The sequence below is a fragment of the Oryctolagus cuniculus genome, chromosome 2, assembly GCF_964237555.1.
Source record: "Oryctolagus cuniculus chromosome 2, mOryCun1.1, whole genome shotgun sequence".
Taxonomy (NCBI): domain Eukaryota; kingdom Metazoa; phylum Chordata; class Mammalia; order Lagomorpha; family Leporidae; genus Oryctolagus; species Oryctolagus cuniculus.
The window spans coordinates 32,962,284-33,076,796 of NC_091433.1; the positions used below are offsets into that span (position 1 = coordinate 32,962,284).

General features: G+C 42.7%; 1 protein-coding gene and 1 long non-coding RNA gene across 5 annotated transcripts; one reads left to right on the top strand and one right to left on the bottom strand.

The window, feature by feature from the left end:
- Nucleotides 1-9,271: 9,271 nt before the first annotated feature.
- On the top strand, nucleotides 9,272-85,684 carry KLHL5 (kelch like family member 5). 4 transcript variants are annotated; one of them, XM_051842460.2, is made up of 12 exons: nucleotides 30,015-30,461; nucleotides 31,507-31,605; nucleotides 48,770-48,952; nucleotides 51,368-51,504; nucleotides 52,033-52,229; nucleotides 56,837-57,049; nucleotides 61,210-61,396; nucleotides 65,017-65,241; nucleotides 68,473-68,635; nucleotides 75,923-76,135; nucleotides 82,105-82,276; nucleotides 84,495-85,684. In XM_051842460.2, exons 1-12 carry the CDS (start codon nucleotides 30,079-30,081, stop codon nucleotides 84,549-84,551), a joined length of 2,229 nt encoding a protein of 742 aa, XP_051698420.2. In that variant the 5' UTR covers nucleotides 30,015-30,078; the 3' UTR covers nucleotides 84,552-85,684. The 4 variants fall into 4 exon arrangements, with proteins under 4 accessions (XP_051698421.1, XP_051698422.1, XP_051698420.2 ...); XM_051842461.2 differs by lacking the exons at nucleotides 30,015-30,461; nucleotides 31,507-31,605 and adding an exon at nucleotides 9,272-9,601; XM_051842462.2 differs by lacking the exons at nucleotides 30,015-30,461; nucleotides 31,507-31,605 and adding an exon at nucleotides 11,249-11,266.
- On the bottom strand, nucleotides 85,264-91,965 carry LOC138848437 (uncharacterized). Its single transcript, XR_011386207.1, has 2 exons — nucleotides 90,118-91,965; nucleotides 85,264-89,742 (listed from the first exon to the last, which is right to left on the bottom strand). It is a non-coding gene; the product is annotated as an uncharacterized lncRNA (long non-coding RNA).
- Nucleotides 91,966-114,513: the final 22,548 nt, after the last annotated feature.

Here is a 114,513-nt window from a genome sequence, read left to right on the forward strand (position 1 = left end):
GAGCTAGGCAGAGCACATGCTGGTTTAAATAAGGATGTTAATGAAGGCCTTGTATGATTCCATTTATATGTCTCTTGGGAAAAGACAAACCCAAAGGAACAGGAAACAGATCAGTGGTTGCCAGGGGAGGAGGTAGGGGACAAGGGGTTGACAACAAGGAGGCTCAGGGGAGTTTTTAGAGTGATGAAAATGTTCTGTATCTTGCATGTGGTGATGAGGATACAACTATGTTGGTCAAAATTCTAGAGATGTACATACAAGAAAGGGTGGATTTTACTCTGTGAACACTGCAACTCAACATCCTTCTCTCCGTCTCCACCCACAGTCTCCTGTTTTAGAAATGGAGATTATTAAGAACAGGACTACAGTGTTCTTTCTGAGGTCGGCCGCTCTCCCTGGGGCCTGAGCTTGAACTTAACAGAAGAGAAATCCAGAGAGAGCCTGAGAGAGGGCTGGCAGGGCACGACAGAGATGCCTCATTCCCTTCTGTGGCTGTGGTGCAGTGGCTGCATGGGCACCCAGGGCGCAGGGGCACACAGGAGGTCACTCCTCCCATGGCCAGGTGGGGTCCATCAGGACACCCTCAGGGTCCCCCCAGCCCCTCAGGCCAGCAGAAGTGCTCAGCATGGTTCAAACTACATAGCTGCATTTCAGGAGCGGGTGGCTCTCTGTTTAATTGGTACATTCCTTCCCCAGAGTGGGGAAGCTGGGCTTGACTGGCCAGCACTGTGTTTGGAATTGCTTAGAACTGGGCAGAGTTCACCCCAGGCCTTCACGCTTGGCCTCCTGAGGTGTGGTGGGCCTGCCATTGCCCAGCCCACACCTGGCTATGTTGCAAGCGCCCCCCTGCCCTCGTTGCCTGAGGCTGGAAAGGCCGGGTTTGTTTTCACTACACCAACCCTGCTGCCTGAGGTAGCAGACTGTGCAGGAAGGAACCTGCTGGGGCCACTGTCTCTGAGAGGCCTGGGAGGCATGCGTGTCTACCCATTCCGTGCCCTCAGAGGGAGGCCTGCAGAGAGAACCACTCTGTAGAGCATCTCAGCTCCTGGGAACCAAGTTTCAATTTGATGTTGAAATGCATTGTCTTGTTAATGCAAAAGGAAACTGGAAATATAATCAAAACCTTCTTCCTGATTCTAGCATATGACACCCTTGACTCTAGGAGATAAAGTAAAATCAATTGCTCAGAGCCTGAACGTGTCACATCCAATAGATCCAGTCTCCAATAAAAAGAACGGGCTTCCAGGAGACTGTCCTTTGGGATCTCTCTGTATTATTTTCTTGGGAAAGAGCAGGGAGAATGAAATTACTGCTTTCTTCCTTCTTTATCTTTTAGACTGTGGGCTCTAAATGTCTTCAGATGTGTACAGTGCGTGCTACCTTCTATCCACCTGCTGTTTTTGTATCTCGGGTCAGCTGCTTGTTACTCAGCCTGAATCTTGCCCCAAGAATTCTGTGCTAAGTTTAATCACTGAGTCTAGAATGCAGGTGTGAAGCCAGAGGATGTATGCCTTTAAGAAGATGAACAAAATGGAGGCAGAAGAGGAAGAGGAGGAGGAAGCCTAATGATGATAAGAACATTTTAGTTTATATAGCTGTCTGATTCATCCTTGTTCATTCTTTCCTCCTTACCAAATAGCAGTACTTTCATTGCCATGGGTCTCTTCACAATATTTGGCAAATGTTGCTGAATGAGTATTTTACCGGCAAACCATCAGTGTAGTAACAAATATAAATATTTAAACTTGTATAGTGGTTATGAATGTGCTCTCTGAGAACATGAAAACAGAAAGCAGATTGAGTGGTTCCCATCAGGCAGCAAATCAGGAAGTGATATATCAAATACAAAGACACATCCTGGAACTTTTTTAACTCATGAGAAATCAGCATCAATTGGTAGTCTTAACAACTCTTATTTTTAAAGAATACAAAAAATACATTGAGATGTTGGGATAATTTTTTTCAGTGTGTGGAAATAAACTCAAGTGCTTTGAGTTTATTCCTTTGCCCTTTTCAATTTATAAAACACTACATTAAAGACCTACAGAAGTTTCAGGTAGCTGGGTGGGTACTTAGTCTAGTGGTTAAGATACCTGCATCTTACATTGGAGGACCTGGGTTAGGTTTCTGGCTCCAGCTCCAAACTCTGGCTTCCTGCCAAGGCAGATCCTGGGAGGCAAGTAGTGACAGCTCAAATAATTGGGTTCCCGCCACTGGGAGGAAGACCTTGATTGAGTTATGGACTCCTGGCTTCAGACTGGCCTACCCCATCATGGCAGGCATTTGGAGAGTGAACTAGTGGATGGGAGCTCTGTCTTTCAAGCAAATAATAATAATAATAACAACAACAACTGCTTTTTAAAAAATGGTATCCAAGTGGGCATTGTGGTGCAGAGGGTTAAGTCACTGCTTGGGATGCCCACATCACATATCAGAGGACTGGTTTGAGTCCCAGCTTTTCCACTTCTGATCCAGCTCCCTGATAATGCATCCTGGGAGGCAGAGGAAGATGGCTCAAGCGCTTTGGCCCCTGTCACCATGTGGGAAACCTAAATGGAGTTCTGGACCCCTGGAATCAGCCTAGCTCAGCCCTGGCTGTTGGGAGAGATTTGGGGAGTGAGCAAGCAAATGGAAGATCTCCCCCCTACCCCATCACTCTGCATTTCAGGTGGCTGAAAGTAATCAATTTTTAAAAACTGGTATCAAACATGCTGCCTAAGTTAATAATAAAAAGTAAAGTTTCATGAAAGTAGCAAGTTAGCACTGAGAGTTAGAGGGAAGGTCCTGTGTGGGTGTATGAAGTTCAGGGAAAAAATGGCCATACTCTCAGAAGTTGCTATTTCTCCAAGATTTGTAGGCAAAGGGTGCTGTTTTGTTCATTCATTCAGAAAAATGTGTCTGAGTGCCTGCTGTCGGATACCTGTAAGCTCAAGCAGGAGACAGATAGGTGAGCCGATGCTCACAGCCCATGAGGCTGCTGTGGTGGGGAGATGCAGGGCATTATGGGAGCACAGAGGGGGAATGTTCCATACTCAGCCTGGGAAGTTCAGGCTAAACAGTGTCAGAGGGGGTGACCTGGAGTTGAGTCTTGAGGGAGAGCAGATGTTGGAGAGGTGTTCTAGAGAGAGGAGACATATTAAAAGGCATAACTGAGAGAAATGATACGTAAGGGGCACTGCAAATACTGCAGAAGGGTCTCGGGGCTGGAGAGGTCGGCAGGAGTTACACTATGAAGAATGCTACAACCATGCTAAAGTGCTTGAACTTCACCTTGAAGGCAAATCGAGTGTCACTAAAGCAATTAACCTGGGTCCTGGGGGATGAACAAAATTAGGTTTGTATTTTGTATTTTTTTTCCCGAGTCAGAAAGTGCAGCCCGATTACAGGAGACCTACACTGGGAGGGTGAATGGAAATATGTGCATGCGAGCAGGTGCGTTCTTCCCGGCATCCCTAGCAGTGGGTCAGCAGTTCTTGTGTGAATGCTCTGGGGACGGCTGGGAGTTCCTGGCAGGTGGCTCCTGGTGGACTTCCCCCTCCTGTATAAAGAGTGAGTGCTGGAGCTTTGTGTCAGTCACCGCAGTGCTGCACTTTGACTGGGACCACACTATTGCCCTGTGACCAGAGGAACAGAACAGGTGAGCAAGTGGGGCTTTTAGATTTGGCTGCCACTGAGACAAAAGATGGCTCCCATGTGAAAGGCTGGAAAATGACCTTGCCACGTGGAGAAAGAAAGCGAGCGCCTAGTGAGCAAATTTATACCTGCCCCTGATGATGGAGGCTTGTTCTGAGAGACAGGAACATGCAGCAGAGGAGCTGAACAAATGAGTGAAGTTATTGATTGTGCTTATATTTCTCATGACAATTTCATTTTAATTTACTTTTTTTTTAAAGAAAGATTTATTTTTTTGAAAGGCAGAGTTAACATAAAAATAGGGGAACACACAGAGAGAGAGAGAGAAAGAGAGAGCGAGCAAGCACACTTTCATCCACTGGTTCATTCCCTAAATGACAACAGCCTGGGATGGGCCAGGGGGAAGCCAGCTTAGGAGCTTATCCCGGCTGGCCACATGGGTGCAGACTCACTAGCAGGAAACTGAATTGGAAGTGGAGCAGCCAGGGATTTGACAGCTTAATTTGCTATGCCACAGTGATGGCCCTTTAATTTTTAGTGAAGTTAACTTTGACAATTCTATATTGGCAATTGGAGAGAGAGCCAAAGAAACTTTTCTTTCTTTTCTTTTCTTTTCTTTTTTTTTTTTTTTTGGTATTTGGACCAAGTTGACACAGAGAACAAATTGTCCTGGGGAGCCAAAAGAAACCAAACTCAAGTGAATTTCAAGAACTTCAAGAATGTTGGATACATTCTTTTGCTTGGTCACCCGTCTCCTGACATAGAGACACTCCTTCCAGGGGAATGAGCCAGTCAGATCTTTTAGAACTCCGTGTTTTTTTTTTTTTTTTTTTTTTTTTTTTTGACAGGCAGAGTGGACAGTGAGAGAGAGACAGAGAGAGAAAGGTCTTCCTTTGCCGCTGGTTCACCCTCCAATGGCCGCCGCTGCAGCCGGCGCACCGCGCTGATCCTGGCAGGAGCCAGGAGCCAGGTGCTTTTCCTGGTCTCCCATGGGGTGCAGGGCCCAAGCACCTGGGCCATCCTCCACTGCACTCCCTGGCCATAGCAGAGAGCTGGCCTGGAAGAGGGGCAACCGGGACAGAATCCGGCGCCCCAACCGGGACTAGAACCCGGTTTGCCGGCGCCGCAAGGTGGAGGATTAGCCTATTGAGCCACGGCGCCGGCTCAGAACTCCGTGTTTTAATGAGGCTATTTTCATAGGAGGCTGTTCCTGTCAAGACATGGATAGCAGAAATATTGCTCAAAAAATTCCTAAATCCTCTAAAAGAAGATGCAGATTTTGAGCACACACAAGCAGACTCTACATAATCACAGTTTAATCTTTTAACTCATCCTACTCATGCACCCAGGACTCAGAGCAGAAAATGAAAAGTCAAATAATTTCTTTATTAAGGGCATCTATACACAAGGGTTAAGTTCTGCTTACTCCCTATCAGTACTACATTTCAGCCAGATTAAAACATTCATTGTGGAGGGGCAGAAAAGGGAGCAATCCAGACACCCCCATAACAAATGTCAGGTTTAACAAGAGAATTTTACTTTTTAAAGCATGACATGTTTACTTGATCTAAGTTGTATGTGACACAGGAACCTTCAGCATGAAATTGCAGATACAGGGGAAGCTAGATCCAGTGTTATGCTTAGGGTCAATGAAGAGTGGACAGCTAAGTGGCAATGCAATTGGATAAAAGGGGTCTGAACTCCGGGAAGCAGACTGACTGGGGAGACCCGGCACCGCCTGTGTGTCTATTAAGGTTCTTCTCGGCTCCTCCGTTGTAGCATTTCTTTCTTCTGGGTCTAAGATAGGATCCCTGTAGAATGAGGATCTGACAACCAAACAAGGCAGATCCAAGAAAGCCTTCATGGCCAAATCTCTACAGAAGATGTGGAGCAGTTAGGGGAGTCTGGACTTCATGCTTGGCTTTATTGGGGGGGGGGGGTTTCTGGTTTCTAAGATGACCTTGGGGAAGGGGGATTCCAGTTTCTGGGCATTGCCTCCCAGGACCCTGAGGGATGAGAAACAGGAAGGCAGGAGAAGGCCAGAGAGAAACTGTGCTTCTGAGCTGCCTGTGAGGCCTTCACTTTGGGGGTTTCATTTTCTGTGCCCCAACAATTGTTAAGCTGTCTTGATTATTGTCAATCAAAATTATCGGAACAATCACAAAGGATATTCTATTAACATCATGTAGTAAGTTATCAGTAAGAAAATGTTAGGTTCAGTTATTCCATTTCTGATCATGGCTATATGGTTTCCTCTCAGGGAAAAATAGTGAACTTCACAGCATGTATTGATCCACCATCATTCCTTTATTCTACAGATCCATTTATGGGCCAAGTTGTAGATCTCAGCATAAATTCTTACCTGTGATGTTCCTTCAAATTCTATTCCCTAGCACTGAGAGATAAAAATAGCCTTTTAGATTCTAACTTTATTTGAAAGGCAGAGAGACAGAGATCTCCCACCTACCATTTCACTCCACAAATGCCCAGGATCCAGGCGCCAAGCACCTGCCCACCAAATTTTCATTTTAAATAGGGTAAATTGAGGCTGTGTTTTAGGCTTAGTTAATATGTCTGAAGTCATACGACTCATAAATTGTATGAAAGGCCTTTAGCTATCACGAAAAGGAATATAAGCTACGTCTCCTGCGTGGAGTCATTCATTCATTCAAAAATTACTTGTTGGTTATCTGCTGCTATGTGACAGATATGGTACGTAATAGACACTGAACTAAACTGAACAAAGTTCTACCAGGCAGCTTACATTCCAACAGGAGTGGAGAGGTCAACATTCAGATCTGACGGCGCTAAAAAAGATTTGTGGAAAAACAGGGTGGATGTTTGGCCTAAAGGATAAGCCACCAACTGGCATGCCCACATGCCATATCAGAGTGCCTGGGCTCAACTCCCAGTTTCAGTTTTCTGCTAATGCACACCCTGGGAGGCAGTGGTGATGGCTCAATAGTTGGGCCCCTGCCACCCAGTGAAAGACTTGGATTGAGGTTGTGGCTCCCAGCTCAACCTGGTTTAGCCCTGGCCATTGCAGTTATTTGGGAGTAAACCAGTGGATAGGAACTCCTGTCTGTTTCTCTGCCTCCCAAATTAAAAAAATTAAATTAAAAATTGGTGGACAATGAAATGAAAAAATAAATTTATTTTGGTTCAAAAATTTTTTGAAAACTATGCATATGCAGTCTTCAAAAAGGTCATGGAAATGCATATTATGAACAAGTTGCATGGATTTCTTTTCTTTTTTTTTTTTTTTTTTTTGGCACCAAAATCAATTTCTCTTTTTATTCTTCTTCTTCTTTTTTTTTTTTTTTTTTTTTTACAGGCAGAGTGGACAGTAAGAGAGAGAGACAGAGAGAAAGGTCTTCCTTTGCCGTTGGTTCACCCTCCAATGGCCGCCACGGCCGGTGCACCATGCTGATCCGAAGCCAGCAGCCAGGTGCTTCTCCTGCTCTCCCATGCGGGTGCAGGGCCCAAGCACTTGGGCCATCCTCCACTGCACTCCCTGGCCACAGCAGAGAGCTGGCCTGGAAGAGGGGCAACCGGGACAGAATCCGGCGCCCCGACAGGGACTAGAACCCTGTGTGCCAGTGCCGCTAGGCGGGGGATTAGCCTAGTGAGCCGCGGCGCCGGCTCAACTTCTCTTTTTATTCCACTTTTCTAGAAACACTCGGCCCTTATACCACCTCGTATATACCAAGTGGTGCTAAGTGCTGAGAAGTGAGGAGATGGGGAGCCCTGCAGGTTGAGAGAGGATGGTCAGGAAAAGGAAGAGGGAGCCAACTGTGTGCACAGCTAAGAGTCAGTCAGATAGTGGGACATGGCAAGGTTTCACTCGAGTGCTTGGCATCATTGATGTGTTAGCAGAAGGAGTCAGGTGCGAGGGAACAACCTGAGAACCAGTGGTGGGAGCTGAGGTGAGTCAGATCACGATGGGTATTCTATTTTATTGCTTCTACTGGGGTGATGGAACAAACAGGATGGAAATACAGACTAGGAAAGCAAAGAGAACAGACTGCAGGAGAGAACAAGAAATGCCTTTAACAGGAAAAAAAAAAAGAGAGAGAGAGAGATTGCATACAGAAACTCCTGGATTCTTAAGATTTGTTTCTGCAGTCTGATCTGTAATCTGATGTGACTGTAATGCTTTTCTCGTCTCTCTCAATATCAATTCCAAAGAAAGATAATGAATTAAACCTCCAAAACTGGACAAATAACTAAAGTAGGTAGAAAATGAAAACCAAGAGAAGAATGTCATTGGCTGCAAATGTGCACAAATGTTAACACTGAGAAATCAAATGCGGGCTGAAACGTGGTACCACATTCCAAACATTCAGACTATGGGTTTACAAAACTTCTTTTGTACTTAACGACAATGCTGCTGATATAAGTTTTAAATAAACATGTGGGCGTCTGCAAAGGCGGAAGGCATGTCTCTTCCAAGTGGCTCTGATAAAAAACGTTTCCTGAGCTTTGTGATTGAGACATATCTCCTTCCTGATTGTAACAATATTAAATTGTCCCCACGCTTCCTTTCGAACTAGCAGCCCATGTCGGTGCTTCATTGTTTTACATCTTGTTGCTTTTTCTAACAAAACATCCCTGAATCCATCTTCTAACCTCCCCCAGGCTGCAACTGGTTACGTTATCCGATTATTAGTCTTCTGGACCACTTGCTTGCACTGGGCCTTTCTTTGAGGGACGCTGATGCTCTCGCGAGCCAATGTTATTTGTGGGGGATGTCCACAGGGAGCCATCAGAGGGCACACAGCCAGCTCGCAGCAGGGCACACGAATCTGCAAGGGAGGCACACAGGCAACACTTTCAGAACCAGAGGGGTGGTGGGCATTTCCTTTACACATCACTCCAAGATGAAGAAAGGAAGCCCCTTACCCACTCTGAGTTCCTGGGGGGCTGCAGGCGAGAGGAGAGTGGGAAGGGAGCAGAGACCTCAGCTTGTTTTGCTACTGGTGAGTTCACACAGGCAAAGGGCTTCCGATTAGTGCTAGGCATAAAGCTGTGGATAAATTAGTGCTTTTCTCAGCACCTACTGTGCAGGAGGTCCATCTCCATTGGCCAGAGGAATGCATAAGGAATCTGCCCGTTCAGATTCGTACTGTGCCACCACTGGAAAACAGAGGGTATGGTCACAGTGTTGAGGGCGCTCACTGGGATGGCACAGTTGTCAGATCATTGCAAAGGGAAAGAATGGTTGCCGAGGCTGGACCGGACAGCCAACTCCGTGTGAGTTCGCCCAATGCTCCCAGCCAACACAGGCCGGCTGTCTGTTCGTCTTCCAGTCCTGTAGAGGGACCCCTCCCCTAACTCCCACCCCCAGGAAGTCCCCTTATCCCAGTTGCAAGGAGCCAAGGACCACTGGAATCTTTGCCAGGTCCGCCCCGCTCCGCCTCCTCCTCGCCAGACCCCGCCCCGGCTGACGTCCTTCTCCCCTCCCCCAGCGAGCTCGTCTCTGCCCGAAGGCATCCCGCTCCTCCCCGTCCAGCGGCTCGGGGAGACCGCGCGCGCCGAGCGGGGGTAAAAGAAACCGCCAAACGGGAGGCGGCGGCGGCACCCCGGGGGGCGGAGCCTGCGGCTGGGGGGCGGGGCCCGACGGCCGGGGGCGGGGCCGGCAGCCGCTCGCGGCGCGCCAGGACTGACAGGCGAGCCGGCTCTCTCCCGCCCCCCACTCGCCCGTCTGCCGGTCCCGCCCGCCCCCCACAGAGGCTGCCCGACGAGTTTGACCCTCGGCCTGGCGCGGCCTGACGGAGGGGAAGAGGTTCGCTCCGGGCCGGCCGGCGCCGGGGGTAAGGCTGCCGGGAAGGGGCTGGGGGCGCGCGGGGGGCCGCGCATCCCTCCCCTCGGCTCGCCGGCCCCCGCCCCCAGCCTCCCCGCCCGCGCCCGCGCCCGCCGGGCCGCCCCGCCCCGCCGTGACCCGCGGCTGCTTGCGGAGCCCGACGCGGTAAGTGCGACTCCCTCCCCGGCGTCGGGGCGCGCCGAGGCCCGCGCCCCACCCCCACGCGACCGAGCGCGCCGGCGCGGACGCCGAACCTCGGCGGCCACCTCGTCCGGGGTGCCGGGCGGGGCGGGCGCCTCCTCGGAGCGCGCCCGGGGCTCGAACCCCGAGCCGGCCACGGAGCCGCGGCGCCGCTCTCGAAGTTGTAGGCGCGGAGCGGTGTCCGCGGCCCCCGCTGCCCTGCCGGACGGTTGCTGCCTCAATAAAACACTGCAAAACGTTTCGGACCCCCCCCCCCAACACACCCCCCACCATCGTTGCCGCCACGCCGGGAGAACCTGCGTTTTTAAGTGTGTCTCTTAATAATCGCCTTACACCCTGAGTGTGGAGAGTAGGAGAGGGTCTTTGAGGAAGAGCCGGCCAACTTTTCCTGTTAGGCGTTGATTTCAGTGCCAACTCTGGGATGAGAAGCTGGCCGGAAGTTGCTTCTGTCAGAAAGTAAAACATGGTTTCATTTGATTTTTTAAAAAAATATCCACGAAATTCAAAAGGGCGCTCTCCCCACCCTCCTCTGCATCCCGGCAGTGTTTGATGTGCCTCTCTTTTAAAAAGACCTGGGTGCCGAGTGGACTAGTAGTTACTGGCACGCAATACATCCTTGAGAAACAGCTTAATTAGTCTTTTTGGTTACTAGACCACTAATAATGACGTTTTGTTTGGTTTTCCAGAACTTAGTGGTTTGACTGTATTATGATTTTCCTACGCTCTATTGGGGTTGCCATGACTTAATATGGTACTTCTACTCACAAGCAAATACGCTGATGTTTTTGGATAATAAGTCAGGGAGGGAGAAATCAATGTGAAATTGTAGGACAGGACTTAGCTTATACAACAGATAGCTCCAGAAGTGATTGGAAGCAGTTGTAGTGTCCATGTGGTGTGGTAGGGCTGAACAAACTAAATTTTCTAAGTGGGAAAAGTGAGACAGAGTAGGAAAAATGGCATAGAACGTGAAGGGGAAGACAACACCAAGTGCATGCTAAATAGTCCTGTGTTAGAGATGAGGCACAGTTTAGGTTTGGGCTTCTTAGGAACCAGGGGGGAGAGAGGAACAAAGCGAGTTTCAGTGTATTTTATAATTCCAAGAAACAGAAATCCAAAGCAGTTCTGCCCAAGCAAGGCATTTTCTAGTAATGAGGCCTGACAGGAACATTTTCTCATAGGCCCTGATAAAAAGGGAGGTTTGTGGTATAGTTGAAAACATTTTGAAAATATTCCTACAGGAAATAGGAAATTTTGTACAATGTATTTCCATAAAGGCAGTCATAAAACTCTAAGGATAAGTTCTCTGAAGACTTCACTTGATCCAGTCAGAACATTTAGAATGATCTAGAACAGCATTTCCCAGCCTGTGACCTAAGGGATGAGATGGTAATAGTTTATTTCTTGAAATAAGAATCTGAGCTCAGCACAGAGATAGCTGAGTTAGACAGTTTGAATAGTTTTTTTTTTTTAACTACATAATGAAGTTTACAGTGGTATATGCAGTTTGTCCTTTTACAGAGGGACATAGTCTGTGAAATTTCCCAGATTTTGCTGATGATGGAACACAATTTGACACCCACTGAAGCTGTAGAAATTTTGGAGTGCCTTTCCTTCAGGCAGTTCTTTGTGAGTATTAATTGCAGCTGAGCTTTGCTAAGAATTGCAGAACAAAAAATTTGGTCCTTAGCTAAGTAGTAAGGGCTGAAGTGAAGATAACCTAAAAAGCCAGGATTTTAATATACTGTGTAACAAAAGGAAAAACGGCTTCGCCCCTGAATTCTGCCAGTTACCTGTTGGACCACATGGCCTCAATGTAATTTGCCTGTTCTGTCGTTCAGGATGACTGTGAGTTAGACTAGGCTGAGGCAAGAAGTACTGTAGGAGTGAGTGTAATGAATTATCCTTGGGTGTAAATATATGATGGACATTTTCTTTTATCACAAACACTATTGTTACTAATAATTTACTATCAAATCCTAAATTCTGTAGTCATAAGATACCTCAGGACACACGGTACGTTGTAGGAACCACTAAAGATCCGAAGCTGGAAAATCTGAAATTGTGCTACTAATGTGCCAGATTGTTTCCAGCAAGTTAATGAACCACTTTGCACAATTCCTTCCTTCCTTCCTTGTGACAGTGCACAATTCCTTCCTTCCTTCCTTCCTTCCTTCCTTCCTTCCTTCCTTTCTTCCTGGATTTATTTATTTATTTGAAAGGCAGAGTTACAGAGATGCAGAGGCAGAGAGAAGTCTTCCATCCACTGCTTCACTCTCCAGATGGCCACAATGGCCAGAGCTGCGCTGATCCGAAGGCAGGAGCCAGGAGCTTCTTCCAGGTCTCCCAAGGTCTTGTGCCATCTTCTACTGCTTTCCCAGGCCACAGCAGAGAGCTGGATCAGAAGTGGAGCAGCCGGGACTTAAACTGCCGCCCATATGGGATGCCAGCTGCAGGCTGCGGCTTTACCCACTGCACCACAGCGCCGGGCCCGACAGTGCACAGTTCTTTCATGGAGTAAATCTTGAGGCGCTGCTAAGTCCTAGGGAGTAAAGGAAGTGGATGAAATAATGTGTTAAGAATCTTTCAGTGTCTGCACGTGTTCCATCCCTGAGTACAGAGGGCAGGGAGCGGCACCTTATTCAAGTGTATTTGAATCCGGAGTTCCAGGTGGCAGGTACTCGGAGTTGAGAGAATAAGGAATTGATCCCAAATGTACCAGTGCACTCAGTTCCTATGTTTGAGTTAGAGAGAAGTCTTCTCCAAATGATTCAGCGCTATGCAAAAGGTTGCCATTCTGAAAAGAAATTGAGGGCCAGAGCAGTTCCTTCTCTTCACACCGTTTGTGAGAAAGGGGTTTGCTGAGTACGTGAGGTGGGGTAGGTTGCACTATGGCAGCAAAAAACCCTCAAATCCCAGTAGTTTAAAACAGCAACAGTTTATTTCGTCCTCACGCCATGCCCGAGGAGGGTCAGCCTAAGAGCTCTGTTCCAGGTGGTCATTTGGTACCCAGCTTGTCAGAGGTCCCATCTCAGCACACACTTCCGCTGTTGCCAGGGGAAAGCATATAGTGAGTTGTCCACTGGTCCTGAAAGGCTTTAATATGGAAGTCAAATGTGTAACTTGCACTGCCACTTCATTGGCCAAACAAGTCACGACTGCACCTAACTTCAAGGAGGTGGGGACGCGCAGCTCTCCCATGTGCCAGAGGAGAACTGGAGGAGTCTGTGCACAGTGGCTTCATAGTGCTGTGATCTGAATAACTCACATCCAAGTTCTCTCTCCCAGTGTTCCATTCAGCAAAGAGAAAACAGCATTTCTTTGTGTATGTGTGTGTTTAGACAGCATTATGCTAATGGGAATCTTAAAGATCTTTTGTTAATTTGAAATGAAATGCTTTCAAAAACTCTACAATGAGATGTACTATTTTGGTCCAGTGAATTTCATCCTTTTTAAATTGTATGTCCATTCAGTAAACATTTATTAAATGTGTATAAGGCACTGTGTTATATCTTGTGAGGATAGAAAGATGATTGGGGGGTTTACAGTTCCAACAGAAAATAGCTATCATTGAGTTCTCTCTCTCTCTTTATCTTTAGGGCAATATTAGCAGGGTGTGTGTGTGTGTGTGTGTGTTTAATTAATTTATTTGAAAGGCAGAGTTAGAGATAGAGGGAAAGTTAGACCTATATATAGAGAGAGATCTTCCATCTAGTGCTTCAGTCCCCAAGTGGCCACAACATACCAAAGCCAGGAGCCTCTTTGGGGTCTCCCACGTGGGTGCAGGGGCCCAAACACTGGGGCCATCGTCTGCTGCTTTCCCAGGCTCATTTGCAGGGTGCTGGATTAGAAGTGGAGCAGCCAGGACTCAAACTGGTGCCCATACGGGATTATGGGATGTCGGCATTGCAGGCAGTGGTTTAACACTTTGCACCACAACACTGGCCCTTGGCAGGGTTGTTTTTTGTTTTGGTGTTTTTTTTGTTTTTTGTTTTTGTTTTTTTTTTGACAGGCAGAGTTAGAGAGAGAAAGGTCCTCCTTTTTCTGCTGGTTCACCCCCCCAAGTGGCTGCTACGGCCGGCACGCTGCAGCCGGTGCACTGCAGATCCGAAGCCAGGAGCCAGGTGCCTCCTCCTGGTCTCCCATGTGGGCGCAGGGCCCAAGGACCTGGGCCATCCTCCCCTGCCTTCCCGGGCCACAGCAGAGAGCTGGACTGGAAGAGGAGCAACCAGGACAGAATCCAGTGCCCCAACTGGGACTAGAACCTGGGGTGTATTTGAAAGGCAGAGTAGCGGCCGGTGCCATGGCTCAATAGGCTAATCCTCCGCCTAGTGGCGCCGGCACACCAGGTTCTAGTCCCGGTCGGGGCGCCGGATTCTGTCCCGGTTGCCCCTCTTCCAGGCCAGCCCTCTGCTGTGGCCCGGGAGTGCAGTGGAGAATGGCCCAAGTGCTTGGGCCCTGCACCCCATGGGAGACCAGGATAAGTACCTGGCTCCTGCCTTCGGATCAGCGCAGTGCATCGGCCACGGCGGCCATTGGAGGGTGAACCAACGGCAAAGGAAGACCTTTCTCTCTGTCTCTCTCTCTCTAACTGTCCACTCTGCCTGTAAAAAAAGGCAGAGTAACAGAGGAAGAGAGAGAGAGAAAGTGTGCGCGCGCGAGCGAGCTTCCATCCTCTTATTTACTCCCCAAACAATCACAACTGTCAAGGTAAGTCCAGGCTGAAGCCAGAGCCCGGAACTCTATCTGCGTCTCCCACATGTGGTAGGAACCCAAGTCCTTGGTCCATCTTCTGCTGCTTTCCCATGCACGTTAGCAGGGAACTGGATAGGAAGTGGAGCAGCCTGGACTTGAACGTGCTCTGGTGTTACAAGCTGCAGCATAACCCACTGCGTCACAGTGCTGCCCCTAGTGGGATTTTTCACTATGATAAAACTAGATTCTCTCTCTCTCTCTTCCCTCTTTTTCTCTCTTACACTCACACATGGATAAGAGTATTTAAATGTTTATAGAAAAATAAGATGTTTATTTTGATACAGAAAAATTAAAAACTCATGCATAGTTTTTTCTCATGCATAGTTTTTAAAAATAATTTGCATTTCCATGAATTTTTTAAAAAGCTTTCTTTTTTTAAAGGCAGAGTGACAGAGATGGGGGAGAGGGAGAGAGAGAAAGATTGTCCATCTGCTAGTTCACTCCCCAAATGCCTACAACACCTGAGATGGCTCAAGCAGAAGCCAAGAGCCTAGAACACCAGATGCGTCTTCCACATGGGTGTCAGGGATCCAAGTACTTGTGCCATCATCTGCTGCCTTCCAAGGTGCATTAGTAGAAAGCTGGATAGGAAGCAAAGCAGCAGGAACTGGAACCCGCACTCTGATATGAGGTGCAGCTGTTTGCAGCAGCGGCTTAACCAGCTGTACCACAGTGCTTACCCCTTCCATCAACTTTTTGAAGATCCCTGGTGCATATATAGTGATACATCCCCTGCTTTGTTTAGCCTTAAGGATTTTTTTCATGACAAGTTACACAAAATTACCTAAATTAGCTTAATCCAAAAGAATGTTTTGTTAGAAAAGGAATATAGCTTTGTGCCACAGTTCAAGAGCAAGAAATACAGCTGGGCCCCAGAGAGAACTGGCATCAGTAATGGAAAGTTGGAAGGGAGGGCTAATTCCTCTCTTGCCAGATCTATATGATTTCTTGCCAGTTTCTCTCTCCATATATACTTCATCCTTTTTCTCTCTGTTGACTAATTTTTCTCTATCTTGCTATGACATAGGTGTCTTTCAAGTTCACACACTTGAACCAGAGCCTTTAGCAATTTTTGCAGATCTAAAATTTCTGTTAACCACATTTTGGTTAACCACCTTCAGAGTATGAAAATAATGGAACTGGCCAAAGTAAAAGTTAGGATACCTGGCAACTTTATAGTGGCAAAGGAGGCTGTTCTAATAGCTTGCAATCAAAGAAACCTGAGGTTAAAGAAACACAATTAACGTCAGCTTGCAAGTTCTAGTGGCTGATAAAGATCATCAAGCTAATAAAGGAGAGCTGCAGCTGGCTTGTATTTACCCTGAGCACTTGCAGATGCCATCTGCATTGTAATCCCTTCATCTATCCTTTCTTCCTTGCCCAGGTTACTATCACTGAATTGTCTTACAATTGGCTTCTCCTCAGGACTGATTATGTAGGAAAAGTGGGGCACTCATAGATTCCCTTACTCCCGGTCTTTGCTATTATCCAAGCTGATCTCCTAGATGCACTCTGTTTTTAAGATTTATTTATTGGAAAGAGCTGAGAGTGAGAAAAAGAGGAAGAAATCTTCTATCCATTGATTAATTCCCCAAATGGCTGCAACAGCCAGAGCTGGATCAGGCCAAAGCCAGGAGCTTCATCTGGGTCTCACCTGGGTGCAGGGGCCCAAACACTTGGGCCATATTTTCCTGTTTTTCCCAGGCCATTAACAGGGGGAGCAAAGCAGCAGGACAGGGACCAGTGCCCATATGGGAAGCTGGTGCTATAGGCGGCAGCCTTACCCGTCATACCACAGGCCCTCAGTCTGGGTATTTTACATTTTAATATGCTATTGCCATATCTCTCCGCTATCTTAATCTATTTTTATTATCAATACATTTCCATTCATTTCCTGTTAGCCATGTGTGCTTAGCTTCTCTTGCAAAGTTCCTGCTATGATTTGAATAGGATATGACTCCTAGACTTATGAAGAAGTTTAATCCCCAAAGTTTTAAGTTAATGGTACTAAGAAGGTAGAACTTAATCCAGTTATGGTGCTTAGGAGGTGGACCTGGTGGGAGGCTCTTTGGTTATTGGAGACATGCTCTCGTAAGGTAGTTCTTTCCAGCTGGCTGATAATATAAGCCTGAGTGGAGCCCAGGTGTTCTTTTGCTTCCTGGCTTGTCATTTGATCCTTCCTTCTATAAACTCTGCCAAAGCCATTGCCTGGCCTCACCGAACTGCCACGCCACTGGGACCTACCTGATCTTGGACCGTGAACCTCTTAAATTGTGAGCTAAAATAAATCTGTTTCCTTTGAAAAGATAGTACAATTCCCTTGGATTGTTTTTTTCTTAAGATTTATTTATTTGAAAGGCAGAGTTACAGAGAAAGAGAGAGAAACAGAGGGAGATCTTCCATCCACTACTTCACTCCTCAGATAGCCGAAACAGCCAAGGCTGGGCCAGGCCAAAGCCAGGAGCCTGGAACTTCATCCAGGTTTCCCATGTGGGTGGCAGGGGCTCAAGAATTTGGGCCATCTTCTGCTGCTTTCTTAGACACATAGCAGGGAGCTGGACTGGAAGTAGAGAAGCCAGGATTTGCACCGGTGCTCATATGGGGTGCTGGTGTTGCAGGTGGAGGTTTACCCACTACACCATACCCCAGCCCCCACCCCACCCCACCCCCGCCTTGCATTCTTTATCAGTGCAGTATTTCCTTTCTTCCTGGTTGAAAAATGCCCCTCATTCACCTGAGCAGAAAACTGAAGGGAGGAACTATGGAGAAACGATGTATGTTGCCTGAAAAGAGGGAATTACAGAAAAAAATGATGACTGAGGAAGGTGAATAAAACCTACACAATGAGACTAGGTGATCTGTCAGGAATGTGTATATTAGGCCAAAGAAGCAGACAAAAAGGGAAAAGGGTTTGGATTTAGTGTGTGGAAAATCAAGAATATCATTCTAAGATGTTTTTATATTGTTGCTGTACAAATTAAAGGGTCTGTTTGAAAGGTTCAGTTAAACATTTGTATATATTTTAAATAAGTTTTGTGACTTTTTTAAACTTAGTTGCAAGGCAGAGAGAGAGGGAGCACCCCATCTCCTGGTTCACTCCCCAAGTGTCTGGAACAGCCAGGGCTGGGCTGGAACTCAGTCCACATCTCCCAAGCGTGTGGTGGGGATCCAAGTACTTGAGTCATCCCCTGCTGCCTCCCAGGGTGTGCATTAGCAGAAAACTGGTATGAGGCACTGAGCCAGGACTCAAAGCCAGGCACTTCAACACGGGATGTGGGTGTCCCAGCTGACTCCTTAACTGCTAGTCCGTATGCCTGCCTCAACTAAACGTTTAGATCAGAAAACTACTGCAGACTTGTTTACTCAGAAGGCTGTGAGGCAGGATCACAGCTTGCCTGCGGGGCAACATCACATGTTTCTCATCAGTGGGAGTGAGCCTCACAGCGGTTCACACAACCAGCTTGTGTAGCTACCCAGAGACATCTCAGAAGCTCGCACTGGGTGGGTGCAGGAACCGCCTTAGCCTTACACACTATGTCCCACAGAAGTCAGCTCCATTGACTTCGCTTCCTAGTTTCCAAAATGTATGCCAATTAAGAGAGTTGTCACAGTTGGGAAAGTCAAACCTGAAGCTTCCTTATGAGATATTTATAGTTCATTTGTAGTTCCCAAGTGCCTATGCAAGGTTTGCCAATCAGGGGATCATTTTTACAATAAGCAATGTTGCCTAGTAACATTGACATGTAATTCTACAGATTGCCAGGGGAACAGAGCTTGAGAGGTACCTGCAGGTTAAATGCAGAAAAGAAAAAGGGTTTGTTTAACTCTGCTCACACTTGTATTATCCACAGTGGCTTTCACTTTGGAAGTATTGAATAATATTTTTTTTTTCTTAAACTCTATAATGGGTAAAGTATGAAGCAGGTCCAGAGGAAATGAAGCTGGAAATATAGGTAAGGACCATTAGATCATTAAAAACCATGAATTTTACACTAAAGATTTTGGGTTTTATTTTATCTTGAAGGTAATGAAAATCAAAGAAATAAAGTCTGAAGTAGAGTAATATAGTCAGGAATTGCACTGTGGAAGGTTATTTTGACACTAGTATGGACAGTGGATAAAATGATTTAGACTCAAAGTTAGTATGTTCATTTCAACTTAATATTTGCCTTTCTTTGTGGGAAATATTTTTCTAAGTAGAAAGAAGGAATACTCAGTTCTGTGCTCCCCAGGCAGCTTACAATTGCCAGACAGGTTCAGCCAGGTCCCTTGACATTGTTTCTTCTAAGCCTATTTGTCATCCCCTTCCCTTATGGAAGGCTGGGAGGACTACCCTGAAGGACCTCCAGAGAAAATTGGATATAATCAAATGTGTGATTAACACTTGGAAATTCATGCCTTCACTAATTTCCACTGAGCGCCATATGACTCACTAACGTGCCCATTTTGCTTTTTGCTGGAGTTAAATTATAGAACAGTTTATTGATGGCTTCTTTTCTTAAGGCCTGGTTTTAGGGCAAGCAGGGAGTTTTCTTTAATAGGTAACTGGTTTAATTAACGTTTGTAGTGATTAACCATTTCTAATTATGAGCAGCTCAGGGCAATCCACATTTTCTCCCTTAGCTTAAGTTGTCTTTCATGATGTGATGCTTCCTGTACCTGGCTTATCTTGTTCTAATTTAACTATATAAATTATAAACTGATTGGTCCTGCAACAGACTTATAAGTTGATCTGTGATTGGCTCATTATAGAGCCGAGGCCACTTCCTGTTGGAGAGTGCTGATTACTTTTTCCACCCCCAACACCATCCAACTACATGGAAGAGAAGCAGTTTTGGATTTGGTTCAGGTCCATAAAAGACCAAATTATGGTTATCCAGATTGTTACTTTTTATGACACATAATTCAGTTGGGTGTCTGAGCACACGCCGAATATAATGGATCAGGCAAGAATTCAGCAGTGGTTTCCCATCATCTGGGTGGTATTTCAGTTTTTATCCTTGTACTGCAGCAGACACATATTTATATTTACAAAAATCTAAGGTGTAGAAAGCAAAGAAACCTTTGTTATAAGTCATCAAGCCAAAGGACTGTTTTCAAAAGCAAATCTTTTGTTATAATCATGTTATTAGGATATAAACCGTGATCATTTTTATAGATGCGCTTGGACAATCTATTAATTTATCTCATTTTAAAAATGTCCATGCTCCACTATCAGATATTGTATGGTTAGATCTTTTAGAGATGAAGATATACTTTGATAAATTATTATGGGTCAGTACTTGCTCTATAAGAAATAATGGCAGAAATTAGGAGGGAACTGAGTAGGGAAAAATCTGTGAAACACTTGTATTTGGTGAATAAGGGCTATTTTGGCATTTAGTTGCAATTATGGTGAATTTAACGATATTCTGTTATAGAAGAAGGGAAGTGTTCTTCAAGTACTCAGTATTTCTTTTAGAGCATTAATAGCTTTTAGTTTGGTCAGATATTATAGGCAAAGAATGTGTCTTTGCTCTACTACCGACTACTAGACTCCTAACCTTGTACAAGTCTGTCTCCTGAATATATACAGTAGGGATAATAACAACTCACCTGCCTCTCAAAGCAGTTGTGAGTAGCACATGAAAGTATTTTAGAAGCAAGAAGCAGTGAGGTGTACTGAAGGTATCTTTAGCATTGGTCCTGGATTCAGATTAAACCGTAGTATTCAGCAGTTGTAGGTACCAAGGCAAGTCACTTAACCTTACTTCGCTTCAGCATCCTCATCTGTAAGGTGAGGAGGTGAGTTCGTAATTCATTGTAAAAGTATTTCAGAGGTTATTGTGCACATGTAGGCACTTAGGAAGCTGCTGTTACAAATCCAGACCCGTACTCAATACTTAGACATAGTATTTTCTTAATCTTATTTATTTTATTTATTTTTAAAGGTTTATTTTATTTATTTATTTTTAAAAGATTTTATTTATTTGCAAGTCAGAGGTACACAGAGAGAGGAGAGGCAGAGAGAGACAGAGAAAGAGGTTCCCATCCCCAATTGGCTGCAACAGCCGGAGCTGCGCCAATCTGAAGCCAGGAGCCTCCTCTGGGTCTTCCACGTGCAGGGGCCCAAGGACTTGGGCCATCTTCTACTGCTTTCCCAGGACATAGCAGAGAGCTGGATCAGAAGTGGAGCAGCCAGGTCTCGAACCAGTGCCCATATGGGATGCCGGCGCTTCAGGCCGGGGCGTTAACTCGCTGCACCACAGCGCCCGCCCCTTAATCCTATTTTAGTGAAGAGAAAACAGAAGATCAAGGAGGTACAGGTATTTGTCCAAAATATACAGCTGGCTGGTGAGTGGCTTACTATTGACTGTGGTTCTTCCTGATCCGTCATCTAGGATGCCACTAATAGGCGATGGTGTGGGAAGCTAACTACAGAGGCCTTCTCAACCGGCTTCCTCTGAATTGGCTCACAGCTTTAGCCTGATGCACACTCCTCCCTCTGCAAAATGTACTTGTCCCCAGGGCCGTCTGCACACTCTCGTGGTTAAGCAGGCTGCTACATAGCTGCTCACGTCTGTGCTTGCCTGTTGGTTGTGTTTATTCACAAGTCTGTCTTAACTTGTCATAATAATTATAAAATGTTAGAGGGGCCAGTGCTGCAGTGCAGTAGGTTAAGCTTCTGCTTAGGACGCCTTCACTCTCACGTGAGAGTGATGGTTTGAGTCCTAGCTGCTCTGCTTCTGATCCAATTCGCTGCTAATGTGCCTGGGAAAGCAGTGGATGAAGCCCAAGATGCCTGTGTGGGAGACTCCAGTGGAATCCCTGGCTCCCGATTTCTGCCTGGCCCAGGTCTAGCTGTTGCAGGCATTTGGGGAATGAGCAAGCAGAGATCTCTGTCTCTCCCTCCCTCTCTGGCTTTCTGCCTTTCAAATAAATTTTTTTAAAATTAATAAACATGTAAATTGAGTGTAAAGAAAGACTAAGGGGAGAGTCATCAAAGCCTACATTAGTGGCTCTCGATCTATGAACCAGCTAATCTGGTCTTAGACCATCAGTGGTGTTCAAGGAAATAAGGAACTCATACCAGAATGTAAATAAACTGCATCACTAAGCACACCAGGTCAGCTGAGTTTTCTTTTTTCCATTATAAAGTCCTCCTAGAAGAAACCAATGCTTCATTTACAGTCTGGCACAAGCTTTTTCCCAAAGTGGACAGACTAGTGATCTAATGGATTCTGTATTCATATTTTTTCACAAATGCTTTTAAGTTCACACTCCATTAATAGAAACCATAAATGGAAAGCATAGATGATGGATCATTAAGAGCATGGCTTAGGCAAGACAGAGGACCCAAACTCAGTAGGAGACTTATATCAAATACTTACCCTATGGGAAAGATTTATGAATGAATGTGCGTTTATGTGTTCAAGTTAAGATAATGTCTTTAAGGGTATGTAAATATCAGTTATAGGAGGTTTTCACTATGCTCAGAGTTCCAGATTGTCTGGAAATACATCTTTGGCCTCGGCAGCTATGGTAGCTCTGCCTGCTGTCTTAGCTTATCCTGTGCATGCCTTGCATGTCTTTATTATGCTGCATTGCAGTTTTTAAATTAAATGTCAGTCCTGTAAGTGCCTTGAAAGCCATAGTCCTTTCTGTAACCTTCATAGCATTGCCAGTCTAAGAAGATAGTAAATGAGTAATTTTGATAAAATTTATTGAGTTATTTGAGCAAGAGTTTAGGATGCTGTATGATCCATATGGTAAATGGACATAATATACTTTGAAGACGAAAATGTACTCCACTTAATTTATTTGTCTTCGTCTTATAGGTATGTATCACAATGTTTTTAATTAGGGAACACAAAGAAGTGATATCTTTATATTAGATGGCTTTTACCCTAAAACCATACTTCAGTTTTCATTGTAGTGTATATTATAGTTCTTGACATCTGAGTTTTCAATCTACTGTGGGTTTACAAAGGCAAATCTCTTAGCTTGTTGGAGCTGAATTTAAATTTGATATTTATTTTAGAGTATCATTTACTGATTCAGTCAATTATTTCTCAGTTATTTTTATCATGGAAGATTTAACACTGTACTGGAGACCTTAATTTTGGATTTCAAAGTGTATTTTTAGTCTTTGTAATTACAAAAGAAATTTTGGTGTCATATGTTTGTTGTAACTAGTGACAAGAATTCACAGATAACCAGTAACAGCCCAGGGTTCATCTATGCATACTCTTGATTTCTTACATAGAGTTTTTGATATCTTAGGCTGATTTTGAAGTAATAGCTATTGGCCACTGTTCCTAGCCATTTGGTTGCAAGATATGTGATTAAAACCAAGGTTGGCCAAAACTATGCTTGATCCTTCTGATACTATATCTTTACTTCCTTAGTTATATTAACATTACCATTTTTCTTCTGGTCACCCAGGTTTCAAAATGCTGTTCTCGGTGTCTTCCTGTCCACTTGCCACAATTTTCCTATGAGGTTTGTCTCTGTAATATCTTTAACATCTGTTTTCCTTTCAGATCTTGGTACTTGTAAGCAAGCTTAAATTGTTCTTCTCACATTGTAGAGTTTTCTAACTGGTTTCCCTACTGATGATATCTTCCTTCACAAATCCATTTTCACCATTGCCATATTAATACCACTAAATCCTCAAGAACCTCCTGTTCACTCAAGTAAAGGATATACTAATCATTCAGTAAGTTTCACTCAAGACCTTCTTCTGCTGGATTTTAAGATCTCTCAAGTCAAGGTCTGTGCCATTAATTTATTTGGTTTTGTTTTTACTCAAATTCAGTAAGTATTTGAATACCATGCATTGTACAAGTTGTTAGGGATGTAGCAGTCCCTGCTCTGGTGGATTTTTTGGTCTTTTGTGTGTGTGTGTGTGTGTTCTGTATACAGAACCAATATATATTTAGTTTACATAAATATGGGCTTTTTTACATTTATAATGTTTACTTTCTATGAGGTTGGAGAAGAGGTACAGAAAATTTGGTATATTTCTGGCATTAAAATTAGGGTTAAGGAAAAGTAAATCTGAAATCTTTTCTAATCTAGGTAAGTAATCAACATGTTCTGCCATCATATTTTTAAATGTTAAGTGGAATTTAAATGTTAGTGGAATTATACTAGTGTTCAAATTTTAAAAATAAGCCAAATTCTGATGGAAGACCTAATTTGGCAAAATTTCTAAAATATCCTGAATTATTATATTTTGTAGGGCTGTTTGAAATCATGTGATTGTAACTTACTGCTTTTATAGTTGAGGAAAAACTCAGGGAGGTGAGTGCTGCTGGGTTAGTGTAGCAAAATTAAATCTTGATGTTTCTGACGCATATTATATGCTTAAAACTACAGGAATAGGCTGGTGCCGCTGCTCACTAGGCTAATCCTCCGCCTGCGGCTCCAGCACACCAGGTTCTAGTCCTGGCACCGGATTCTGTCCCAGTTGCTCCTCTTCCAGGCCAGCTCTCTGCTATGGCCCAGGAGTGCAGTGGAGGATGGCCCAAGTGCTTGGGCCCTGCACCCCATGGGAGACCAGGAGAAACACCTGGCTCCTGGCTTTGGATCAGCGCGGTGCGCCGGCAGCAGCAGCCATTAGGGGGTGAACCAATGGAAAAAGGAAGACCTTTCTCTCTGTCTCTCTCTCTCACCGTCCACTCTGCCTGTCAAAAAAAAAAAAAAAAAAAATACAGGAATAGATCCATTGGAATTGATTACTTTTAAATACTGCTATTGAAAAACTTCTATGTGAAGAGAGGTTTACATAGTGATGGTTACCCTTAGAAGTTACCAAGTAGCTGTGCTTTAAATTGTTGAGTGAGGGCAGGTGTTTAGTTTAGCAGTTAAGCCACGGGTAACTCGTGTTCCACGTTGGAATACCAGGGTCTGATTCCACTTCTACTTCTGATTCCGGCTTCCTATAATGGGGACCCTGGGAGGCAGTGTGGTGACTCAAGTAATTAGATTACTGCCACCCATGTGGGAGACCTGGATTGAGTGTCCTGCTCCCTGCTCCGCATCCTCCACACCCTGGCCCTTTCAAGGCATGTGGAGAATAAACCAGCAGATGGGAACATTCTGTCTGTCTTCTCAAATAGTTACATGAAGCCATAGCTTTAAAAGCTTGTATTGAAGTGAACTCATCTACACTCTGTTAATGACATTCCTGTGTTTCTATTGCAGTACTGAATAGTGTCATCTTTTAAATTCACAGACTAATATTTGAACAGATTTGAAGTAGAAAGGCAGGTGGGTCCCTTAATTAAACTTGAAAAATGTATTCATAATTGACTCTTTTATTATCTATCTAAAATAATGTGTGAATTTTCGTATCTCAAGTTTAACTTAAAGCAAGGTTATTAAAATAAATACAGAATACAGTTTTATAATCAGTTTGAAAAAAGCATTCTATCAGTTTGCACAGACATGTGCTATTTAGCTGTTGAGTTTCAAAATGATAGAATTTTATGCCTTAAGAATGAGATAGAATGAGATGGAACAAAGAAATTCTCAGCATGATTTATTGTGATTTTTCTCTCAAGATGAAAAAATACTGAAAAAATTTTGCCACCAGAGGTAAATATTCCTCTAATATATATAATATATATACTACATATATATTTAATGTTGAGTTTAATTTATTTTAAAAGTGTATGGTTCAAATATATACTTTTGATATTGCTCTTACGATTGTTGGATTCATTCATTCATCAGAGAAATGTGTTGAGCACATACTGTTAACCAGGTGCTTACGTGCTGGGGTTATAGTGATGGCCGGCAGCAAAGCTCTAGTGGAGCTTACTGTGTAGGGAGGATAAAGAATTGAGCTCCAGTGTATCAGGTAGCAGTTAGTGCTCTCAAAGAAGTTAGGAGAGTCAGAAGGAGAGTGAATGATCTCATTTACCTAGAGTAATCAGTGAGGATCATTTTGATAACAATATAATTTATTTGTTTGTTTAAATGAGAGGCAGACAGAAATCTTCCATCCACTGGTTCACTTCCCAAATGCCCACAGCTGCTAGAGTTAGGAATGCAGTCCAGGTCTCCTACTTGGGTGCCAGGGAACTAATTCCTTAAACTGCCTCCCAGGGTTTGCACTGGTGAGAAGCCAGTGTCAGGAGTAGGAGCTGGGAATTGAACTCAGGCATTCCAAATATGGGACATGGGTATCTTAACCACTAGTCTAAATGCCCATTCCCTAACAATGTGATTTTTGATATGTGTTGATGTCCCTCAAATAATTGCCTAGGAAGTAGGCAATTTATCGTAACTGGATAAATTTGGGGGTAAAACTATTTTCTGTTCTGCAAAAGTTGACGGGGCAGAAGAAAAGTGTTTAAATGCTGAATTCTATGCCATAAGAAGCATTAGTGCTGGTGTTTATATTTTTTATAAAGAAAGTAGCAGAAATATAAAATCTTATAAATCAAGAAGATAATAGGAAAAAAGAGCAAGAGACTTGAATAGCCATTTCAGAGGATATCCAAGTGACCAATAAATATAAAAAATTACTGCATTAATAATCAGGAAACTATAAGGAAAAATGAAATGGGATACCACTGCACAGCCAATAGAATGACTAAAATTAAAAAGACTGACAATACCAGTGTTGCCTGGATGTGAAATGACTAGAATTCTCAAGTGCTGCCTGTAGGAGTATAAGCTGTTAACAGCAATCACAGAAGAGCATGTGCGTATATTATGACTTAGCTGTTTCATTTCTGGTCTATATTCACGTATACACAACTGTAATGTACACATAAGTCAGAAACACATATATAAGAATGTTTATAGGCTGGCGCCGCAGCTCACTAGGCTAATCCTCTACCTGTGGCGCCAGCACCCTGGGTTCTAGTCCCGGTTGGGGCTCTGGATTCTGTCCCAGTTGCTCCTCTTCCAGTCCAGCTCTCTGCTGTGGCCCGGGAAGGCAGTGGAGGATGGCCCAAGTGCTTGGGCCCTGCACCCGTATGGGAGACCAGGAGGAAGCACCTGGCTCCTGGCTTTGGATCAGCACAGTGCGCCGGCCGTAACGGCCATTTGGGGGGTGAACCAACGGAAGGAAGACCTTTCTCTCTCTGTCTCTCTCGCTCACTGTATAACTCTGCTTGTCAAAAAAAAAAAATGTTTATAGTACATTATTTATAAAAGTCTGAGAATAGAAACAGCTCAAATGTCCATCAGCAGTAGGATGGTTTTGGTGGCTAAATATTTATGCAGTGGAATACTATATATCTGTGAAATCCTCATCAGTGGCTACAGACAAGATGTTAATTTCCAAATAGTAGTCAACAAAAGAGTACATTGGTATTAAGTTTTGAAGCAGATCAAACTAATTCATACTGAGGGTGGGGATTACCTTTGGGCAAGTACATGAGAAGGACTCCTTGAGTGCTTTTTGTAATCATTCTGTTTCTGAACCTGGATGGAGATTATATGGTTAAGTTCATATTCTGATGATTCACTGAGTTCTCCACTTATGATTTGCACACTTTTGTGTTGTATGTTGTTTTATTTTTTTATTTTTTGACAGGCAGAGTGGACAGTGAGAGAGAGAGACAGAGAGAAAGGTCTTCCTTTTTCCGTTGGTTCACCCTCCAATGGCTGCTGTGGCTGGTGCGCTGCGGCCGGTGCATCGCGCTGATCCGAAGCCAGGAGCCAGGTGCTTCTCCTGGTCTCCCATGAGGGTACAGGGACCAAGGACCTGGGCCATCCTCCACTGCACTCCCTGGCCACAGCAGAGAGCTGGCCTGGAAGAGGGGCAACCCTGGACAGAATCCGGTGCCCCCACTGGGACTAGAACCCAGGGTGGCCGGGGCCGCAGGTGGAGGATTAGCCTACTGAGCCGCAGCGCCGGCCGTGTTGTATGTTAAACACTAATTTTGAAAATTTTTTTAAGGAACAGGCACTAATTCTTACCCATCTGGAAAAAATATTCAGGAAAAAAACCAAGACAGAGTTAATATCTATATTAAACAAAGCTTCTACTTGGTGATATAGAGGAGACAAATGGTCAAGAGAAAAATAGGCAAGGAATATAAGTAGGTAGCTCAGAAAACTAGTCAAAATGACCAGTAAGCTTACAAAAATTGATTCAAAGCTGGTAATTAAAAAGAATTATTATGTTAAAAGTTAAAAAGAAGGGGGGCCCCCTGGCGTTCTGATGTAGCGGGTTAACGCCCTGGCCTGAAGCGCTGGCATCCCATATGGGCGCTGGTTCTAGTCCCAGCTGCTCCACTTCCGATACAGCTCTCTGCTTTGGCCTGGGAAAGCAGTAGAAGATGACGCAAGTCCTTGGGCCCCTGCACCCCTGTGGGAGACCCGGAAGAAGCACCTAGCTCCTGGCTTTGGATCAGCACAGCTCCAGCCACTGCGGCCATTTGGGGAGTGAACTAACAGATGGAAGATCTCTCTCTCTCTCTGTGTCTCTGCCTCTCTCTGTAACTCTGTCTTTCAAATAAATAAAAATAAATCTTAAAAAAAAAAAAAGTTAAAAAGAGGGGCCAGAGCTGTGGTGCAGCAAGTCTGAAGCACCAGCATCCTGCTTTCTCTGGCCCCTGCCCATTCACTGCCCAGAGCACTCTCTGATCCCAGCAACTAAAAGTCAATCCTTTGGGGAGAGGGAAGTTGTTCCTGTTACCCCTGAGGAGAACCACAAGGCAGAATTATGGCAGAGGTGTTGATATAGGTGGTAATTCTTGAGCTAAACCTTGAAGGGTGAGTTACATTTTAAAATAAAGGAAAATGGGGCACAAAGAGCATTATAAAAGAGGGAGCAACACAATGTAGACTCTCTTGACAGATGAAGCTTGTATGTCTCTGCTGGAAAATAATTTGAGATAAAGTTGGATAGGTAGAGTAGAACTAGAAAGGTGTTTGATGATGGGAGGGAGTCTGTCCCAGGAGAGGGAGAGGTGTCATTTCATTTTCTAATGTACCCTGCCTACTACCACCAAATTAATTTTCTAGAACATTGCCCTGTTCAACAGTCCACTTACTAACACCTGTACTTAGTGCTCGGGCATTTTATTTTAGCGTATCCATCTAACTTTCTCTTTAAACTGATTTACTCCTTAAAATTGATTAGGTATGGCTGCCTGATCACACTGAGATCAGTATTCCCCTCCTTTGGCAGTACACTTCATGCTTTTGTTAATGTCTTTCTTATTTATAGAAATCTGTCATCAATCTGCCCAAGCAACTTCTTCCTATTAGAAGCCTTCTCCACATTCTGGTATCTGCTTTCCCTTCTTTATGGTTTTCCCCTTAGTATTTGGCATGGAACTGAACATGGCCTTTCATGTTTCTCATTCTCCTAAGAGCTGTGTGATAAAATATACGTAGCTTTGATGGATTTTTTTTGTTTTTTTTTTGGTCTGCTAATATAGGCATTGCCTTTTGTGTGAATCAGTTGCTATAGGAATAGACTTTGAGCACCTATTGTAGCATTATAATGTTTCTTATTTTAACTCACCAAATACTTTTTATTTCAATAACTAGATTTATTTTGGGAATTAGAAGCTAAAATGTATGTAACTGCAGGCCTCCCCTCCCCAGCAGTGCCTTAGAGTGTGCTGCTCACAGTAACTACTCAGTATGATTGATTTGTATTTCCTTTATCAATTTGCCTAAGTTAGAACCATGTTGAGATAATTTGTTTTGCTAACAACTTGGGTCACTATTAGTTAGGGTACTTGTATACCCAAGAGGTGGTCCTAGCCCAGCCGTAGGTAGCTTTCTTGAGCCATACCTTTCTTTCTTAAGGAATGTCATAGAAATTTGGATATTATACTTAGTAAAGTAGTCCAGTCCTAATTATAAAGCAAAACTGGCTTCAGGTTATTTATCTGGAAAGAGTAAGTACTGTCATGTTTTGATCCTCTGTCATTTTCAAACTTCTTCTTCTTCTTCTTCTTTATTCAAATAAAATCTTTCCCAGAATGTCCCTCCCTTACGTAGCTGCACGCGCTTGTGGAAGAGAAGAGGTAGAGGTGAAAGGCAGCAGTCTGGAGCCCCACCTTTCTACCTCTTTCTCCTCATTCCCCATTCAAAGAACACAGCTGGAAAATCTAACTCATCTAATTCAAAAATGCTTTTTAAAAACTTATTTTGTGATAGCTCATTTAGAAACTTAGTTTAAAAATAGAAACATTTCAGCTGAAAAGTGGCATCTAGGTACAAAGGAAAATGCTCTGGGATACATTTCTAGCTTCAGCAATAAAAGAGTTAATACACTAAACTGTGGAGACCGAGATACTGCAAGGGGATATAGTGCTTTCTGTCTCTGTCATTTGTGGTTTAAGAGAAGGGGGTGGCGTTCTGCATTTGAAAGGACTTTAATGAATGCTGTCAGTGTTTGTGAGAGCTACTGGTCAGCATGAGAAAGGAGAGCCGGGAAAGTGGTCTGGCTGCTTCAGGATAGGTGGACGAGAGTTTGCTCTGATTGAACGGAATGTTCCACCGTGTTTCAGCTTTATTCATCATCCTTTGTTCTTTAAAATCTGATACCTTGGCATAAAAGTAAATGTAGTGATATATATACACATATGAATGTGATTTATTTTCCTTTAAATCTGTTTGTTGTATACAGCAGGGCATATACTTCTCTTGTCTTGGTTGGATGCACAAATCTGTGTGCAGTGCTTTTTGCCCGTTGCCTAGACGATCACTTGGTTTCTCTGAGGATGTCTGGTTCTCGTAAAGAGTTTGATGTGAAACAGATTTTGAAAATCAGATGGAGGTGGTTTGGCCATCAAGCATCATCTCCTCATTCTACAGTTGACAGCCAGCAGGGAGAATTTTGGACTCGAGGACAGACTGGAGCAAGCGGTGGGAGAAAGTTTTTAGATCCGTGTAGCCTACAATTGCCTTTGGCTTCAATTGGTTACCGAAGGTCCAGCCAACTGGATTTTCAGAATTCACCTTCTTGGCCAATGGCATCCACCTCTGAAGTCCCTGCATTTGAGTTTACAGCAGAAGATTGTGGCGGTGCACATTGGCTGGATAGACCAGAAGTGGATGATGGCACTAGTGAAGAAGAAAATGAATCTGATTCCAGTTCATGCAGGTCGATTATTTTCTTATTGTTAGAATGGGGTGTGGGTGTACAGTCTCTGTAATGTTTTAAAATAATTTAGTATTTAAAATTCTTGATCATATATGTATCTGCAATCTATATACATACACATATTTACTACCGTGCTATGAACATGTGGTACTTTTGCTAGGATTTGTTTTAAAAAATGTTCTAATATTCTGTAATATTATAAAGACAACAAATAGCATTCATTTTGAAGTGTGTTGTTCCATATATAGATCTGGCTCTGCTTTGAAAATATATAGTGGCAGTTTTACGTCTCATTGCCTTACGGTTTGCTTCATCCAGTTACCTTCTGTATCACAGCAAAACTATAGAAGACATTCCTATAGTATAAAATTTTATATGGCATTTCAGTTTAAACAAATAATAGTCTTTTTTAATTTAATGAGAATGAAAGGTTTTACGAAGAGATGCACCTTGTAGTTGTCAGTAATATATTTTTTATGGTCACTTCTTTGTCCTGTCTATGTTGCAGCTCTTCAGACTAATACAGAGAATACTAAGTAACACATCTCTTTCAACATGACAGTACTAATTCCTGTTACCTTCACTTTCACTAAAATTTGTGATGTTTGAGAAATGAAAGACATTTTTTCAGAAGACTTTTAGTGAACATTAGAGGGGCTAAATGTGGTCAACTGATGAAAGGGGACAAGAAGAGGGGGAAATGAGCTAAAATAAAGAAAAATAGGCAATTTCAGAATTATCTTCATCATTGAAATCTGGCTTTCTTTTTGAAATAGGTTCTCTTATCAGTTTAAAGTACTGTAATATTGTATAACAAATTAGAGCATGCAAGTCATCTTCATCTTCATTCACAAACGTTTCTGAATATTTAAGGGCACAAATATCTGACTTTTCTATTGAAATTTATTTGCAAGTTTTGGTAACACTTGTAATTTACAAGCACATTATTGTTGATGTAGGCATCATAAGGGATTAAGACAATAAATTCACACTTTCAACTATCTCTGACTTGGGGATATTTTCCACCTTCTCTTCTAATCTTCAGAACATGGAATTCTGAACTGTGGTGTTGGAATGAGAAAAGATATAGACCAGCCATCTGTAATCATTTGTGTAATGAAGCGAGGGAAATATCTTTGCATAGGTAAATAATGTATCTAATTAAAAAAATTTTAAGTGGTTCATGATTTGGCATTGTCTTGAGGGAATAGGAGCCACTAATAATTTTAATATAGAGAACAACTGAGTTAATGCGGTTTCATTGTTTTGTGTTCTTTGGAGACTTGTTGCCATAAAGAGGATAATCCAATGTTAATTAAATTTTTGATTACTTTTGAAAGAGTAATTTATATTGGAAAAGGTACATGGTTTACCATTTTTGTGGGAAATGAAAGAATAATCATTGTTCCAATTGAAATTTGATATAATACATTTAGAATACTTTAACAAGATAAAAAACCCTAACATTCCTTTATTAACCAGCAAAGCTTATAATACTCTTAATATATGTTAACTACCAGGACAGAATATAATGTGAATATAAATATATATAAATAAATCTTGGAAAGATTATATACGCATTGGTCACTGTGCCTCCTTACAACAAAGGTAGTTTGCATAGCTAATGATTACTGAAAGTGATGTATTCCTTAGAATGTATGCTGAAATGTCTTGGTGCTACACTCATTAGGAAAGAAAGCAGTTTGCTTTTTGTGATCGAAAGATATCTATGTGCATTATTAACAATATAAAATTGACATTTTCACTTATAGGAGATATAATATTTTTAAAATCTAAACAATTGTTTAAAAAATGCTAATCAAAGATGAGCGATTGATCAAAGTAAGATCAAAAACAGTTCACATATTTTGAGACCAAACTATTCCTAAAACACTTGTTTTATTTTTTTTAACTTTTATTTAATGAATATAAATCTCCAAAGTACAGCTTATGGATTACAATGGCTCCCCCCCCCCATAACTTCCACTTCCCTCCCACCTGCAACCCTCCCCTTTCCCGCTCCCTCTCCCCTTCCATTCACATCAAGATTCATTTTCAATTCTCTTTATATACAGAAGATCAGTTTAGCATATATTAAGTAAAAATTTCAACAGTTTGCACCCACATAGAAACACAAAGTGAAAAATACTGTTTGAGTACTAGTTATAGCATTAATTCACAATGTGCAGCACATTAAGGACAGATCCTACATGAGGAGTAAGTGCACAGTGACTCCTGTTGTTGACTTAACAAATTGACACTCTTGTTTATGGCATCAGTAATCACCCTAGGCTCTTGTCATGAGTTGCCAAGGCTATGGAAACCTTTTGAGTTCACCGACTCTGATCATATTTAGACAAGGTCATAGAGTAGAAGTTCTCTCCTCCCTTCAGAGAAAGGTACCTTCTTCTTTGATGACCTGTTCTTTCCACTGGGATCTCACTCGCAGAGATCTTTCATTTAGGTTAATTTTTTTTTTTTTTTGCCAGAGTAAAACACTTGTTTTATTTCAAAAACAAAATGTACTGAAAGAAAATTTGATTTTTAGATGTGAGGGGCAATTAATATCAAGACAAAAAAATTAGATTTTTTTTTTAGAAATACCCTTTTTTATTTTATTCTTGGGAACACTTTTTTCTTTCTTAAAGACACCTAATTCTTCTCCCTTCAGTTTTATGTTACTTTTGTCTTAGGATACTTTTATCTGCTCTTGGCTGTGTGATTAAGTAAACCTTCAGCTTCTGTGGTTGGTTGCCATGCTGCTGTAAACAAATCAAAACCATTCATGGTTAATGCAAGAGAAGTTACCCTGACGTTTATCTAGCTTTTGTATATTATTTGAGAACAATTATTTTTCCTGTATAATATTGACAAATAGTGAAATGCATAGTAAATATTTGGAGATAAATATACAACATTAAAGATGGGCTAAAACATATACTAACTTGTTTAAAGAGTCATAATATTGACATAGATCACAGCACTTAAATTCCGAGTTATTAGGAAAAGAAGACAGCCAGGTGGTTCTGCATCCTCAGAATCAAAACACCCACGGTAGATTGGGACAGTTCAAAGTAAGAGTTCAGAGGCGGCATATGCTGTTGCTTGATTTTATCAGTTGTATTCCAGCAAGGAGAAATGTCTGCCTGAATCTTAGAGTTCTGCTGATTTCTGCTGCCATTGATCTAAATGATTAAGAAGTTCATCACCTCTTAACTTTTATCTTGATCTGTAGCCTGGCCACCTTTACTCCATAGGAGTCATTACTTTGGTATTAAAATACAAACTGTTGGCCGGCGCCGTGGCTCACTAGGCTAATCCTCCGCCTTGCGGCGCCAGCACACAGGGTTCTAGCCCTGGTCGGGGCGCCGGATTCTGTCCCGGTTGCCCCTCTTCCAGGCCAGCTCTCTGCTGTGGCCAGGGAGTGCAGTGGAGGATAGCCCGAGTACTTGGGCCCTGCACCCCATGGGAGACCAGGAGAAGCACCTGGCTCCTGCCATTGGATCAGCACGGTGTGCAGGCCGCAGCTCGCCGACTGCGGCGGCCATTGGAGGGTGAACCAACGGCAAGGGAAGACCTTTCTCTCTGTCTCTCTCTCTCTCTCACTGTCCACTCTGCCTGTCAAAAAAACAAACAAACAAAAACAGTTTTCTTACATCATGAGGAATTTTGAGTCCTAAGTAACAGAGTTGTCACCTTGCATGTGAATAAGGTTTACATGGCAGGACACCATGTGACCATGCTATAAACACAGTTTACACTTCACTTGACTTACCCACTTATTAACTAAAGACCATAGGAGAATGTGCCTGTGTCATGTCCTGCACTCTTGAGAGTCTGCTATAACTTATATAACCTTTCCTAAGACAATGCTCTGTGTGTGTGTGTGTGTGTGTGTGTGTGTTTAGTGTAAATTTCAAGGAGTTCATAAACCTTGAGCCACTGGAAAATAGAGATAAGCAAAAATGCAAAAGTAAATATCACTAATTACTCACCTATCCCAAATAATTGTTAATTTCTAGAAATGTCCTGATACACACACACACACACACATTGTGTGTGGCACATATATGTTTGTATTACATGTACAATATAGTATATACATTTACATATGTGGTACATATAAATGTAAAGATATATATTTGAAAGGCAGAGTGACAAAGAGATTTTCCACCACTGGTTCATTCCCCAAATGGCCACAATAGTCAGATTTAGGCCAGGCCAGATCCAAGAACTCCATCCGGGCCTTCTACATGGTTAACAGGGACCCAAGCAACCTGGACCACCTTCTACCAACTTCTCAGGCACATCAGCAGGAAACTGGATTGAAAGCCAGGATGCTAATGTCACAAGTGGTGACTTAACCCACTGCAGCACAGTGCCAACCCCTTCTAGTGTATTTCCTGTACAGGTATGAGGACACTTCAAAAAGTTTAGAATAATGAAATTAAAAGATAAGTTTTATTTTGGTGTAAAAAATTTTGAAGTCCATGCATAATTTTTCATGATATACATTTTCATGAACTTTGTGAAGACCCCTTTCTATGCCTGGATTCCAAAAAAATTTGCATAAAAATTCATTTAATTACATTTTCCATGAAATTTTTGGAATATCTTCATGTAATATGTTTTTAAAGTAAAAATCTCAATCTTATTGTTCATGTTGTTCTATAACCGGCTTTTTACCAATGCAGATTTTAAAATTAGGATACTTTGCTTGCAAAAGACAGAAGCTCAAATTAAACTGACTTCACCAAAAACTAGAAATTTTTGGTTGATGGAAATAAACAAAATTCAAGGATAGCACCTAGCTTTAAACATGGCTGGATCTAGATACTAGTAATCTATTCTTCTCTCTCTTTAGATTCTATTTGCCTTTATGATGACATTATCTCAGAGAGACTCTCATTATAGTAACAGAAAAACCACTAGCAAGTCTAAGTTTAGTTTGTATCTGTTTAGCAACCTCAGATGGAAAGAGTGACTTCTTCCCAAAGTGCATTAACTAACCTGATGACCTGGACTGAAATGTTCCTTGTTTAGATCATTGCCTACCTGAACCAGTTGTTCTTAGCAGGAGACAGGATGTTTTTTGGCCTTATACTTCTGCCCAAAACCCTGTGGACTAAAGTAGGGAATGAGTGGTTTCCCAGTAGGCAGAGATGGTTTCTGTTATCCTTAAAAGGAATCCTGGATAGGCAAAAACAATTATGTCCACTAAAACAGCTTTGCATGTTATTAAATATTCTGTATCTTTTCAAATGGCTGCACTATTCTTCTATATGTGAATATACCTTTTGTTTATTTTTTTAAAAAGATTTATTTATTTGAAAGAGTTACAGAGAGACAGAGGCAGAGAGAGAGAGAGAGAGAGGGAGGGAGATCTTCCAACCACTGGTTCACTCATCAAATGGCCGTAAGGCTGCAACAGCCAGAGCTGTGGTGATCCAAAGCCAGGAGCCAAGAGCTTCCTCCAGGTCTCCTACGCAGGTGCAGGGGTCCAAGGACTTGTGTCATTTTCTACTGATTTCCGAGGCCATAGCAGAGAGCTGGATCGGAAGAGGAGCAGCCGGGACTAGAACCAGTGCACTTCAGGCCAGGGCTTTATCCGCCGCACCACAGCACCAGCCCCAGAAATTTGATTCTTAGAGACAGCATCTAACTCTGTTTACTGCAGATATTCTGGCAACTGTACTAGAAGGGGAAAAAAAACTCCTTACTTCCAGAATCAGAATATATTTGTTTAAGAAGAGAAGGGGCAATATTGTTTTTCCTTAGCTTTCATTTCCCTTATACTGAGTTTTGTGTCCTCTCCTGAGGACACCTTTCGCTTCCTAAAAGGGGACAACTTCGGTTCCTTTTTTTCCTTACCTAACTCCAAGACATATTTCAAATCTCATTCTGCTTCTTGTCACCTTCCCAAACACTAGCCCATACTGATTGTTTCCTTATTTGTAATCCAGCAGTAATTTATCTTTCAATTGGGGATGTACAAAATGATCGATTAGTATAATGGTTAGAGATAGAAGTGTGTGTGTGTGTGTGTGTGTGTGTGTGTATACACACACATATATAATCTTTTAAATCTCAATTTTATCCATATTTTATAATTATACAAAGTATTTTATGGACTTTTGGCTAAGATCAAGTGTACAATAGTATCTGTGTATCTTTTATACCCTAGTAAATATCTAAATATCTGAGCACACTCTTAAAAGGATACTGAAAAGGATATGTATAAAAAATTTGAGGGACAGCCAACCTATAATAAGTAATTGCACGTTTTTATTTTTGTTGTGGCTTTGAGTATTTGTAAAAGATACTGGAAGTGTCATGATGCAGTAATTGTATGTTTGCAAAGGCATTAGTTCTGAATGCCACAAGCAATGATGCAGGTGGTTAGGAGCAGGTCCCTTACCTTGAGAGTGAGCCCAACAGATCATTTAGAATTTCAAAGCAGTTTTTCTTCCCCACTCAAAATCAAAAACAGTATAATTCTTGTGAAGTAATTTCTTTTAATTTTTATTTGAGAGGCAGAATATGAGGGAGAGAAAGCGTGCACTCCCATCTGCTGGTTCACTCTCCAAATGCCCACAAATGGCTGAGGAAACTCAGTCCAGGTCTCCTGCATGGTGGCAGGACCCAATTACTGGGCTGTTCACCACTGCCTCCCAGGGTCACATTAGTAAGAAGCTAGACACGGGAGCTGGGGCCAGCAGTTGACCTTTGGTATTCTGATGTGGATATCCTACCTGGCATCTTAACCTCCAGGCCAAATGCCTGCCTCTGATATCCAAAAAAAGCTTATTTTGAGTATTGCTCCATTAACAAATCCTTGTACAAATTCTAGTACTTAAAGTAAAAGAAATCTAAGAAGTCTATAATCAAAAAGTATACTGGACTTGGTACACATTGTGCACATGTGAGCACATGTGTGAAACCTTGGAAGTTAAAGGGTTAGTGTTGCTATTTAATTTTTTCTAACTTATGGAACTTATCTCTTTGAATTCCAAGTCCCTTCACTGCAGAAACGTAGCTTTAACATCACTACAGGTTCTAGCTGATGCAGTGTTTGATAGTAGGAGTTACTCTGAAATAGTTGGTGACTTGATTCTGTTTGACACTTGCCTCTTCTACATTCAGGCACTTTTCCAATTTATAAATTCATTGCCTACTGCAGAAAGAGGCAAACGCTCAAAATTAAACATTTCCCTGAAGCCTAGGAAGATTAAGCAGTGCATAGTTCATTGTAGTGAAAGTCTGCTATAAAAAAGACTTGAATGAGCTCTTATAATTCTTTGAAATAGTACTTATCATCTTTGTAATATCATATAAGTAAAACTAAGCAGAGGTGTTAAATATATTTCCTCTGTTACCATGTAAAAAAAAGTAGAAACCAGAGGGAAATATATTTTAAATGCTTCAGAAATAGCCTATTCTCAGATGTTTGTGTTGTGTTATCTACCAAGTTTTTTAAAGATCATTTTAAATAGGAAGTATGAAATTTAGCTAAAAAAATTGACAATGCTAGAGATTTGCCCTTTTTTTTTTTTTTTTTTTGACAGCCAATCAAGCTGGCATTGTGGTGTAGCAGATAAAGCCCCTGCCTGCAATACTGGCATCCCATATAGGTGCCAGTTCATGTCCTGGCTGCTCTACTTCCAATCCAGTTCTCTGTTAATGGCCTGGGAAAAGCATGGAAGGTCCTGGTTTCAGCTTGGCCCAGCCCCAGCCTTTGCAGCAGATGAAAGATTCTCTCTCTGCCCCCCCACCTTCTCTCCATCTCTCTAACTCTTACTTTCAAATAAATAAATCTTAAAAAAACACACACACACAAATCAAACAACATTATATAAAGAGAAACAACTAAGATTACAGCCTTCCCATTAACTAGTGAAAAGCAAAGCTCCAGTAACAACGACTCACCTTCATTGTACACTTACTGCGTGCTGGGGCTATGAATGCATTATTTCAATTAATAATGCCACCATGGGGGATCCCTGAAAATAAAAAGCTACACATCTCTTATTCCCATTTTGCTGTTGAGGAAGATAAGGATGAAAGGAGCTAAATAACTTTTCTAGAGTAGCAGAGGGTGAGTGACAGAGTGAGAGTTGAACCCAGAACAGTAGACTCTGGACCAATACTGTATAGTAGAACTCTCTACTCTGATGTAAATGTTCCATATCTTCACCATGCAGTTTGGTGGCTACTAGCCCCATGGGGCTATCCAGCATTTGAAATATGACCAGTCCAATTAAAGAGCTGAAGTTTTAACTCTGTTTAAATTAAAATAACCCACTGGGCTAGTGGCTACTGTAGTGGACAGCATAGCTCTAGAACCTTCTTAAAATGCTCTTACTTACTGACCAATAATTCTCTAATGCAACCCTCCAAACTAAAGCATGTAAGAGGAATAGATGGAGTAAGAATGATTAGTACTACCTCCTACACAGAGCCAGAGGGTTAAGAGCAGTTTGATTGGGGCTGGCACTGTGGCATAGTGGGTAAAGCTGCCACCTGCAGTGCTGACATCCCATGTGGGCTCTGGTTCAGGTCCTGGCTGTTCTACTTCTGACCCAGTTCTCTACTGTGGCTTGGGAGGTCAGTGGAAGATGGCCCTAGTCCTTGGGCCCCTGTAACCACGTGGGAGACCTGGAGGAACCTCCTGACTCCTGGCTTCGGATTGGCGCAGCTCTGGCCGTTGCAGCCAATTGGGGAGTGAACCAGTGGATAGAAGACCTCTCTCTCTCTCTCTGCCTGTGCCTTTCTGTAACTCTGCCTTTCAAATAAATCTTTTTTTTTTTAAAGAGCAGTTTGATTAGCTAGGGACAGATATGTGATATATGTCCCATGGAAACCTCAGAGACCTTTGCTGTCTCTTTTTTTAAAGATTCATTTTATTTATTTTAAAGGCAGATTTACAAAGAGAAAGAGGGAGAGACAGATCTTCAGTCTACTGTTTCACTCCCTAAATGGCTACAATGACCGGGGTTGGACCAGACCAAAGCCAGGAGCTTCACCTGGGTCTCTCATGTGCTCTCCCAAGTGCATCATCAGGGAGCTGGATCAGAAATGCAGCAGCCTAGCCGGCGCTGCGGCTCACTAGGCTAATCCTCCGCCTTGCGGCGCCGGCACACCGGGTTCTAGTCCCGGTCGGGGTGCCGGATTCTGTCCCGGTTGCCCCTCTTCCAGTCCAGCTCTCTGCTGTGGCCAGGGAGTGCAGTGGAGGATGGCCCAAGTCCTTGGGCCCTGCACCCCATGGAGAACCAGGATAAGTACCTGGTTCCTGCCTTTGGATCAGTGCGGTGCGCCGGCCGCAGTGCGCTGGCCGCGGCGGCCATTGGAGGGTGAACCAACGGCAAAAAGGAAGACCTTTCTCTCTGTCTCTCTCTCTCACCGTCCACTCTGCCTGTCAAAAAAATAATAATAATAATAAAAAATAATAAGAAATGCAGCAGCCAGCAACCAAACCAGCACCCATATGGATGCTGGTGTTGCAGGTGGCAGCTCTGCCTACTATGCCACAGCGCCAGCCTCAGACTCTTGCTCTCTTTAACACTTAACTAAGGAGCAGTCACAGAGCAGTGGACTTTGGTATAAGATCCTTAATTCAAATACCTCTTTTTTTTCCTGTTGAATTATTTTCATTCATAATATGTCGTCATTTTCCTTTCATACGTGTAGTCCAGGGGTAGGAAACCTTTTTCTGCCAAGGGCCATTTGGATATTTATAACATCATTCACAGGCCATGCAAGAATTCCCATTCCTTAGTGAGTGATTTAACCAACTCTGAATACCTTCTGATCCCACTTCTGATCCTTAAGTGTCCTAGGTTGGTAACTTTTGCCATGTTAGGCCTCAAATTTTTTAATCTGCAAACTAAAGGAGTTGAATTACTTGGTTGAATAAGCCTTCTAGATGTAAAAATTCTGTATATAATTGTTTTAATGCCTATGGTCCTATAATTATATAGATATACAGTAAATTCTTTTGTTAAAATTGTGCAAAGTCACAGATGTCTTTTTTTTTTTTTTTTTCCGGGTAGAGTTATAGACAATGAGAGAGAGAAAGAGACAGAGAAAGGTCTTCTTTCTGTTGGTTCACTCCCCAAATGGCTGCTATGGCCGGCGCTGCGCCAATCCGAAGGCAGGAGCCAGGTTCCTCTTCCTGGTCTCCCATGCAGGTGCAGGGCCCAAGCACTTGGGCCATCCTCCACTGCCTTCCCAGGCCACAGCAGAGAGCTGGACTGAAAGAGAAGCAACCGGGACTAGAACCCGGCGCCCATATGGGATGCCGGTGCCGTAGGTGGAGGATTAACCAAGTGAGCCGGCCCCAATCACAGATGTCTTAGAGAAAAACAAGGGATGGGCATTTGACCTAATGGTTAAGATGCTGGTTAAGCCCTGTATCCCATATCAGAGCACCTGGGTTCCAAGTTCTTGCTCTAGCTGCTAATTCCAGCTTCCTATTAATGCAGATCCTAGGAGGCAGCTTGTGATTGTTCATATAATTGGGTTTCTGCCACCCATATGTGAGACCTAGATTGAGTTCTCTATTCCTAGCTTTGGCCCTGACCCAGTTTTAGTTGTAGTGGGCATTCGGGGAGTGAAACAGTGGACGAGACCTCTGTGTCTGTCTCTCAGTCTCTCAAATAATAAGAAAAAACAAAAATTGTTAAAAATATGTGTAGTTACTTAATTAAGCCTTTTCAGTAGGTTCCAAATCAGAAGTCTACACTTCTTTTGATTCTTCATTTGGAGCCATGGAAGTGGTTGCTGTAACCAAAAATCTCAGTGGTTATAGTAGCCCTGTGGTTTGTCCTAAAATCTGATACTGTGATGCCTCTGACTTTGTTTTTATTGTTCAAGATGGCTTTGGCCATCCAGAATCTTTTGTGGTTCTATATGAGTTTTATTATTGTTTTGTCTAGTTCTGTGAAGACATTTGCAACAGAATGAATGGAACTGGATATCTTTATGCCAATGAAATAAGCCAGACACAGAAAGACAGATTCCATGTTTTCTCTTATGTGGAGGTTGGCATATAAAGAGAGAATATTAAAAGTGTGTGGGTGTGGGTGTCATATTATTTGATTTATAGTTAGAAGTGCCATCTTCAGTGAATTATACCCTCTACATAATAATATATCATTCTTTCCTTACTTTATGATCCTTGTTATGAATCCCATGTTATGTGATATTAATATCCCCACTTTCAAGAAAAGTAGTATGTATGTGTATGTATATAATATTTACAAATGAAGTGAATATGGAAAAATGCTAAAGATTGTCAAATTAAAAAAAAATTTTTTTTTTTTGACAGGCAGAGTGGACAGTGAGAGAGAGAGACAGAGAGAAAGGTCTTCCTTTGCCGTTGGTTCACCCTCCAATGGCCGCCGCGGCCGGCGCGCTGCAACCAGCGCACCGCGCTGATCCGATGGCAGGAGCCAGGAGCCAGGTGCTTTTCCTGGTCTCCCATGGGGTGCAGGGCCCAAGCACTTGGGCCATCCTCCACTGCACTCCCTGGCCACAGCAGAGGGCTGGCCTGGAAGAGGGGCAACCGGGACAGAATCCGGCGCCCCGACCGGGACTAGAACCCGGTGTGCTGGTGCCGCTAGGCGGAGGATTAGCCTAGTGAGCCGCGGCGCCAGCCAAATTAAAAAATTTTTAAAAGAAAGCAGATGAAAAAATGATGCTTTTTTAGAAGCATAAATCGTTTTTTGTTAATGTATATGTAAGTAAACAATTTTGGTATTTTACCTTTATGCTGATTTTGAAAATAATATTCCATTAACTTCTGTGAGCACTAGTTCACTTAAAACATTTTATTTAAGGAAATTCAGTTTACATAGATTTAAAACAAAGTATTTGCTATATAATTCAATACTTTGAACTACATAATAATATAGCCATCTCTTGACTGTCATGTCCGCCAGTGGTTTTCAGCTTGTGATATTTATCAGGATCACTGGTGTGTCTTTTGAACACTACAGTGTTCAGGGGTTGGTGTTCTGGTGCAGCATGTTAAACCACGGCTGGAGTGCCGGCTGCTCTACTTCTTAGACAGCTTTGTGGAAATAGACCTGGAAGGCACAGATGATGGCCCAAGTACATGAGCCTCTGCCATCCACATGGGACACTAGGATGGAGTTCCTGCTTCCGACTTTGGCCTCGCCCACGCCTGGCTGTTGCAGCCATTTGGAGAGGTAGCTAGAGGATGAAAGATCTCTTTCTCTGTGTCACTCTGCTGTAGATAAATATTTTAAAAATTAAAAAGAAAACCCTACATGTTCACCTCACACCATGGACCTTGTGAATCGGTGCCAGGAAAGGAGGCTCTGAACACGATAGTCCCTGGCTTCTCCTGATTAGTCTTGGGGCCTGAACCAAAACACCCTGAAAGTTCTTGGCAAGAAAGGAGTATGGCCTGTTTATTAGTTGGGCTTACATCAACATCAAAGATAGCCTGTAGTAACTAAAGGACAGTAGCATAATAAGGTTCTGTTCCTTCAAAATTTAGAATCAAACAGCATCTATGTTTGAATATGGCAAGTCATCAAACTTTTAACTTGTTTCTTAGTTATTACAGATAATTTAACATGAAGTACAAGAAATGCGATACCAAATATAGGAAACCTAAGAAGTTCTTGTTCTTAAAAGGATTTATTGCTTATGTGAAGATTAGATATAGTTTTCTGTAATTCTTAACTCATTAATGCTCTTATAATCATTTGTCAGTTTTTTGACTGTAAAAAATTTCATTTTTGAGGTAGGCATTTTGTGTAGCAGTTAAGATACAGTTGGGATGCCCACATGCCTTACTGTAGGGCCTGGGTTTGAGTTCCAGCTCTGCTTCTGAGTCTAGCTTCCTGCTTATATACACCCTGAGGGGCAGCAGGTGATCACACCCATGTGCCTGGGTCCCTGCCACCCACATAAGACACCTAGATTGAGTTCCTGCCTCCTGACTTCAGCCTGGCCCAGCCCCAGCTGTTGTAGGCATTTGGGGAACGCATCAGCAGATCTGTCTGTCTCTGTCCCTCTGTCTTTCAAATAACTAATAGACATTTTTTTTTTTTTTTTTTGACAGGCAGAGTGGACAGTGAGAGAGAGAGACAGAGAGAGAAAGGTCTTCCTTTTTGCCGTTGGTTCACCCTCCAATGGCTGCCGCTGCAGCCGGCGCACCGCGCTGATCCTGGCAGGAGCCAGGAGCCAGGTGCTTTTCCTGGTCTCCCATGGGGTGCAGGGCCCAAGCACCTGGGCCATCCTCCACTGCACTCCCTGGCCATAGCAGAGAGCTGGCCTGGAAGAGGGGCAACCGGGACAGAATCCGGCGCCCCAACCGGGACTCGAACCCGGTGTGCCGGCGCCGCAAGGTGGAGGATTAGCCTATTGAGCCACGGCGCCGGCTCCTAATAGACATTTTAAAGACACTTTTGTATCAGAAAATTTTATTTCTTCAAGTTATTATTCGTCAAAAACCACTATTTTTATTTGCTTTCCTTTTGTCTAGATATTAAAAAGTTTCTCTCATTTATATAAACAATCTATAATTATGCATTATCCAATACATTTTTATAATAATAATCTTAAATGTGAAGTTGAGTTTATTATACTGGGATACAGCAGTCATATTTTTAGCATCCAAAACATCCATTTTTTTTTTTTGACAGGCAGAGTTAGACAGTGAGAGAGACAGAGACAGAGAGAAAGGTCTTCCTTTTTCCGTTGGTTCACCCCCAAGTGGCCGCTATGGCCAGTGTGTTGTGGTCGGCGTGCTGCACCGATCTGAAGCCAGGAGCCAGGTGCTTCTCCTGGTCTCCCATGAGGGTGCAGGGCCCAAGGACTTGGGCCATCCTCCACTGCACTCCCTGGCCACAGCAGAGAGCTGGACTGGAAGAGGAGCAACCGGGACAGAATCCGGCGCCCCAACCGGGACTAGAACCCGGTATGCTGGCACCGCAGGTGGAGGATTAGCCTAGTGAGCTGTGGTGCTGGCCAAAATCCATTTTTTTTTTAAAGATTTATTTATTTATTTGAAAGAGTTACAGAGAGAGAGGAGAGGGAGAGAGAGAGAGAGAGGTCCTCCATCCATAGGTTCACTCCCCAGTTGGACACAACGGCTGGAGCTGCGCCGATCTGAAGCCAGGAGCCAGGAGTTTCTTCCAGGTCTCCCACACAGGTGCAGGGGCCCAAGGATCTGGGCCATCTTCTACTGCTTTCCCAGGCCATAGCAGAGAGCTGGATTGGAAGTGGAGCAGCCGGGACTCGAACCAGCGTCCATATGGGATGCTGGTGCTTCAGGCCAGGGCTTTAACCCACTGCGCCACAGCGCCAGCCCCAGCAACACATTCTTTTTTTTTTTTTTTTTTTAAGATTTTATTTATTTTATTTGAGAGTTACAGATAGTGAGAGGGAGAGACAGAGAGAAAGGTCTTCCTTCTGTTGGTTCACTCCCCAAATGGCCGCAACGGCCGGAACTGTGCTGATCTGAACCCAGGAGCCAAACACTTTTTTTTTTTTGACAGGCAGAGGCAGAGTGGACAGTGAGTGAGAGAGACAGAGAGAAAGGTCTTCCTTTGCCGTTGGTTCACCCTCCAATGGCTGCCGGCTGCCGTGGCCAGCATACCACGCTGATCCGATGGCAGGAGCCAAGTACTTATCCTGGTCTCCCATGGGGTGCAGGGCCCAAGTACTTGGACCATCCTCCACTGCCTTCCCGGGCGACAGCAGAGAGCTGGCCTGGAAGAGGGGCAACTGGGACAGAATCCGGCGCCCCAACCGGGGCTAGAACCTGGTGTGCCGGCACCGCAAGGCGGAGGATTAGCCTAGTGAGCCGCGGCGCCGGCCAGGAGCCAGACACTTTTTCCTGATCTCCCACATGGGTACAGGGGCCCAAGAACTTGGGCTATCTTCCACTGCTTTCCCAGGCCACAGCAGAGAGCTGGACTGGAAGAGGGGCAGCCGGGACTAAAACTGGTGCCCATATGGGATGCTGGCACCTCAGGCAGAGGATTAACCTACTGCGCCACGGCGCTGGCCAACACATCCTTTTTTTTTTTTTTTTTTTTTTTTTTTTTTTTTTGACAGGCAGAGTTAGAGAAAGACAGAGAGAAAGGTCCTCCTTCCGTTGGTTCACCCCCCAAATGGCCGCCATGGCTGGTGTACTGCACCGATCCAAAGACAGAAGCCAGGAACACATCAATTTTTAAAAAAGATTTATTATTTATTTGAAAGGCAGAGAGACAGAGAGATCTTCCATCTGTTTTTTTGCTGCCTGAATGCCTGCAGCAGCCAGGGCTGGGCCAGGCTAAAGCCTATAGCCCGGAACTCAATCCTTGCCTCCTACATGGGTGACAAGACCCAGGTACTTGAGTTATCACTTGCTGCCACCGGGGTGTACCTTATCAGGAAGCTGCAATTAGAAGCAGAGCTGGGCCTCAGACCCAAGCGCTCTGATATAGAAGATGGGCATCTCAGCTGGTGTTTTTTTTTTTAACTTTTATTTAATAAATATAAATTTCCAAAGTACAGTTTATGGATTACAATGCCCCCCCCATAACTTCCCTCCTACCCACAACCCTCCCATCTCCTGCTCCCTCTCCCATTCCATTCGCATCAAGATTCATTTTCAATTCTCTTTATATACAGAAGATCAATTTAGCATATATTAAGTAAAGATTTCAACAGTTTGCACCCACACTGAACACAAAGTGTAAAATACTGTTTAAGTATTAGATATAGCATTAATTCACATTGTACAACACATTAAGGACAGAGATCCCACATGAGGAGTAAGTGCACAGTGACTCCTGTTGACTTAACAAATTGACACTCTTGTTTATGGCATTAGTAATCACCCTAGGCTCTTGTCGTGAATTGCCAAGGCTGTGGAAGCATTTTGAGTTCACCAACTGCGATCTCATTTAGACAAGGTCATAGTCAAAGTGGAAGTTCTCTCCTCCCTTCAGAGAAAGGTACCTCCTTCTTTGATGGCCCATTCTTTTTACTGGGATCTCACTCACAGAGATCTTTCATTTAGGTGTTTTTGGTTTTTTGTTTGTTTGTTTGTTTGTTTTGTTTTTGCCAGAGTGTCTTGGCTTTCCATGCCTAAAATACTCTCATGGACTCTTCAGCCAGATCTGAATGCCTTAAGGACTGATTCTGAGGCCGGAGTGCTGTTTAGGACATCTGCCATTCTATGAGTCTGCTGTGTATCCTGCCTTCCATGTTGGATCGTTCTCTCCCTTTTTGATTCTATCAGTTAGTATTCACAGACACTAGTCTTGTTTGTGTGATCCCTTTGACTCTTAGACCTATCAGTGCGATCAATTGTGAACTGAAATTGATCACTTGGACTAGTGAGATGGCATTGGTACATGCCACCTTGATGGGATTGAATTGAAATCCCTGGCACTTTTCTAACTCTACCATTTGGGGCAAGTCAGATTGAGCATACCCCAAATTGTACATCTCTTCCTTCTCTTATTCCCACTCTTCTATTTAACAGAGCTCATTTTTCAGTTAAATTTCAACACCTAAGAATAATTGTATGTTAATTACAGAGTTCAACCAATAGTATTAAGTAGGACAAAAAAAAATACTAAAAGGGATAAAGTATTAAGTTGTTCATCAACAGTCAGGACAAGGGCTGACCAAGTCACTGTTTCTCATAGTGTCCATTTCACTTCAACAGGTTTCCTTTTTGGTGCTTGGTTAGTTGTCACCATCAGGGAGAACATAGGATATTTGTCCCTTTGGGACTTGCTTATTTCACTCAGCATGATGTTTTCCAGATTCCTCCATTTTGTTGTAAATGACCGGATTTCATTGTTTTTTTACTGCTGTATAATATTCTATAGAGTACATATCCCATAACTTCTTTATCCATTCTACTGTTGATGGCCATTTAGGTTGATTCTAGGTCTTATCAGCTGGTGTTTTAACCGCTGTACCAAAGGCCTACTTTATGACTCTTGACAAGACACTAAGCTCCTTGGCTTCAGTTTGTTTTACTTTAAGAGATCCAATGACTTTTTCTGTTTTGATAAAGTTATTAGTTAGTCGTATTAAGAAGATTCTGTTGATATAGTAAGGTTTGAGTCAACAAAGCATTTGTCAAAATTATAGTATTAAAAGATCTGATGGGGCTGGCGCTGTGGTGTAGCAGATGAGGCCACCGCCTGCGGTGCCAGCATTCCATATGGGCGCCAGTTCAAAACCTGGCTGATCCAGCTCTCTGCTATGGCCTGGGAAAGCAGTGGAAGATGGGCCAAGTGCTTGGGCCCCTGCACCCACATGGGAGACCCTGAAGAAGCTCCTGACTCCTGACTTCGGATCAGCGCAGCTCTGGCTGTTGTGGCCAGTTGGGGAGTGAACCAGCGGATGGAGGACCGACCTCTCTCTCTCTCTCTCTCTCTCTCTCTCTCTCTCCCCTTCTGTATGTAACTCTAAATTTCAAAAAAATAAATAAATCTTAAAAAAAGATCTGGTAAAACATGAGAACTACCATCACAGTCCTTGGTTTTGCAGTTAAATTGCTCAACTAGTGGCTGTTGATTACTTGATTTAGGTGTTCTGGAGAGGAGATCAGTCATGGGATGGGGAGGGAGGTGGACTCAGAATGTCATCCTAACCCTGCCCATTTGACTTTTTCACCATTTCCATTAGTAAATCTGATGAAATCAATTATGGTTTGGAAAGTTCAGATAATAGTTTTAGACACTTAGATTAGGTCATAAACTTGTTTTAAACTATAATATAAAATATAGGTTACTTGGGCTTTTGAGAACTGGCCAGAGAACCACAAGATTGTTTATGACGCTGTTTTTATGACAATATCTTTTGTAAATGAACTGTGGAACATAACCTATTTTTATGTAAAGGATGACTTGGATTTGTACCTCAAATACTCTAATTGCTTTTCTGTCTTTTTAAAGACGAGCATATCTTTTATTTCTTTAAAATGTTAGCTCAAGCTATGGCTATTAATATGTACACAGCTTGGTTCTTTCTCAGAGTAGACTTTGGGTTTAACCAGAGAAGACACCTCCAATGCAGGCACTACAAAGAATACATGTAGCTATTAAATAACAGATGTCACATTCATTCATGGTGTTTCTAAGATGCACATTTGACTGGAGTTGCTCATTGATTTTAAAGACAAAAATAATGAGTGATTAGACATTAGTATTGATATGTAGCATTGATTTCTTTTTGTTGCGCTATAAGTTTTTAGGAGAGCTTACAGGATAGATTTTTAATGTGATCATGGTCATTCAAGTGTATGCTTGCTTTCTTTTTAGGACTTCCAATAGCAGTCAGACATTGTCATCCTGTCATACTATGGAGCCATGTTCATCAGATGAATTTTTCCAAGCCCTTAATCACGCCGAGCAAACATTTAAAAAAATGGAAAACTATTTGAGACATAAACAGTTGTGTGATGTAATTTTAGTGGCTGGTGATCGCAGAATTCCAGCTCACAGGTAATTGTGTTCTAAATTTCATTATGTGTGAATTTCTTTTGAAGTAACTTACTCCAGCTAACCAACATGCTTAGGGGAAAGGGATCTATTTCATGAATTTCCACAAACTGTGTAGAAAAAATGGTTACACTTTGAATGATCCTAAAAGGATGTTTTTCCCTGTGTAGAAAAAGAGCAGAAAAAAACATAGTAGTCTCAGATTAGTCAATATTGTTTGATGAAGATTCAGCTACTCTCAGCAGCATTTGGCCATGTTCTACCTATTAAGTGCTTTAAATCATTGGAAATTAGAGCTTATTAGTATTTCGAAGTCAAAAAGCTGGTAGAATGTAGTAACAGAAAGTCTTCAGAATTTTAAAATAGCCACATATGTCCCAGCTTCTGTTTGCTGGTCTCCAAGAAGTATGAAAAACAGTGCTAGGGGAAAAAGCCTTGAATACAAATGATGTGTTCTTTTGTAAGAAAAGGGAAGGAGCTGTTTAATAAAAAAAAATTAGGAGCTATTTAATAAAAAAGGAACTGTTTAATAAAAATAATTTTCTTCTCATAGTTCTGTATTCAGTTGTTCTTTGTTAACACAATAACCCCAAAGTTTTTTTTTTCTTTAACACCCTTTGAAACTAATTAAAACTCTGTTCCAGTTTTTCCTTTTAAACCCTCCAAAGTAGAAGTAAATTCATTAGGAAAAATGGGCGTGGTGTTACAGTTGTTGGAAACTCAGCGTTTGTTTATTGAGATACTACCATATTCTGTGAGTAGAAGCCCATGTTACAAGCATGGATTTGTCAGAAAGCACTTCTGGCATCTCAAAATTATTTTCTAAACTGAACTCATGACTTCATGTGCCACGATGGTGTGAGCCATCATCTTTATCTAGATTACTAAGGCAAGACCCTCCTGACCGGTCTCCTGCTTTCCTTCTTTCCCCTACTTCATGTTTCCAACAAAGCTACCCAAGTGATCCTTTAAAATGGAACTCGGATCCAGTCATTCCTCTTAGTGCACTTTTGAGCAGAGACAGAACAGTCAGTGGCTTAGACAACGCAGCCATCACTTCTGTTCTGTCTCCCTGTTCTTGCTCACTCTGCAGGAGCCACACGAATCTCCTTATAGTTCTTGTGTGTGCCAGGCATGCGGGTCCTGCCTTGGAACTTTAGCGCTGGCTGTTCCTTCTGCCTGGATGCTGTTCCCAGATGTATGCATAACTAAATCTGCCCCTAATATCATCTTCCAAAGAGACCGCCTTTTTACATTGACCACCCTTTGCCCATTTACCTGTAGCCTAGTCTCCCCCCATGGCTCTTCTCGCCTTTTAAGATATAGAGAAGTTATTTCTGCTTTTCCTTGTCTGTTTCCCTTCCCTCAAAAATTCAAGACCCATGGGAGAAGGGCTCTTTGATCTGTATTGTACACGGATGTATGCAAGTGTTTACAAAGGTGTCCAGTGCATACAAGTGTGAGGCACATATCAGTACTTGTGTTTATCTAATGAATGAATGAATGACTGGCAGTTCTCTGAAGAAGATCTACTTCCTCAGTAGCAGTCAGGTGAATGAAAATAATGAAAACCCATTTGACACTTTTCAGATAGCCACAAGTGTTAAGGCCTGACAGCACACTGGGGAAAATGTTCGCTCTTGTGTAGTGCTGCTGGGGGAAATTGGCACAGGACTGTGGAGAGCAATTTGGAAAACCTTAGGACTCAGCCGTACCTTTGGGAAGGGAGGAAAATGGAATTAGAGAGGGGCATGGGGAGAGTTTCAGCTATTAATGGTGTCATCATTTTTATTTAAAAAAAATAGAGTAAATTTATGAAGTGAGCTGACATGAAAATACCTTGAAGACATTATCAAATGAAAAAATACATGTTTCAGAGAACATAACTTACTTATATGTGACTGTCAAATCTTGACAGACATAGCTAAAACAAAATATTGTTTTATAGTATTCTGTAAACACATTATAAAACTAAAAAATTACATGCCAACATCATTTTCAAATGTCTCAAATGTCTCCCATATATTTTCTACCTCCACAATTAAAATAACCTATAATGTTTAAAAATATTAAGTGATAAATGGAAGATATCCTCTACTTCCCTCTCCCCCACCTTTTCTTTATATAGTCATTTTAATGTTATGGGATTGTAGCCTATTTTCTGGATATTATGAAGTGATAGTTGAGTGGGTAAACAGGTAAAATCATTTACCTCAGCAGAAAGTTTTCAGTAATGGTGATTTATTATTCAAAGGAAGGAAGTAGAGCAAAAAGCAATTTGTCAAACGTAAAATGCATTTCTCAGTACCATGCAATTTCTTTGAGTAACAAGAAAAAGAAGAGGAGGAGGCATTTATTAATGAACATGAACTTTAACGTGGTCATTGATTTTTTTTTTCCCCTCTAATGTGTTCTCAGATTGGTGCTCTCCTCTGTCTCAGATTACTTTGCTGCCATGTTTACTAATGATGTCAGAGAAGCAAGACAAGAAGAAATAAAAATGGAAGGTGTAGAACCTAATTCATTATGGTCCTTGATTCAGTATGCATATACAGGTAAATATGTCTGAAAATGTAAATAAGACCCTCCCAGGTGTAAGTTACATGATTAGATTTCAAATTTCTGCCTTTAATAAAGTATGTTCTAGCTAACGGTTACTCTGCTGCTGTTATCACCACCTCGCGTGATTGCTGTATTGGTTAAAAATCTTTAAAATGCTTAACATAATTGTATTTTCGAATGCTATTTTAAAATATTAAGATAATTGTTAGATGAATTACATAATGTCAAATTTGTACACTGAAAATTGTACACTGAAAAAGAGTTATAAATAGTAGATATACTATGTAATGCATTATTTTAAAATGCTGAAAATAAACCATTAGTTTTTAATTTTAGTAGAGGTCACAAAAAGCTGATAATTTTTAGTTAATATCTTTTCTTTTTGCCTTCTAGAATGTTTTAAACCAAGATCTGTAAGACATGTAATGAGCCCATATTTAGAGATGTTACTAACATCAAATATTTTATAAAGTGAAGTTAATGTAGTTCCATAGCTAATGTAATTTCTTTTTATTATTAAGGCCGCCTTGAATTAAAAGAAGATAATATTGAGTGCCTGTTATCTACAGCTTGCCTTCTTCAGCTGTCACAGGTTGTGGAAGCATGCTGCAAGTTTTTAATGAAACAGCTTCACCCATCCAACTGTCTTGGAATCCGTTCTTTTGCTGATGCTCAAGGCTGTACAGATTTGCATAAAGTGGCTCACAATTACACTATGGTAAGTACTTTGTGAAAAGCAGGGAGGCATAGCCTCTCTGCCTTGTTCTTTATGGTTAAAACATTATCTACATGTGGCTGTTTTCACATGGTTCTGCCACATGTCTAGTTTCAAGTTCACGGTCTTTTCACATGGTTCTGCCACATGTCTTCAGTTTCAAGTTCATGGTGTAGTATCTCATATTTTCACTGAGTTATGAGAGAAAACACCAAGTAATATTTCTTCTGGATGGATGAGTCAAGCCCTAAGTTATTATAGTCACTAAGAAGCAGAGCAGTAGCCTAGGATTATTGTGTTCAAGATTTTCTAATCTACTATTTTTAAAGCAAGACTTCCCCAAACATTGTATTTTGTAACAATTTTGAATTTTAGAATTGTCCTCATAGCACTGGTGGAAGTTAGCGATAGTCACTGTACTGGTATGATGCTAATACTCCAAGACAAAAAATGAATGGGACACTTTTACTAAGGATACATATGATTATATAAAGAAAGTATTTGTACCCATATAGGGTGATACTCTAAACTATAGCAAATTTTATGTTCAAAATAATTTATAGAGGAGGTTCTGACTCAGGAACTTGAATGATGATGAACTGTGTATTTATCTAGAATAGCAAGAACATAAGAGCATATTGTTAGAGGGCAATTGGAAGGGGAGGGTGTGTGGATTTTTAAGGAATGATCATCGTGCCACAAGACAGCATGTAGTTCTTCACACCTGGGCAGTGTTTGAAGATTGTTGATTTAAATGCTTCAGTTAAGGCAGTACAGATTCCAAGAGACAGAAGAATGTGAACATTTACTTAATGTGTATACAGTTATCTATAATACTAATTTTATATACATTCAGGAAAAATTGTTTTGTTTACCCTCTCTTGCATCCACTGCCCTGGTTTATCTGTGAAAAGATGACAGTGCTTTGGGAATCTTTAGTAGAGATTTGGAAAAAGTATAAGAATAGGTATTTACAAAATTGGGAAGGTTAATGCCACCTACTTCATAAGCTTGATGTGAGGATTAAATGAGCTAATAGAAGTTCAGCACTCAAAACAGTGACTGGCACGTCATATACCCAGTCAGTAAATGATATCACATCATCATCAGTCTATAGATTTGCCCTGTTCAACACGGTAAGGATTTAAGTGAGCAACCAAAAGGACTTCCACAAAACTACAACCTTTATGATTGGTTTTCTCCCTGTAGTGTAATAATATTCTCAGAATATTTCTTGTTTATGATCGTCACAGGATTTCAAGTGAAAAAAAACAAGAATTTGTACAATAGGACAATAGTATACAGACCTAGCCAAGATATCAAGTTAACAGTTTTTAAATTAAGTCCTCAGTCTTTACTCATCTTGGTAGATTTCTCATTTTAACCTTACTCCTTCAGGTACTTTCCAGAGTAATATAAACATAAACAAAGCTGGATTGTTTTTCATATGTTCATAATTTAAGTTGTACCTCTTTCCTAGGAAGGAATTTTATTCATGTGAAAACATTTGTATGCATTTAGGTCACTCCTGTTGTTTACAGTAGAGACATGATTGCTGCTATAAGACTTAGACATAAATTAAATTTAAATTAGCTGAATGCTTTTAAAGCTATTTTCATAGACAATTAGTTTTTTTTTTCTCAAGGTCATTATTTAACATTACTTAGTTTCAACAGAGACATGAAATTGAATTCTAATAACAATAAGTAATTTAGAGGCAGATTGTCTGATTTGAATTGTTGCTATGGAAACCAAGTGAAAATTTATAGAAAAATTCAGTCTTCAATTTAAATAAATCCTTCAGTAATTTTATTTGCTAAAAACTATTCCAAAGAGAGAAAGGGTACACTAATAGCTGATAGCAAGTGTTTGGTAGCATGATAGTCATTTATATCAGAAAATGGATTTAAAGCATGGAGAAAGCTTAATGCCTGGCCAGTGAGTTCACTCAGTAAATAATACATGTGTGGGGGATGGTCACCAGTCCTTCCTGAATATGGTGAGGAAAGGGTGAGGAGTTGCTTCCTGGATCCTAGAATCTAGAAACTTTGGTTCTCTTCTGATAGCCACTAAACCTGACCTGAAGTAAATCATTTAATAATCTCTTTAAAAAGCCCAAGACAAGTTGTCTCATTCAGTCATCTAATGTCACTATGAATTTTTGAAACACATATAAGCATTGAATTTTAAAATAAAAAAAAATCTCAATCTAGAAAACTTAAACATTGAATTCTGCTAAAATAGCTGCTTCCAGCCAAATTAATACTTTTGGGTTCTTTAGTTTTATTTATTTTTTAAGATTTGTTTATTTATTTGAAAGGTAGAGTTAGAGAGGCAGAGGCAGAGAGAGTTCTTCCATCCACTGGCTCACTCCCCAGATGGCTGGAGTTGGGCTGATCTGAAGCCAGGAGCTTCTTCCACATGGGTGCAGGAGCCCAAGAAACTGGGCCATCCTCTACTGCTTTCCCAGGCCATAGCAGAGAGGTGGATTGGAGTAGCCGTTACTCGAACCCATATGGTGCTCATATGGGATGCTGGCACTGTAGGCAGCTGCTTTACCTGTTATGCCACAGCATGGGCCCCTAAATTAATACTTTTGATAAGCACTCTGTATTTAATTGAGTTCAGAACTGTTTCATAAGTTGTTTAAAAAAATCACTTTCACATATAAATTATAGTAGTATGGAATGCATATTGTTCTGAAATAGATATATCAGGAAATAGTTCTTCATATAAATATTTATATAATAGTTCTTTTCTTACTAATGAAAATCAGTTAATACCTCCTGGAAGTATGACAATAGTTAAACTAGTATTATATAAAGATACTAATTATATTTATCTATACACTATACACTTAAACAATAAGAAATGCTTATTTCTATTTTTTCAGAATCTCATTTAGCATTGTATAATATATGTCTTTCCATGTAGCTATGTGATCTTTGTCTCTGAATTTCATACACTTCTTTAATAATCTACTGAGTTACAATGCTCTATAGCTTCACATTTAGATTATTTCCTATTTTTTACTATTATAAATAGTAATGCAAAAAAGCATTGTGATGTGGTCAGCTTTGTTTTCTGCTTGCAACTTATTTATTAAAGATTAAAATACAAGTGGGATAACTGGGTTGAGAATTTCAACATTTTTATAGCTCTTGCCTATACCAAGCCATTTTATAACATCAGTCTGCAATGGAGTAGAACAGTTTGCTTGAAGCCATTCCAGGATTGAGGTTTTATTAAAATATATTTCTGAAAATGACAGTCACTTAAAATAAACTCAATTTGGTCATCTTTTAACAAATCATGAATTGAAGTAATTGAATTTAGTTAATTATTCATGAATAGTTTTCCTGTTAAGAATTTGTATGGAAAAGAATGCTAACCCAAGATGTATTTTAGATCAGTATCTTACTTGAATTATCAGAGGTTGTGTAGGAAATAAAATTCTCATTTTATGTACTGTAGAAGACAGTTAATGATAGTCCTTACTGTAGCTCTAATTGTGTGTGTGTGTGTGTGTGTGTGTGAGTGCATTAGCTCTAATTTAAACAGCCTGAGCTATTTTACTAGAACTGTGCATGCTGGGACAATAATAGATTAGGTGGTATACAAAAAGCATTAAGGGACAATAGTCTCGCATTGGCATTCATCCTCATAATTATGTATTAGACTCGTAGCTCTTTGGATCAGAGGGCAAGTGTCCCTTCTCTCCAGATTGCTTAGCCTAACAGCCTATAAAGATCCTTCCCATTTCAAATTGTAGAGGGCTTGGTTTTAGTGTGAGGCCCGGCCTGAGTCATCTTCATTGTAAGGTCCTAGTCCTCTAGTACATTCTAGGTCAACACTTTTGCTTTGGTTCTTTTTCCTGCAAAAGACCAAGAGAACTTTGATGTAAATCAGATGAGAAGAGGTTAACATTTTCAAAAACAGTCCTAAAATTCTGAGTGGTGTTAATAAGTAACACGAACACATACATCTCAATGTCTAATTCATTCTTTTCATTCTTCAAAACGCTTGCTAAAACACTGTAATATTCTGTATTCTCTAACTTGGACAAAGCAGTCCCTGATTTTTTTTTTTTTTTTTTTTTTTTGAAAAGCAGAGCACAGAGTCAGAGAGAGCCAGAGAGAGCTAGAAAGAGAGAGAGGTCACTTTCAAAAGGGCCTATATAATAGCCAGGTCTGGGCCAGGCCAGAGCCAGGATCCATGAACTCCATTCTGGTCTCCCATATGGCATGGGTGGTAGGGGTGCAAGCAGTTGAACCATCTTCCATTGCCTTTCCAGCACATTAGCAAGGAGCTGGATTGGAAGCCAAGCAGCAGACTTGAACTGGCGCTCTTACAGCACTCAGTGGCTTAACTCCCTGTACCTCAATGCCAGCCCCACCCAGGTCCATTTTAAAAATAATATCAGCACTTGAGTTCTATATATACTATTTAACAATGTAATTGCTTTTTAAATGGTTGTTTTCCCTGCTGTTTGTTTTCTAGCAAGTGGTAGTATATTGTAAGATTTAAAGAATAAATGTTGGTTTTGTATCCAACACAAAAAATGTTTAGTTTCTGATGGGACAGTGTTTATTTGCTGTTTTGCCCTGTAGGAGCACTTCATGGAAGTAATCAGAAACCAGGAATTTGTGCTGTTACCTGCCAGTGAAATTGCAAAGCTCCTGGCCAGTGATGACATGAACATTCCTAATGAGGAGACGATCTTGAACGCACTTCTTACCTGGGTCCGTCATGACTTGGAACAGAGACGGAAAGATCTCAGTAAACTTTTGGCTTACATTAGGCTACCTCTTCTTGCACCACAGGTAATTAATAGGGATTTGTTTATAGGTGTTTTTCTTTGCTTATATTATCCAATAAAGGAATTTTATATAAATTCCAATAAAATGTGCAGGTGGAAAGATAGTACACTAACAGAATTCTGCTTATGTGTTCAGAGGATCTAGCAACCTCTGTTGCCTCGATTAAGTAACACTCTTGATTTTGGGGATTTTTATTTGATTCAGCTGTTACCCTATACTACAGTTGGGGAACAATTAGTAATAAAAGGCACACTGGACCGTAGGAACCAGAGAATTTAGAATAATATACTTGTTCCATGTTTATTACTTATCCTGTAAATACTGGATTCTGGTGATATGTGCATTAATAAAATATGATAATAAACCCAGCTCTGACATTTAAAAACTGCCCTGGCCTAGTCACACACCTCAGTTTCTTCATCTGCCCAGTGGAGATAACATCCTCTCTGACTCCTCACAGGATGGTTACGAGGATCAGAACATGCTCTCGGAAATAGGATGTGCTATGCAGTAATGCTGTTGGCATTATGTAAGCACTAAGAGGATCCCAAGTGATTCAAGGCAGTCAATCCTAACATATTCACATGCGTGGTTTCCCATTTTTACAATTGTCACTGCAATATTCAAAAAATTTCACCTGCAAGAATTCTTTGTTGTCTACCTTATGGCCTTGAATGCATAATATGAGGCCTTAAAAGCAGAGAAAGAATGAGTTATTACTGTTCAAGGTCAGACTTTGTTTCCTTTTTTCTCCCCATAATTTCAAGTGCCATCAGTGTTATTTGTGTTTGTCCAGAGAGAGGATAATGTATTATTTTGTGCTGTTGTAAGTGAAAGCTACTGCTTGTTGTCTGCCTTACAGAGACAAAAATCAATGCTGATGCTTTATAAGACCTGCCTCTTCAGAGCAGAGTATTGTAGGAACAACTTGGGAGTGAAACGGAATGAATTGAATTCAGGAAAAATAGCACAATAAAATGTTTCTCTTAAAATCAGACTTAAAGACGGGAGTCTTATTTCTAGCTATCTAGTGGAATTTTTTCTTTACTGCCTTATAGGTAAAAACAAAATCTGAAAAATTCCATTAGATTTTAAAAGAATCTGCAATTAAGTAACCTGACAGTTTACTCCGGTTCTGCAGTTTCCAGCATTTGTGCCATATTTGCATGACTGTTATAGATTTTTAAAATTCCTGCTATCCAAGATGCTGCTGATAATCATAGCCATCAGTTCTTAGAGTTGAAAGGCATTTTGGAGATTAGCTATTCCAACACCTGTTGTGCAAATGAAATACCAGACCAAAAAAGCAAAACCATATGTTCTGAATTACAAAGTGATCGCATAAATTCTTGTTCTTTTGCCTTATAGTTTTATTTGGCTTTGCTCCTCGGTGAACTCATGGAGCTAATTAGGGGCAGAGGTAGCACTTGAACTCAACTGCAGTTTCTGTGCCTTTTCTCCTAACCCAGTCTGCATCTTGAATATTCTGTGTAACATAACTGGGTAGGGGAAGAGATTCAGGTGGAGGAAGAAATATATTTGAAAAATAAATCAGTGACTACAGCAAAATGAAATGAAGGCTGTGATAAGATAGATGAACATGACGTTATGAAAATAATGAGTAGCCATCCAAACCGATGGTGGAGAAGCAGAGAGAACTTCCTGGGGTGTCTCTTGATCTGTGTTGTGATTTAGCTGCCCAAAAGAATGGGCATGCTACTCAGGAGAGATAGGAGATTGTATCTCATTAGGGAATCATGAACGACTGTCTTGGTCTAGAATTTGAAGACAGTTTGCATGGCTTGAGTGCAAAAATAAAAGGGGACAATGAGAAGAGATGAGGCTGGAGAGGGAAATGGACCAGATCATCAAAAACCTCTCATTTTGCCTATGAGTTTTGATTTTATCCCAAAAGGAAGAAGGAAACACAAAAAAAAATTAACAAGGGAGGGCAGAATTGTAATTTCACTTTGGGAGTATTACTTTAACTGCCTTGCAGAAAACAGATCATAGAGCTCAAAACTAGAAATCATTAGGAGAGCTATTGGAATTCAATTTCATCCCGAATGGCAGCTTATCCACTATGCCAGACAGCGGCCCCCAGACTTCTTGATTTGATGAAAATTTAAACAATGTGGTTAGAAATATGAGGACATATGTGTATACACACACAAACACACACACAACTTAAAAGATCTTGACACTTAAATTGTTCATGTTATCAATGGATAGCCTGAAATACAAGTTTCTTAGTCTGCACTACTGTGCTGTCAGTTCTCATTATTTTCTTCTGAAAGTTAGACATATAAAATAGGTGTGTACCTTTAGCATTGTTTTAGTTTGCAACTTTTTGGTACAAAAACATTCTCTTTCCTTTTTAAAAAAATTTTTTTTCTTGAAATCTATAGAATTCCAGGGACTGGCACTTTGGCATAGTGGGTAAAGCCACTCCCTGCAGTGCTAGCATCCCATATGGGCACCTGTTCAAGTCTCAGCTACTCCACTTCTGATCCAGCTCTCTGCTATGTTCTGGGAAAGCAGTAGAAGATGGTCCAGGATTTTGGGCCCCTGCACCTGCAGGGGAGACTGAGAAGAAGCTCCTGGCTTCTGATCGGTCCAGCTCCGGCCGTTGTGGCCATATGGGGAGTGAACCAGCAGATGAATGATCTCTCTTTCTCTCTGCCTCTCTCTCTGGAACTCTACCTTTCAAATAAATAAATAAGTCTTAAAAAAAAAAAAAAAGCTATAGAATTCTGGGGCTGGTGCTGTGGCGCAGTGGGTTAAGACACTGCCTGTAGCATCAGCATCCCTTACAGGCACCAGTTTGAGTCTTTGGTGCTCCACTTCCAATCTAGCACCCTGTTAATTCATCTGGGAAAGCAGTGGAAGATGGCCCAAGTTCCTGGGCCCCTGCACGCACATCTGAGACCTGGAAGAAGCCCCTGCTCCTGGTTTTGGCATGACACAACCCTGGCCGTTGTGGCCATTTCGGGAGTGAACCAGTGGATGGAATCTTTCTCTCTCTTTAACTCTGCCTTTCAAATGAATGAATAAATCTTTTTTGTATGATTTATTTTATTTATTTGAAAGACAGAGTTACAGAGAGGTAGAGACACAGAGAGGTCTTCCATCTACTGGTTCACTCCCCAAATGGCTGCAATGGCCAGAGATGCACCGATCTGAAGCCGAGAGCCGGGAGCTTCCTCCTAGTCTGCCAAATGGGTGCAGGGGCCCAAGCACTTGAGCTATCTTCCACACATTTCCCAGGCCATAGCAGAGAGCTGGATAGAAAGTGGAGCAGCCGGGACTCGAACCAGCACCCATGTGGGATGCTGGCACTGCAGGCTGGGCCTTTAATCTGCTGTGCTTTAATGTGCTGGCCCCAAATGAATAAATCTTTAAAAATATTTTTTAAAGGGTAAAGACTTATCCCTATTTTTTAAAAAAGATTTATTTATTTATTAGAAAGAGTTACAGAGAGGCAGAGAGAGAGAGGGATGGGGGAGGGAGGTTTTCCATCTGCCCGCGATGGCTGGAGCTGGGCTGATCTGAAGTCAGGAGCCAAGAGCTTCTTCCAGGTCTCCCATGTGGGTGCAAGGGCCCAAGGACTTGGACCATCTTCTGCTGCACATTAGCAGGGAGCTGGATTGGAAGTAGAGCAGTCAGAACTTGAACTGGATTCATAGTAACACAAGAGATTTTAATTTTTTTAGAATTATCACCCTTTGGAGTTCTTTGCCCCATAAGGAATTAGAAGTTTTGTTTTTGCTATTGTTTGTACATTACTTAAAGTAGTCAGGAAAATACAGTTTAATTAATCAGCTCCCACTTATAATTATTCTCCAATCAAAATTATTTCCAATTCAAAAAGTAAAATGATTTAAACAATTCTAGAAATTCCAGAAAAATAGTAAAAAGATTATTTTAAAAGCACAGTAATTCAACTACTCAGAGATAAACCCTATTAAGATTTTAGAGTATACCAAGTATGTGCCCCATTTTTTTCCATTGAAATTTAAAATATAAATCTTGAAAAAGTTGCATATTTTAAAAATGTGTCCAGACTTGAATTTTTTAAAAAAAGAGATAGTTTTCTTTGATCACTTGTTCTTTTAACCTATTTTCTTAGTCATTCAGTGTGCATACTCAGTATCCTTTTCTAGTTTCTGGCAGATATGGAAAATAATGCACTTTTTCGCGATGATATAGAATGTCAGAAACTCATTATGGAAGCAATGAAGTATCATTTATTACCAGAGAGACGGCCCATGTTACAAAGCCCTCGGACAAAACCCAGAAAGTCAACTGTTGGTACTTTATTTGCAGTTGGAGGAATGGACTCAACAAAAGGTATTGAATAATCTTTTATTTGGAGGTCGGAGGGGGGGGGGAAGAAATTTTATGAGTAACATATACAGCTGTTTGGAGAAATGGCTGATTGCAAGAAAAAAGATACTTGGCAACCACCATCATAATTCCTGATTGCATCAATAATCAGCAGTGGGTGCTGAGACTAGTGGGTGATAGTTTGAGGAGAGCAGGATATTTTGTCTGACTATTTTCCAGCCACATTCCTATCAGTTACAAAGGGTAAAGCAGTATCTCTTCGAGGGACAAACTAACCCAATCAAAGGTGATGTTGCCAGTAATGAGCCTAGGCAGCCTTAAGTGCCTCTGATAAGATGCACTGAGGGGAACTCGGGTGCACATCTGTCCTATCCCTGCAAAAGGGGTGTAACCTGGATTTAATCATGAGGAGAAAAGCAAATCTAAGTTGAAAGACATTGTACCAAATAACTTGTCTGTAGTATTCAAAATGTCAGTGTCGTGAATACAAAATGATTCAGGAATTGTTCCAGCTTACAGGGGACTAGAGAGACATGACAGCTGTTGTACTACATCATCTGGGATTTTCTTTTGCTGTAAAGGACATAATTGAGACAAATGACAAAATTCAAATAAGGTCTGTAGAATATAGAATAATAGTTTTTACTAATAGTAAAAGTAATAGCAATGAATATCATATAGTAGAATTGTATAAATGTTAATTCCCAGCTTTTAGTCATTGTTTTATAGTTTTATCATAGAATATCTTATTTTGAGGAAGATACTGAAGTAAGAGAGTGTGTGCGTGCATGTATGTGTGTGTTGAGAGGGTTTTTGAGCATCATTTCTGCAACTTAAACATTTCTGGAAATAACACATGTATGCATACATATATATGTACACACACAAACGTACGTAGAAAGCAAATGTAATATGAAACGATTGGGAATTCTTTGTGGTATGTTTTCAACTGTTCTTACTACTGGTAGAAATAATAGCAGTGAACACCATACACAGCGTGCACTGGTTGTTGTGCTACAAGCTCTCTGGGTGTTACCTCTCAGTGTACATCCCCCTGCCCTTCCTCTGAATTCCTGGCACTGATATCTGCCACCCCCGGCAACACCTCTCTCACTCTGGCTGCCGCTCCAGTCCCAGCTCATTCTGCCTCTTCCTCAGTCTTTGTGCCCCAGCCCCATTGGTCTCCTCATTCATCCTTGGTGCCAAATACTTTACCCCCCATCAGTGACACCGTATTAGCTATTCCCTCTCAGTGCAATGCCTAGCAGGAGTAATTGATTCAGCTCTCCTCTCAATGTCAACTTACCAAAGAGGTCTTCCATGACCATCCAATAGCAACCTCGGCTCGCTATGTTCAACTCTTTTCCCTACCACTTTCTGTTGTCTTACTCTGTGTTATGTTTCTCCATTGCACTGATACATTTGTTAATGGTCTGTTGGATCTCTTCTCCCTCAGTAAGCTCCAGAAAGCAAGGAGTTTGTTTTGCTCAGTAATATATCCCCAGAGCCTAGAACACCGCGATGGCATTGAATAAGTATTTGTTAAATGAATGAAGGATGCCCTTTGACATCACTTAAATAACTTGTATCACAAAAGCCATTGATACATTAGTCACGTTTAAAGGTTTCTCTCCTATGTGGCATCTTTAAGGAATATACAACTACGAGCCTAATTGAATGTGTTGTATCATTATTTCACTTTTAGACTCACAGAAGTGAAGACTGTAGGATTAATCAAAAATTTCATGGGAAAAGTATATTGTTGAAAAACTGTATATGGATTTCAATATTTTTGCAGCAAAATAAACTTAATGCACTTTTCCATGAACTTTTTGAAGTAACCTCATAGGCTTCACTAGTGGTGAGTATATAAATATGTAACCTAACTGATTAAAGGTGTAGTACAGGTATCTGAACAGTTTGAGATTTCTCCATAGTCCAGATAATCTGCAAATACTAATTCTCTACTATATGCCTGGAACTGGTGCTTGCCTTTGTAGTCATTACTTCCTGTTCTTCCCCTATCTTTTCTCTCACTTTCAAGGTTTTAACTATTATCTCAATCTGTATATTATATGTTCTCAGTTTTATTCTCATGCCCATATTCCAGCTTGTGTAAAACATCTATTTAATGTGCAGCTTTCACCTGAAACTTGGTGCATCCAAATCTTTTCTAACCACGTCTCCCAGGCTTGAGAATTTGGAATCAATTCAGTGTTCTTCAATGTATATCAACTCTGGCTCATTTAAGCAGATAAACAAGTTATTGGAAGGCTATTGAAAATGGGCAGGGCCGGCGCCGCGGCTCACTAGGCTAATCCTCCGCCTGCGACGCCGGCACACCGGGTTCTAGTCCCAGTCGGGACTTCCAGTCCAGCTCTCTGCTGTGGCCAGGGAGTGCAGTGGAGGATGGCCCAAGTGCTTGGGCCCTGCACCCACATGGGAGACCAGGAGAAGCACCTGGCTCCTGGCTTTGGATCAGCGTGGTGCGCCAGCCGCAGTGGCCATTGAGGGGTGAACCAACGGCAAAAGGAAGACCTTTCTCTCTGTCTCTCTCTCTCACTGTCCACTCTGCCTGTCAAAAAAAAGAAAAGAAAAGAAAATGGGCAGGATTCACATGGAATGCCGCACCAAAGGTGGAGCGCAGCCCACCCAGCCCCAAATGTGAAATTCTTTCATTGAAGTGGTTGCCTAGTTTGTTGCAGAAATTGTTAGGGAGGAAGTTAGAAATTATCCTCTTTGTGTGAGAGGCCTGAGGAAAATAAGTTTCTTCAGAAAGGAATGTAACAGCCTTGGAAGCTCACCTTAGAAGCAGACCAGTATTTTACGCTACAAAGCTCTGCTTGCACCCTAATAACTTTGCAGGTGGTCCCAGCCTTCCCCTAGAAGGCTCCCCAAGGGACTCTCCTGTGCCCAGAGACCCCGTCTCATAGCCTTGGGCAGTAAAGCCTTCACAGCCTTCCCCCAGGGAGGCGCCCTAGGGGACTTTGCTCTGCCGGGAGGGCCGCCCAGTCTGACAGCACTGAGCAGTGACGCCACGGAGGAATGTACCTGATCCATATTCAGCAAATCCTTTCCAGAAGAAGGGGGAGGGGGAGGAGAAGCAGCCAGAAAAACGCCCTCATTCTGTTAAAAAGCCAGTCTAAATGTAAACCAGGCTTTCAGATTCTGTGTAGAGGTGCCCATCTATTTTGACGGATGTTCCACCCCATTAAACCTTGCTACCTTGCTGACCAGAAAAAGAAAAAAAAGAAAAAAAATGAGCAGGATTTACTTCCACAGCCCCTGCTTCTTAATACCTGGTTTAACTTTTAAATTCTAAGTGCAGAAATCCAGTTGACCGGCTTTAGGTCAGTCCTGGGCCCCAGACTTCCGGGAGCAAGGAGAACCAATATCTGTCTTTTCAGTTGTCTGGGAAATTGGATCTTGCCTCCCCTCCATACAAAGACATACAGTGGAAAACTCCCTAAGCATGAGAAGGAAATTCTGATATTAATTGCCCAAAGTAGATAATACTGTACTGTCTCTCAGTCTAATACCATTAAACTTTTATAGGTAATGATTTCCTAAAATAGTCGATCATTGGATTTTTATTTACATAACTTCTGTATGTTACTATTAAGGAGCAACAAGCATTGAAAAGTATGATCTCCGTACAAACATGTGGACTCCTGTAGCGAATATGAATGGGAGGAGGCTGCAGTTTGGCGTTGCGGTGTTAGATGACAAACTATATGTGGTCGGAGGGCGAGATGGATTGAAGACTTTGAATACCGTAGAGTGCTACAATCCCAAGACCAAAACTTGGAGCGTAATGCCGCCTATGTCTACACACAGACATGGACTTGGTAAGTAGGACAATGAGGATTCACTCCTAATAGAGTATGTTATTAGGATCCACAGCATTTTCACATTCTGTACCAGGCAGAAGACAACGAGTATGGCAGCTGAGTCAGCAATGCTTAGTCACCCAGCATTCTGTCACTACTCCCTGCTATCTGAGAAGCAGACTAGAGAAAACAGGCAGATCTGTAACTGTGGCAGCGACTAGCACAAGTGTAAACCTGCATACCTATGGATATCTAAGGATTTCAGGGTAGCATGATGGCTTGACATCTGCCTCTTAACAGATGTGTTCTGTGTTGACAATTAGCATTACCTAACTCTGATTAAGATGCTTATTGTTCAATCCTTAGCATTATTATTTTTTCATATATATCCCTTTTTTAAAAAAATGTATTTGACAGGCAGAGTTACAGAGGCAGAGGCAGAGAGAGGTCTTCCATCTGCTGGTTCACTCCCCAAATGGCCACAAGAAAATACCAGACTTTTGAGAGGGCACACAGAATGTGAATGTAGACTTTTTATTCTTTCATTTAATAATTCACTGAACAGACACTGATCAGCATGTACTATTGCCATTCTCTTTGTTTTGTGGGCAAAGATGAACAAGACACTGTGTTTGCCCTCAAGGAATCGATAGCTCATTCTGAGATGCAGGGAAGGGAATTCAGGGACTTCTCTTTTCTCAGTGAAACAGGAGGAAGTGTTGTGTGATGAGAAAGAAGGAGGTAGAGATCAGTATGAAATGTATTTGCATCACTCAGTTTTTGCTGCATGGCGAACAGCTCCAAAGCTTAGAGGCTTACATAACTGTTGTCTATTTAGCTCATGGACCTGTTAGTCAGCTAGGAGGCTTTTCTGAGCTGCCTTGGATGACCACTGCTGGGCTTTCATGAGTCTGAGGTGTGCTGGCAGGCTGGCTGATCTGGGCAGGCCTCACGTGTCAAGTGGGAGTAGGCTGTTGGCCTGGGTTATAGAGGCCTTAGGCTGCTTGCCTCAGATCAGTCAGCAGGCTAGCCCAGACTTGCTTCACACAAGTCAGCAGGCTAGCCCAGACTTGGTTCACATGGAGGCAGTCCTGTGGTTTTAGAAGCAGCAAAGAGAAGCAAGCCCCCAAATATACACTTTAAAGCTTCTGCTTGTAGGATCTTTGTGATGTCTCATTGGCCAAAACAAGTCACGTGGGCAGGCCCAGACTGAATGGAGAAAAAGAGGCTCATGTTTTTGGGAGCAGGAGCAGAGTCACATGGCAAAAAAAGGCACGAATTCAAAGAAGGAAGCGTTTGTGGCTATATTATCGATTTATCAGTTAAAAAGGTTTAAGGTAGTAGCTATAAAGAATTTGGATAGGTCATCATAGAAAGTGAATTAAAGATGGATGAGAAGCAGTAAAGGCATAGCTGAATTTAGCACACTTTATGCTGTACTCAGTTTATGAATACTGAGCACCAGTGCAGAGACTGACCTCCAAAGCCGTACCCAGTAGTGAAAACTGCCTGAGGAGGAACACTGACACAGAGGTGAGTACAGAAAAGATCAAAGATTCTACTAATTGTAATCAGGTCTCAATGAAAGGAATCTTAAAAAGAGTTTAGGGTATGATACCAAGAGAAGGAGTTTAAAATCAGCTATATGAAATTTTAAAAAGAACCCTATTAAAACATTACTCTTGAGTACATAAAATCAACTATTACATATGCACAGAACTAGAAGATATAGCTTAGGCATGCATATGATATAAATTCGGGTTGACTCATATCCATGGTCAGCAGTGTGATTTATTTGCATACTTCCTCCTAGCCAATGGTGGAGAAGAAAGCTTAATTCTAATTTAGGGTAAATTGTTACATAGTAAATATGTGGTTTCTCACGATCTCACTGTGTTCTGGACACCTCGGGTTATGCGTGGAATGCCATCATGACTTCTGTGCCACACAGAGGACCTCACTGAACTGCAGCAGGTTCAAAGGAAAATGATCCGATCATTCTGTCTTCTGTAAGCCCTAATTTAAGTTTTTCATCCAAAACAGTCTTGTTCTTACAAATTTACCTGATACTAAATAAATCTGACCTTATAAAATTAGCTTTTATTTAAGAAACTCTCCTTTTCTCTTTCCATACACGGGAACTGTATGAAAAGCTCATTGAAAACAGGCTTCTGCTGCTAAAATTTCTTATCAGTCATTTTTTAAGGGGTTAGACTAGATGGACCCTTTAAGTTTTCTTCTAGTCTTTCGTTTAATAACATGTATATATATAATATATACTAAAAATCAGACTTATGTGAAATTGGCGATGTATACGTGTGTGTACATAGTCTCCAACAGTCAGAAGTGGTAAAGCATGTTATATACTATAACAAATGAGTGGAATTATGTTGGCTTGGGTCATGCCTGAGTAGTGCATGTTTTTTATTTTGCCACGATTTTACAAATAAACACTTATATTGCAAAGGTTTTCTTGGTCTTCAAATAATATATTTTAAATCAAATATAAAGTACAGTAACTTTTGGTTATAGAGGCAAACTTAACCAAGCAATGATATAGTTATTTGGCTTTCTCACTGCTCTTCCTAGTGGGTAGGAGATGGGTGGGATTGAAATAGCACTGTAGTTCTGGTCTTAAAAGTTTTTGAAGCTGTGTATTGATACACAACAGTGGAAAGTTATTTTTAAAACTGTACCAGATGCATACATTGCCACTGTTTAAAACATTTTTGAAGCATTTGGATATATTTTAAAAAGCATTTTTATTCATTTCTCTCAATTCAAGTATGTGAGATTTTACTGTAGTTAGATATGATGCTTCAGTTTATCAGAATGATTTATCACTGTGGAGCTGAGCCACATTAATTTGTTATCCAACAAATACCCATTTTTCTACAAAGTGCCAGGCACTCAAATAGAACATAACAGATAGGGCTGTGATTTCATAGGCTTTATATTTTAATCAGGAAATAGGCATAAAATATAATTCAGGTGTTGATGAGTGCTAATAAGGAAAAAATTAGCTCAAAATAAAAGGGTAGAAGACCTCTCTGTTAAGAAGACATTAGAGCAGACACCGAATAAACTTAGGAAGCCAGACGTGGAGCTACCCCGGGCGGTAAGGCTGAGGCAGAGGGAAGAACGTGAGCAAAGGTTCTGAGGTATGCGTGGTGTGTCTGAGCTACAGGAGAGTGTCGTTAGACTTAGAAACAAATCTTTAGTCATTACTTCTTTCCCATCTCTTTGCAGGTGTGGCTGTATTAGAAGGTCCCATGTATGCAGTAGGAGGGCATGATGGCTGGAGCTATCTGAACACAGTGGAAAGATGGGACCCTCAGGCTCGCCAGTGGAATTTTGTTGCCGCTATGTCCACCCCCAGGAGCACAGTAGGTGTGGCAGTACTGAGTGGAAAGTAAGGAAATGCTTTTAATTCCTTTCAAAACTCAATGCAACAAAATTATTAAGTTATATGGGTTCCAGCTTAAATATACACAGAGAAATCCTTGAAAAGTAAGTCAAAGCAACTTCTACAATTGTCTCTTCTTTGTTTTTTTGTTTGTTTGTTTGTTTGAAAATCAGAGTTACACAGAGAGAGAAGGAGAGGCAGAGAGAGAGAAAGAGAGGTCTTCCATCCGCTGGTTCATTCTCCAATTGGCCGCAACGGCCAAAATTGCACCTATTCGAAGCCAGGAGCCAGGAGCTTCTTCCGGGTCTCCCACATGGGTCCAGGAGCTCAAGGACTTGGGCTATTCTCTACTGCTTTCCCAGGCCATAGCAGAGAGCAGGATCGGAAGTGGAGCAGCCGGGACTCAAACCAGCGCCCATATGGGATGCCGGCACTGCAAGCGGTGGCTTTACCCGCTATGCCACAGCGCCAGCCCCAGTCTCTTTTCATAATAGTCCTAAATAAAATAACTCAATGTTAAAGCTTCAGCTATTATTCCAGTGTGCAGACAACTATATATTTCTAATTATCATTCTGAGTAAAGAAATTTTATATATTCAATGTCAATAAATTGTACAGTAAGTCTGGTAGATATGCCTTTAAAAGGATCTGGGGGATAGAGTATGGTGCAGCAGTTTATATGCCACTCTGGATGCCTGTGTCCCATGTCAGAGTACCTAGATTCAAGTCCTAGCTTTCTCGATTTAAGCTTTTGGCTAGTGCAGTCCCTGAGAGGCAACAGGTGATGGCTGAGTAGTTGGCTCAAGTAGACTGTCTATGTGGGAGACCTGGATTGAGTTCTGGTCCCGTGCAGGCACTGGGAGCAGACCAGCAGATGTTTTGTGTGGGTCTCTCTCTCCTTTTAAGTAGTAATTGTCTGCTTAGTGTTTCCCTAAAGCTATCTTTTCTGATTTATCTTTACTTTCACTTTCCTTTCTTATTTTGGTAAACTGGTGAAAGCTAGAAGGGGTTTAGAACAAGGTGCTGTCTTGCTTTTCTGCTCTAAATAAGCAGATTTAGAGCCAACACAGCCACTCCTGGTTACCCAGAGACTTACATATGTCTCTTCAGCACCTTCTTCCATAGAATGAAGCCCTCTGTGGTTTTTACCTTGCATATTGCATAGCTTTTCCCACCTAAAATGCATTATCATCACTTCCAGAAAGAGGAAGGCATCATCATAGGTTTAAACAGACTTAATTAACAGTTTCTAAAATCATTATTGGTGATTGTGAAGAAAATAGTAGTAATTTAAAATAATCTTTTGATCTTGTTTCCTCAGCACCTATTAGGCCATCATTTTGGTGGTTTTCTCAGCACTGCTGCAAATGATGAGATGAATGGAGAGCACTCCATAGTGGATCTGCTCTTCATACCCCTCTTCTCATTTGTTTTAGCTAGAGAAATAAGGCCCAAATTCATTACCAGGCATCTTTCTAACGGATAGAAGGGTTGGCCATCAAGAATCTAAATACAGTCATCTCAGTGAGGGCCCTTCAGCTTACACTCTGGGTTGGTTCCCTGGACTGCTTTCTGTTCAGTGGCATATTTCTGAGTCCTTCTTTCTTGGATGACAAGAATAACGGCCTTCTCTGAAACCTGGTTTCCAGACCTACTCTAGAGCCCGAAAGACCTCATTGCTACGCCTGGAAGACTTTGCCGGACACCTAGGCATAGAAATGTTCTTTTTTTTTTTTTTTTTTTTTTGACAGGCAGAGTGGACAGTGAGAGAGAGAGACAGAGAGAAAGGTCTTCCTTTGCCGTTGGTTCACCCTCCAATGGCCGCCGTGGCCGGCGCGCTGCGGCCGGTGCACCACGCTGATCCGATGGCAGGAGCCAGGAGCCAGGTGCTTTTCCTGGTCTCCCATGGGGTGCAGGGCCCAAGCACCTGGGCCATCCTCCACTGCACTCCCGGGCCACAGCAGAGGGCTGGCCTGGAAGAGGGACAACCGGGACAGAATCCGGCGCCCCGACCGGGACTAGAACCCGGTGTGCCGGCGCCGCTAGGCGGAGGATTAGCCTAGTGAGCCGCGGCGCCGGCCAGAAATGTTCTTTCTTTTCTGGTCCTCTAACGAGAAGTATCCGTCTTTCATTTACCTAAAGAGTAATTAGTTGAATATAAATCTGAGAGAGCCTGATCATATCAGAAGCTAAGGATCTCTAATCTGCTATTAAGAAATTTGACTTTGGGGGCTGGCGTTGTGGCATGGCGGGTAAAGCCACTACCTGTAATGCCCAGCATCCCATGTGGGTGCTGGTTTGAGTCCTGCTGCTCCACTTCTGATCGAGCTTCCTGGTAATGTGCCTGGAGAAGCAGTGGAGGATGACCCAAGTGCTTGGGTACCTGCACCCATATGAGAGACCCAGAAGAAGCTCCTGGCTTTGATCTGGACCAGCCCTGGCCATTGTGGCCATTTGGGAAGTGAACTAGTAGATGGAAGATCTTTCTGTCTCTCTTGTTCTCCCTATCGCTCCCTTTTTCTCTGTAACTGTGCCTTTCAAATAAAAATAAATCTTACTAAAAAAACTTAAAAAAAAAAAAAGGAATTTGACTTTGAAAAGACAGTATAGCTATAGAATCTGGAATAAACAGAAATTATCTTGTTAGTTGAAAACAATTTGTAGTTGTTTGAAAAAACATTAATTATGTATCTTTTTGCTACTATTGTTCTATGATTCAGAACAAATTATTTCTCAGTGCCTCAGGTTTTTTTAATCTATAAACTAAAGAGCCAAAATTAACTACTGTTTTTGTTGTTTTAACTTATTGGACAGTGTTTCCTGAAAGCAAAACACTTTTTAGGGAAGAACATTTTCTGTGTTTTGAGTTACATTCCCTTCTCAAAATGTTCAAAGAGATAAAAATTTCTGTTCTACCATATTTGACAGAAAGCAGCTTTATTTAGACTTACACTTGGCTCAGGCTATCCTGAAGCCACTGGCTGGCAAATACTTTTAATAGCAGAATTTCTCTTTTAAAAGAAGTCTTATAAAAACCTCAGTTTCTATGGCAAATGGAAATTCAAGCTTAATCTAAGCCTATTCTGAATCTGTTATAAGTTCAGGGCAATAACATTTACTTGCAAAAGTCAATGTAGAAGAATAAGTTTGTTTTAAAGAATAGCCAGCTTATTTCCAGGCATTGCTTTGGTTGTCCAGTATGAAGAAAATCCTGACTGACAGAGAAGAGGCTGAAATGGGAATAGTTACTTTAACTATGAGAACAATGTAATTGGAATCCCAGGAGACTGTTCAGTTAAATTGCTTTAGTTTGAGAGGGTAGGAAACTTTTTTTCTAAGTTGAATCTCAAACATTGTCAGCCAACTATTAGCATTCTTGATCATAATTGGAAAAGTCAGGCAAGACCTAAATCTTATTTTACATAGTTCAACACTATCACAGTTGACATGATATTTCTGAATAAATACTGTCATGGGGATGACAAATGAGTCCTAAGTTTAACATTTAATTGAGCCAGGTGATATTCTGAAGAATTAAAATACTTTTAAATTTTGAATTTCAAGCAAAGCATTTGTGCAACACCCCTCCCCTAGTTGCTCCACAGAATCCTATTCTTTGAACATAATGATTCTTCAGGGAGTGTTGCCAATACGTTTTAACCCTTAATATTCAGGATAAATGCTGTTTGCCAAGAGAAAACAAATGGAGACATAATTTTTCTCCTTATTTATCACATGCTAAGCACTGTTTGAAGTACTTTAATTATTAATAATTCTGTGCATAAGGACTTACAGATGATGAGATTCAGGCAGCTGGAGGTTAAATAATTTGACTACATTCAAAACTAGAGTCTGGTTTGAGTTCATGTTCTCAATTACTGTGCTGTACCATCTTTCACAGTAAGGATCATGAATCTGTGTGTGTGTGCACCTACACACACTTGTCCTTGTGTGAATTATTTTAAATAATCAATAGTCTAATTGTTGATGCCTTCTCATACTCTGTAATCCATATTTATGAAACTACCAAATATTGAAGATGAAAATAGTTTCATAGTAAGAACAGTAACACAAGTCTTTTTTTTTTAATTTATGTATTTGAAAGGCAGAGAGGGAGGGAGAGACAGATCTTCCAGCCATTGGTTCACTCCCTAGGTGGCCGCAATGGAGTTTCATCCGGGTTTCCTATGTGGGTGCAGGGGTCCCAGTACTTGAGCTATCTTCTGCTGCTTTCCCATGCACATTAGCAGGGAACTGGATCTAAAGTGGATCAGCCAGGACTTGAACTAGCACCCATAGGGGCTGGCGGCCTCACCTACTATGCCACAATGCTAACCCCACAGTAGTTTTTTTTTTTTTTTTTTTTTTTTTTTTTTTTTTTTTTTGACAGGCAGAGTGGACAGTGAGAGAGAGAGACAGAGAGAAAGGTCTTCCTTTGCCGTTGGTTCACCCTCCAATGGCCACCGCGGCCGGCGCACCGCGCTGATCCGATGGCAGGAGCCAGGAGCCAGGTGCTTTTCCTGGTCTCCCATGGGGTGCAGGACCCAAGCACCTGGGCCATCCTCCACTGCACTCCCTGGCCACAGCAGAGAGCTGGCCTGGAAGAGGGGCAACCGGGACAGAATCCGGCGCCCCGACCGGGACTAGAACCCGGTGTGCCGGCGCCGCTAGGTGGAGGATTAGCCTAGTGAGCCACGGCGCCGGCCCCACAGTAGTTTTTTGTTTGTTTGGTTGGTTGGGTTTTTTTGACAGGCAGAGTTAGACAGTGAGAGACAGAAAGGTCTCCCTTTTTCCATTGGTTCACCCTCCAAATGGCCGCTGTGCTGTGCCGATCCGAAGCCAGGAGCCAGGTGCTTCCCCTGGTCTCCCATGCAGGTGCAGGGCCCAAGAACCTGGGCCGTCCTTCACTGCCCTGCTGGGCCACAGCAGAGAGCTGGACTGGAAGAGGGGCAACCGGGACTAGAACCTGGGGTGCCGGTGCCGCAGGCAGAGGATTAGCCTAGTGAGCCGCAGCGCCAGCCAAGTAGTTATTAACATAAAAATTCCTAACAGATTGGTTTCAAATAAATTTCTACTTATAAACTATGAATATAGGTTAAGTTTAGAACAAGATATTGCTGTAGCTATTAAAGATAGTCATCTTAGTTTGAGTGGTACAGTGGCATACTTTAATTATCAAGTCTATCCTTAAAATATATGTACTTGCCCAAATATAAATACCTGAGTTTAAATGGCCATAAATTTGTTATAGTTCAAATATTATTTAAGAATAAATTAAATATTAACAGAGGCATCCATAAATTCAAAATGTGTGACCTTTTGTATAAGCAATGAAATGAATTTACTCTTAAAAAAGTTGAAAACAGGGGCTGGCACCGTGGCTCACTTGGTTAATCCTCTGCCTGCGGCACTGGCCTCCCATATGGGCGCCGGTTCTAGTCCCGGTTGCTCTTCTTCCAGTCCAGCTCTCTGCTGTGGCCAGGGAAGGCAGTGGAAGGATGGCCCAAGTGTTTGGGCCCCTGCACCCACATGGGAGACCAGGAAGAAGCACCTGGCTCCTGGCTTCGGATCGCCATAGCTCTGGCCGTAGTGGCCATTTGGGGGGTGAACCAACGGAAAAAGGAAGACCTTTCTCTCTGTCTCTCTCTCACTGTCTGACTCTATCTGACAAAAATAATAGTTTTTTAAAAAAAATGGAAAATATATAAAGAGGTTTCCAAACGAATAAAAAGTACAAGATTTTGTGCTTAATAAAAAATATTGTGCTCAGATATTTAAAATAGTTTACATATACTTTAAGTTCAGACTAAAAGGTTGTTTTAAATTAGTGTAATACATTGATTTATAATTAAACTGATCTACCAGACATTTAAGTCATTCATATACCATACTTATTTTAGGTAATTTACCCTTTTCTGCTTAAATTAACAGAGGATCTTTGTTCATAAATAGTAAACATCTATAGGCCATTGTTTGATGCCATACATTCTCTCTCCTATTTCACTATACAATTATATCCCAGATGATTGTTGACTGTAGAGCTGTGTGTCCCGAGTCTGCTTCTCCCTGGGCCACCTCTGTACCAGTCTCAATTTCCAGAGGCCTCTGTTTCTTGTAGTATGGCTTCCAGGTACTTGATGATGGTGGTGATGATGAGGACATGCACTGTAAAGTGCCTCCCCTGTGGTCGGTGCTCGGAGAAGGCCAGTTTCTTTCCTTCATAACCAGGTGATACCTTAGTTGTTTAAAAACAGTGTTAGGTATAAATATACCGTGATTTTACTTTATCTATTCTAAGACCCACATTTTAGCATCTCTAAAACTGCATCTTACACTCAGTGGTGACTCGTGAAACAGATGGCAGCTGTGAGATAGTTGTCATTGCCTTCAAGTGCCATTTGTTTTCTTTTTCAGGAATACAGAGTAATACAGGATCTATACTTGTGTCATTTAATTGTTAGCATATCTTTTTTTTTTTTTTTTTTTTTTTTTTTTTTTTTTTTTTTACAGGCAGAGTGGACAGTGAGAGAGAGAGAGACAGAGAGAAAGGTCTTCCTTTGCCGTTGGTTCACCCTCCAATGGCCGCCGCGGCCGGCGCGCTGCGGCCGGCGCACCGCGCTGATCCGATGGCAGGAGCCAGGAGCCAGGTGCTTATCCTGGTCTCCCATGGGGTGCAGGGCCCAAGCACTTGGGCCATCCTCCACTGCACTCCCTGGCCACAGTAGAGAGCTGGCCTGGAAGAGGGGCAACCGGGACAGAATCCGGCGCCCCGACCGGGACTAGAACCCGGTGTGCCGGCGCCGCTAGGCGGAGGATTAGCCTAGTGAGCCGCGGCGCCGGCCAACATATCTTCTTTCAAAAATAATTTGAAAGAGCAAGAGAGAGACAAAGAGATCTCCCATCCGTGGGTCACTCTCCAAATGGCTTCATCAGCCACGGCTGGGCCAGGCTGCAGGCATGAGCCAGTAACTCAGTCTGGGTTCCTCGGGTGAGCGGCAGAAACCTGAGTACTTGAGACATCTCTGCTGCCTCCCAGGTGTGAACGGGCAGGAAACTGCAGTTGGCAGTGGAGTCAGGACTCAGACCCAGGCCCTCTGATGTGTGATGTGGGCGTCCCAATCAGTGCCTTCACCACTATGCAGAACACCCAGCACTTTATTTTTTAATGGTGTATAAATTTGCAGTGTATCTTACAATTGATGACACTTTCAACTCAATGAAATGCCAGAGTAGCCTTTTTGTCTTGAGCATAACACTATTTCTTATTTATCATTTCATTTGTTCTTCTCACAGACTTTATGCAGTTGGTGGTCGTGATGGAAGTTCTTGTCTCAAATCAGTAGAATGTTTTGATCCTCATACTAATAAATGGACACTGTGTGCACAAATGTCAAAACGGAGAGGTGGCGTAGGAGTAACGACTTGGAATGGACTGCTGTATGCCATTGGAGGACATGATGCTCCTGCATCCAACTTGACTTCCAGGCTCTCAGACTGTGTGGAGAGGTAACTTCTGGTGACAGAAAACTAGGAACAAATGAACGTTTAAGTCTCTGATAGTTCAGACAATGAATAACGTCCACCACACGCAAGACACTCATCTAGAAGTGCTGTACACCTTGGATCTCTGCTCTGACCTTCCCTCATCTCTCCCAACTGCCTACTCATATTCTCCTCTCATCATATTACTGCCTACTTAAGCTTTACCTTAGAATGGATGGCATCATTTATTAATTAAATCATATGTCAAGCATTTATTGTGTACCTCTTATGTATTGGACACTGCACCTAGTAAGAAAAGGAGCTTAATTAATCTTAGAGCTAAATAAAAAGTGAAAAGGATAGGGACATTCCTGATACAAAATGAGGTAATATATAATAATAAAGTAGAATACCAGTTATTAAGCTTAAAAGCTTAAACAAATCATCCAAAGTGACTTTACAAAGCTCAGAGTATGAGGCTGGGTAGAGAGCCTATCAGCAGTGAAAGATTGGAATGAGAGGTCAAGGTCCTATCTACTACAGTCAGTTGAGTTCGGGGAATAGGGAGAATCGAGTGGATTTTTGAGGCAGAATCAAGAGACGCTTGTATGTGCACCCCAATGCAGGAAGGAGGGGCTAGAGATGGGGCAGATCATGTCCAGTCTTGAAGCCTCATTAAGGATTTTTTATTTTTTTAATGTTTCCAAAAACATAAAACTAGCTTTTTTAGTTTATTTTTCTTAATTCACTTTCTGAATCCTGTATTATACAGAAATCATTTTTCCTATTTTCTAATTTATGTTTGTCTCAAGGTTTAAAACATTCTTTTAGTTTCAAATGCTATTTATTTTTGATTGACATTTAATTGTATATATGTATTTATAGGATACAAGGTGTTGTTTCTATGCATTAGACCTTGTCTAATGATCAAATTAGAGTAATTAGTATATCCACAACCTCAAATATTTATCATTTCTTTGTGGTGAGGACGTTAAAAATCCTCTCCTGGCTGTTTTGAAAAATATATTGCTATTAACTGTAGTCTCTCTACTAAGCAGTGGAACACCAGAATTTGTTCCCCAAATCTGACATTTTACCCATCTACTGATCTCTCCCGAGTTCCCTCACCATCAACCCTCTTTCTATACCCACTGGTAACCAGCATTCTACCCTCAACTTGAATGTAATCAACTTTCTTAGAGTTCACTAATGAAGGAGATCGTGTGGTATTTGTCTTTCTGTGCCTGGGTTATCTCAACCTAACGTAATGTCCTCTGGGTTCATCCACACTGTCACAAATGACAGGATTTCAACCTTTTATAAGGTTGAATAGTATTCATTAAGTATGTATGCCAAATTTTATTTATCCATCCATTGGTTGATGACACATGGGTTGATTCTGTGTCTTTTTTTTTTTTTGGACAGGCAGAGTGGACAGTGAGAGAGAGAGGGAGAAAGGTCTTCCTTTTTTCCGTTGGTTCACCCCTCAATGGCCACTGCGGCCAGCACACTGCACTGATCCGAAGCCAGGTGCTTCCATGGTCTTCCATGCTTCCTGGTCTCCCATGAGGGTGCAGGGCCCAAGCACTTGGGCCATCCTCCACTACACTCCCGAGCCACAGCAGAGAGCTGGACAGAGGAGCAAGCAGGGACAGAATCCGGCGCCCCGACCGGGACTAGAACCCGGGGTGCTGGCACCGCAGGCAGAGGATTAGCCTATTGAGCCATGGCGCCGGCCTGATTCTGTGTCTTAATTAGTATGAATAGTGCAGCAATAAACACAGGCGAGTATTTGCTTTTTGGCCACAAATGGAATGCACATATTTCTTCAGAAACAAATTGAGAAAACTGACATGCCAAAAAAATTTTTTTGAATAGCCCCATATACCTTTAAAAATTAATTTCATGCTTTCATCTTCCCCAAAAATAATGAAAAATCTAAACAGTTTTACTAGTGAATTCTACTAGACATTTAAAGCAGAAACAACAGCCCAGTAATATATTCTTCCTGAAAACAGAGAAAGATCACCTTCCACGTCATTTTAAGAGACCAGCATATAAGAAAAAAATTATACAACTGTAATCCTAATACAGGTGGAAAAAACCCTTCACTAAATATGTAGCAAATCAAAACCAGAGGAAAGTAAAACTAAATAGGAAGAATTCATTTTTCTTGTCGTTCTCTTGTGTAATCTGCTTTGCTGTTGAGATTTGTACTTCTGTGTGTTTTCCTGTTGTTGGTTACCTTTGTTTCAGTTCTCATTTAGGACTCTCTTAAGCGTTTCTTGTAGGGCCAGTCTGGTGGTAAGGAATGCCTTCAGTTTTTGCTTGTCAGGGAAAGTTCTGATTTATCTTTCATTTCTGGGTTGACAGCGTTTTACTTTGACGATTTTGAATATTTCATCCCATTCTCTCCTGGCCTACAAGGTTTCAGCTGATCAATCTGCCAGTTTCTAGTGGGAGGGGGAATTCCCTTATACAGGACCTGACACTTCTTGCTGTTTTTATAACTGTCTTCTGTTTTTGACCGTAATATACCTCAGAGGATTTGGTTGGGGTCCTTTTGAGCTTCCTGGAGTTGAATGTCCACATCTCCCCAAATTTGCAAAATTTTCAGCATAATTCTCTCATAGAATAAAGCAGTTATTTGCATGCTTAATGGTGTCCCAAAAGTCTTGAATCTCCCTTCATTCTTTTCAACTTTTTAAATCTGGGTTATTTCAAAAGACTTTCTTTCTTTTGCATACCCAATAGGCTATCAACTATTGTTTTTAAAATTTCATTTGAGTTCTTTAGCACCAAGATTTCTAATTAGTTCTTTTTTTATGATCTGTATCTCTTTGCTGAATTTCTCATTCATATCATGAATTTTCCTCCCAATGTCATTGAATTGTCTGTATTAAACTATTTCATTAAGTTTCTTAAAATTATTCTTTGGAATTCTTTGTTAGCAATTTGCTGATTTCCACTTCCTTGTGGGCTTTTGCTAGAGTTACCGTGTTCTGGTGGCGCCACCACCTTAACTTGTTTTTTCATGCTTCTCATGCCTCTCGGTTTTTGTGCATCTGGTGGGTCAGTTAATTCTACTAATTTTATACAGTGGCTTTTGTAGCAAAAGACTTTCTGCTGGTGATGTGTCCTAGGATGGTGGTTGGACGTGCTGTGCTGGCTTTGGCTTCAGGTAGGTGCATTAGGGTAGTGTCCATATAGCTTCTTCAGCATCACAGCACTGGGGATATCTGCAGGTGTCTTAGTGACTTAGGCTCCAGGGGTTGTGGAACCGCACCACCAGTCGGGGTGCAAGTTCACTGGCAGCCCTGTGAATGGTGCCTCGCTGCAGGTGTGGGGCTCCCCTAGTGTCTTCTGATTGTATGTGTGTGGGGCCACCCCTTTAGGCCCAGGTAGATGCAGCACAATGTGCGTCGTAGCAAGGCAGGTTGCTTGTCAGTATCTGAAGGCCATTCAGGTCACATCACAGTGCTTCCAGGGTCCAGCCTGCCCACAAGGCTCTGCCAAGCTGCTTCCTGGGGCCAAGGGCAAGACCAAGTATGTGCTTCTCCCCTTCTCTCAGGACAGGCTGCTCAGCAGCTTCTTAGAGCCATAGGAGGATGGGCACGGCCACCCAATTGCTTCCCAGGGAACTCAACAGGTGAGCCACTCGGTACAGCTGCTCAAGTGCTTCCTGGGCTCGTGCGTGTGTAGGCAGGTCTGCCCATCTACTTCCCTGGGCTTTGAGGGCCAAGCCGCTCAGGGCTGGGGGGCTGGTTGCTGTATGGAGCCAAAAGTACACGGGTAGGGTCACCCCGCTCCTTCTGGGGCAGCAGGAGAGCGGGGCCACCCGACTGTTTCGGGGTGGGGGGCTCTGCAGGCCAAGCTGCAGTCTGTGTGCTGCCCAGGATCTTCCCAGAGCCAGAGGAGGGTTGCTCAGGGCCTCCTGGCTGTGACCATAGAGCTGCTAGCAGCAGCTGCTTCCCAGCACTCAGTAGGCACTGTCTCACGATGGCTGTGCACGGGAGGGTGCAGCCAGAGCTGCGCTTTCTCCCAGGCAGTGGGGTAGTGTGGTACCCAGCAGTGCCCTAATCTAAGCTCGGGGCCCATAAGGGTCCACGGCTTCTCCAGTAGTGAATGTCTCAGGTGTCTGCACTGTGAGTGGGGACTGCCTGGTGCCTCCTGCTTCCCCTGTTTCCCCAAGTAAAGTACCTCTTGGTTCAGGGTTAATCTTGAAAGAGAGCAGACCCTCTTCCAGGCCAGCTCTCTGCTGTGGCCCGGGAGTGCAGTGGAGGATGGCCCAAGTGCTTGGGCCCTGCACCCCATGGGAGACCAGGAGAAGCACCTGGCTCCTGCCATCGGATCAGCGTGGTGCGCCGGCCACAGCGCCGGCCGCGGAGGCCATTGGAGGGTGAACCAATGGCAAAAGGAAGACCTTTCTCTCTGTCTCTCTGTCTCTCTCTCACTGTCCACTCTGCCTGTCAAAAAAAAAAAAAAAAAAAGAGAGAGAGCAGAAGGTATGTCTATAGTTCCCTTCCTTTCTGAGGCCATCATGGCTCTCCTGGCTCTGCAGTGTCTCATCCTATGCTTACCTTCGTGCCCCATTCCTGGGGGCAGGGGCCATGGGGCTGCGTCCAGCACTGGATTCCAGTGGTGGCCTGCTACAAAGCCTGGTGTCTCTCCATGCTGTGCTGCATGGAGTTGAGCAAGGAGATTTGTCCCTCTCTTTCTTCAGGGCCTCCTTGATATGTCCTTTCTTACTGTGGTACTGAAACCAAGCACTGTGGCCTTGCACCTGGCTTCCACAATTCTTGTGAAGGCAGATTGGTGCGTGAACAATTAGTTGTTAAAGCTGGCATGTCCACACCCTGTGGGGAGAGGATTGGGGGAGGGTTACTCAGCCACCATCTTCAGACTGTTGTAGGACTCTGAATCTGAAAGAGGAATGGAAGTTAATGGCCACTCATAAGAGTAGAGATCATCAGATTTTTAAAATATTGGTGTGATATATTTAATAAATGATACAAAGTAAAATCAAGGTTTGTCAGTGGTAACGAGGACTTTCTGTAAAATATGCAAACTTAGTAGTTTTTTGAGAAAGCAGGAATATTATACCTGCATGTCACCTGTATTGGGGAAAACACAGTTCAGACTATGCTTATTAGTTGTTACAATTCACAAAAGGAATACATAAATCTTTATATGCTTTAAGTCAGAAATTATGGGCTCTGTGTAGCATTGCTACAGAGACCCGGCACTGACGGCGAGACAGCAGGAGCCGCACAGGTCATGTTACCATGGTGACTCTGCTCAGGTCTAGTTGAGACACTTCACCCCAGGAACAAAAAGGCCCAACAGTGGCCAGCGACAGTGACTGATGCTGTGTGCCCTCTTAGACACAGCTTCAGGTACTGATTTCTCCACTTCCAGTAGGCAATCTACTGAAATTTTCAGTATTTATGTTAACTCCTTTTAAATGATAACCATTACGGCCGGTGCCGCGGCTCACTAGGCTAATCCTCCGCCTGCAGCGCCGGCACCCCGGGTTCTAGTCCTGGTCGGGGCGCCGGATTCTGTCCCAGTTGCCCCTCTTCCAGGCCAGCTCTCTGCTGTGGCCAGGGAGTGCAGTGGAGGATGGCCCAAGTGCTTGGGCCCTGCACCCGCATGGGAGACCAGGAGAAGCAACTGGCTCCTGGCTTTGGATCAGCGTGGTGCGCCAGCCGCAGCGGCCATTGAGGGGTGAACGAATGGAAAAGGAAGACCTTTCTCTCTGTCTCTCACTGTCCACTCTGCCTGCCAAAAAAAAAAAAAAAAAAAAAAAAAAGATAACCATTGCTAAATGAATCTCTAATCCTGTACGTTTTTACGAAAAATACTGATATTTTCTCTGAAGTTTGGACAAACATTTTATTTCCATAGCAGATAGTAAGAGGCCAGACCTGGAAAGTGACTTTTTTTACATTAATTATCAAGACAACAATGTCAGTTGTAAACTTTTCTTTCAGATATGATCCCAAAACTGACATGTGGACTGCGGTGGCCTCCATGAGCATCAGCAGAGACGCGGTGGGGGTCTGCCTACTTGGTGACAAGCTGTACGCTGTCGGCGGCTATGATGGACAGACTTACCTTAATACAGTAGAGGCTTACGACCCCCAGACAAATGAGTGGACCCAGGTACGGCATTTCACTTCTCATCATCGCACTTGCTGTCTGTTAAAACAGTTCTTTCGATGAAACAAATCCTGTCGCTTTTGTGTAGTATTGAGTGTATATCATAAATAAGCCAGTCACTTCCTAATCAAATGTGAGAAAACAAGAGGCAGTGTTAATTTTATAACATAATTAAAATCTGAAGTTAGCTTTGAATTGTAGGTTACTAGTCAGAAAACTCCATTGATCTGCCAACATTTGGTGATGAAATGGTCTAGTATTGACAGAGCTTACAGGATCACAGGAGGGCTACAGCAAAGATGGGAGACTGAGGAATATGATAAAAACAATCATCAGAAAATTTTGAACTTGGCCATACATGAGCAATTAGTATTTGAATACTCCAGCCACTGGCATTTTGTAGATGATTAAATTTCTGGTCATAACCCAATCAATATGGAAGCCCCAAATTATATTAGCAAGTAAGAAAGCTGACCTGGCAAAGCTGATCAGAAACCATTTGAACCTGTCTATTTATGGGAGGACCTACTAGTTCTGAGAATGATCTTTTGAGATCTTCACTTCTGTTGTCAAAAAGAACAGAATCAGGACTTCAGTACTTGTAACACCCAATCCAATATCTGGTACATAAAAGACATTCAATAAATGTTTTACTAAGCCAAGTTTTATATATATATATATATATATATATATATATATATATATATATATATGAGGAGCAATAAAATTATTGTGAAGAAAACAATTTGTGAGAATTCCCACTGTCATGGAATTTAACTTGAGTAGATAAGATCTGTGTGTGCCTACAACATAAGCGGTTGGTATTAAGTGTCCCTTGGGATAGGCAGTGAGTAGTAAAGGAAATCAAAGAGAAAAAGCAAAGTAGTTGTTGGGAGGGCTTTAGTGAGAAATAACTAGGACTCAAATTAAACCTTAGTGAATTGATCCAATGTAAAACCACAGTGAGTGAAAACAGTTTTCATTGTCCTGACAAATGGACAAGGGGACATTTCTATAGCATTGCAGTGAGGTCACAAAGTCTTCACCACCACCTGCCGCACTACCCTTGCCCCAGAGTAGACGATGACTGTGCTGATGTTGTAAATCCTCTACGCTGGCTGCCATGACAGTGTCAGCTGTCACAGTGTAGAGACACAGTATCTTGGGTGTTTTGAGAAAAGCTACTAATTACAAACTGACATTTCGATGTAAATGATTTAGAGGTTACTTCTACAGTACTGTGAATAGACAGGGTTTAAATCTAGGTTATTTGCTTGTTCAGGGAGATGTAATAGTGATCAAAACAGATGATTCAGATGAAGTCTGGTCTTTCTTAAAATCGACTTGTTGGAGGTAGGGGGGAAAGGGGCAACACTCTAATTAGGATGTCATTTTGATAGTGTGGATTTGACAAAAACCACTTTATTCCATACCCTTTCAGATACAGTAGAAAGCAAACTTTCTTAGTGCTTTTCAATTAGTACCTCCCCACTAAACAAACACCACCCGTGCTAACATTTTAACCCTATTGGGTCAAATTCTCTTCAAAAACCATCTTGTCCACACATCTGTTTCCCTATAAATTTTCTCAAGTGTCTAGGTTCCTTAAACAATAACAAAAAATTCTTACCCATTGTATTCTTTCCCCTAGCAACACCCTCCTCCCAGCCCCAGACCAGTGTCCTGGAGCTCACTCACCAGGTTTGTTTCCACTCGTAGGGAGCTCAGTGGATGCTATTTATTATTTACTCACTGAACTAACAAGTGGTGGGTTGAGTTTGGAGTTCTCAGCCGTGCACATCAAAGGCAGCCAGCAGAAGTGCAGTCACTGGGTCCTGTGGACTCGGCAGAGCCCCCGGCACGCAGTGTGCTCTCTGCGCAGTCTCCGAGGTGGCACAGCTGTCAGAGAACCGCAGATGCCACCGGATGTCTCCTCCACATTGGTCACCACATTGCTTTTAGTGTTCAGCATTTCTTCATTGTACATCATTTTGGCCAAAATATGAAGACTAATTCCTGAGGTATTAAAAAAACACACATTAAAGAAAAGTGTGCTGTACATCATGCAATACACCCAAACCATTCCGTCCTGAAACTGTGACGTCAGGTGGGGGCCAGCAACTCTGCCGACCAGAGCAGGCCGCTGGCTGCAGCCTCCACCAGCTGGTGCACTGACATCTTCACCTGCAGTCTGACGCCTGACTCTTTCCTTCTCTTTCAGGTTGCTCCCCTGTGCCTAGGAAGAGCTGGGGCTTGCGTTGTGACCGTAAAATTATAATCCACTGCTCTGTTTTCTAAATGAGGACAGCCTATGCCTCTGTCCTGATTAACTTAGTGCCATTTTAGTGCGTGGGCGATGCCACATTCCTGGGCACAAAGTGCCTGCTCTCAAAGTGAGGATGTGAAAACAGAGGAGGGAGGAGTGCATGGACCACGATCAGATATTCCCATTTCTTAGAGAATCAGAAACACAGCCGGTGGATCATGAACAGACGCTCCTGACAGAAAGTATGAGGACAACTGCACTGCTCCCAAACCTAACCCATGCTGCCTGGGAGCACACTTGACTCACACAGCCAGATCTTTTATAACTGTGCCGATGCTCCAGTTAAAACATCTAAAAGATCGCTTTGGAAGTTTACCATCCATGAATTGCAGCAACTGGTTTAACCACAGCCACCATTTTAATGACACACTAAAAATTATACTATTTAGTTTTTTTCCAGAAGCAGTCAGTCACATTATATATGCCTTGATTGCGGGATGTAATTCTAAAATTGACTCAGTCCCATGAATCAAGAAACACGTAAGAGAGGAAACAGCAATGACCGAACAAAAGCTTGACACAGTGCTTAGGGTCCCCTGCATAGTCATTCCTTTACGTACAGTCACCAGGAACTACATGTTATAACATTCTCAAATTGAAAAATGGTGTTTGCATTAAGCTTAAGAAATGCAAAGTTATGTAGAGAAAATAAATGTTATATATCTTTTAATGTTCTTTTGCCTAACTAGTATTTAATTATATGGATTTGTTTCCTTTTATATTATAAAAGATGCATTGATTTTTGTCTTTTGATATTGACAAAATTACTGGGATATTCTGATGTTCTCAAGTCTGTCTTTGCCCTCCCTGCCCTGCTTAGGCTTGGCCATGCTTGGTAATCCATTGTGCTTCCTTGAAATCAAACTGTTTCGGGGCCATGGGCTTACTGAATCTTTCAAAAATATGCTGAAAGTGTTTGTACCCAAAGTTTTGTACATTTGTAAACTCTAATTACTTATGTGAATGTTAATACTCTCAGTGCAAAAATGCACTGAGCAGTAGCATTTTGTGATAAATCCTATAAGGTATGAGTCATTAACTTATATCTTAACATTAAGAATATAAACTAAATTCCCATCTTTTAATGTTGTGGTAATGTGTTATATTTTGTATCAGGGTAGCCTCTATTTTAGTTACTTTCTTTAAAAATTCAAACAAAAAAATTTTAATGACTTGATTTTGAACGCACATGAAATGTTTCTACCTTGGAACCCAAACAAGGTCTTCCAGTCAAGAAGACAAGCCCTGTAGCCATTTCGCTGGTGTGGCCCTAAGAAAATACTGGTAACAGCAATTTTCACAGTTCATGTACTCATATTACAAATATGAATTCAATCATTTTCCTAAGAAGAGGAGATCAGCTGTGAAATATATTTACGGGAAGACGGATAAGGTGAAAGAGTCTAAGGAGGCAGACATGTTACTAGTGGAAACTCAGTGCATCATGGCCTCCTGTGGGGACTGGGACCTGTGAGCATCTCTCAAACACTCACTATCCTCGCCCTGGCTCCGTGCCGCACAGTGGCGCCCAGACTCCTGTAAAAGCCCAGGAACGGATTTCCTTCTCCAAGGACCTTGCTCTCCTTCTGCTCTGATACAGCGCCTCTCCAATGCAATTGTAGGACCCGCTTTTCTGGAATCTCGTCAGCTTTTCTTCCCTATAACACACACCTGAGAGGGGCTTACGTTTTGAAGGTTCGCAGTCCAAGAGCAGGCAGCCCCACTGGTCTGGCATGTGACGAGGGTGGTGGTGTCCGTAGTGAGCTGTGGGCGGGATCAAGAGCACGGTAAGCCGGGAAGCACGTTTGTTCACCTGGCCTCTCCTGCCGCCATCTTACTTTGATCGTGGGGCTCTACTGCAGCAGCCTCGTACAATCCAGTCACTTCCCAAGAGCCCTAACTTCACACAGCGTAACTGCAGTCAGTTTCTACCCTTTCAGCACCGTTAGCATAGATGTTGGGTTTAAACAGCTACACGAGTTAGGGAGCCATTGTTAAAAAGACCCAGTTAGTTCCAAGTGATGGCATTTGCCAAGACTTTAGTTCCGCTCCTCCTATTAAACCAGAGGGAAACATGGTGCTTCTTTGCATCTGCCGTCCACCATCACTGCCTTGACTTTTACTGTTGGACGGTCCATTGATGTCCAGATGCTCTTTACTTTAACCCCGGTTAATGGCCTCCTTCAGTGCTTATTAGGACTAGGATACATCTTTGCACTCAACCCTCACAACCACCTGATAGGGTGGGTTCTATTAATGTTCACTTTTTTAATAGTTAAGGACTCTGAAGCTCAGAGAGGTGAACGGCAAGATGACATCCGAGTAAGTGGCACAGCACGGATTCCAACGCAGGCAGTCTGAGTCAGGAGTCTGCTCTCTCACCATTCCTACCTCTTGGTGATTTTGTGTGAGGAATCTTATATTTATAAAAAGAAAAAATAAGAGGGTTAATGCTCTTTAATAAAAATTTCTAGTAGTCATGTGCCATCGGAAAATTTTGGTTCCTTAGTATTTGGGGGAAAATTGTGTAAGTCTCTTACAGAGTTTACTACAATTTTGCTTTAGCAGGCTAAATGCAACAAAACATGCCATGCATTTCAAGTTTTATAAGTACTAGATTACATGGTGTCTTGGATAACTAAATTATTCATCAAAAATAAGCATTATTGCCAAGAAATTAGTTAATATAGGTGGACAGATTCTTAGAAAACACAAATTACCAAAACTGACTCAAGAAACAAAAAATGTGAACAGACCTGTAATTAGTAATCAGAAACCTCAGAACAAGGGAAATCTAGGACTAGATGGATTGACTGAACTCTCCCAAACATAGAAAGAATTGACCAAATCCTCAAACACTTCCAGGAAATGGAAAACAGACAACTTAGGAAATCATTCTTCAAGGCCAGCATTACCTTGATACCAAAAGCCAGATAAAGACATCCCCCAAAAACTACAGGCCAATATCCATTATAAATACAATTGTAGAAAATTCAACAAAATACCAGAAGGGAAAATCTAACAGCATATCAAAATAAATTATTTTACACCATGACCAAGTGAGACATCATAGGAATAGAGATGGTTCAACATGCAAAAATCAGGAGAGAGGAAGGAAGGAGAGAAAGGAATATCATTATGTTCTCTGAAATGTATGTACAGATCACATGGAATCTATTAAAATTATAATTTAAAAGCTTTTTAAAAATCACTATAATAAGCCACATCAATAGAATGAAGGAAAAAAAACCAGCATGATCACCTCACTTGGTAAGGAAAAGCATTTGCCAAAATCCAATACCCTTTCATGGTAAACAAAAAGCCCCAGCAAGGTAGGAAGAGAAAGGACCTTCCATAACCTATTAGAAGGCATCCACGAAAATCCACTCTAACAATACAGTCAGAGGGGGAAGAGTCAAAGTTTTTCCCCCTGAGGTCAGAAAAATGCCTGCTTTCCCGACTGCTACTCGACTTGTACTGCAAGTTCTAGCCAGAGCAATGAGGGCAAGGGGAAAAAATGAAAGGGGATCCTAGGGCCGGCAGGTTAATGCCCTGGCCTGAAGCACCCGCATCCCATTCAGGCTGCTCCACTTTACAATCCAGTTCTCTGCTATGAACTGGGAAAGCAGTAAAAAGATGGCCCAAGTGCTTGGGCCCCTGCACCCACGTGGGAGACCCAGAGGAGGCTCCTGGGTTCGGATTGGTGCAGCTCTGGCTGTTGTGGCAAATTGGAGAGTGAACCCTCGGATGGAAGACCTCTCTCTCTCTCTCTCTCTCTCTTTCTCTCTTTGCCTCTCCTAACTCTGACTTTCAAATAAATAAATCTTTGAAAAAAAAAAAGCAAACTATTTGCAGAACACATGAATCTATATACTAAGGAATTCTAAAAAAAAAGTATGTATTTATATATAAATACATAAAAAGATTTATGTATACATATATAAAAAGATTTACATATATGTGTATATATATTCATGCTCTGGCTAGAACTTCTAGTGTGTGTGTGTGTATATATATATATATATATATATGAAAAAAAAAACCCAAAACTCAGGGATGGGTGTCATGATGCAGATGGTTAAGCTTCCCCTTGGGATGCCTGTGTACCATACAGGGCTGCCAGTTCAAGTCCCAGCTACTCCACTTCCAATACAGTTTTCTGCTAATGCATTGGGGAAGACAGCAGATGATAGCTCAGGTACTTGGGTCCTTGCTATCCATCTGGGAGGTCTGGATGGAGTTCTGGGCTCCTGGCTCAGCCCTGGCAGCTTGAAACACTTGGGGAGTGAACCAAATGGAAGATCTTGCTCTCCCTCTTAGCTCTTGCTCTCTATCACTGTGCCTTTCAAATGAATAAAACTTTTTAAGAAGTTCAGCCATATTGCAGAATGCAAAATCAACAACAAAAAGTTTTATTTCTATATGCTATCAGTGAAAAAAAAGTGAGAAGGAAATTAAGAAAATTCCATTTACAGTAACATGGAAAAAAAAACTTAGGAATAAATTAACCCAAGGAGGTATAAGACTTATACACTAAAGAGTACAAAACACTGTTGAAAGAAATTAAAGAAGACCTAAAGAAATGGATGACATCATATGTTCACAGGCTAGAATACTTATGGTTAAGATGACATTACTTCCACAAGTAATTTTACAAATACAATGCAATCTCTATCAACCCAATAGCTTTTGCTGGAGAAATGAGAAAGCTGATTCTTAAACTCATATGGAATTGCAAGGAAACTAAAAGTGCCAAAACAATCTTGAGCAAGAATAAAGTGGGAGGTCTAACATTTTCCAGTTTCAGAATTTACTATAAAACTACTACAATAATCAAGGTATAAAATTAAACATACAGATTGATAAAATAGCATACAGAGTCTAGAAGTAAACTATGGCCAACTGATTTTCAACAAATGGTGCTAAGACAACTGGATATTCACATGCAAAAGAATGGAATTTGACCCTTAATTTATGCCAAACACACAGGTTGAATTCAGAATAGATCAAAGATCTAACTAAGTACTATTATCATAAAACTGAGAATAAATAGGTATATATCTTCATGACCTTAACATTGGCAGTTGTTTCTCAAATATGACACTGAAGCCACAATCAACAAAAGGAAAAACATAAATCAAACCTTGTCAAAAGTAAGCCGGCGCCGCGGCTCACTAGGCTAATCCTCCGCCTAGCGGCGCCGGCACACCGGGTTCTAGTCCCGGTCGGGGCTCCGGATTCTGTCCCGGTTGCCCCTCTTCCAGGCCAGCCCTCTGCTGTGGCCAGGGAGTGCAGTGGAGGATGGCCCAGGTGCTTGGGCCCTGTACCCCATGGGAGACCAGGAAAAGCACCTGGCTCCTGGCTCCTGCCATCGGATCAGCGTGGTGCGCTGGCCGCAGCGCGCCAACCGCGGCGGCCATTGGAGGGTGAACCAACGGCAAAGGAAGACCTTTCTCTCTGTCTCTCTCTCTGTCCACTCTGCCTGTCAAAATAAAAAAAAATAAAAAAATAAAAAAACTTTGTCAAAAGTAAAAGCTCTGGTGCATCAAAAAGATGTGATGAAGAAAATGAAAAAAGGCAACTGTATTAGCTTTTTGTCCCTATAACGAAAGCTCTGAGACAATAATGTAATGAGAGAAAATATTTAACTACAGTTTTGAAGCTTCAAGTCCAAGATTGGGCAGGACCACTGGTCTGGCATCTGATGAGGGTGATGGATAGCAATGGTAGCGCTCATGTGAGGAAGAATCACATGATGAGCCAGCAAACAGGGAGAGGCTGGTCCAAACTCAGGAATTTCCTCCGAGATCAGAAGAGATCGGGCGCGTTCAGGGTGGTATGGCCATAGACCAAACTCAGGAATTTCTAATAACTCTGGAGAATTACCTTCTGAACGAACACCCCTCAATGACCTAAGCATCTCTTGTTTGACCCATCTCCTAAATGTCATAATTGGACAAAGTCTGTACCCTCTTAGCATCATTAACTTCTGACTTTGAGGTTTAAACTGCATGGTTTTGAGAGCGCAATCATACTGAAACTGTAACAGCAAACTATAAAACGAAAATATTTTCAAATCATATATCTCGTAAGGGCCTAGTATCCAGCATACATAAAGGAACTCCTATATTCAACAACAGAAAGTCAACCCTATTTAAAATGGGCAAAGGACTTACATAGCTATTTCTCCAGTGGAGAGATGCAAATGATCAAGAAGCACATGAAAAGATGTTCATTGTCAACAGTTATGCAAATCAACACCACAGTGAGATACCACATCACACCCACTAGAATGAGTATAATTGTTAAAACAAAGTATATGTTGGAACCTTCAATCATTGCTGGTGGGAATGTAAAATGGTGCAGCTGCTATAGAAAACAATTTGGCAATACCTCAGTATTACCATATGGCCAGCAATTCTTCTCCTGGTTATAAACTGACAAGAACTGAAAATAACATGTTCGAAAAAAGCTTGCACATGAATATTCATAGTAGTACTTAGTCACAATAGCCAAAAGCAGAAAGACTCCAAATGTCCATCAGCTCACGAGTGGATAAACAGTTATGGTACAGACATAGGGTGGGAGATATTGAGCCATACAGAGAAATGAAGCACTGATACACGCTGCAGCAAGGATGCGCCTTGAACACCATATGCTGAGTCCGAGAAGCCAGACCCAATCACTGTGTGACTTCATTTATATGAAATGTCCAAATTAGGCAAGTCCACAGACACAGGAAGCACATTCGTGGTTGTCCCAGGCTGAGAGGAAGGGGGAGTCGGAAGGGACTGCCTGAGAAGTATGGAGTTTCCTTTTGGGTGATAAAATGTTCCGGAACCAGCTACTGGTGACGGCTGCACAACATGGTAAAGATACTAAATGTGACTAATGGTAAGTTCTAGGTATATTTTTGCCACAATTTTTAAGAAGTTTTATTAGATACACTACAAGTTGTTATCTAAATGTTCTAACAGGAGTGGGTGTTTAGCCTAATGGTAAGATGACTACATCCCATACTGGAGGACCTGGGTTGGAATCCTAGTTCTAGCTCTTGATTCCAGCTTCCTGCTGGATCAGAGCCTTGGGGGCAATGGTGGTAGATTAAGCAGCTGGGTCCCTGCTACCCATGTGGGAGACCTAGATTGCATTCCCAGCTCCTAGCTGTGGCCCAGCCCAGCCCTGACCATTGGTGGGGATCTGGGGAGTGAACCAGCAAATAGGAGCTTTGTCTGTCTTATCTCTGTGTCTCTACTTCTCAAAAAATGTCAAAACAATAAATGTTCTATATCACTAGGATTAAAATTAGATTGATTTGCATCTCAAAGAAATTTTTCAGTGTAATTTGTAAATAAAAGAATTGTTTAACATCTCACAGAAAGGCTCTTTTGATTTCAATTCTAGTCTTAGAGTAAGAAAGAATGACAAATGCAATGGAGAACTTTGGGAGCAAGCGCTCCTGGAGGCCTGGCACATGACAGGCCTTCCATAATGTTTTCTCCAAGCTGAGACAGATATTTTTTCATAAACTCTGCATAATATTTGGAATTGTTGATAATATTTTAACTGATTCAGAAATATTCAAGAAAATTATATTTATGTGTCTAGATGATTAATTCTCATATTTTTTATGATACTTCATTTTTTAACTGAAGGAAAACAAACAGAATGAAAAATTCAAGCCTCGTTTTGGTATTATCATCCTCCTGGGTCTCAGAAAACATCTACAGAGTGACAAGAATGCACTAACTCCTCCTCAGTCCTCTGTCCTCACTCCTAGGGCCTAAGAAAGCATCACGGGTATTTTGCATCTTCTGGGCCTGAGCAACCCTGACACCTTACCAATCTCTTCAAGAGATGCAGTGTTACCTGGTGCAGGTCCCAGTACCAGGACTACACTCCAGAGCCACCCAATTTCCCCCTTAGCCCTGGGTAATTATTTCCCCTGGGCCAATAAAGGGCAACTGAGACCGCGACACCAGCGAAGGCTGGCAGACAGACGTGACCCGAATCCTTTCCCAGGCTGAAGCTGGTTCCATCCAACCTCGTTTTCTTTGTGGACAAGAAATAAATTGTATTTATCTGAGGTCTATGTAAATCATTTCACAGTAGGTTTGTGCCCTCAAAACCACTAGCAGGTTGGGCAGGGAAATGATGTCCCCATAACCATTGGGTTAGGACTGCAAGAGATGGCATGCTCAAGTTTAGCCACTCACCACAGTGTTTACTGCCTATTTTTAAATATAAATTCTGCTCAAAGAAGGTCTCTTGTCACTGGTGAAGGTAGTAAAAAACATTTTGCTAGAAATTAAGGATGCAACTAAATCTTCAAAAGTATTGCTTTTCTCTGGAGTTGCTCATCCGTGTGCCCCTGTCTGTTCCACATGGCAGATCAGGCAGTGGAAAAAAGACACAGAGGTAGTCAGTGTCATGGGGAGAACACGGTCCTTGCTTAGTGGCGGCTGCAGCAACGAGCTTGGGGAGAAGCTGCCAGTCAGAGAGCCATCTCTGCAGCACCGAGAACAGCGGAGCTGCGAGAGCACCTCAGACAAAGAGCACGCAGGTAGTGGAGTTTGGCGGAAGCTGACCTACTTCTTTGTCTGAGTGTGTGCGAGCCAGTCCGCAGCAAGGCTGCTCAGAAGGACTTCGGACGGAGGTCACCCAGCAGAGTAAGTGGCACGCAGACTGCATGGTATTTGGATAACTAAACAAATTTATTCACCAAAAAAAAAAAAAAAGAAGAAGAAGAAGAAGAAGAAAAAGCACTATTGCCAAGAAAGTTAATATAGGTGGAGAAATTCTTTGAAACATCAAATTACCAAAACTGACTCAGGAATAAGTAAAAAATAAACAAAATTTAAATAAATAATTCTTTAAAAAAAAACTGGGGTGAGAGCAAACCAAAAGAATACATTCCTTACTCCCCATAGAGAAAATGTAAAATAAAGACATAAAGCCTTGGGATGTCCGGGAAGACACGCCGAGCAAGTGCCCTGTGAAGCTACAGGGTTGGTGTGGCTCGGGCGTGAGCCCTGCTTACGACACCAGTATCTCACACTGGAACATCAGCTCAAGGCTCAGTGCTCTGCTTCCCATCCTGCTCCCTGCTAATGTGCCTGGAAAAACAGCAAATTATGGCCCAAGTGCTTGGGTCCCTGCCACCCACTGGGAGACCCAGAAGGAGTTGCCAGACTCCTGATTTCAGCCTGGCCCAGTCCCAGCTACTGCGGCCATTTGGGGAGTGAAGCAGCTGATGTGAAATTTCTGTTCCTCTGCCTTTCAGATAAATTAGCACAGAAGTCAATAATTTTAAAACTCCGATCTCATAAAAGGGCAGAGTAGACTGATTACCAGAGGCTTAGTGGCAGAGTTAGGGGGTAGGGAGGGATAAGACGTTGATTAAATGATATAGGATCTATAATTACAACTAGGAGAAGTTTTTCAAGCTGGACTTCTGGAATAAGCAAAATACATACAGAGAAAGTAGATGAGTGACTGGGGCTAGCGTGTAGGGGGAGATGCCAGCAAGTGAGTGGAGGGAGGAATGGGAATGACTACTACTGGTTATGGAGTTCCTTCTTGGGTGATCAGAAATGTCCCAGAATTGGTTGTGGTGATGGTTATACAAATCTGTGAGCATACTATAAACCACTGGATTGTACACTTTTAATGGGTTACTTCTATGGTTTGTGAGTTAAATCTCATTAAAGCTGGGCTTTTTTAAATCAGTATTGCATTACAGAAAAGAAAGACAAGTAAAAACCACGGTAAACTTGCAGAGCAATAAAATAAGCTGAAAGCCTGAGAAGTGAAGGCTTGAACTCTACATGTGGGGGCCCCCACTGAGTCACCGAGGGTCTTCTCTGTCTTGATTGCCCAGCGTGACGTAGACTTGAAGCCAAGGAGAGATACGGTGATCCGTGTCCTTACCACACCTGTACTACATTCATGCTCTACTTTTAATGCGTAGGAACAGGCTCTGGAATTCTGCCTACTATATACACTAACAGTTATATACATACAGACTTTTTTAAAAATATTTATTTATTTGAAAGGCAGAGTTACAGAGAGAGAGAGAGAAAACTTCCATCTGCTGGTTCATTCCCCAAATGGCCACAACGGCCAGGGCTGAGCTAATCCAAAGCTAAGAGCTCCTTCAGGGTCTCCCACGTGGGTACAGGGGCCCAAGCACTTTCTACTGCTTTCCCAGGCCATGGCAGAGAGCTGGATTGGAAGTGGAGCAACTAGGTCTCTCTGGAACCAGCGCCCATATGGGATGCCAGCACTGCAGGTGGCACCTTTACCTGCTGTACCACAGCACCAGCCCCTACACATAGACTCTTTTTTTTTTTTTTTTTTTTTGACAGGCAGAGTGGACAGTGAGAGAGACAGAGAGAAAGGTCTTCCTTTGCCGTTGGTTCACCCTCCAATGGCCGCCGCGGCCGGCGTGCTGCAGCCGGTGCACTGCGCTAATCCGATGGCAGGAGCCAGGTACTTATCCTGGTCTCCCATGGGGTGCAGGGCCCAAGTACTTGGGCCATCCTCCACTGCACTCCCTGGCCACAGCAGAGAGCTGGCCTGGAAGAGGGGCAACCGGGACAGAATCCTGTGCCCCAACTGGGACTAGAACCCGGTGTGCCGGCGCCGCAAGGTGGAGGATTAGCCTAGTGCCGGCTCACATAGACTTAAGAAAAGCCTTGCTAAGGTGAAAGGACAAAAGGAGGGCATTTGAGAGAGGAAGGCATATTTAATGATGTGGGTGCGGAGGAGGGCTGTGGCTGTCGAGTGGCGTGCACAGCAGAGATGCTGAGGCGTGCAGTAATGAATGGATTCCAGAGGAGGGACCGCTAGTCGGAAGTCATAAATCCATTACTTGAAGTTAAATATAATTGAAGAGAGGCAAAGGCTTCAAAATTCTGGGGAGATGAATGTTTAGGTGAGGAAGATGATTCTGCTGCCAGGATGCCTCAGTCCAGGACCAATCAGGAGACAGAGCCACACAGTGATCTGAACAAGGAAGCTTTAATACAGAGAAATCTCTACCACGACAGAGGACTGGGCTCACAAGGGTTGGCTGGATACCAGGGTCCGGAGTTTGATTTTCCCATGCTTGAGCTACTAAGCGAACCTGTTACTGTGTAACGGATATTGGCAGAGGACTTGTTTGGCAAGAGCAGGATTTTATCAATCAGCACAGAAAGCAACATGAGCCTGCCATGCGGCTCAATCCCCCTAACCCCCTGATTCCCACGAGAGCAACCCAGAGATTCCAGGGAGGGATCGCACTGAGTGCAGGGAATCCACTGCTTTTATGCTAAGTGGGAAGCGACTTGCTCTTTGTCCCCAAAGTTTCCCCTGCAAACACAATCCCAGAGATGGCCAGGCGACAGCAGTGGGCAGGGACGGACTGCGCTCTGCTTCCTCCTGCCATGTCTCCAGCGCCCTCTACTGACGAAACTGCACATTATGCCAGTGGACCAGGGAGCAAAGGGACCATAACCATTGCCTCAGAGCAGGAAACAAAGATTGGATTTGGGGATAAAATGCAGTAAGTTGAAAAGTGCATATACAGCGTATTTTAAAAAGTCTCTGGAAAATGCACATTATCATCTGAACTTTTTATATTTTATTTAGAAAGCGGAAGGAGAGAGAAAGAAATATTCCATTGCCAGGTTCACTCCCCAAACACATCCAACAGCCGCAGCTGAGCTAGGCCAAAGCCAGGATAACAAAACTCAATCTGGGTCTCCCATGTGGCTGGTGGGGATCCAAGTACTTGAACCATCAGCTGCTACCGCCCAAGGTGCACCTTAGCAGGAAGCTGGACTCAGAAGCAGAGCCAGGACTCAAACCCAGGTACTCCAATATGGATGCACGCGTCCCACACAGCATCTTAACCACTGCACAAATGCATGCCCTGATTATCTTTTTTTAATTTATTTTTTATTTATTTATTTTGACAGGCAGAGTGGACAGTGAGAGAGAGAGACAGAGAAAGGTCTTCCTTTGCCGTTGGGTCACCCTCCAATGGCTGCCGCGGCCGGTGCACTGCGGCCGGCACACCGCGCTGATCCGAAGGCAGGAGCCAGGTGCTTCTCCTGGTCTCCCATGGGATGCAGGGCCCAAGGACTTGGGCCATCCTCCACTGCACTCCCTGGCCACAGCAGAGGGCTGGCCTGGAAGAGGGGCAACCGGGACAGAATCCGGCGCCCCGACTGGGACTAGAACCCGGTGTGCCGGCACCACAAGGTGGAGGATTAGCCTAGTGAGCCGCGGCGCCGGCCTGAAATTATCTTTTAATTCGATTTTCTGCAAACTTCTTTGAAGTACCCTCATAATTATAAGTAGTCCTGGGCATAGCTGAATGAAAAACTGACAAGAAAATAGAGAAGAAAAGGAGAAATTCTTAATTTCAATACGTCTGTATTATACATGTATTATACGTGTGTATGTTCTCCGCCATGTCCTGAGAACTCACGTAACTAAAACACTTGCTCCCTAACCTTTATGGGGTCTTAAGGAACTCCCAGAAAGCAGGGCACACACACAACTAACTGCAAGGTAACCTCTTGTACTTCCTTGAACTCCTTTAATACAAAACAGGAAAATGAGAACAGTCTAGAAGAGAGAAACAGATAATTCCATAAGAGAAGATAAGTTATAAATAGGTGATCTAGGTTATGAGGCATTAGAAAAACTCAGAGGAGGAAGTAGGATATCTAAAATAAGAAAAAATGAGACTTCCTTCACAGTCAGTGCATCCCAAATCATATGTTGGGATTTCTACGGGCCTGGCACTGTGCCACAGAAAGTAAAGATACTGCTTGCAATGCTGGCAGCCCGTGTAAGCTCCTTTTTGTGTCCCGGCTGTTCCAGTTCTGCTTCAGCTCCCTGCTAATGGCCTGGGGAAGCAGCAGAAGATGGCCCAAGTGTTTGGACTCTGCACCTATGTGGGAGACCTGGGATAAGCTACTGGCTTCAACCTGGCCAATGCAGCCATCTGGGGAGTGAACCAGTGGATGGAAAATCTGTCTCTCCCTCTTTCTATAACTTTCAAAATAAATAAATAATCCATTTTTTAAAAAAAAATATAAGCCATACATTAAACTGATTATGGAAAATAAAAAAATTCAGAAATTAGGTCAGTTTAGGTTAATCAACATTCACTGAACATCTACAAGGCACCAATTAAGTAATTCAATACTTTTATTAAATGGCTGCCTAACATACGTTTATAGTCGTTTTCTCCTGCTTCGTTTGTTGTCTACTTATTGATCAACTTTCCATGTGTCAATCATCTTCTTGTATTTTCCACAGAGACAATAGAAGGCAATTCACTTTCCTCTGGGAGGACTCATCAGGGTTTATTACTGGCGCTTTGGAAATGCTTTCAGCATCACAACTCATTACGGATAATGTCTGTAAATCTTTAGGATGATTAGCAAATTAGGGGAACTCACATTCCTCTCTCACATGAAAGCTGGTTCTCCTCTATTTTCCCACATCTGTGTATCGTGACACCGCCCCTCATCCTGCACCTTCTTGTCATGACTTCATCCTGCACAACCAGCAATAACATAATTTTACTTAGGGGAGGGGCTGGAGACTTTGTAATCAGCAGTTTCTCTGAAGCAGAAACAGCTGTCTCGGTCAGTGTTTGATGATGGACGCCTTGTGGGAAACAGTTCTCTGATCTGTAGCGCTTGCCAGTTTCCGTGGTGTAAATACTCCCATCAGGTGCAGCCACAAGCGACCCCATGAATGACTAAATGCACAGGTGAGGAGGGACGCGCACGGTCGGCTTTCACAGGCTGGTGCTCACGGGCTCTAGCACGCCACTGAGCACCGAGAGGAGAGCGTGGGGCTGAGTGACTGGAGCACTTTTCCCCAGAAATAATGAAGAATCTAAGAGAGATCTGATGGCACTGGGATTGCACTGATTCACATCCAACTCAAAACAATTTTATTTATCTTATCTCTTTTTAAAGCATCTGAAAAGCACTTTAATTTGTTCCTGCTAAATCGTGAGTCATACTTATTGTCAACAAAGGAGAAGGAATTTGGATGTTTAAAATTGTTTCTTTTACGCTTCCAAATCCAAAGCAGTGTCCTGACAGTCTCAGACCCTGTGCGTAGGACAGAGCAGCCTAGACGTGATCATTCCCCTCGCATTTCCAGATTCTGCTAGTAGGAGCAGACACCCAGCTCCCATGCCCAGCCCAACAAAGCTGCCGCCTAGCTGCATCAGGGTGCCTACCGCCCCACTCCCCAAAACTCAAGCAGCTGTGCATGATGGGCAGAGAGGCAGAGCAAGATGGTGACTGAGTAGGACAGTGCAGGGGTCCTATCCCCACTGAGACACCAATCTGAATGGCTCTTCAGCTAGCAAGTCCTCTTGGCACAAAGGCCAATAGAGAATCACAGTGCTTTGTCTCAGCATAATAATAAAAGATAAACTGAGGAAAGTGGGAAGCAAAGAGCTGCCCGTGGCACCCTCCCCCAGATTCAGGCAGCACAGCCTGGATACACACTTCACCTCCCACTTGGGAGTGGAACAGGGAATTAAGCGCAATTCACAGATTTGTACCGGGTTCTACGTCTGCTACAATGAAACGAGTGACAGGAACCCACAGCCTCTGCCCCCAAGCTGTGGAGGCAGATGGAACCCTAAGACCCTTCTTAGCCAGGTGGCCAAGGGCTCACTTCCACCACCCCTCACCAACCTCCACCAGATGGCAGAGCAAGACTCCACTTCTGGGGAGTCAGGTGGGAAAGAGAATCTAGGACCTCATCTTGGAGCTCAGACAGCCACTGTGAGATCCAGCACCGACAAAGCCCAAAGGCCTCTACCCCCAGCCCAGTGCTCACAAAGGAAGCCTCTAGATTTTCCCTGGCAGCAGGCAGAGACTTGTGTTGGGTGGGACGGATGCATTACAGCATGAAGCCTGATGGGTCTGGGGTATACCCAAGATGGTACGGAGCTGCTCACTGGGAGATGCAGGTGTGACCCAGTGAGTGCCTGACTAGGCAGCTAAGGGACTGCTTTACCACCTTTCCTAAAATCTGGGCCAGAATGCAAGGAATCTCAGAACTTTGTACTAAGACTCAGTGCCAGGCTGGTAAAATCCAATGTTAGAGGGGCTGGCACTGTGGCACGGCGGCTTAAAGCCCTGGCCTGCAGTGCCAGCATTGTATATGGGCACCGGTTCATGTCCCGGCTGCTTCTCTTCTGATCCAGCTCTCTGCTATGGCCTGGGAAAGCAGTAGATGGCCCAAGTCCTTGGGCCCTACACCCACGTGGGAGACCCAGAGGAAGCTCCTGGCTCCTGGATTTGGCACAGTCTGGCCATTGTGGTCATTTGGAGAGTGAACCAGCAGAACTGAAGACCTCTCTCTCTGGCTCTATCTCTCTGTAACTGTCTTTCAGATAAGTAAAATAATTCTTAAAAAAAAAAAAAAAAAAAGACAAGACAAGACAAGATATTTGAAAAAACAGAGGAGAGAAAAGAATTCAGAAGATGAAAGCTTATGGGAACTTTGGGGCAGCAAGAAAATAGCAAATGGGGACTTTGGAATGCCAAAGGAGTAGGAAGCATATTCAACAAGATAATTACAGGAAACTTCCCAAACCTAGAGAAAGGTACAGCTACCCAGGAACTTGATAGTCAGAGGTCATCAATCAGATTCAACTCAACCCGGGGCCAGGAACTCCATCTTCATCCCCAACATGGGTGGCAGAGACCAAAGTAAACTGGGCCATTATCCACTGCTTCCCAGGCACATTAGCAGGAAGCTGGATCCAAAGCAGAGCAGCTGGGAATCAAACTGGCACTCTGATATGGGATGCCACCCACATGGCAGACCTGAATAGAGCCCTGGCTCCTGGATTTGACTTAGCCTAACCCTGGTTGTCGTCAGCGTTTTGGGAGTAAAATAGTAGATGGGAGATCTTTCTCTTTCCCTTCCTCCCTGCTTCCTCTATCACTTTGCCTTTCAAATAAAATAAGCATTTTAAGAATCATTTTTCACAGAAATAGAAAAATGCTACTAAAATTTGTATGAAACCACAAAATATTCCCAACAGTCAAAAAATAATGAGCAAAAAGAATAAGGCAGGAGTCATTATATTACATGACTTCAAAAATTATTACAGGAGCCTGTGCTGTGGCGCAGTGGGTAAAATGGCCGCCTGCAGTGCCAGCATCCCATATGGGCACCACTTCAACTCCTGGCTGCTCCACTTCCCATCCAGCTCTCTGCTATGGCCTGGGAAAGCAGTAGAAGATGGCCCAAGTGCTTGGGCCCCTGGATCCATGTGGGAAACCCAGAAGAAGCTCCTTGCTCCTGGTTTCAGATCAGCACAGCTCAAGCCACTGCGGCCAATAGGGGAGTGAACCAGTGGATGAAAGATCTCTGCCTCTCCTTCTCTCTCTTTCAAATAAATAAATAAATCTTTTTTAAAAAAATAAACACTCATCATACAAAAATCATCTCAAATGGTTTAGGGGCTGGTGCAGTGGCATAGTGGGTTAAAGCCCCAGCTTGTAGTGCTGACATTCCATATGGGCGCTGGTTCAAGTCCCAGCTACTACTCTTCCAATCCAGTTCTCTGCTATGGCCTGAGAAAACAGTAGAAAACAGCCCAAGTCTTTGGGTCCCTGCACCCACATGAGAGATCTGGAAGAAGCTCCTGGCTCCTAGCTTCAGATTAGCTCAGCTCTGGCCATCTGGGGAGTGAACCAGCAGATGGAAGACCTCTCTCTCTGGCTCTACCTCTCTCTGTAGCTCTTTCAAATAAATAAAATATTTTTAAAAAGAGACCTAAATGCAAAAACATGAAAATTTTAAATTACTAGGAAAAAGCACAGAATAAATGCTCAGGACACTGAAATGGTAAAGATCTTCAGTATCCAATCTCAAAAGCACAAGAAACAACAAAAATTGACAAATAGGATTTTATCAAACTAAAGAGCTTCTTCCCAGTGAAGAAAATGATCAACAGAGTGAAGAGGCAACCCAGAGAACAAGAGAAATATTTTCAAATTATACATTTGACAAGAGGTTATTATGTAACAGCATATGTTATTATATGTGTGGGGAGCAACTGAGACAAGACTAAATTACTGGAACTAAGACTAATTCTATGCATCTGATCTCCCACAATATGGTGCTGAGAGACAACAAACAACTTCCACACAGCTGCCTTGGCAATTTGACTGATAAGCTGCAGGAGCTGATCCTGCTCCTGATTGGAGGAGAGCAGCGGGCTCGGCGTGTGGGCAGCAGAGCATGGATTGGTGGAAGAGGACTATAAAGGAAGAGAGACAATATGCACCAGGAACATCTGAGGAACATCTGAGGAACCCCTGAGAGAGCCTGCCGGCAGTGTGCCGCTCCTCCGCGAAGTGGGGAAAGCGGCGGGGGGCCGGCAGCAAACCCAGGAAGGGCCGGGCAAAGAGAACAGCACAGGGTCTAGTGTCGTTCCTCCGCGAGAGGGGGAGCGACAATATGTGGTTATATATACAATATGCTAACTCAAAAACTTGATAGAAAAAAGTAATCTAATTGAGAATAAACACTAGATCTAAACAGAGATTCTCAAAGGAAGACATAAAAATGGCCAACAGGTACACAAAAAAATGCTCGCCATCAATAATCATCAGGAAACATAAGTCAAAATCACAAAGAGATCATCACCTCACTCCAGGTGGACTGCTATTTCCAGGAAGACAACAGGTAACAAATGCTGGCAAGGATGCAGAGAAAAGGGAACTCCCACACACTGTTGCTGGGAATGTACATTAGTACAACCATTGTGAAAAACAGTAGGGGGCCGGTGTCCGGGCTCACTAGGCTAATCCTCTGCCTAGCGGCGCCGGCACATCGGGTTCTAGTCCCGGTCGGGGCGCCAGATTCTGTCCTGGTTGCCCCACTTCCAGGCCAGCTCTCTGCTGTGGCCAGGGAGTGCAGTGGAGGATGGCCCAAGTGCTTGAGCACTGCACCCGCATGGGAGACCAGGAGAGGCACCTGGCTCCTGTCTTCGGATCAGCGCCGGCTGCAATGCGCCGGCCTCGGCAGCCATTGGAGGGAGAACCAACGGCAAAAGGAAGACCTTTCTCTCTGTCTCTCTCTCTCACTGTCCACTCTGCCTGAGAAAGAAAGAAAGAAAGAAAGAAAGAAAGAAAGAAAGAAAGAAAGAAAGAAAGAAAGAAAGAAAGAAAGAAAGAAAGAAAGAAAGAAAGAAAGAAAGAAAGAAAGAAAGAAAGAAAGAAAGAAAGAAAGAAAGAAAGAAAGAAAGAAAGAAAGAAAGAAAGAAAGAAAGAAAGAAAGAAAGAAAGAAAGAAAGAAAGAAAGAAAGAAAGAAAGAAAGAAAGAAAGAAAGAAAGAAAGAAAGAAAGAAAGAAAGAAAGAAAGAAAGAAAGAAAGAAAAGAAAGAAAGAAAGAAAAGAAAGAAAGAAAGAAAGAAAGAAAGAAAGAAAGAAAGAAAGAAAGAAAGAAAGAAAGAAAGAAAGAAAGAAAGAAAGAAAGAAAGAAAGAAAGAAAGAAAGAAAGAAAGAGAGAGAAAGAAAGAAAAGAGAGAGAGAGAGAGAGAGAGGGAGGGGCGGGCCGGTGCTGTGGCTCACTTGGTTAATCCTCCACCTGCAGCGCCGGCATCCCATATGGGTGCCAGGTTCTAGTCCTGGTTGCTCCTCTTCCAGTCCAGCTCTCTGCTGTGGCCCGGGAAGGGAGTGGAGGATGGCCCAAGTGCTTGGGCCCTGCACCCGCATGGGAGACCAGGAGGAAGCACCTGGCTCCTGGCTTCGGATGGCGCAGTGCTGGCCGTGGTGGCCATTTGGGGAGTGAACCAATGGAAAGAAGACCTTTCTCTCTGTCTCTGTCTCTCTCTCTCACTGTCTATAACTCTACCTGTCAAATAAATTAAAAAAAAAAAAAAGAAAAGAAAAAAGAAAAACAATAAGGAGGCTCCTCAAAAACTAAAACTAGAACTACCATGGGACCCAGCAATCCCAATACTGGGGATTTATTCCAGGAAAATGAAATCACTCTGCTGAAGAGGACATCTGCACTCCCATTTCTGAAAAAAAGATTTGTTTGAAAGTCAGAATTAGAGAGGGAGAGACACAGAGACAAGTCTTCCATCCACCTGCTCACTCCCCAGATTGCTGCAATAGGTCAGGAGCCAGGAACTTCATCTGTGTCTCCCACATGGGTGGCAGAGGTCCAAGCACTTGAGCCTTCTTTTGTTACTTTCCCAGGTGCATTAGCAGGGAGCTGGATCAGAAGCACAGCAGCCGGGACTCGAACCTGCTACAACTCAACACCTGCTCCTGCACTCCCATTTCTATTGTAGCACTATTCACAATAAGTAAGAAATAGAAACAACTAAGGGTCAGTGCTGTGGTGTAGTGGGTAAAGCTGCTGCCTGCAGTGCTGGCATCCCATATGGGCGCTGGTTTCAGTCCCAGCTGCTCCTCTTCCGGTCCAGCTCTCTGCTATGGCCTGGGAAAGCAGTGGAAGATGGCTCAAGCCCTTGGGCCCCTGCACCCATGTAGAAGACTGGGAAGAAGCTCCTGGCTCCTGGCTCCTGGCTTTGGATTAGCACAGCTTTGGCCATTGCAGCCATTTGGGGAGTGAACCAGCGGCTGGAATATTGCTCTCTCTGCCTCTCCTTCTCTAACTCTTTCAAATAAATAAATCTTTTTAAAAAACAGCCTAAATGTTTATCAAATAATGAATTAAAAAAGTGAATGGAAGGGGAGAGGGAGTGGGTAAGGGGAGGGTTGTGGGTGGGAGGGACGGTATGGAGGGGAAGCCATTGTAATCCATAAGTCGTACTTTGGAAATTTATATTCATTAAATAAAAGTTTAAAAAAAATGAGGTACATATATGCAACAGAATTACTACTCAGCCATAGAAATGGATGATATCTTGTCATCTGCAACAACTTGGATGGAATTGCAGGGTCAAGCACAGAAAGACAGGTACCAGACAACCTCACTCACATGTGAAATCTAAAAACATCGATGTCATAAAAGCTACAAGTAGAACAGTAGTTATCAGAGACTGGGGGAGTAGGGGTTGAGGGAAATGTTTAATGGTACTAACTTATAGTTAGATAGAAGAAAGTTTTGGTGTTTTATTGCACAGTAGGAGGGCTATAGATAATGTTAATGTACTGTACAATTCTCTACTTAAAAAACTAGAACAGGGGCTGGTGTCATGGCATAGGAGGTTAAGCTGCCACCTGTGATACCGGCATTCCATATGGGCACTAATTCAAGTCTCAATCCAGCACCCTGCTAATGCACCATGGAAAGCAGTAAAAGATGGCCCATGTCCTTGGACCCCTGCTCCCACATGGGAGACCCAGATGAAGTTCCAGGCTCCTGGTTTTGGTTTGGCACAGCCCTGGCTGTTGTGGTCATTTAGGGAATGAAGCAACAGATGAAAGATTATCTCTCTCTCTTCCTCTCCCTCTAACTCAGCCTTTCAAACAAATAAACAAAATATTTTTTAAAAAACTACAAGAAATGATTTTGGATGTTTTCACCATAAAGAAATGTTAAATGTTTGAAGACCTAAATGCTTACCTTGAATGGATACTACACAACATATACACGCATCCAAACATCACATGGTACCTCACAAATATAAGTAACTTCTGTGTCAAAAATTTTAAAAATTAATATGCATAAGATCTGAAGGTAATTAACAAAAAGGATTATCAAACTAGTTAACAAAAATATGCAAGTATGGGGTTAATCTTCAGCCAAGCAACTAGGAGACAGGTTAGGAAAGCCACATCCCACACTGCAATGCCTGGGTTTCATGTTCAGCTCTGACTCCTGGCTCTAGGTTCCTGCCAGTGCAAACTCTGGGAGACAACAAGGATGGCGCAAGTATTTACTTTCTTGCCACCCATGAGGACTGTGTTCTTCCCATCTGAACTGAATTCTCAGCTCCCAACTCTGGTCCAGTCCTGCCCAGGCTGTTGTGGGCATTTTGGGCAGGAACCAGTAGATGGCGCTCACTTTGTCAGTTTCACAAGTTAGTAACTTTTTTTTAAAATATGAAAAAGTTTTCAGAATCCTTAGTGAGCAGATAAACCCAAGTTAAATCTATGACATGGCACTGAACACCACTTTAAAATGGATAAAAGTTTTAAAGACTGCCAATACTGGGGCCGGTGCTGTGGTGTAGCGGGTTAAGCCGCTGCCTGCAGTGCTGGCATCCCATAGGGGTGCCAGTTCAAATCCTGGCTGCTCCACTTCTGATCCGGCTCTCTGCTGTGGCCTGGGAAAGCAGTGGAGGGTGGCCCAAGTCCTTGGGCCCCTGTACCCTGTGTGGGAGACCTGGAGGAAGTTCCTAGCTCCTGGCTTCAGATTGGCCCAGCTCTGGCCATTGGGATCATTTGGAGAGTGAACCAGTGGATGGAAGACCTCTCTCTTTCTCTGCTTCTGCCTCTGTAGCTCTGCCTTTCAAGTAAATAAATAATCTTTAAAAATAAAAGATTGCCAATACTAAGTGTTTGTAAGGACAGGACAACTAAAATTCTTGTACATTGCTGATGGGAGACTAAACTGATAGAACCACTTTGTAAAAATGTTTGTTAGTAACTACTAATGCTAAATGCACATATATTCTATATTCTTGCAATTTCACTCTAGTGTATATACCAGAAGCTAATATGTTTATGCCTATCAAAAAACCCGAACAAGAATGTTGATAACACCTTAGTATGGAATTGCCCAAAACTACAAATGACCAAAATTTCTATCAACAAAAAATGGATAAACCATGGTATATCAATACAGTGAACTACTACTCATCCATCAAAAAGAAATTCTACCAATTTGCCCAATAAATTGAGGGTCATTCTCAACATAACTAGCTTGGAATTTTCCATCTTGTTAAGGCATGCGAGTTGAGGAAAGATTGAGCAACCATACTAGATTTAAGACTAAAGAATTGCATCTTTTTTTTTTTTTTTTTGACAGGCAGAGTGGACAGTGAGAGAGAGAGACAGAGAGAAAGGTCTTTCTTTGCCGTTGGTTCACCCTCCAATGGCCGCCACGGCCAGCGCACTGCGGCTGTCGCACGGCGCTGATCCGATGGCAGGAACCAGGAGCCAGGTGCCTCTACCGGTCTCGCATGCGGGTGCAGGGCCCAAGCACTTGGGCCATCCTCCACTGCACTCCCGGGCCACAGAAGAGAGCTGGACAGGAAGAAGAGTGACCGGGACAGAATCCGGCACCCCGACCGGGACTAGAACCCGGTGTGCTGGCGCCGCTAGGCGGAGGATTAGCCTGTTGAGCCACGGCGCCAGCTAAGAATTGCATCTTAATATAAAGCACAACCCTGGATTGAATCCTTTCACTAGAAAGGGTATTATACGGACAGCTGTCAGACGTCTGATGGGTTCTGTGAGAGGATAGTAATGTACGAGAGGTAACCTCCCGATTTCCATGGTTACATCACGGCTTTGCAGGGAAGGGCCGCTGGAGGACAGAAAGGCACTCCAGGGTGAGGGCCATCAGACAGTTCAGGAAGAAGGTCATGTGAATGATCTCTCAGCTTTTCTGCAGCTTTCTGATTATTTCCTTCAGTTCACCCACACACAAATGAGGCCCATTTTTAGGCTTGACACATGTTCTCCCGGTCTACGCATCCTCCTTCCAGCTTCCCACAGAGCAAATCCCTCGCCTGCTTCAAACAAACAAGAAGCATCATTGCAGCTGAAAATTATCTACAAATAACTGAATCGTGGACTCAGCCCACCTGGCCTCGGCATTGCCAAGGGAGGCCGCCCCACCAACGCCTTCAGCCCAGGAGTATGAGGTTTACGAGAATGCTCCATATTTGTGGTTTTCCAAATGAAACAGAAACCATAATGCTTTCCATCTCTTCCATTTGGGAAGTTTTCCTCCTCCAGGGAAACATAGGAGAAAGTGAATGAAGGCAAGGAAGGAAGCCCTAGACCTTGGCAGTTACCATTGTCGTGACTTGAAAGTGATCTTTATATTAAAGTCTCTTGCTAGTGATGACCAAAATGAAGGAAAAAGCTTACCTTTCAGATAATTATGATTTCCAAGACAGACAGAATACAAAAGCAGACACGGTCATAGGAGGTGTGAAAATGCAGAGAATTTTTAAAGTTTAAAGGGAAAAATCAATAGAGGAGGTTAATTTATGCCAAACAACCTATATCTCCCTAACCTATCTTCTGCCTTGTAATGTTTAATCGTGGCTAAACCTCAGACTCGCGTTAAACAGTCTGTCTTCAGTCTCTCCTTCTTCATCACTGCTTAGCCTTGGAAGGGTACTAAGGCTAACAGCACCATAATCTGGCCAGGAGAAGGTTTTGTATACTGAATCATGAGACCTGTGCCTCATTTATGGGTGGAAAAATCCCAATTCTGCGGTCTTTTTGTGTGTTTGTTCTGTTATTTCATGTGTTTCATTCACCCCTCGTACACAATTACTGGTTTACTGGAGCACTAAGTCAGACAACATTCACCACAATGTCTGTCAAAGTGGCCATAAGCTCTCTAGCACCACGTTCAGCTGAAGGGTACTCCCGAGGAGGGGGCTCATTCCGCCACCCCCCCCCCTTTCTCCTATGCTTGCTCTTCGTGGGAGTGGTGCAAGACCTTTCTCCCTTTTCTTAGCACCACCATGACCTCTCAGCACAGGATCAAGGTGGACTCCTTCTCAATGCTGCAGTCAGAGGAAGCTCACCCGTCTTCCAGCTGCTTGTCGGCAAGGATCAGCCTTTGCTGACCAGGAGGAAGCCCTTCCTCACCCTGGGTCTTGGCCTGTACGTCTTCTATCATAGCCAAGGTTCAACCTCAAGTGTGACAGTGCTCTCCAAAAGGAAATGTGCTCCTTGGTGGCAGCCCCACCACAGATGGCGGATTGGAAAGCAATTATGTGGTCTTTTAGGCCTATCTTTGAAAACGTTGTTTTCATGATTCTTTTAACCAAAACAGTCTAAAAAAATTATTCTGATCCCTGAGCTATTTCTGCTTACAACCATCTCCCTGTCCTGTCTGCTTAGGATAAGAGTGTCAGTTGTAAGATGGCAAACCACAAAGGAGCAACTGGTTTCTGAACCATCAATAAATTCTCAAAAGAAGAAATACAGGGGCCGGTGCTGTGACATAGTAGGTTGAGTCTCTGCCCGGGCACGGGCATCCCATGTGAGTTTCAATTCATGCCCTGGCTGAAACTCTTCCAATCCAGCTTTCTGCTGGTGGCTTGGGAGAGCAGTGAAGGATGGCCCAGGTGCTTGAACTCCTGAACCCCCAGAGGAGACCTGGAGGAAGCTCCTGACTCCTGGCTTTCGATCAGCCCAGTTCCAGCTGTTATGGCCATTTGGGGAGTGAACCAGGGTACAGAAGACCTCTCTCTTTTCCCTTCCCCTCTCTCTCTCTGTGACTCTGCCTCTCAAATAAATAAATCTTTAAAATAAAATAAAAACCAAAGAAGAAATATAAATAACCAACAAATATATGAAGAAATGCTCAACACTACTAGCTATCAGAGAAATGCAAATCAAAACCACCATGACATATCACCTCACCCCGTCAGGATGGCTAAAACCCAAAACACAGAGAACAGCAAATGCTAGCAAGGCTGTTGAGAAAGGAGAACACTTATACACTGTTGGTGGGAATGTGAATTAGCGCAGCCACTGTGGAAAGCCGTGTGCAGAATTCTTGAAGAACTAGAAATAGACTTGCCATATGCTCCGACAATCCCACTAATGAGTATATACCCAAAAGAACTGAGCACACTGTACGAAACAGATCCCTGCACCACCACATTTATAGCTGCACTGTCCACCATAGCCAAAATTTGGAATCAACCAAGGTATCCATTATCAGATGAATGGATAAAGAAAATGTGGTATATATACACAATGGAATACTACTCAGCTAAAATATTTAATGAATGAAATTCTATTTGCAGCAAAATGGATGCATCATGATAAATGAAATAAGCCAGACCTAGAAAGACAAATACTGCATGTTCTCCCTTATATGGGGGAGCTAAAATTTAAGAAACAAAAAGAGAGGGGCCAGCGCTGTGGCTCACTTGGTTAATCCTCTGCCTGTGGCACTGGCATCCTATATGGGTGCCATTTCTAGTCCTGGCTGCTCCTCTTCCAGTCTAACACTCTGCTGTGACCCGGGAAGGCAGTGGAGGATGGCCTAAGTGCTTGGGCGCCTGCACCCTCATGGGAGACCAGGAAGAAGCACCTGGCTCCTGGCTTCGGATTGGCATGCCAGCCGTAGCGGCCATTTGGGGAGTGAACCAACGGAAGGAAGACCTTTCTCTCTGTCTCTCTCTCTCACTGTCTAACACTATCTGTCAAATAAAAAAAAAAAAGAAAGAAAGAAAGAAAAAGAGAAAGAGATGTATCAGAATTGCTATAAATATAGTTTTCTGAAACTTTAATATATCTTTGTTAAACCAATAGTTAAGAAGGTTATACTACTATAGTTTTAATGATCTGTGATTACTTTAAAATTTATTGGATTTGGGTGAAATGATCATTTTTCCGTTCAATTACTGTTTATAGCCATTGTCTATATTCCCACTAAACTAGAGTCTTTTTGCTTTTTACTTGTTAAACTTATTTGGTGAGGTATTAAATTTTTTTTGAAACTTTTATTTAGTAAATATAATTTTCCCAAGTACAGTTTATGCATTACAATGGCTTTTTCCCCCCATAACTTCCCTCCCACCCACAACCCTCCCATCTCCCGCTCCCTCTCCCATTCCTTTCACATCAAGATTCATTTTCAATTATCTTTATATACAGAAGATCAATTTAGTATATATTAAGTAAAGATTTCATCAGTTTGCACCCACACAGAACATAAAGTATAAAATACTGTTTGAGTACTAGTTATAGCATTAATTCACATTGGACAACACATTAAGGACAGAGATCCCACATGAGGAGTAAGTACACAGTGACTCCAGTTGTTGACTTAACAATTTGACACTCTTGTTTATGGCATCAGTAATCTCCCCAGGCTCTAGTCATGAGTTTCCAAGGCTATGGAAGTCTTTTGAGTTCACTGACTCTGATCTTATTTAGACAAGGTCATAGTCAGAGTGGAAGTTCTCTCCTCCCTTCAGAAAAAGGGACCTCCTTCTTTGATGGCCCGTTCTTTCTACTGGGATCTCACTCACAGAGATCTTTCATTTAGGTGTTTGTTTGTTTGTTTGTTTGTTTGCCAGAGTGTCTTGGCTTTCCATGCCTAAAATACTCTCATGGGCTCTTCAGCCAGATCCAAATGCCTTAAGGGCTGATTCTGAGGCCAGGGTATTGTTTAGGACATCTGCCATTCTATGAGTCTGCTGTGTATCCCACTTCCCATGTTAGATCGTTCTCTCCCTTTTTTATTCTATCAGTTAGTATTCGCAGACACTAGTCTTGTTTGTGTGATCCCTTTGACTCTTAGACCTATCAGTGTGATCAATTGTGAACTGAAACTGATCACTTGGACTAGTGAGATGGCATTGGTACATGCAATCTTGATGAGATTTATTGGAAACCCCTGGCACATTTCTAACTCCATCATTTGGGGCAAGTCCGATTGAGCATGTCCCAAATTGTACATCTCCTCCCTCTCTTATTCCCACTCTTATATTTAACAGAGATCACTTTAAATTTAAAAAGTAAATTCAAAATAGGTTATCTCAAAAACTAAAAAAAGACAAAGGGAGAAGTAAAGAGGGGAGGAGGGAGGGGATGGGAGGGAGGGAGGGAAGGAGGAAGCGAATATCATTATGGTCTGAGAATTGTATCTACAAATCACAGTGAATCTATTAAAAATGAATTAAAGTTAAAATTAAAACACAAACTTTTTAAAAAGCCCATGTAAAAACATTAAATCTTCACTTTTTTTAAATAAAAGAGTTATTTATTTATTTGAAAGGTAGAGTTACAGAGAAAGAGAGAGACAAGAAAGATCTTCTGTCCACTGGTTCACTCCCCAGATGGCCACAATAGCTGGGGCTGGGCCGATCTGACGCCAGGAGCTTCATCTGGGTCTCCCTCATGGATGCAGGAGCCCAAGCACTTGAGCCATCTTCCACTGCCTTCCCAGGTGCATTAGCAAGGGGCTGGACTGGAAGTAGAGTAACCAAGACTTGAACCAGTGCCCATATGGGATGCTGGCAAGCGGTGGCTTTACCCGCTACACCACAGTGCCAGCCTCCAAATTTCCACATTAAATAAGATTTTTTTGAAAATACAAAGACTAGCAGCAAGCTAGGGGAAGGGACTGCTCGGCGTTCAGTACATATGGTTGTACACTCTATTATGCACTGTCATGGCCATGGGGTAGCATTTCTTATGAAGACTGCATTTTGTGCTTATTAGCCAGGAAGATAAAGATGTGTTCTGTAGCTAAGGCTAGACCCAAGGCTCGAAAGATGTGTGGTAACTAGAGTGTGTTCCGGGCAGCCTCAGCTCTGCCTTCTGCTGCGGTCCTCCTGAGGACAGGAGGATCAGTGAGAAGCAGCCTCACAGCAGGTGCTCAGGCCTCTGACCACCACCCTGAGAGCTGACCCGCGTGCTCATCACAGCCTGCGACTGCGGCAGCACGTCAGCCTGATGACCTGCCCACTGTTTTCACTCTTTCACAAGACAGTTCCTCAAATGCTAACAACTTCTTCCTAGATCTCAAATACATCGCATTGTTTAGCATTTCTAAATATCCTAACAGTGCCTTTATGTATTCTTTATTTAAAAAAATGCATTTCTGGTATGTTTTCTATTTATTTATTTATTTTTATTTTTTGACAGGCAGAGTGGACGGTGAGAGAGAGACAGAGAGAAAGGTCTTCCTTTTGCTGTTGGGTTCACCCTCCAATGGCCGGCGTGGTTGGCGCGCTGCGGCCGGCGCAACGTGCTGATCCGATGGCAGGAGCCAGGTACTTATCCTGGTCTCCCATGGGGTGCAGGGCCCAAGCACTTGGGCCATCCTCCACTGCACTCCCGGGCCACAGCAGAGAGCTGGCCTGGAAGAGGGGCAACCGGGACAGAATCCGGCGCCCCGACAGGGACTAGAACCCGGTATGCCGGCGCCGCAGGCGGAGGATTAGCCTAGTGAGCCGCGGCGCCGGCCTCTGGTATGTTTTCAAGAAAAAAAAGCTTGAAGTCTGTAGCTGCTTTTGACAATTGCTACATTCCTCCAATTGTGACATTGAATTTTTTATTTCCTTAATTTCTTTCCCTGCCACTGGCATGCTTCTCCCTCTGCCCCTTTAGAGAAAGTAGAATCTTCCATTTCGCAGCCCTGGAGCACAGGGCTGAGCACTAACATGAATCAGAGACAGAGGGTCCCCACAGGCCCGCAGGTTCTCCAGTGCAGAGCTCACACACAGTATTAAAGAAACTCAAATTCCAGATGCACTGTACTCCTACATGCATCCAGATACAGGTAAGTCACAGCCTCTTCCTTTTTAAAATTATTATTTTTAAAATGATGTATTTGTTTACTTGAAAGAGTTAGAAAGAGGAAGACACAGAGAGGGAGAGGTCTTCCATCCGTTGATTCACTCCCCAGATGGCCACAACGGCCAGGGCTGGGCCAGACTGAAACCCACAGGGGTGCAGGGGCCCAACCACCTGGGCCACCTTCTGCTGATTAACCAGGCACATTAACAGGGAGCTGGATCAGAAGCGGAGCAGCCGGGACAGGAACCATTTGGATGTCACCATCACAGATGGCGGTTTAACCTGCTATACTGCAACACTGGTCCCCACTATTTATAAGAGGAAGAAAAAACCTGGATCACAAAATTAAGTAGATTCTAATAGCTGTTTTATGACAAGCTTTAAATTTTAGAAAACTAGTTTCATTTTATCAAGAAAATCACATAAAACAAAGATGTAATGTATGTGCATAGGTTTTTAAAAGTATCTACCTATTCATTTTTATAATTATTTGAAAGATATAGTGACACACACATACACACACACACACACACACACAGAGAGAGAGAGAGAGAGAGAGAGAGAGAGAAGCTTCCATCTACTGGTTTGCTACACAGCCCAGCACCAGGTCTGGGCCAGGCAGAAGCTAGGAGCCCTGAGCTCCATCCCAGCATCCCATGTGGGTGGCAGGGACCCAGGTACCTGGGCCATTGTCTGTTGCCTCCTAGGTGCATTCGCAGGGAGCAGGAAGAGAAGCAGAGGTGGAGGCGGGACTCAACCCAGGCACTCTGAGGAGGGATGTGGGCACCCCTAGCTTAACCTGAGGCACCACAATGCCCACCAGTTCATTTTTATTTGAGGTAAAATTCACATCACATAAAATTAATCAATTTTAAGTGACCCACTCAGTAGAATTTAGTGCCTGCATAGCATGCGACCACCAACATCACCCCCAGAGGAAAAACTTCTAGCCACTGGGCAGGTATGCCCATTCCTCCCTCCCACGGCCCCTGGAAACCAACAGTCTGCTTTCTATTTCTACAGACACACTGATCCTGAGTACGTCACACACACACATTGGAGCATATATGACCATATGTGTTAGGCTTCTTTCACTTGGCATGTTGTCAAGGCATGTGATAACACGCACCAATACTTCTTTCCTGTGGCTCAGTGGGGTAAGCCTCCACCTGCAGTGCCAACATCCCATTTAGCGCCAGTTCAAACTCTGGCTGCTCCACTTCTGATCCAGCTCCCTGGTAATCTGCCTGGGAAAGCAGTGGAGGATGGCTCAAGTCCTTGGGCCCCTGCACCCACGTGGGAGACTCAGATGAAGCTCCTGGCTCCTGGCTTCAGCCTGGCCCAGCCCTGGCTACTGTGGCCATCTGGGGAGTGAAGTAGCAGATGGAAGATCAATGTCTGTCTGTCTCTCCTCCCTCTCCCTCTCCTTGCCA

Bases quoted from the DNA above. Each gene is read 5' to 3' on its own strand.
- KLHL5 (XM_051842460.2), top strand. From the start codon at position 30,079: ATGTCTGGTTCTCGTAAAGAGTTTGATGTGAAACAGATTTTGAAAATC. The intron at 31,606-48,769 runs GTAAATAATGTA...CTTTCTTTTTAG, and splicing joins AGGGAAATATCTTTGCATAG to GACTTCCAATAGCAGTCAGA. The intron at 68,636-75,922 runs GTAAGGAAATGC...TTCTTCTCACAG, and splicing joins GTGGCAGTACTGAGTGGAAA to ACTTTATGCAGTTGGTGGTC.